General features: G+C 38.0%; 6 protein-coding genes and 3 long non-coding RNA genes across 11 annotated transcripts; 5 read left to right on the plus strand and 4 right to left on the minus strand.

The window, feature by feature from the left end:
• Positions 1-18705: 18705 nt before the first annotated feature.
• Positions 18706-19182, plus strand: LOC139146321 (tigger transposable element-derived protein 4-like). The gene has a single exon (XM_070717728.1). It carries the CDS (start codon positions 18706-18708, stop codon positions 19180-19182), a length of 477 nt encoding a protein of 158 aa, XP_070573829.1.
• Positions 19183-19186: 4 nt separating this feature from the next.
• Positions 19187-20300, plus strand: LOC139146323 (tigger transposable element-derived protein 6-like). The gene is made up of 2 exons (XM_070717729.1): positions 19187-19324; positions 19596-20300. The coding sequence occupies exons 1-2, from the start codon at positions 19187-19189 to the stop codon at positions 20298-20300; spliced, it is 843 nt and encodes a 280-aa protein (XP_070573830.1).
• Positions 20301-42370: 22070 nt separating this feature from the next.
• Positions 42371-45675, plus strand: LOC139145913 (uncharacterized). The gene is made up of 3 exons (XR_011555047.1): positions 42371-42479; positions 44736-44796; positions 45579-45675. It is a non-coding gene; the product is annotated as an uncharacterized lncRNA (long non-coding RNA).
• Positions 45676-46563: 888 nt separating this feature from the next.
• On the minus strand, positions 46564-47046 carry LOC139146324 (platelet glycoprotein Ib alpha chain-like). Its single transcript, XM_070717730.1, has one exon. The coding sequence runs from the start codon at positions 47044-47046 to the stop codon at positions 46564-46566; it is 483 nt and encodes a 160-aa protein (XP_070573831.1).
• A 7389-nt stretch (positions 47047-54435) lies between these two features.
• Positions 54436-63776, minus strand: LOC139145912 (uncharacterized). The gene is made up of 6 exons (XR_011555046.1): positions 63535-63776; positions 62840-62927; positions 60466-60978; positions 59635-59881; positions 56571-57919; positions 54436-56146 (listed from the first exon to the last, which is right to left on the minus strand). It is a non-coding gene; the product is annotated as an uncharacterized lncRNA (long non-coding RNA).
• Positions 63777-67366: 3590 nt separating this feature from the next.
• LOC139145914 (uncharacterized) lies at positions 67367-92675 on the minus strand. 2 transcript variants are annotated; one of them, XR_011555049.1, is made up of 5 exons: positions 92382-92675; positions 90215-90298; positions 80750-80809; positions 79608-79775; positions 67367-68331 (listed from the first exon to the last, which is right to left on the minus strand). It is a non-coding gene; the product is annotated as an uncharacterized lncRNA (long non-coding RNA). The 2 variants fall into 2 exon arrangements; XR_011555048.1 differs by lacking the exon at positions 67367-68331 and adding an exon at positions 69363-69628.
• A 317-nt stretch (positions 92676-92992) lies between these two features.
• Positions 92993-98418, plus strand: LOC139145916 (MORN repeat-containing protein 3-like). Its single transcript, XM_070717362.1, has 5 exons — positions 92993-93474; positions 94730-94884; positions 95518-95677; positions 97092-97276; positions 98027-98418. Exons 1-5 carry the CDS (start codon positions 93330-93332, stop codon positions 98093-98095), a joined length of 714 nt encoding a protein of 237 aa, XP_070573463.1. The 5' UTR covers positions 92993-93329; the 3' UTR covers positions 98096-98418.
• A 920-nt stretch (positions 98419-99338) lies between these two features.
• LOC139145915 (uncharacterized) lies at positions 99339-121132 on the minus strand. 2 transcript variants are annotated; one of them, XM_070717361.1, is made up of 5 exons: positions 120819-121132; positions 117490-118989; positions 104882-106753; positions 104362-104631; positions 99339-103885 (listed from the first exon to the last, which is right to left on the minus strand). In XM_070717361.1, exons 2-5 carry the CDS (start codon positions 118961-118963, stop codon positions 103590-103592), a joined length of 3912 nt encoding a protein of 1303 aa, XP_070573462.1. In that variant the 5' UTR covers positions 118964-118989; positions 120819-121132; the 3' UTR covers positions 99339-103589. The 2 variants fall into 2 exon arrangements, with proteins under 2 accessions (XP_070573462.1, XP_070573461.1); XM_070717360.1 differs by having other exon boundaries at positions 104882-106756; positions 120819-121131.
• Positions 121133-125551: 4419 nt separating this feature from the next.
• Positions 125552-137371, plus strand: LOC139145917 (kelch-like protein 31). The gene is made up of 4 exons (XM_070717363.1): positions 125552-126426; positions 130374-132251; positions 133217-133429; positions 134070-137371. The coding sequence occupies exons 1-4, from the start codon at positions 125655-125657 to the stop codon at positions 134432-134434; spliced, it is 3228 nt and encodes a 1075-aa protein (XP_070573464.1). The 5' UTR covers positions 125552-125654; the 3' UTR covers positions 134435-137371.
• Positions 137372-142917: the final 5546 nt, after the last annotated feature.

The following is a 142917-nucleotide window of genomic DNA, read 5'->3' on the forward strand; positions in this document are numbered from 1 at the left end:
TGCCATCTGAAGTCATGGTTGAACGAGCGTGTGGACGACAGTTTTTATTCAAGTTGATGTTGCTGAGCTGACAACATGCCCAAACCTCGGTTCTCATGTAGGCAGTGTGGCCTGTGTTTTCGTGACTGGAGAAAACTGAGAAAGCATGAGTCGATCTGTAAACGAGACCGGAGAGAGGGTGGACGCCATAAGAGATGCACTGAGTGTGACCAGGGGACTCAATGGGCGAGTCGGAGAGGCCTGGATGTGCATCATAGGCGTGCCCATGGCAACAGGCAGCCGAGGCACACAGTGGGTAATGCTGGGCGGAGTGGAGTGTTGAACGGTAGCAAGCAGTCTGACGTAGATAGCAGAGCTGTGAAATCAAAGACGGCAGTGGTGAGGGACAGCAAAGCTATGGAGGCTGAGAATACACTCCAGTGGACAGACCAGCGGTGTAAAAGTCACCCCAGGGAAATCCCAGGCTGAAGTTGAGAGACCTGGGTGTGGGGGTGAGTCTGATACAGTGTGCTCGACAACTTGTTGCGGAGAGAGGTCATCTGAGGACAAAGCAGTGTTTGGCAGTGCAGAGCAGAGACGAGAGTATAAGCTGATCTCCATGGAGACGAGTGGCCCCGATCCGAGGACATGTAATGGCGATACAGAAATGCCTGACGCGGCCTCAGTTGCCGGTAGTAGATTCACTTCCCCGAAAGAGAGTCTACTGCAGCTGACTCCGGACCTGGTAGAAAGAGTGACTGAAGTACAAGAAGTAATTGTACAACGCACTTTTCATCTGCGTCGACCAAACCATAACTCGAGGGATTCACCGGCTCCTTCTACCAAGTAAAGTATTAGATTTTCAACCCTGGCATAGAAGTAGGTAATCGTCGTTTGACTTAATTTAGAAACTTCTTGCTGTGAACAGTTGTACGTTGAACATTTTGACCTCGCGTGAACTTTCCAAGCTGAGAGGGATTCGTCGATATTTATCGTGATGGGCTTTGTGGTGTGAGCCTGGAAGAGTCACGATCGTGTATTCCGCGTTGAACATTATGTTTTCGGACAATTGTTTTGTTTTGTATTGTTTTGAACTTTATTTTGAACTTTAATTTATGGGACCGTATTTATGGACTTTTAAGTGTTTGAGTTTTGTTTTTGTATTACGGTTAACTTTGATACTTTATGTAGTGAAAGTATTTGATACTGAGTAGACTGACTTTTAAATTTTAGCGGACATGTGTTTCATTGATGTATTGCCCAACGAGTGAAAGTTCCAACGGGAGTTATGGAACTCAAAGGAGGGGGTAATGTGACGTTTCTGGATGTGTAAACGTCTTTGTAATGGTTTCTTAATTAGTTAAGTGTCTTTTAATTGTTGTGTTTACGTTTAATTATAGTAGCGAGTAGCGCACTGTCCTTGGTACATGCACTTAAGAGGTCAGTAGACATATCCGATGACATGACTGGACTGCATTCCAATGCGTCTCTTTGTCTTAGAGTGTGTAGTCATTTATCACTTCTTCTGACAGTTGTTTTTGCCAACGTGGCAGTATTAGTATTAAGATGATATTAAGTAGGGATGTTAATATACAGATTAGACAATCATAATGAGCAAAATGTTGTATGTCATTGGCTTAAGGCTTTGTTCGTGTGCAAAGGTAGCTTCTGATTGGCGGAGAAGTCATACTTAAGCCAGTGTTTTGTGTGATTTTGTTGAGTTAGCATCGGGCGCTACTCCACGCAAAGGGGAAGAATGCTGTTATGCCCAGCAGTAGTAGCAGAGATCTCTAAGCTCTGGACTTAGAGTTTGTAAGCAGATAGACGGAGTTGCTGATAGAACGGAGTTGCTGTATGAGTGCGAGACATCTCAGACGTCTCAGCGGCAAGGCTTGCAGATATCCTGAGCAGCTGCTGACTTAGCCTCGAGGGGCTTCAGCATTGATCCAGCGGCCAGTGTGCCGACAGCCAACCCCACTGAAACCCGGTTCCTGTTAAGCAGAGCAGAGGGGTAAGTCCAGTTAAGGACTTGGTTAATGGCTGTGTGCTGCTCGTTCCTGTTCCCAGAGTATCACCGTAAACTCTGGTGTTGCTGCTGTAGCCTTGCCAGACTGTCTTAACAGACAGTTCGTTCCAGTACTCCGTAGCTGTCAATAGTTCCAGTGGGCATACTTGGCATTCCAGACATTCATTCCCTGCTGAGTGGAGCACGTACGATCCTGAGTAAAGTAAGCAGAGAGTTTAGAGAGCAGAGAGTTTAGCAGTAAAGCTGTTGCTTTAGTTCCAGTAAGCTGTTGCTGTGTAGTTCCTGTTGAATGCTGTATTTAACCATTAAAGAATATAAGCCGAATGGCAGAGAGCTGTAATACACGACTCCCAGTGTTTTATTGGCCTGGGTTGGGCCGTTAACCCCAGCAGAACTTCGCCGGCAGGTACCATTAAGTCAGAATCCCTTACGGGGCCTCTAAGCAGTGTAGTATTACTCAGGCCAGCTACCACTTTCCTGTTAAGATATACTCACTGTGTAAAGCCCTGTACGAACCCGACTCACGACACAAAGGCCAGAAACAGAGAAAGTTGTCGCACCTATTTGATAGAAAATCGCGTTGTCACATGATCTCACAAGTCCCGTCTATGCCCGACCTTCCAGACTAGATCACTAAGTCAAAAACAGGGTGGAAACCCCCCCCCCCCCCTGAAACGATCCTCCAGGCCGAAGAAACTGACCAGTCCCTAAACCAGCTGTTTGTTTGATGACCAGTGGATACTTAAAGACTTGCAGTAGCTCGAGGTAACTAATACTAACATAAAACATTTGTACTACATTTAAAAGAAGTACATATAGTACACTGTACTGAAGCAAACCAAGGTAAAAACCTCCATGAGCAAACTGAACATTCGTTAAATTCCTACTGTACACTCTGCAGACTAGCTACTAATAGTGTCAGCCCTACCACCCGGTATGGCGAGAGTGTCCGGCCGCGGCTTTGACTACGCCGCCTCCCCACTCCGCCATACAAACGCTTGGGTAAAATAGTGGAGATTTCCAGTCCTACTCGGGACCGCTGCGACGTGTACAAATCAGTAAATTGGTACCTGCAACGTGGGTTAATTGGATGATCTGTTTGAGTTCGGAGGCGGGGTAGCCAAGCCAAGCGGACACACTCACTCGCCATACTGTACCACTTCCTCTCATCGACCTCATCGATCTCATCATCACCACTAACCTTCGCCTTCTTTTCGATCGCACTGATGTATGAAAAAAGCTGTATCTGTACTGAGAGGTATTCATATAGTTACTAGCCATAGCCAAAATACGTTTCATGAGGTGTTGTGCCGCCATTTTGGTCCTATAAAATATAAGAGGATGGATCCAGGATCTCTCACGCCGGATATTAAGTTCTTTCCAGGCTTTTTCTCGCAGTAGCATATAGTTATCCTTCAGATTACGGCAATGTCCCACTTACAGAGCCGTGCTGGTGACATTTTCAGTGATACGCTCATACCACAGGATTGAAATCACTCTGAAAAGATCACGCTCCAAATCCAACGTAAACTTCCCACCAATCCCCAGACCAGAGCAAACTCTATACGCATGCGCGACAATCAGCTGTCGGTTCACTTTATGTTTCATCGTTTTCGCTGTTGAAACCATGAGCTCCCTATGTCGTATCGTTACCAAAATGATGCATCTCGTAGTTTGATGTTCTCTTTGTAATAGCGGCGAAATATGTGACGGAATGCGTTATGTTTTTGTATGCTAAGCTCTTAAAGCTGAGAGAAAACAATAGCTGAAGAGTTATTATTGTGAACAGCCAAACACTTTAAAGTTTGAGAAGCTTTTCAACGGCAGGAATTTCCCCAAAATTTCCAGTCTGGAAAAATTCACCAAATTTATTATGTCTAAGTTTAATTAGTCTGTTTTATGACTTTTGGTCTTTTTTGTTCTTGAGTGTGGTTTTTTTTGTGAGTCTTTCCGTATTTTGTATCAATGTCCTAACCTAAGTGTTTTTGCCTTATTTTGCCTTTTAAAATTTGCATGATAGCAATGTATTTTTTGGAATTTTTTCTGCGCTTTCACAGCTGAAAAGGGGCCGTAGAGCTGATAAAGTTATTATTATTATTATTATTTTTATTATTATTATTATAACTAGACAGTTTTGGGGCGGCGGCGCTGCATGTCATCGTGAAGTTTTTCTTTTTTGACGTCAAAAGGTTAGTGTTTCACAAAAAACAACTTGCTTGAGATGGTTTTGATGTGATGGGCCTTGATCCCGCCTGTGAAACAATAAAATAACCTATGGGTAATGGCTTTGAAACGCATTTTAATTCCATTCTTCTACTTCCCGGTCACTAAGGGAAGACTTCCGATAACACTTTCACGCTTTTTACTTGGCCCCCAGGCCTCTATGTTCCCAAGTTTGTGCAGCGATAAGTATTAAAGATGGGGAGATGCATTAAAAGTACCAACCCTGACCCGTGAATGCTTTCCCAAAAAAAACATTTCTTGATCAAAACGGGGGTGGGGGCAGAGTTACCCTTCCATTAGCTGCAATAATTACAGCTTTGGTGGGCTGGGTCGTGCGGCTTGGGCCTCAGTAGTGCGGCTTGCGCGAAGCAGCACGACCGCGACCCAGCCCATCAAGGCTACAATTATCTTCGCTTGCCAAGGTCTTTTGTCCGGCCAGCTGGATGCTTCCTGGTAATAGTGGGAAGTAATGGACCCGTGCGAGCGGACGATGGGCTACAATTATTGCATCTAGTCTTCGGTATGCCAAGTATTTGGATTTCAATGAGACAGTTTGCAGATGATTTCATTATTCTCTTATAATTATGCAAAATATGTCGGGGGGGGGGAAATATATATATATATATATATATATATATATATATATATATATATATATATATATATATATATATATATATATATATATATATATATATATATATATATATATATATATATATATATATATCCGTCCAGTTTTCGAAAGTTGGAATGGGGGTCGGCCTGTTATTGATTTTTACGAAGGGGGTTAGCCTCTAATGTCCGCAAAAAATAATCCCCCACCGCCGCCGAAGAAACTGACCATGCAGTCCCTTACGATGGAATGTGGTTTGTGATAAACCAAATAGTCACCGTTTCTCAAGTCATTTTTAGTATGTTTGATGACGTGGAACTTGTGTTGGAAATGAAACAAAATACATGGATTCGTGTTTGATTCCCCGTAATTATTTCAAGTTTCCAGCTGTAGCTTATATTTTTCCTTTATCTCCTCCTGTGATATTTTTATGGACAATTATGTGGTACTGAATAAGATGACGTTTTCCGTACTGCACTTCCGTCTTTCTCTTCTATTTCGTCATTGCAACAACTCCACTCTTGCTGTCTGTGATGAACTTTAATACTCACTTGCACGGCACTATACATCTCTATTGAACGTGCTGTCAAAGCTTGGCTTTCAATCTGAATAAACTCAAGTTTTTGTTACTGGCATTTTCTGCTGAGATGAACTTTGCGGTACTGTAATGGAGCGTGTTTTAAATTCTTATTTTTATAGCTGTGCATTAATAGTTCATTGCATACGACTAAAATGCTCATTTACGATGAACCAGTACAGCAAAACTGGTGAGTTTAGTGACCAGAGACAATACTGCATGGAAAATACCCTTTTTTGACATTTATTTTCTTCTTCAGCACATTGCAATAAGTAAATAACATCCATAAATCCATTTGTAATATTTTCTTCTAGTTAAAAATACTGAATTACCAGAAAAATCGATTTAAAGTCATCCAATTCTATGACGTCATATTTGTTTGCTAAAAACTTATGCATTTTAGAAAGACCAGTATCTAAGCTTTCTAAAACTATAAGGTGTATGTCATTCAAGCCAGTTTACTTCATCAGGGAAGGAATGTTGTACATGTACACCTACCCCTAGCTTTTGCGCACCCCATACCGATACACGCAATTCAAAATTGTCTCCAGAGAAGTAGTGTATTGTTAAATATCCAATGTTAACACTTATTTTCTTGTTTAATATGTAGAAATAAATAATGTAAACACAAAAAGCTGTCAAAATTTTGCTTCATAAAAAGTAAATCACAATTGTTACATGGTATTTTGGGTAAAAAATTTCAAAATTAGCAAAAAAATTCATTTCAAAGTCGTCTTATTCAAAGTACACAAATTTATTTTGCTTAAGTTGGTCGTTTCTCATAAACAGCAGTATCTGAGCTTTCCAAAAATGTAAGTTTTGTGTTATTTCATGATAGTTTACTCAATGTAGGGGAGGATATATAACCCCTACCCCTACCCATTTTTCACCCTTTTTTCACAGTACATGCAAATCAAAAACCAGCCCAGATAGGTAGTGCATCCCAAAATATCCGATGTTAACATCTCTTTTCTTGTTCAGCAGGTCCTAAAGCACAAAAACACCCATGTAGTAGAGATGTGGGGAGGGGGTGCACAGTGGGCCCCTCCAGCCATGAAGTTTAATCGAAGGATTAGGGGATGTATATTTTAGGGTAAAAATCCTAAATTTTGGTATTTAATGATAAAAATTAATGTAATAAGTAAAAAACTTGACACTTTTTTTTTCTGAAATATAATTTCACTCAAAAGAAAAGTATATGTAGAAAAAGAGACTTTTATATTACATTAACTATCCTCATTCTAAATTGGCACGGGTTGAAAGATTGACTCTCATAAAAATGATCAAAAACATGATTAGCAAAATCAAAATGCCTCTTATTCTTAATGTAAGGACTTTATTGCCAAAGTGGTTGTTTTGTTAAATAGTATTTCGAGAACATAATGTGAAAATTTCAGAAATTTGACCCAGCCATAATCTGAGATGTAGAGTATGGCGACGTCTATACTCACGCGGTATTCTCTTGCTGTCACCTCCCACTACAGCATAAGTGTGAGTGTAGACATTGCCGTACTCTACATCTGATTTTAATCAGATTGACCCAGCCAGAGTGGAAATCTTGAAATTGGGAGAAAAGAGAAGCTAGAAAATCGGATGATTTATATACATTTGCATAAATAAACACTTCTTTGTCATGCAAATTACAACTGCTTGACAAGCAAAAAGGTGAACCCAATCAACATTTTAATCTTGGGTTAGCAAATTAATTAAAATTGAATGAATATTTGCAAAAAAGTGATTTTTGAGCAAAATACGCTCTGTTGGATGCAGCGCCCCCTTAAACTAACATTGTTTAGATGAAACAAACTAAGGAAAAAGTGAAAAAAGGTTATGAAAAACATAGGGCCAAAGTCCCTGAAGCTACTATAGACATGGATACAAAATTAAGTATTTCCTGACTGTATGAAATTGTCTCACCAAGGTCATCCTAGGGACCTGTAAACCAAATATTAAAGCTGTCTGACCAGTGGTTTTGAAAAAACAAGCGACTAAACAGTTGACAGAGCTCTGCTGTGTTATGTAGAGAATAACTTTTTGCGACACATGTATTGATGATGAAGGTGGATATCTTTAATAGCTCATTTCAGGATGGCCTGACCAAAAATGGCAAAATTAGCTGCAAAAATACAAAATTGAAGATTTCAGCATAATTTCAATATATTACATTAAGATAAATCCTAGGAATCTGTATACCAAATATCAAAGCTATTACATGAGTAACTTTTGAGAAACAAATATTTTGACCAAAAATGGCAAAAATTGACCCAAAAATACAAAAATTGAAGATTTCATCAAATTTCAATGCATCACACTAAGACAACCCCTTGGAACCTGTATACCAAATATCAAAGGCATCAGACAAGTAGTTTTTGAGACACATTTTTTGACCAAAAATAGAAAAAATTGCACCAAAAATACAAAATTGCAGATTTCATCATATATTCAATATATCATATTTAGTTTATCTGTAGGAACCTGTATACCAAATATCAAAGCTGTGAGATGAGCCGTTTTGATGAAATAAAGTTTTTTACCAAAAATGACCAAAAAATTCCTTAAAAATACAGATTTGCATATACATCGCAATTTGAACAAATCTAAGTTGGGTTATCCCTAGGGACCTATATACCAAATAACAAAGCTAATTTGCATATTTTCAACAATATCAAAAAATGAAAAAAAAGTTTCTCATAATCATATTTTTCATCTACACAACAAGTATCAAAACAGTAAGTACTGCGGTTCTCAAGATATTTGAGTGGACGGACGCCTCACAAACATACATACATACATACATACATACATACATACAGACTGACGACAGATGCCGGATGGATACCCATCCCAATAGCTTCTATAGACTACAGTCTATAGTAGCTAAAAGTTAGAATTCCAGTATTGTAGACATGAGGAAGACACTCATGTGCCAGCACCAGCCACAATGGTGCTTCCAAATCAGTAAAGACACTGTCATTGTCGATGTCAGAGGTAAACCGTCTCCTGCCCATATACCTATACCAGCTGACTTTGATTGACAGACATGCTTTTAAACTGATCACAAAAATTGCCTAGTGAACTCAGAGATTATGTTGCTAAGCAAATTGATGAAGCCATCGATGATACATTAAGTGAGGAGAGCCAGGGTACTACGTCAAAGGAACCCCCGGTCAAGTGATAATTCCGCAGTTTGACATTGTCTCAAAAAGAGAATCAAAAGATCACAGAACACTTATTGCAACTTGCAACTCTTTCCTCAGTGTCATATTGGTGCTATTTTAAAGTATTGCACTTTGCTAGTACCAAGGCATTCCTCATCCAATTAAGTGATTAACTCATATATATATATATATATATATATATATATATATATATATATATATATATATATATATATATACAAATCAATTGCTAGATCAATAGATATTACTTCACATACACAGGAATAATCTGTTACTGAAGTGTCATGCATCTTGCACTCTACCAATAGATCTTGCTCTCCTTGCAAGCCTTTTCACCCATTTATATGGTTGCGACAAACCATTATTCTACTTTCCTAGAGATGTTGAAAAATAATTGTTTTGATAGTGACATTTGATACCACTCAGAGCATTAATTTAACAGTGTTATAATGCTTATCAGCATTAATTATATATAGCTTTTCTGATATACAAGGATTACATCATTTATTCATGCTAGAGTACCCAGATCTTGCAATAAGTGACCATGATACATCAAAGTCATGGTCCTTGTTCTTGAGAGACTAAATAAACTTTGATAATTCAGTAGTATTCTAATACTAATTGTTCTGGAATGATTGCATGCAATTAATTGGCAAAGAAAGTCTTGAAGGCGTTATCAGTGAGGCTTATGTAAACCTTCTCCTTGTTGACTCCTGTTGAGATTTTGGCCTTGAAAATGACACTCCTGACTTGAGATTAACCTTTCAGTGGGCATGTAGACCTATCCCAGCAATTACAAACAGCTGGGTCAATCCTAATGCTAGTTTCTGGCAATTACTTTGAGACCCTTCTTATGTGATTTGATATATACAGGCAATATTGTCCTTGCTACTTTTATTGTGTTTCTGTTGAACATCTTGTGTAGTTTAGATTCCTTGGGGAAGTGATGATCAATAAATCAAAGCAATATGTATTTCATTTACCTTTAGACTTAAGAGGCTATTCAATAGTGATTTACACATTGCAGGCTCTATCAAGAACTGGAATTTGAGTTTTACAAGGAAACAAATGCGAAATGCCATTTTATCATACAGCTCGTCTTTAATGCATGTAGTTCCTATGGCAAGATACTGATAACTAAGTGAAATTTGTGAAAACAAAATGTTTTACCTGTTTTTAAATTACTTGAGCAAGATATTGATGCCCCATAAACCACCTGGAGCAGTTCCCTTCTCTATGATGATGATGAGAGAGAGAGAGAGAGAGAGAGAGAGAGAGAGAGAGGCAGGTGATGCTGCTGGGTCACACTAGAATCATAAGATTTAACCTATTCAGGCCAATGCTCTGTACACTGGTCCTAAATCATCATTAATAACAATGGTTTGGGCCAAACCATTTTAGTGAAAGGGTTTAACAAATTCATCTCAGTACAGAATGATCATAATTGTCACAGGTACAAATGTGGGCCCTGCATACATGGTTTTCATGCTTTATAGATGTATCATGCATTTTGCACAAAAATGACTTGAAATATTACATGTTGAAAGAAGTATAAGGTACATCTTTTTATCACACTTGGTTTGATAATCTTGCCAATACATAATTTTTATTTATTTATTTATTTAGCGTGTACACATACATGACATAGGCATAAAATGAAATACAAAACAAAAGAATAACGAGATAAAAAAAATTCTAAAGAAAGAGATTAAATACGTCTTCCAAAATTAAATTACATTTTATAAACTTTCATTAGCTCATGAAAGAACTTTGCGGTGAAATGCACAAAACAATCAAGACATATTTGAAGAAGGCTATCTTGACAAAATGTTTCAGTTGAGCCTGAATATCAAAAATAGAATTACAGTAACTTTCTCTTAAACCTTGTGCAGGTGTACTTTGACGAATCACAATAAAATGAAATTCATCTCCAACATCACTTTTATATAAAACTACAAAGTCTAAGGTATCTGGGAATATTCTTGTAATGACCAACTTCAACTAGGAAAATATGATTTGAAATTCTTGTTTTTGTTAATGCTATTCTATCAAGGGATTTGTAAAAGAGACAGACACTTCTCATATTTGAAAACAGTTTTAATCTTACAATAAATAGTTAGTTTCTCATAACTTTCTATGGCTTTCTTCCAGAAATCAACAAACTTTGCTTTCAAGGAATTTTTTCTGTTAATTATAATATGTGATCTTCAACCTGAATTTAAAGTGTCCATAAGTCATTAATATCTGGTATACATATACAATACAATACATAGTTGATTTTCTCAGCTCATCAGAATGTAAATATACAAATTAAACTTTGGAATTAAGTTTTCATTAAAAATGTGGACACTACATATGATCTCAATTTTCAGAGTTCATAGGAATATTGACTGAAAAAAAAAGTTTGCAAGGATGTTACTTCTTACAGATCCGTAAACTAACAAGTGATGGCCAGTTTGAAACTTCAAAGCATTTTGATATTCTTGTGAATATGTTAACAGAAACAGAAATTCCTACTTAACTGTTGGTTATTTAGATCACCAAGATGTTTTAAAATTACATGACCAAACTAAAAAGTATCGGTGACTTGAAGATAGGTCACTCTTACAAGGCATGGTTCACATTTAAACCCCCAAAGTTTCGGATATGATTGTAGGCATCTACATCTGTAAAAAGCCCTTGCTGGCAATGTAAGTACTGTAGCAAGCTAAAATAAACGGGTTCTTTATTAGTGTCTGCATCATGGCCGCACTGTGCCAAGGTTTGAGTACTACTATGCTACCAAGGTGAAGATACAGGACGCTTTCAATGGATTTGAACCCACAATGCACAGCACCCAGTTACCTAGCATAGCACAGTGGGTTGCCGTTTCCACCACCTTCACTCACTCGACAAATATATAATAAAAAATCTACATTTCTGTATCAACTTCACCAACAAAAAGTGGAAAAGAAGTAGACAAATACTTCAAAATGATTGTATCCAATACCGAGGTTTCATTTGTCTAATTTTAATATGTGGTAAGACAGTGTCCACTTTCTAAAAGACATTTAAGTCACTGAAAAACATCTTGACTGATCATGTTTTATTTTTCTTCTATACTTGTGAACACACAACCGCTAAGTTGAGGAAAGACAGGAGGGTTTATTGCAAAAGGAGAATGTAAACGCCAACAAAGTAAAGAATAAAGCACAAGATGAAACGGCAAATATAAAGCAGTAAAGTGCATAGAACTAGTGCCCTCGCAGATCTCAAACTAAATACTATCAAAACTTACAATACAAAACAGTCAAAGTAGAAGTAGCAAACTAACCTACAAGTAAAATATGAGCAAAATATATGGGAGAGGGCCCCTTCAGTCAAGCAACCGAGCAACGGTCATTGGTGACCTTGGGGTCAAGGTCTGAATGACCTTGATGATGATTCCATCCTGAGAGGCCGGCAATGTGGGAAAGGAGTGGAATTCCCGAGAAAATGGGGGTCAGGATGGAATCCAAAGCCCGGACACTTGAAAGAAAGGGAAAAAGAGAGGAGGAGACAGGGGATGGTGGTGGGATAGGCTGAGCTGGTATGGCATGAACCCAGCGGCTGAATGAATGAATGAATGAATGGGAGCGATGAGACAAAGGCTTGATTATGTAGTGTCGTGTGCAAACGTGGCTGATTGGCTGGGAAGGAGGATTGATAACAGTCATGGGTAGAAGAGCCGATTGGCTAAGGGGACGACAGTGAAGATGTAAGGAAGGCAGATAGCTAGGTGTAATCACAAAACACATCTATGATTAAACCAGATTCCACTTTGTGAACACACCACCGCTAAGTTGAGGAAAGACAGGAGGGTTTATTGCAAAAAGGAGAATGTAAACGCCAACAAAGTAAAGAATAAAGCACAAGATGAAACGGCAAATATAAAGCAGTAAAGTGCATAGAACTAGTGCCCTCGCAGATCTCAAACTAAATACTATCAAAACTTACAATACAAAACAGTCAAAGTAGAAGTAGCAAACTAACCTACAGTAAATATGAGCAAAATATATGGAGAGGGCCCTTCAGTCAAGCAACCGAGCAACGGTCATTGGTGACCTTGGGTCAAGGTCTGAATGACCTTGATGATGATTCCATCCTGAGAGGCGGCAATGTGGGAAAGGAGTGGAATTCCCGAGAAAATGGGGGTCAGGATGGATCCAAAGCCGGACACTTGAAAGAAAGGGAAAAAGAGAGGAGGAGACAGGGGATGGTGGTGGGATAGGCTGAGCTGGTATGGCATGAACCCAGCGGCTGAATGAATGAATGAATGAATGGGAGCGATGAGACAAAGGCTTGATTATGTAGTGTCGTGTGCAAACATGGCTGATTGGCTGGGAAGGAGGATTGATAACAGTCATGGGTAGAAGAGCCGATTGGCTAAGGGGACGACAGTGAAGATGTAAGGAAGGCAGATAGCTAGGTGTACATCAAAAACACATCACTTGTGATAAACACAGATTCCACTTTGTGAACACACCACCGCTAAGTTGAGGAAAGACAGGAGGGTTTATTGCAAAAGGAGAATGTAAACGCCAACAAAGTAAAGAATAAAGCACAAGATGAAACGGCAAATATAAAGCAGTAAAGGGCATAGAACTAGTGCCCTCGCAGATCTCAAACTAAATACTATCAAAACTTACAATACAAAACAGTCAAAGTAGAAGTAGCAAACTAACCTACAATAAAATTGAGCAAAATATATGGGAGAGGGCCCCTTCAGTCAAGCAACCGAGCAACGGTCATTGGTGACCTTGGGGTCAAGGTCTGAATGACCTTGATGATGAATCCATCCTGAGAGGCCGCAATGTGGGAAAGGAGTGGAATTCCCGAGAAATGGGGGTCAGGATGGAATCCAAAGCCCAAACGAAGGAGGTATGACTGAAGTGACCCCCAAAAGGAGGGAAGAAATTGAGAATGATGTTAGTAAAGGGGTTCTCGCACCCAGGGGAACACCGCGGTGGTGATACGGCCCTGGGTGAGGGGGTCCCGGGGGACAATAAACTGTGCGAGCCCGGGTGGAAACATGATGAAACGGAGACGAGGTTCTCGCGCCCAAGGGATCACCGTGGTGATGATACGGCTTGGGGGAGGGGGTCCTGGGGGACAGGGTAGACTGTACGAGCCCAGGTGGAAACGTGGATTGAACAAGACAAGGTTCTCGCACCCAAGGGATCACCTGATAGGCTGAGCTGGTATGGCATGAACTCAGCGGCTGAATGAATGAATGAATGAATGAATGAATGGGAGTGATGAGACAAAGGCTTGATTATGTAGTGTCGTGTGCAAACATGGCTGATTGGCTGGGAAGGAGGATTGATAACAGTCATGGGTAGAAGAGCCGATTGGCTAAGGGGACGACAGTGAAGATGTAAGGAAGGCAGATAGCTAGGTGTAATCACAAAACACATCTGTGATTAAACACAGATTCCACTTTACATAAGATGATACTTATATTTTTAAGCTCTGTGTAACTGATGGAGAATCATTAACTTATGCCTATTTATCAAAACATATGATCTATATTACTCAAAAGGGTTTTGAGTATAATATGCAGTTAATGTGGTTAACTTATGGATTTGTTTATAAATTAAACTCTGTACAACTTTTGGTATTTGGAAAATTCAGTCTATTATTTACCTCACTATCTAGCACTGTTTCTCACACAATACCATTATCTCATGGATATTTTCGGGGTACAGTATAATGGCATTGTCTTATCCCTTACGAAAATAGTCTGTAGATATTCTATTGAACTCTGATATTCTATAGAAATTCTGTATATTTTATGGAAATCTGATGGAAATATGCTTCCATTGAAATTCAATTGAAAATTTTCAATACAATTCTGTAGAAAAATTTAAATTTTATAGAATTTTAATGTGTATAGAAACTTTATAATTCTATTGAAGTTTGCTGACAATTTTCTGTAGAAAATCTGCAGAAATTAAACATATTTTTTATGGAATTTTTCAGTTCCATAGCTTTTGTGGAAATTTTTTTCTGTTTTTTTTCCTCACAGTTTACACTGTTTCAGACTTAAGTTCATGTTTTTGCATGTTGGCATGAGCTTTGATAAGAACTCAGTGACATATATATAGCTGGTTTCAATATGGAAAAGGTAGTGACATATACCTATGGAGAGTTCTAAGCACATTCTCGTGTACCCTTTAATTCTGAAAAGTTATTTTCATTTACACACACGTGCCAGGAAAATGTATACAGTTTCAATTGTACCATTTCTTTTGTACATTTCATGACTGTACACAGACCAACCTGACTCTCTTTGTTAGATCCTAGGTCAAGTGAGCTGACCTGTGCCTTTGCTTTGTTATGCAAATAGTTTCCTGCCTTTACAATGGGCTGATTACATAATAGTGTAGCCACGCATTATTCATTTGAACTTGAGGCAGTCCACAGTGCACATGGCTCTTATGAAAAGTACAACTCCAAATTCCATGGAAAATTAGGATCCAAGGTCCATTAGCAAGATTCTAACAGTGTTATGGAGAAGGGAGCTCACTAATACGTCACAACTGTAAGGATCCACATTGCAGCATCAACTGAAAATTACGTGAGTTAAGATACACAACACTTTAATTATGCACTTGGCTGAGTTGACAACTCAAAACTGCTAGACTGGAGAGGTAGGCCTTGCATTCATATGTGTAGGTTGCTTTATATTTTGTAGTCCCTGTATGTTTCATCAAGTTTCGAACGATTGTTAATCATATTTCTTTTAGAAATAAACTACATGTTTATAATTTACTTGCTGCCTGATTTTTTGTGAGTTTTACAGTAATTCATTGCTTTTGTATCTATGGCAATATCATAAGGTGGTACTCCTTACTTAATAAAAGTTTAACACATATTGTTGTCATACTTTCTAAGAGATTGAACTCGTATAAGACAAACAAACTTCTGTAAAAGAGTGCAGAAATTAAATATAGTTCTACAGAAATTCTACATAAAAATTCTGTAGAATGTGGTATAAATTCAATATAGTGCTACAGATATTCTGTAGAACGTGTATCGAATTTACATAGAAATTCTGTAAATTCTACAGAAATGATACAGAAATTCTGTTGAATTTCTACAGAAAAAGGGGGCCAAAACTCCATTAAACTCTGTTAATTTCCATAAAGGTTCAGTAGAATTTCTGTAGAAATTCTGTATTACTTTAATTGAATTTTGTCATCAATTTCAATAGAATTTCTACAGAAAATTTTCATAAGGGATCTGCTGCTCAGCTCACCATTTTCCACTGTTTAACTCTCACACTATACCATTATCCCATGGATATTTTCCAGGTACAATATAATGGCATTGTCTTGTCTGCTGCTAAGCTCATCATTTTCAACTGTTTAATTCTCACACAATACCATTATCCCATGGATATTTTCAGGGTACAGTAGCATAGTCTTCTCTGCTCCTCAGACCATAAAATTGCCTCTTTCTCCTTGCACCACCGTGCCCTCTGTATTTTTCATTCCAAGCATATTTGGGGATGGATAATGGTCTTGGTGGTTGTCATGGTAACCTTATGGCTAGCAACAATGGTCGGGGAAGGCTACATAAAACTGACATTTAAAAAACCCCAAAGTATTAATTTCTAAAAACATCAAAAGGCAAACTTTGACACACATATTGTATTGGTGCAGAAAGGCTACTGAAAAAAGACAGTTGCCGTTTCTCTGATTATTTTGGCAAAGCTACAAATTAGGTAGCAAAAAAACCTTTGTTACATTTGTTTTTTCAAAAGCAGCAAAATATCCTACCAGTTACATTGTTACTGAGGACTTAGAGTCTAGATTTTGCAAAATGTCCACTATAATAGAGACATTTAATACATATTCTGAGCATTTCTACATACTCCCAGAAGTCAACAAAAACACTGTAATTGTAAAGATATGGAAAACAGAAATTCCTTAATATTAACGAAAAGACAACAATTGCAATGCAGAAGTATGCATTTGCCTTGGTTTAAAAAAATTTCCAAATTACAGTGGAGTTTGCTCTGCAGAACTCGACAAGTCTACATGTTGCTTATCATTAGAAAAGTCAACATTTGCAACGAGTTATCTTTTGTATCAGATTACGGCAAACATTTCTCATGCACTGTCTGCAATCACTTTTAGGTCTTTACTTTAATTTGGGAACTTTATGAATATACATGTAAATTCTTTTTGCAAAGCGGCAACTCATCAAGGCTATACAGAACAGTTTGACTGAACAGATGGCACATTCAAGTCACAGCCAGGATAAATTATACACTAATCTTTCAGCTGTGATGATTCCACACCCTGTATCACATGTCAATATTAGTCGAGTGGTTCTCTCTGTGGCCTCTCCGCTAGGCGACTGATGCCGTATGTTGTGGGTTCGAACCCGATTGAAAACTAGCCGTATTAATAGTCAGCCGTCTCAAGATTTAGCTCAACAGCAACCATTTTTACTATGATCCATAAGTACATCAGATTAACCAATATTACTCACAGGCGTACGGAATGTTTCCTAGATCGTCGTCGGATGGGAAGTGACTGACACTGTACTGTGAGGCCGAAGGCCGAACCTCGGTACTGTATAAGAATACAAGGTATGTCACGGAAAAATCGACCGGTGGCCCGAAACAAACGAAATAAAGCATCTACCTCAAAAAAATCACATCGACCGGTCGGAAATACCTTCAAACTTTCAAATCTTTACTCTGGTTACAGAATTCTTTCAAATCTGCCAGTTATGGGCGATAATTGACTGTCCGGCGAATACTCGCACTTGCATTGCCACTCCGCCATTTTGAATTTGGGAGTGGACGAGTGACCCCGTGACCCCACAACCGCTAAATTCAACCGTTAACCGTTAGGTAAATTTCATACTGTCAGTGAATACAACTTCAGCTATCAGGCAACAAGGCAATCAACATAAACCATGGGAAAGTTTATGCTTGTGAATACCGCCATCTGACATTTGTAAACAAACTCTTCACGGGGTCACTAGTCCACTCCCAAAGGCTTTTGGGAGTAAAACAGCTATTCAAAATGGCGGAGTGGCAATGCAAGTGCGAGTATTCGCCGGATAGTTAATTATCGCCCGTAACTGGCAGATTTGAAAGAAATGATGTAACCAGAGTAAAGATTTGAAAGTTTGAAGGTATTTCCGACCGGTCGATGTGATTTTTTTGAGGTAGATGCTTTATTTCGTTTGTTTCGGGCCACCGGTCGATTTTTCCGTGACATACCTTGTATTCTTATACAGTACCGAGGTTCGGCCTTCGGCCTCACAGTACAGTGTCAGTCACTTCCCATCCGACGACGATCTAGGAAACATTCCGTACGCCTGTGATATTACCCCAGTATTGTACATATATTGTAATTTAATGCATTGGAGTCCTTTCTATGCCTCAAAGGTTCAGCCTCCTATTACAGTGAACCTGGCAAAACCGACCTCTGAATAAACCGACTTCCTGTCAACTCCGACCGACTAAATTATCCCCGAAAATCACTCATAGGCATCTGTTGTAAAATCCCCTTGACAAACCGACCACTGTTTACTTCGAACACCGACCGCGTCGGTCGGTCCGACCCCTAAAATTAAACTTGGATAGATCGACCAATCACTTCGAAGCATTTTATTTCTCGTCGCTTACTGATGTCACAGACTTTTCCCCGTCTCTTCTAATCAAGCACTGCCGCCACAAAGGATTTTTACCGCCTCCTTTAATCAAACACTGCCGCCACTAAGCGTTAATTTGGGTTTTCACGCCTTCTGGGGTATGATCATAGCAACGGTTTGTCAACACTTTGTCAGCCCTTCTCTGACAAGCCACCCCTTGGCGTAGTGTGAATCTGTGTAAACAAAGCACCGAACTCCAGGACATGTTGTGTTGACGAGGGCGGCGACTTATAGATCTTCCGTGCGACAATGCTTTTCGGTGAAGTTTGAGTTTGATTGACAGTAAAACAATAGAGTTTCAACGATAAAAATGAGCAAATTTCAAGTTCACAGTCATTCTGCATTCGACAGCGATCACTGCAACACCAACGAAAACCATCTCAGTACGTCTACACTACGTTAGTTTACCATGAGTCAGCCACCTTCTAAGCGTCGCAGAACGGAACTCAGTCTCGCTGATAAGGTTAAACTTATCAAAGATGCCGAGTCTACACGTCTTACACGTCAGCAACTTGGTCAAAAGTATGGCATCGGTAAAACTACGGCAACTGACATCATCAGAAAGAAGGCCGAATACTTGCGTCAGTACGAAGAAAATGCCAATGGTTCTCGACAACGATTTAAAACAACATCGAAGTTCGAAGAAATCAACGACTTAACATGGACATGGTTTCAACAGGCAAGAGCTAAAAACATTCCCATATCCGGTCCTATGCTGCAGGAAAAGGGTCTTTCGTTTGCAGCTAGTCTTGGAGTCGAAGATTTCAAAGCTTCAAATGGATGGCTTGATAGCTGGAAGAGTCGTCATGCAGTGAAAGCTTCAAGGTCAGCGGAGAAAGTCCGATGTCGATTTGAGCGTAGTGGAAGATTTCAAGAATCGCGTTGAAGAAATGTGTGCAGGCTACAGTCCAGAAAATATTTTCAACGCCGACGAAACTGGAGTGTTTTACAGAGCATTACCAGACAGAACTTTAGCAACAAAGGCAGACGAGTGTAAAGGCGGCAAAGTTTCAAAAGAGAGACTGACAGTGCTGTTCACCTGTAGCATGACTGGCGAGAAATTGAAACCGTTTGTTGTCGGAAAATCTGCAAAGCCCCGGTGTTTTAAGAACGTTGACATGAACACTATCCCTGTGTACTGGAACGCCAATAAGAAAGCCTGGATGACAAGTGACCTGTTCAATCTGTACATCCGAGAACTGAACACTCAAATGCGCCGACAACGTCGCAAAATCCTGCTCTTCCTTGACAACGCGACCTGTCACCCCCACATCAACCTTTTTTAACGTCACTCTGAAGTTCTTTCCGGCCAATACCACATCCGTACTTCAACCACTGGACCAGGGAGCAATTCGTGCCTTCAAAGCTCGCTACAGAAAACGACTTCTTCGTTCAGTGTTGGCAAAGATCGACGATGCATCGAATGCAAGTGAAGTCGCCAAGTCCGTTAATGTACTCGACGCGGTGTATTGGATCAGCGGTGCTTGGAGGGAGACCAAAGAAGAAACGATTAGAAAGTGTTTTCGCAAAGGTGGCTTCAGGGTCGATACTGATGAATCCGATGTCAGCGAAGAAACAGAAGATGAAAGCGAACTCAGAACACTCATCCAGGAAGTAAACCAAGGTTGCAGTGACTGTACAGTCGACCAGTACCTGAATTTCGACGACGCATTGCCTACCGAAGCAACCTACGATGGGGAATGGGAGGATCAGATCGTGCAGGATTTTCTCGCCAACAAAGACAGCGAAAGCAGGGAACCAGAAGAAAAGGAAGCAGAAGAGAATGACGACTCCGAAAACATCGACCCGAATGACGGCTCAGAGTTATCCTACGGGGAAGTCTTGACTATGCTGCAGAAGTTACAGAGTTTCGCACTGAACAGAGATGATCGTTACCTCACCGAAGTCCAGAACTTGAAATCGATCACCGAACGCCATATTGTGCAGAAGCGATGCTCTTTGAAGCAATCATCACTGGACAGTTTTTTTCTGAAGAAGCCATAGGAGACAGGAGACAGTGTTTCGATAGTTTAGATAGGAGACAGTGTTTAGATTTCGCCACACTTGAAAATCGACAGAATGAAATCACGGAACTTTCACTGCATATACGGTTACGTTTTCAAAATGGCCGCCAAGCTTCACCGCCGCGTACGTCGAGTCACACACGATGTCTGATCATCCATCTTTCAATAATTGCATGTATGAACAATAGACTGAGAGACCGTATTCATTTCCTTCTGTGAACAACATTTAATATACGGTGATACGATAATTTTTTGAAAGTTTTGATCGCTATTTCAGCCTTTTCTGACTGTGGTTGTGCACATCATGTACAGTACAAAGCATTTCCATTTTACTATGTGCGTGGCGAGGTCCGACTTTACCACCTTACTTTTTATTTATTCTGTCCAACAAAATGTCACACAAAAGAAATAAAGTTTCGTTTTTACAAAATAATTTTTTATTTGTACAGTAATAAAAACCGTATGTCTGAAATGTGTGTCGTATGATCATGATGTGTGTGTGTGTGTGTGCCTGTGTGTGCATGTTACACTGTATTAGACTGTAAGCCAATGGGTTGATTTTAGGGCAGCCACGCCCACACTGAATAAACCGACCCTCTGTTAAAACCGACCAAAATTTGCGGTCCGATGTGAAGTCGGTTTTGCCAGGTTTCACTGTACAACGTGTCCAGTATTATTAAAACACCAAGTTTCCAGAAGTAAGTGAGAACAAAGCTGGGAATATTTTGACAGTGACAAGTCTTTTGACGTGGCAGGACTAGATTTTAAAGGACAGTGGAAAAGACTAAGTAATGATGCTAAAACAAAACTATATCACAGCAGAATAGTCTTAATAGCAGAAAATCTGTTGTTGTGTTAAATCATTTTATCAATTCATGTTTATGTACAGTATAGTGTATGTGTATGCGCATATTACTCAGAGTGCATCGCTCACCGCTGGATCTAGTCGTCACTTATACACCCACTGATACATTATGTTATTGTAGCAGTAGTTCATTGTAGCTGTAGTAATAAAGTTTAAAGAAATAGAGCCGATGCCTCTGTCTCCATCACTTGAACTCAAAAGATCCTGCTTCGCAAACAATCCCACATATTGTTTTGGTACCGGAGTCTTTCTATGCCTCGAAGGTTCAGCCTGCTATTATGCAAAAATGAATTAATGGTCATGACCACTAATTCATTTTTGCGATGATTTCATGTATCTTGTCAAAAAAAGGGGTTGAATATATGTATGGTCACTCATTCATCTAGTTTTCAACATGTCAAACAAAATAAGTAGTATATCATATCAAACAAAATTCATGAAAAATTGGTGACTTTGTCACATCATAAGACATCATAAGATGTTAACCATTGGTCCTTTATTACTTTCTTAATTGTTGTCCAGTCCTGACATTCAAACTCGTAGGAAAATTCCAATAAAGCCTTTTCAGCAAGCTTCTTCTTCTGTGCGTTCTTAGCCTTTTCCCTCAGATAGTTAAAAAAGTTGTTTTTTATTCCTTCAGGCTCATAATTTTGTGGCCGCATGCCGTCCTTTGCCCAGCACGGATAAGATCTTCTATCACAGTACGTTTTGCTGAAATGATAAATTACATAAATTCTATGGTGACCGATTGCAGCCATTTTGCACCAGCGATAAATTGTAGTGTCAGTGTATAAAATATAAGCTTTTTTGAAAGAATTTCATAAAATTTCTCTCTGTTTTTTAATTTTCGGGAGTAAATAAAAAATCAACAAGACATTTTATGATAATCTTTTCAAAATATCTTACATTTGTACACTAACAATAACATTGATCACCAGGTTTTAAGTGTCTGCTTCTAAAGTGGCTACTATCGACTAACATATAATAAAGTTTAACGGTTTCTATTATACAGCGATTATAGAGTGAGTTCTTGTAACTTATTTCTAATAATCTGATAACTGATTGCTTGATTTTTTACAAGTATTCATTGTTGGAATATTGGAAAATTTTATGTAAGACCAGTGCCGTATGACTATACAGTAAATTTTATGGATATATTTCTTCTGCAGCTTTGAATCCCTGTCCTGAATTAAAAAATTGAAATAACGTCAAAATAATTTGCCAACAATAAATAGATATAAATCGGGTCTTCCCACGGTTAGGTGGTATATATAATTCATGTTTTGGTAGTGCAAATCATCTTACCCGTATAACCATAGACCCTAAAAACGGGTTTTAGGGTCTATGGTATAACCGTCCTTCTTCTTGGTCATACAATACTGGAAATAGGCATTTTGTACGGCTGTCAACTTTGAGGCCTGTGCCGGTCCTGCAGAATAGTACTTTTCTAGGGCCTTTCTCAGACTGTCCCTTTCCACATCATCTAGTGTTTTAGCGCACTTGGTAGATACTGGTGACGTGGTTAAGGGCTCAAATTGCTTGAAACCTCGAATGGTTTTCTTCTTTTTTCGTAGTTTCTACTTTCTCTATTTCTGAAGCTTTATGCTTTCTAGTGTCATCTACCCCACCGCTAGTACTGGCAGTTGCGCTTTTAAACATCTTGAAGTCACCCTTCAGACTACCAAGACTGTCATCCGATTTTTCGAACTCTTCCTGAAAATTAATCTCAATCAATCTACCTTCAGGTTCTGACATTTCTCGCCAATCTCATTCACCTTTCGTTCGGTGGATCGTAATTTCTGAAAGGTGAATTCCTTCAAAGCTTCAAACTTTCTGGTCAGCTCAATCTCTTCAAACTCTTCCTCCATTTCTTGAGTGGAACTTGTCTGAAATAGAAATAAATACGTATCCTTTTAGTATCTATTGTTGTTTATATAATAAACTAAAATTAAAACGTAATCCTCAAAGAAAAATTTTGGATATCAAATGCAATAACATCTGTGAATTATTTAAAGCTTACTAATCATTTTTATACTTTGATGAAGGAATATTTATCTTTTAAGGCCTCTTATTCAAATCTGAAAACAGAGGAGGTTGAAGTGGCAGTTGTAAGCAAATTACTAAATTAGTAAATATTTTAGGTGAATGCACAAGAAATTTCATGACTTACTTTCTACGTCTAGTCTATTAATGGGTCAGACAATATTTTTATAGACCACAAGTACTGTCTGGGCACTTTTTAAGTATAGTAAAATAATATGACTGATTTCTCAATTAATATGAAATAACAGTAAAATGCATAGTTATACTCACCAGTCCATATGCGCCATATCCAGGTTTTTGTAACAACCTCACAATGGTTTAAATAGATAAATTGCTGCATCAGCCACTGTTGGATGTTGGCCTTCCATGTTGCTGGTACTATCTTTACCAGGTGTGTAGCACAGGAATGTATTGTGACACTGATGGCCTTTGTGGCGGCATTACTTCTTTCTTGATTGCGGGGTTTTTTATTTTTCTATCCCCTTTAGGTTTTGGCTGTGCAATAGGATTATCTGCTGGTGGTGCTTGGATGGAGAGGCATTTTGAGGAACTCCAGGGTAGCAGTTTGAGCATGCGATGTCTTGGTGGGCTTGCTGTTGACATGTGTTTTGTCAATGGTTGTGACAGTAACCATTGGTTAGCTTGTGAATGTCCAGATTGTTGGATTGCTTGTTTGCCACCGGTTACTGCCTTGGCAGACTTATTTACATTTCGTGCATCTGGATTACTATTAGCAGTTGGTGGTTTCGGAAGTGGCCTTTGAACCTCTGTCTTCATGTCTTGCTTATCTTTGCTGCTTCTGGCCAAGTAGCTGTCCAGCGATCACTAGTTGCTGCTATTTTATAAATGATATCTTGTATGTTTGCTGTCCGGTTATCAATGGCATCAGCATAGGTGTGACTTTCTATCCAGATTGTGTCCTCAGAACGTAAAAATTCTGAGTCTCATTGGATGACAGCTTTACCAGAAGTTGATGGTTTTGCCTTTGCTGGCCAAACCACTTTTTAACATCAGCTGTCACTTCTTTGAACAGGATGTTGAGGACTTGTACTTTGTCCCACCACAATGTAAAAATTCTGAGTCTCTTTGGACAAAAGGTGTAGCTGAAGTTGATGATTTTTCTATTTCTGGCCTAATCACTAATTTACCATCAGCATTCAATTTGCTGTCTCTCTTGAACAGTATCTTGAAGACTTGCCCTTTCCGTCTTGCTTATCCTTGGCACTGGCAGAAGCCTGACTTCTGATCAAACAGCATCCTCAGAATGAAACAATTTTGAATCTTGCTGGATGAAATGTTTACAAGAATTTGGCACCATTTCTGGCCTAGCCGCCGGTTTATCCTTGCTGAATTTGGAAGATCTTCAAGACTCTGCTTTCTAACTATAGGTCTGTCATTGGAAATGGTACAACTTTTATTCCAAAGTGCCTTCCTCAGAATGTAAAAATTCTGAACCATGAATAACTGGTTTACCAGAAGTTGATGCCATGATTGTTGTTTCCCGCCTAGCAACCATTTTCCCAGAACTACTAGGTTTCCTTCTTTCACCTTGAGTCACTTCTTTCCTGAAAAGTTTAGTTATATCTGTAGGTATCATACTTTGTTTGATGGATGGTGCTGATCTCTGTTATTGGAAAAAATTGAAAATAAAATGATTTACCAATAATCCTCCACAAGGAAAGGTCCATGTACTCTGTATTGTGGTGCATTAAAGGCATACAGTCACCTGTTATCTAAATATGCCCATATTATGGTCAAAGGGGCGTTCCTTGGTATTCAAAATGCCGATGTGAGGGCAAGCCGCCACCCGCGCTTACAATTTGTGATTGGTTAGATTTTCTTTCCATGGTAACTGTGGCAAAATTGGAACAGGGGACAGTATACCTTAAATCAGCATTTCTGTTTTGAGTAACATGCATTGATGTGCTGTCCTACCTGCTTCCAAAATTATTAAAGGGACAAATCACTCTTTGTTTAGCTTTTTATATGAAATTTGTTTCATATGAAAAGTGGATTGTGTTGTTTTACTTCTTGAATATTGCTGAAATACTATTCAACTAGACACAACTTCAACTCTTCTTGCAGCCAGATATTGAGGGGGACATTTATGAAGTCTTTGTAATGTTTTCTTCTCTCATGTATTAGGGCACAGTCCCTTATATGAAAATGTAACACTTTCTAAAAGTGACTAATAAGCTCGTTGAGGCTTGGTGTAATGTCACTTAGTCACTATAATAAATATCTATCTGTGTAATCTCTGATCTGTACAAAAGAGTAGTTTTGTTAAGGAATATCACCATAAATGACTGAATATGTACTGTTACATAAAGTTTTGACCTCATGTACGCTTTTGTAATGAGATCTTAATTGGTGGTGCCTTCCATATATATACCGTGTGAAACCTGTCAAAACCGAACCCTGTCTAAACCAGAAACCTGTCTAAACTGAACCCTTTTCCCAGTCCTATTCCAAAAGAACTATATGTTAACAGACCTCTCTATAAACCAAACACCTCTCAAAACTGGACCATATATTTCTCAGTCCCTGTATGGTTCAGTTTAGACAGGTTTTTAGTGTGTGTGTATATATATATATATATATATAATATATATATATATATATATATATATATATATATATATATATATTTATATATATATGTGTGTGTGTGTGTGTGTGTGTGTGTGTGTGTGTGTGGTCAAAACTGATAAGTTACACAAGATTTAGGCATTACTCAGAGTGTTATGCTACATTTGTCCTTTGTATCTGGTGATCGCTACAGAGGAGACATGTGAATTGCTCTGCCACTGTTTTACACTGTGAAGATTTCCAAACTTTCTAGGTTATAATACATATATATATATATATATATATATATATATATATTATATATATATATATATATATATATATATAAAATTTTTGTAGTCATATTTTAAACATTCAGTCAATCTGTGATTTGGTGAAATTGTTGACATGTCAGGTGTAATATATTTTGAATGAGCTGTGAATGCATTTCACACTTTCTATGCATAACGAGATGTCCAGAACTGTTGTACATAAATGGATGTTTATGATTGATATCCAAGAGAGAACAACAGTCAATCAAAATTTTCTGTGGGTATTTACACTGTTGCCAGCCATTACTTCAATTACAAAAATATGAAAATTATCTTGTAATTTTTCTCTTTCTGAAATATGTCACAGTATCAAATGTATTGTGAAATATTACAGCTTTTTTATGCTGATTTCTCATAGAAAAACGGAAAATGGTCAGAAATTTGTCATGCTTGTCATAGGAATTGCAGATTTCATAATGATTAGAAATCTGTACTTTGGAAAACAAATATCTCTGATATACATCTGACACATTAAAGTAACATGCCAAAGGGCGTGGTGAAAAATACATGTCTGATATATTAAAGTTCTGCACCAAAAATTTCAACTGAATGATGGAATTCTGATGTTTTGTAACTCAAACATACACCCCCCCCCCCCAATTGCATTTCAAACATATGGTAACCCCCAATCACCAAAGTAAAAACCAGGCTGACTCCCCCTATGAAACAACTATTTATTCACTTATTTAGCCATATACACATATAACATTGGCATACAAAGAAATACAAAGAAAGAATTACAATGTTGAAAAAGTTCAAAAGAAAGAGATGAAACAACCCTTCTTAAAATTACATTTTTTCAAATGTCATCAACTAATTAAAGACCTTTGCAGTGAAATGCACAAAAGAATCATCAGCACAAGATATTGTGTATTTGTAGAATAACAAAGTCTAAGTGTCTGAAAGGGAAATGGTAGTCGGAACTGCGCCGTGCAAGTTTCTCGTTTTCAAAGTATTTCGTGCACAATATCTTGATACACCTCATCACCATACTATTCTTGGCTGCAACATTTGAATTATACGATGTGGATTATGACAGACGTGTTTTACTTTCAGCAATCACCATCGTACCTTGGATACGGTGTTTACATAGGTCATGTGGGTCCCATACAACCTTTTAGTGCGGTTCCGACAAATGTATCCCTTTACAGAATTACAGTATCACTTATGAACACACTGAAGACCCTGCCGTCCCTACAGGTGCTTGGAGTTGCCAGTGTAGTTGCCAGTGTAGTATATACATACTAGATAGCCCTGCGTACAGGTCTGTGTGTTCCCGGCGTTACACGGCCGTGTAACGCCGGGAACACACAGACTTGTACGCAGGGCTAACATACTAGAGAGAATGTATACTTCACGGCAACTCCACGCACCTACCTGTGGCCATCCCTAACAACTAATGAACCAGTTCAATGACCCTAAAGTAAAAGCCAAACTGTTTTTTCGAAAATGCCAAATTTGGAAATTTGAAAACAAAATATTTACTCCCCGAAAGATACAACGATTTGATTATTTGAAAAAGAGAAAGTTACTTTCACAGGAAGTCAACCAGCATAATGTCAATGTACTTTCAACTGGGCGCACACAAATCGCCGGCCGGGGCCACGGTTTCTTTCGGCATTATGAGACTGATTGCTGGTTCGTTATCGTGTGGCTCGGCTTAGAAAAATGAATTTCGAAAAAAACAACAAACTATTACACAAGGTTCTGGGAATGCGTTGATAATTTCCTAAGAATAGCTATACCCTAACATGACACCTGATCGAAACGGTCAACCATAGCATTACAAACGACAATACTTGTTCAGGATGACATACATATATTTTGTATACGCAATGTAAGATCATCAATGTAAGATCATCATGGAACATGATTTGAAATCGGTAATATGGAGGTCGTCAACAGCATGCATCATGATGACTAAATTGACATTCATACGAGTAATTTGGTATTTAATTAAAACAAGTCATCGTTGATGACACAGTCCCCACTTGTTAATGGGTACTTTGATTACATGTCCTCAGAGAGGATAGAGTCCTCTTCATTAGGTCTGTGATAAAAATACTTTTGAATAAATTCGCTTGATACATGTCTGAGTTGTAGTTCAGGACATGAAAAAATCGTAATAAAATGGCCACATGTCGCCATATTGGATCGTATCACAAAACAAATCGATGTGCATATGTATGACATAGATCAATGTCCTTGTACCAAGTTTGAATAAAATCCGTTGAGATATGCCTGAGTTATGGCTCTGTACATGAAAAAATCGTAACAAAATGGCCGTACGGCAGCCATATTGGATCGTATCACATGAAAAATTGACGTGCATATCTATGACATTGGTCAATGTCCTTGTACCAACTTTGAATAAAATCAGTTGAAACATGCCTGAGTAATGGCTCTGTACATGAAAAAATCGTCATAAAATGGCCGCCTGGCGGCCGTATTGAATTGTATCACAAAACAAATCAACGTGAATATGTATGACATTGGTCAATGTCCTTGTACTAAGTTTGAATAAAATCCGTTGAGATATGCCTGAGTTATGGCTCTGTACATGAAAAAAATCGTTACAAAATGGCCGCACGGCGGCCATATTAGATCGTATCACATGAAAAATTGACGTGCATATATATGACATTGGTCAATGTCCTTGTACCAACTCTGAATAAAATCAGTTAAAACATGCCTGAGTAATGGCTTTGTACATGAAAAAATCGTAATAAAATGGCCACCTGGCGGCCATATTGAATCGTATCACAAAATGAATCAACGTGAATTGAATGACATAGGTCAATGTCCTTGTACAAAGTTTGAATAAAATCGGTTGAGATATGCCTGAATTATGGCTCTGTACATGAAAAAATCGTAACAAAATGGCCGCCTGGCGGCCATATTGGATCGTATCACAAAACAAATTGATGTGCATATCTATGACATTGGTCAATGTCCTTGTACCAGCTTTGAATAAAATCGGTTCAAACATGTCTGAGTTATGGCTCTGTACATGAAAAAATCATAATAAAATGGCCGCCTGGCAGCCATATTGGATCGTATCAAAAACAAATTGACGTGCATCTGTATGACATATGAAGTAATCCTTGTACCAAGTTTGAATGAAATCGCTCCAGGCATCTCTGAGATATCTGCGTGAACGGACGGACGCACGCACGGACGGACGCACGCACGCACGCACACACGCACGGACATGACCAAACCTATAAGTCCCCCCGGACGGTGTCCGTGGGGACTAACAAAGCAGTAAAATGTTAGCTGAAGACGCCAATCTGAAGTATCATTGCACACATTCATCGTGCATGCAGCTTACACAAACATGATTAAACATTCTGAGACGTAAATTCGCGTCATTCTCTCGAAAAATGCATCACAGTACAATCTAGTGTCTATCCACTTACGATTGGCGTAACTTGTCGTAAATTCCATGACGATGAATAAAATAATGATTTTCAGAGTGATTGCTTCGTAAGTGTTGTTTGATGAGAACATTGCTGATTCGAATACAAAGTTATGCTGTCAAAATTTAGCAAATGCGCGATAAGAACTCTGGTCCGAGAGTGCATGATGTGGCGGCATGCGCGTAGACAGAATGTTCAGTGGTGATTTGCATCGTCACCTAGGAACCGGCGCGACGTGGGCAGCGCTCTACAACTTTCGACAAATCAGGACGAAGTAGACAACATAAAGGACGCGTCGATTCTCTTCAGAGCCACATCATGTCCAATATGGCTGCCACCGAGTGGATCGCGTACGAGATAGGAAGTGACTTGAGTACTGGCTGGCGACAGACAAAGAAACAAAGTCTTAGAGATGTAAAAGAGGGCACATATATACCCCCAGAAGGCCATGCAGCAGCAACTCTCACGATAATGTGTTTTTGTGTCTCGGGGGAGCCCAGAGCAAGAACCAGGCTTCCTGGCATACTTCAACAAAAGAGCCATTTGCGTTCGAACTAACAGTAACACAGAGCAGCAGTTTTAATGTAAGCAACGTGCTTGTCTCACCCGTGAGTACAGGATCATCACTCACTGAGGTAACTGATGCCAGCTTATTGAAGTTGGGTAATTCAGAGTTCTTGCTGTATGGTGGAAGGTATCTCGATTCGTAGAAAGTAACCCCTGATGTTTACTATCTACATATTTCAAAATCAACCATGAAGTGGAAAGGCAACACAATCCTCTACCGAAAACATTCGCAGAATGGTTTCATACCTGAAGCGACTTAATATCTGATGACATGGCTGTCCGTTGGTAGACCTATGGTCGGCAAAATGTTAGGAACTTACAGTTACACAACTGACAACAATTCTTCATTTTCAAACCGTCTTCAAAGGAGTGGTCTGTGATTTCTGATGTGACTCTCGAAGCACGATGCTTTCACTCATGTTCCAATTAAGATAAATGAGAGTCTTGCTTTCGTTGGAGGGTTACATTTAAGTGAGAATTGTCAAAATTACAGATATCCTCTTTGTGATATTTTCATTTTTAAGTTAGATGATATTATTTTTGTCACATGTTGTAAATGTTGATGTGCGACCAATTCATATTTCCAGTCATGCTGCTCTGTTCTTTAAACAAGATCAAACTCTTTTGATATATGGAGGGTTTGTCGATAAAGAAAAAGGGTTAAAGAAATTAGGGGAAGAATCACACAGACAAGAACCATCTAGCCTTTTGTTTCAAACTGATTTGAATTCATGTGATGTTTCTCAGACAGATGTTGGGATCCAAAATGCCATAGTTTAACACAACATGATTGAATTGGGGGAAATATTGTAATCACTTGAGGTCACCCAAAACATCAGTTATGATTAACAAGCGGCCTACTGGCCGATATAGCTCCGCTGTGATAGTTAAGTGGATGACAATGAGGGAAAAAATGACAAAAGTGTTTGAGATATTGAACTTGAACTGGGCAAAAATGATTTTGTTTAAATTATTGTAATAATAGCAAAACGTAGTAAATATGTAAATTTGGCAGTAATTATCAGCGTATTAGGTTTGTTGTTGACATAGAAGCGAAGAATGGTGAAAATGATTTGAATAAGCTAATATTGATGTCATAGGTGACTGAAAAAGTTTGGCACAATGGTAGTAAAAATGAAAGAAGGCAATATTTGTAAAGCAAAAAGTTGTGTTTATTGCTGTAAAAATGAAAGTGAACATTGTTTTTTTAAAGTAAAATGTGGAAACTTTTTATTTAAAGTATAGAATGGAAATGAAAACTTAAAAGAAGTTATATGCATTGTGTTGCATTGATCTGAATATTTAAACCAGTACAAAAGGAAATTATTTCGTGGAGTTGTTGTAAACTTTACAAAACAGTACTGTAAATTTGAGTCAAAAATTTGTATGAAAATAAGTGGAATCTAAGCTTGTATTTGGTAATAAAGAATGATGTGTAAAAAAGTACATGTAGTAAAAGTTTGTAAATTGGCAATGAAGAAAAATCAGGAGGAAAATGTAAATGTAATGTAATCTTCTAATATGAACTAAAAGGATATATATATATATATATTTAAAAAGTGCTGTTGCCTAGCAGCTAAAGGGAAATAAAATATGTATGAGAAAATACATGTAATTAAAGTCTGCTTACTATCTGTTGTGATTTTCATAAAATATCAATGATAATTTTTAAATAATTTTGACCAAAATCTAGAATCAGTATCATGTTACACATTTTTGGTTCAAAAAGGAAATAAAAGTTAGTTCAAAATGATAAAAAATATGAAAACTTTTGCATAGAAATTTAGGCGGAAAATGTGGTTGTCAGAGGGTTAATGTAATCTATACATATGTATTAGATTGGGACAAAAAATAAGAGAATTGTAAACTGAGCAGCTAATACAAATTAAGTGAAAAGAAGTACATATGTGATCTTCTAATTGGGAACATAGAAAGAAAAGTAAAAAAAGTACAAGTAATCTCAAGTTCTAATTGTGAATAATTGGGGAAAAAAGTAAAAAAATTAATGTCATCTAAGTAGCTAAATGGGCAAAAATAGAAATAAATAAAAGCAAATGTAATTTGAGTATCTAATTACTAATTAAGCAAAAATAAGTACATGTGATCTGAGGTTCAAAGTATATGTAATGTAAAACTAATTGGGAATACAGAAACAAAAAGTATAAAAATTCACATAAATCTAAGTTTCCTATTGAGAAAAAAGGAATAAAAGTAAAAAAAATAATGCAACCAGTATCTAATTGCATGAAAAAGTTGAAACATGGGCATCTAAATGGGAAGAAAACGAATTAGAAAAAATAGTGACAACATCACTGTTCGCTCCCATATAGTTATCAAAACAAGTTAACAATTGTATGAAACGTGGACATACATGTACAGACAGACTGACATACACAGACGCACAGAGTGATGACATTGACCCCAAGTGTGCCTTGGCCCATGGAGAGTGATAAAGACGTAACAAACAGCTGAATGTAATGATAAAATAGTTAAGTATACCGGTAGGCCTATACAGGCACTGAGAGTGAATATGTTACAGCAATTTGATTAGTTTCTTTTCCTTTTCCACTTCTGTGATAATCTTTAAGACAATCAATCTGCAAGGCAGTTTATGTATTGACAAATATGTTATCTTTTACAAGCACACAGTAAACTGTTCTTGATTTTTCATTTACAATATTTGACATGGACTGAAATACATAACATGCAACCAATGTTTACACTTTGCCCATACACCAGATACATGGAGAAATTTCAACATAGAATCATTACTCAGAAAACCCTATACAGGGAAAAGTAAACATTGTTTTCTTCCAGAATAGCTGGTGCATCCACATCTGGAACAACTTACAAACTTAACCAAGTACACAAGGATGATGACACAAGAGATAAAGTTAAACTGTGGTGAACTTGACTATTCCTTTCAAATCCTTACCTAACTTGACATCTTAAACTAAAATACACTGCATGGTTAATTACGCACAAAAATACATCAGGTGGACCATTTGATAAGGGATGGTGTCTGGAAGATCGATGAGGTACATTATCTTTTTTAGGTACATTCTTTTTTCCCCACTCTCCCACCTTTTCTTTTTGTCAAACCTTCTCTGGCTGAATTTTTTATTGGCATTTGTTTGGAATTGTGTCAAAATCTGCCAGGATTTTTTTACTGCATTTCAACACCAAATAAAGTTAACCATAACAAATGCTTACTAAATCACCACATTATATACTCTTAATTCCAGTAGGTATAAAATTACCAAAAAAAATCTTAAAAATAAAAGATGACAGATATCCCAGGAAAACTGACAGTTTCGCAAAGTTGCCCCAAAAATTCAAAATTCTGGATTTCAACTTAATTTCAATATATCTTATTAACAAAAACCCTAACAACCGGTTTACTAAATATCAAAGCAATCAGACTGGTAAATTTTGAGAAACAAATTTTTTGACCAAAAATGACAAAAATTGCCCCCCAAAATACAAAATTGCAGATTTCATCCTAATTTTAAACATATCTTATTAACATAAACCCTAGGAACCTGTAGACAAGATATCAAAGCTACCAGATCACAAGTTTTCGGAGAAAAATTTTTTGACCAAAAATAGCAAAAATGCCCCAAAATAAAAAAAATTGCCATTTCCAACATACCTTCAATACATTATATTGGGATTAATCTTAGATACCTGTATACCAAATATCAAAGCTATCAAATGAGTAGTTTTTGGATAATTTTTTTTTTATCAAAAATTGGGAAAATTGCCCCAAAATTACAAATATGACAATATCAATACAATTTGCACAAGCATGACTGAGGTCATTCTGAGGAACATGAATATGAAGTTTCATAGCAATCAGACGAGCGATTTCAGAGAACAAGATTTTTTGACTAAAAAATACGCTAAAAATACAAACATGCAAATTTCATCCCAATTTTTGCACACATACTTTAGAATACCTAAAGAAATCTGCATACCAAGTTTCAACCAAATCTGACCACTGCTTACTGAGTTTTAGCCATTTGCAGGATTTTTCCTTTTTCCCCCCTCATTTGCATATTTTTGGCACTGACATGTTCATTTGAACAAATTCACATCTCCACCCCTAGGTGCACCTGTACACCAAATACTAAGACAGTAGGTGCTACGGTTTAGGAGTTTTTGATGTGGACGGACATACATACATACATACATACATACATACATACAGACGACATTTTTCCACCTTATATGAATACCTCCCATTTGCATATATACATATGCATATTATATGGGAGCTAAAAAACTAATTAAATCTAACTAGTAATTGGAGAATTTGTTAGTCACAGCAATGTGTGTAAAAGTAAGGAGTCATTTAACAGTTTGGCCACTACAGTTGAGAGTACTAGTGATTTGCATATTGAATTGTGTGGCAGGGTAGTTTACTGTTGTTGAACTTTCGGTTGGAGGAGTATAATGGGTTTGGTAATTAAGTTGTTTTTATCGTAGGTGACTTGAATGTTACCAGCTGTCAAAAGAGTGCGTGTAGCTAATTTTATGTCAGCACAGAGATTGGCAGGATCAGGAAATGCTGTAAGATGGTTTTGGAAGATGACAAGTTGACAGATTTTTAAGTTAATTGTCTCTCGGAAATTGAACGTAATTTTGCCATCTTGTGAGCACATATCTTTGAGTGTGGTATTATCACAATAGTTGCAGTGGATGATATCATCTTCTGTGTCTATATCATGTATTTGCTTGTTGCATGATATGCAGTTGTGAAATTGAATGGTTTCTTTGATAGATATGATGCGACCGGTGGATGTTGTTGTCAAGCATCCATTTGTGCTGAGCTGGTCACTGGTAATTGTACAGGTTATGGGGGGACATTCGGAGATGTTGGTATCTGGGGTTGTGACGATGTATTTTATGTCATCACTGGTTGTTCTAATTTTAATGGGACTGCGAAGGTATGATTTTTGAAGTGTAACTTGGTTGCACAGGTCACCGTATAAAAGAACATGGCATGTTATATTGTCACTGCCTATGACAATGTCTCTTTTTGGTAAATTTCTGAAGGTGGATTGGTATTCAGTGTCGTCAATGAAGAGAACATGTCCCTGTATCTGGTAGGTGTTGTCACCGACCATAGAATGATCAATGTCAGCTAGAGAGATAGTTGTGTAATTGCAGGCATCAATGTAGGGGAATGGAACTCTGGAACCTGTGAACTGTGACTTGTCAGAAATGAGATATTTGGTGGTGCCTGTACTGTCGATTTCGGCTTTTATGTTCTTGATTTCGATGGCAGTTTTGTTAGTTTGATATTCTTTAGTACTGTAGGAGACAGAATAATGCTGCAAATTCAAAAAGAAACATCTTGCCACATGTTACATCTGTTGAAATTGCGATTAATATTGCGAATTTGGTCGTATTGCATTTTACTGACATAGATAACTTTTGATCCTCATTTTCTAATACATATTCAACGTTCCATGAAAGTCCCTATTGCAAATATTAAAATTGTCCTTGCTTGCCAACCAATCAATAGCATACTGTTCATTTCTGTCATCATTAAAGTATGCAATTAAAACCATATTAGCTGTAACTTTTGACTTGTTTTCAGTATATTTATGTACCATTGTTTCAACAACAGTTTCTGATTCAAATCCTTGAGGCATGATGACATACCAGATATCTTGCTTGTCAACAAGTTCTATTGTGTTTAATGGCCATTGTTATCGTTATAAATGAATTCTACTCCAAACCAAAAGCTACGACACCTCCACAATCATCTTTTAGTGTAGAACCAACTTGATCATAGGGGTCCAGTGGTGGGGAGACTGTGTTTCTATCTACAGAACAAGGTTGTCTGAGAACGTGGCACATTTTGACATTACACAACTGTGTCACAATAACACAGTAACTGTAATACCTTTGGAAGCTTTGTGCGGTACTGTAATCTTTTAAATTTATCTATAAACACAAAATGTATTCCTTTAATTGCCAAGCCCAAATGTAATCATTTCAAAAAAGATGCAGCTCCTGAACCTTTATGTCAATAATCCAACAATGGCAATAAATAGCATTTGTTCAGTATTGAGCATAAGGATTTCACAAAAAGTTACCTTTCTTTTGACAGCAGATTTCGTGTAATACTTCGTTCTTGGCATGATCTGCAAATATAATCAAAAGAGGAATTCTGTACAATCTCTTATTTAGACCATTCAATAATACAATTTAAAATACACCTGTACGCACTGACAAAAAAATACTGGCCCACAAGGAATTAACTGGGTATGACCTATTACAGACATTTCATTGTATATAATACATGCATGAAGTAAAGGGGATTGGTAAAAATAAAAAGACATAACTTTAACATCGTGGGTAATTTACTGTTTTTCACTTCAATAAAATTGTTTTAAACTCTGATAGCTAGAGGACAGTACACGCTACGGCAAATCTGTAGAATATTGGGATGCGAGTATTCATGATTGTGAGTAAAGTTAATTATGGAAACACTGAAAAGTCCTCTCAAAATTACTTGAAATTCCCGTTCCGTTTTCATATCATTTTCTCAAAATATACATTTGTCAAATGTATTTATCTGTTATCAATTGTTGTCAACACATGATAAAATTAAAAAAAAAGTTGAGCACTTTACAAAGTAAAATGAATCCGTTTCAAAAAAAGGCACAAAATTAGTTACTTATGCCTTTTGCCAGTGGACAAATTTTTTGGTGTGTCCATTCCTTCCGCAAGCACCACAGCAATACACAAGTTTTGCACATTTAGCAGCTTTGTGTAAGCAGTTGCTTGTATACAACCACTGGAACCACATAATATCCCGGGTTTCATATTGAGAGTTGTGCCTACTGTGATGACACCTCAACAGTCTAAACAACTTGTTCCCAGCCTCATCGCCCTCACTTGACAAATCCCCAATTGACTCGGGACCCCTGGGATCTTCTATCAATTCCTGAACATGTCCAATGATTTTATGGAAGTAATTACTGAAAGGAACATATGAGAAATTATCCCTCAAAATACACCCCATCTCTACAGCTGTTTTTTATAGAGTTTTACGTCATCCTTTTTTAAGATACCTTGAAGAGACTTCCGTGATGCTCTGTATATTCTTTGACAAAATTGAAACTTGTTCATGAAGAGAACAAGGTTATTCCTTCGGCCCTCATTACTTATGAGTTCTACAACAACATCCCTGTTTTTCTGTTCAAACAGCTCTCTGGCATAATTACCTGGCATCATGAGCTCAGGATTTATGCCAAGGGTGGACTTTAAATGGCCATCTAATTGTTTGGCTCCCAATGATAAATTTCAGCAATTTCTCTGATTATTATTTTTTTCACAAAATCACCAATATTTATATCTGCATGTGTTGCATCAATAGACTTTTCATGAGTTTCAAATCTAAACGAAGGTAAACTTTTCACTCCAAGGTTACATTGTTTCAGTGCATTGATTGAAAGCTTGTCTGGATTCTGCTTTATGTATTCAGCAGTTTGAACATGCGAGTCATATGACCAATTTACAGTGTAAGTTCCAATTTTATTTTTTGCATCAGATCTCACTGCTGTACAGAGGTCACACATGTATGCTGAACTAGCACCCTGCAGCCCAGATTCAGCCTGTGACAATTTCTCATCCAGCATTGTGTGCATGAAATGCAGTTTATGTTGTCAATATTTATCCCAAACTTTAATTAACATTACTTTTCCTCGTAGCCATCTCTCTCAGCATTTATTTCTGTAAACAGTACACTACATGTACTGCTCCAATTTTCATCAGCGAGGGCAGTGAGAACTGAGTGATTTTCTTTTACACTGGAGGGACAATCCTCAAGAAAAACATCTATGGATTTCCCCTCTACACAAAATGAAAACCACAAAGCTTTTGTCAGGGAGACTTGTATCAGCTGCATACTTTTTGACTTTAACATCCCACAGACCATCTTCCCCATCTTTTATTATTGTGTCTAGAATTAGATTTTCATCATTTGGATCAATACAGTGTACTTCCAGTCCCGTTACAATGTCATCATCAAGCTCCTGAAGAGCCTTTGCTATGGCCTGATCATAAGGATAACGAGATCCTAAGGATGTTCGGGACAGCAAAGTCAGAAACATTGAATGGAATAGCAGCACATGCATCCAAAGGTTCAGTGTCAGATACACTAGAAGAGCTTGCATGATGATATTTGTAAGTATCTCCATCATCTTGAACCCAAAATTCTACATTGCTTGGCATTAGTTCCCACTCAAGTTTGCTCAGTGATTCAATTGACTGAAGTACGAATGAAACACCCTTACTTTTCAATAGACAATACTGCTCAATATACTGTGTCTTTGTCTGAAGGGTATCAATTCTCAATGCCAAACTATCCTCAACGTTAAGTTCAGATCTCAAATTGTCTCTGAAAAGACCAATGAGCTTATTTTTTCTATCCTTTTCACCAGATTCATATAGACGGTTTGCTAAAAGGAAAATCAGGACATCTATTTTGATTTCATAATTAGTGGCACAAAAACTATCAACATCTCTTTCAATACTGAGTACCCTTCTTCGAGCATAATACAGAGGAATTTCAAGGAGTAATAACTTTTAGCGACCTTTCCCAACGTACATTAACGTACATTATCCCTTCTCCGTTTACAGCATGTGTTTTCATGTGTAAAAATATCTCAAATTTTAAACACTGAAGAACAAAACAAGCAGTTCAATTGTAGATTTGCATAAACTTCAGGTAAAAATCTGACAGTTGGGTGATCAATTTTAACAATGTCTATTTCATTATTTTCATAGTCAATAATTTCACGATATATTGGGCAGGTATGTAAGGGTAGCTCAAACCCCTAACTGGGACCGCCAACTGGGACTCCCAGTTGGCTTAAAATGCACTCTGGGACCGGTCCCAGTTCACTTCTGGGACCGGTCCCAGAAGCGAACTGGGACTGGTCCCAGTTGGCCTCTGGGACCGGTCCCAGTTGGCTTCCAGGACCAGTCCCAGTTGGCTTCAAAATTAACTCTAGGACCGCGGCCGCGGTCCTAGTTGGCCTCCAGGATCAGTTCCAGTACACTTCAGGGACACATCCAATTTGTGAACTGGCACCACTATGAAAAAAACCAGTTACTGGTACTTCATACTAACAATCTGTTAATGTTTTCATCTTTTTAGCCTGCCATAATCGTAGGTATATGCGACATTTAATAGATCCCAACTATTAAAGGCCAATTTGAAAGTAATTTAATTCTTTGTTTTGCATCTGTGTGCACATTCTAGGGTTTTTTCTACTGCCAATGGCTTGAATAGGATTTTACTGAGTAGCTTTCCTGTTTACAAAATTTCACATCTTGTAGTATAACTTGTGATGATCACGATGAAAGGAAGTTTCTGATGATTTTTGTATAGACACTTATGTTGTTACATGGAAATAATCAAGAAAATATAACGTGTGTTTTGATTTTCTTGTATGTGTTTTAGTACTGCCTTCCCGCTCATGTTTCGAAACATTGGAGTGGGCGCTAAACAAAGAATTTGATTACTTTGGCCTTACTGTGATGTACTCATTCTTAGCACTAGTAAGTCCTGTGCTATGGTGTGTGTTGAAATCTTACTGCACGGATCACGTTGATAGATAGACTGTGTACTGAATCAGATGAAAAAGGAGATGAAAATAACTGTGCAAGACTAGCAATTAACTCATCAAACAAACATTGAACGAAAACCCGCTGTGTTTTAATAGAATTGCAATTCACTTGCAGTATATGAGTGGTATCTTAATTTGGACCTAGTTATATTTCTGAACAGATAGACGTAAATAGGAGAGGGGCAACCATTAGCGGATGCATGTACTGGTACAGCAGAATCGATCATTTCATTGTTATGCAAGGAAAAAATAGACATCAATGAGGTTATAATAGTCCCATTACATTTTAAGACAAAGGGTTTTGAATATACAAGTCAACAACATGCACTGCTTCAAAACTTCATTGACAGCTAGTAGCTATATAGTATACGCTGTCTCAGTGTTTTCTATTTCAGTCTGTATGTCTGTCATAGCTCTATGGAGCTACGAGTCCCAGAATTGAAATGAGACCTGACTGTCCTAGATGAAACAGGGAGATGTTAGCTTTCCCACACAAAAAACATAGTACATAATTTTCACAACAGTACAGAGAATATGAATAAAACAAGTGCATACAATTGCTACAAAAGGCATATAGTGGGATGGGAAACTTCTTTCCCATTAATATTATGGTTTCGTCATTACAGCATGGAGGTACCTTAACCTCCATGGTACAGTTCATTTGATACAAGTGCGTTTCCCGGCAATCATAATGGTCCCAGTTACGTCGAGCTACGCTTCTGGGACCGGTCCCACTTCGCTTCTGGGACCAGTCCTAGAGGCCAACTGGGACCGGTCCCAGTTTGCTTCTGGGACCGGTCCCAGAAGCGAACTGGGACCGGTCCCAGAGTGCATTTAAGCCAACTGGGAGTCCCAGTTGGCGGTCCCAGTTGGGGTTTGAGCTACCCTTACATACCTCCATATTGGGCATGTATTTGCAGTGGCATTTTATTGACAGCCAATTGTACATGCATGTTGCACAAGAAATGTGGTTACAGTGTGTTATCACAGGCTGACGGGAAACACAACGACATATGGAACAGTTAAACAAACAAGCAGTGTCGGCATCTACAAACCGTTCTATTTCAAAACCTGTATCACTAAAACACATTCAACTGTACTAGAAATACCTAATCTGTCTTTTATCAATTTATTTACATCATCTAATTGGAAGTCTCCAGTTACATTTGTTGCATTTGCCTTTTGAGTTCCACTTTCCTTTGCATTGCATTGTCTTTCTCTGTGTCAGTCCTAAAATCACTATCAATTGTTTTTGTTTCTCTGTACTTTCTGCCTGAAAAACATCCCTTTCTCTTATGGGGTCTCCCTCTATCAGCCACCAATGCATACGAGTGGTCAACAGTACTACCGATACTTCCTTCTGCAATAAAAAATGAAAAATATGGTTATATGGATTGAATATTATGTATGAGCAGCTGTAACACAATGCCAAATATGTGTGATACATGTGTACGTCCATGCACTTGGCAGTAGGGACAGTTTTTGATTATTCAAAACAAATGTCCTAGCATGCACAAACCACTTATCCATTTCAAGAGACACATTATAAATCAAAGTTTACTTTTTGTTGGAAAAATATGACATCATTATTATCATAATTATTTTGTACTTTTTCACCTGATCTTGATGCCGAAAGTTTACAAATAAAATTGTCAAATTGTCAAAACATTAGCAACTAGTATTACATGCTTAAGTTCAAAGTAAGACGAACCTAATAATTAATAAATGTAATAGTAAATATGTAAAATTAAATAAAATTTAACAAAAGAACGCTAAAACTTCATTGCCAATAGTAAACAAAACTGCCAAAAAAATATTACTGTCCCTTTGTTTCCTAGGTAACGCTTTAATTACTGTGCCAGTGGTTATCAAATTACTTTGTACTACTTTTATTATGTTTAATATATTGCTCTACGCTATCTAGTAAACTACCTTTGGAAAAACACAGCTGGCAATTGTCAGTGTGTGGCTTGAAATCAACACACTTTAAACTTTTACGAAACTACCGTTGCTCTTGCTGATCACCAGATTCACATCTAAACCTAGTCAGTCTTCCTACAATTAGGACGCAATCATGACAGCCCTGCGCCCACACAGAACTTGACGGGGCTTAGAGTGTCGTTTGGGCCTGAAACGTTCTGGGCCCCGTCTATTAGTTATGCATAGTTTACTTTACTACTTTAATCGGAGGCGCACTTGACACCTTTTGATCGTCTCAGCAAACGATCGGCTGTTCGAGTTATACGGTAACCACCCGACTAAGACTTATCAAGTGCAGCGCCACTGCCAGTCGCGACGCGTCGACGGCCACTTTCACCTAATTACATATTCATGACATCATCAGCAGATTTCATCAGTCGCTAGATGCTAACGCTAATTGTCTCCTCACGTCACAGGATCAGGAAAGGTCGTATCACAGTTAGTTCATATCTCCTTCGCCGTTTACCTTTTTTTCTCTGCACAAATGTTAACCAAAAATACCGAAGTCCAATATGTACATTGATTTATTAGCAGGACTTTTTTTATATTTTGTTAATTGCAGTGTTGTGCGAGTCTCCATCACCAGTTGTACAACTTGTTGCCAGCAAGCGGACTCAGCTTGCTAACTGGTGCACCAACGCGCGACATAACCACAGTCCATCGGCCTGGTTCCGGTACTATCGTCGCGTATGTGTATTGAGACCCTGTCAGACCACAATTCTTTGATTAAAAAGGGTAAGTGCGCAGCAGTTAGCGAAGCAAACATTTTCTGTCAAGAAAACTGCTGAAACGCCTCTGATTTTATTGGAAAAAACGCATAACTTTCAACATTGAGACATTTCACGTGACACCACGAGTAAAAATAAACGGTTAGTTTATTTGTTTGCGTCCGTCTTTTCAAGTTGTCCATCACTGTGACACGATTGCTCATATTCCAGTTAAAAATCACTGCATAACCGCTATTTATTTCGACCACTTTTCTGCTGAGATTTTTTTTCTGGTGACTACCCCGCAAGATTTTGTTGAGATCTCCGTATAAGCGTGAACGAAAACACTCTGAACGGAATACCAACGCATCAACCAGCTGTTGCAAAAGTCAAAGTTCATCCGTTTTCACAGATAAGGACAATCAGAGGTGTCAAGTACATGGACATAAGGTGACTTCTACACCTGTCCATTTCTATAGTGTTATTTAACTAATCCAAATGCGTAAAGAAAAAGCTTGTTGTATTCTATCAGTGTTGGAAACTGGCCAAAATATTTGCCAGACATCAGGACTGGTAACTTTCAAAACTTGCCTGTCCTGCCAGAAAGTTGCCTGTCCTGAATTTTTGACAAATCCATTCATTCAAAAAACACAAACCATTATGTACTTCAAACTGTAAACAACTTTATTTTCAACATGAGTATTAACTGTGATCTTACAAGCAAACTGTTCTGAATTCCACCGTTTGAAATGAATTCTAATCCGGACTTGAATACAAAATTTCTACAATAACAATGCTGATAACACTCTGATTAATTAATTAGTCAATTCAAACACACTTTGCTCATATCGCTCAAACAGTTTAAAGGTTTCACGATAGAGGTTTTAACAACGGGGAAACAATTTTTTTTAAATTTGTCTCCATTTTATGCCACTTTATCGTATAAAACCAAGATGCAATCTGTCATCGAATTGGTACTACAATCAACCAAACGTAACTGAAAAGATTGCTGAGCAATACAGAAAACATCATCTGGCAAAGAAAATCAAAAACTGAGAGAGCTGCCATATAAGTAATAAAAAGTTGGCGGCATGAATTAAATAAACTAATACTCTCCTCAGACCAAACCGATTTCACAGGCCGTTTACAGCAAATATTGTTAACGAAACCATGAAACCTGGGAATGGCTAAACACAGAGAAACAAGATTTATTTCTCGAAGCAGCCCTTCACAACATGCTTTTCAAACGCCGGAAAGCAGGCACCAATATCGACCCAAAATCTATTACAAAGTCCACTAAAAATTGACACAAAACTAAAAGTTCGGATAATCGATTCAAATGCCTAAAACAAACTAATCGTTGACAGATTAGTACAACATTTACTGTTACATAACGAGCACTAGCAACGCTCAAACTATGCCCTAAAACAAAAATCCTTATAAGCGTCCAGAAACTCCGGTCGATGCTGGGTCATGTTAATTATAATATGACACCACACACCGGATCGCTCACTATAGAGTCAGTCAATAGTGGCTAACTCTCTCAATAACGAATCTGGCTTCTCCTTCTCGAGGACGAAGATGACTTCATCACACAACCAAGCGGATGGGATACAAAACAATATAGAGCGACTGATGAAGGAACCCCATTTTTGGTTCCGAAACACCGTTAAGACGAATCACTCAATCAACAAACCGGTTTACCGGGGACCCAGATCACATGTATTCCACACAAAATAAATGCAATGATCCTTTTATTCACCATATCGTAATACTAAACAATCTTGGAAGAGCCGATGTGTGGAGTTGCCCTCATTTTCCATAATATCCTTTATATCTTTCCTTTATATCTTTATATTTATAGCACTGACTGATATCGCGCAAATCTTGCTTAGTGTGAGATTTACTAGTATGAGCGACTTCCTGTTTACCCGTGTTTACATGTCTCGCTTGCATTGCGTTCCGGCGTCACACAGTTGCAGAGTTTCGGTAGCATATTAAAGCGCGTCAAAGTCGGACGTATTGGCATACTACATTTCGTTTATTTTACACAACATCTAGAAGCAGCTGATCGATGAGATTACTGGGTATGCCGTATGGGCTACTATTGAGAGCCCGACACACGGACGTGGAAGTACAATTTTCCTCCCGTCCGACTGCAAAGTTACCCGTCTCGGACGGGAGGACGGGCGGTAGTTTCCAACGCTGATTCTATGCCATAATTTTTTTCTTGTTTTTAACTTGGTGTGTGAAATTAATACCAGCATTATCATTTGATTTACAGAAGAAAAAAAGAAGTCTGGAACATAACCGCTTTAAACAGCAAAGGCGTTTCCATGGTGGTGGTAAGTCAACATTTGTAAACCTGATATTTAATTTTACAAAACATGTCATGTTATGGTATGAATTGAATTGTCCACAACAAAACAAAATTTTCAAAGATTTGTTTGACCAGCCATACAGCTAGAATAGTTGGAGGTCAAACAGGGAGACTTGATCGAAGCACCTGTTTGTTCAAATAAAGAGATCTTGATTTTTTTCAATAGGTGTTACAAAAGAAATTAACATGTAAATTATTTCAAGGGAACTGCCTCCTCAATTGATCATTTACTTTTTTCCTCAAAATATGGCATTTGTAGTACAATGGAGGTTAAACATGGTAGTACCTTCCAACTGTTATTTCTGCACCAATTTAATGATGATTTTGTAACTTTGACTGTAATTTCTAATCGTATTTCTCATTGATAAAACTAAATAATCCATTGCATATGTTAAATTATTGTTCATATGTTCAAATCTTTGAAAATTTTACAAAATTTCTATCTCCTCTCTCTAATGTATTATTTTCTCAGTCATTTGAAATAGACATGAATATCAGTGTGCTTAAAAGTAAGATCTCAGAATACATGTAAAAATTCCACAATTTCCTCTACACATGGGAGATAGGCCTGACTTTACTGCTGAACCGCCGTGTTTACAACTCATAATGCATCATAGGACATCTACAGTAATGTGAGCTGTGTCTCAGATATAAATTATCCCATATTCTTCTATGCATGTATTCTTTTATACTAGCCCCTCTTGAGTTGGCTTAGTCAGATTAGGAAATGGAAACCATTTTTACTAGGTCAAAATGGTAGCTTCCAAACAGAAGAAAAATCTACCGCACTTTCAAAATTCATGCAGAATCAAAGATGGAGTGTATTCCTGTGCAATCGACACATTTTTAGCTCACCTTGCAGGAAAAGGTGAACTCTTATCACGGGTTCATGCCCTCAACCAAGTTCGTCGAAGAAGTTCAGCAGTTTCGGAAGACCACGCCATCAGGGATGATGTGTGGAACTGGCTTCTTCATATAAAGTCATTTACCCCAAAAGGTACGCCATATGCAGTGTTTGCTGACATTTTTAGATGCTTAAGCAACACTGACTCAGAGAAAAAATGCTTTTCAGTACAATCTTCAATGTATTCTTACTTTTCAGTTTGCAACAGAAGATTTAATGAACATGCTAAAGAAGAGATAGTGATAGATTTATCTGTTGCAAGGTTAAGGTCTAGTGAGTATAATTTAGAATTGGCTGTGAACAGTCATATTTATCAGTTCCATGACCTGAATGATTGTCACAGGAGATGTATGCTTTGCCATAGTGTGTTGAAAACAAGGGATGACAACATTCAACTTCCAAAATGCTTGTTTGTTCATCTTCCCATTGTGAATGGTCAAGTTATGGATAATATAAGTGTTGCTAACAATATAGTAGTAATGGCAATAAGCAATTAGCTTGTTTCAAGTGTGAAAGGCACTGGGCAACATTTTGCTGCAGCAATTTTGTATGATGGCGTCTTCTACAGCATTGATGACTTGAGAGAAAAAACACCGAGTGCTGCAACTTTTTCTGCTCTTGTTGGGCAAGTACAGAATGTTTATCAGACATCAGCTGGTGATGGCTATTTTCTTTTTATTTACAAAGATTGTAATGCGACCATTTCGAGAGGCACATCAAAGACTGAAAAGTTTATTTCGTATTCCTCTCAAATAAGTGACAGATCAAGTTCACAGGTTATGGGTTATGATGGTAACAACATGAACAGTCAATATCCTCCCATTTCAACTATAAGTATGGCCATGGCAGTCCCCCTGTTTCAGTAGTTGGTAATGGCAGTGTTGCTAAACAGGGCAGTTCCCCAATTTCATCTGTAGGTATGGGCAGTCCCCCTGCTTCATCTATGGGTAATGACAGTGTTGCTAAACAGGGCAGTTCCCCAATTTCATCTGTAGGTATGGGCAGTCCCCCTGTTTCATCTATGGGTAATGACAGTGTTGCTAAACAGGGCAGTTCCCCAATTTCATCTGTAGGTATGGGCAGTCCCCCTGTTTCATCTATGGGTAATGACAGTGTTGCTAAACAGGGCAGTTCCCCAATTTCATCTGTAGGTATGGGCAGTCCCCCTGTTTCATTTATGGGTAATGACAGTGTTGCTAAACAGGGCAGTTCCCCAATTTCATCTGTAGGTATGGGCAGTCCCCCTGTTTCATCTATGGGTAATGACAGTCTCCCTATGTCAACTGTTGGGAAGAGCAGTGGTGATAACATGAGCTGTACCCCAGGTTCCCTTACAGATCAGGCTGGTATCTCTGATAACAACAATCCCTATGTTTACTCCTTCAATAAAAGAAATAGTGTAACCAATAATAAACAATCATGTTTCCTTGAAAAGAAAAGCAGAAAGTTCAGATGATTCTGTTTGCCATCCAGTTGCCTCAAATGAAACTCAGACTACCCTTATGAAGTTTGGGTCTACTAATATTCCCTTCCATTATCATGAGAAAAGAATTTTTGTGCCCTCAACCAGTGTATATGATTTACTGATAATGCATGAAGTACCAGCGACCAAAACAGGTGACTAAAGTATGGGGTTTAGTACAACAAAAATCAGATATGTCAAGCAGCAATAATATTTTTATTCACAAGGATAGAAGTCCCCAATGTGTCTCACTGAGTACAGTCATCTTAAATGTGCTTATGCTAAAGGTCAAGTGGAATTCAAAGCTATGGCTATCACTAACAGACTTGATAAATAATCACCTAATAGGTCAAAAGCATTGCTTACTCTTATCAACTGTTGATAGTAAGGTAATCAATGGTAAGATATTTTACACGGTCAGTCAGCTTCAACGTATGGGGTTTGTTAGCAAACGAAAGTGTATGGCATTAGAAACCACTTTGGAGGCACTGGGTTTAACACCAGAAAAGGAATTCTGCACATCAATAGGAACTGAGTGGACTCCAAGGAAAACGAGCCTTCATGTCTTTACATTCCCTGCTGTGCTCTCTTTGCTTGGCAAGAAAGCTGAATGAAACACAGGCAGCTTTTGTCAGAGATGTTGTAGATACATTGGATAATCATCTTCAAAAAAGTACCTGTACTAATACTGATGAGAGATATATTTCATTTGGTAAAGGTAGTAATAAGAAAAGTCATGCTAAAGTTTGTGGGAAAAAGCCCCTTCTGGCTACATTGATGCGTCACTTAAAAATGTCAAAATGCTCTACGTACCAAGCAAATACATGTGTTGAGCCAAATGATCTTGTAGCTGTGTTACAGAAGGTGTAAAAAAAAATGTGTCATTTCTTGATCATTACATTGAAAGTAATCTGAGAGCTGGCAAAGTTCCTGTTGAAAAAGTTGTCTATGCAACCAATCATTTGAATGGGTATAAGTTAGTAGATGAATTGCGTAAAAAGCTGCCATATAATAATTTGTTACCATCCAAAAAGGAATGTGAGAAGTTTAGAGCAAAACTCAGAAAAGAATGGTTTGCATTTATGCGACCCCAGTCTACACCAATTTGGCAAAAGAATTAATCCAGACAGGTTAGTCTTCTGTCTTCGCCATCTGTACTACTGGCTTCCAAGCAGAGAATTATGGAAATTATGGGCTGATGGGAGAATGTTTGCCGGTCAGAAAAGCTGTTCTATAAATCTGACAAATGTCAACCATGAAACAAAACTGCATGGTATCAATTTCCACAGCACAGGTGATATATGGCATTTGTGTATTTTTGATGGTGAAGACAGCAGGTTTAACCTAGAACAGAACATTGGAGGGGATGGGGTACACCAGGTTGGCTCAATACTTGGGTTGAGAAAGTCAAATCCGGTAGTGACATTAAATCTTCTATTTTGCAGACACCTGACAAGTTACAGACTGATTTAATTGGTTATGATTGTATTGAGAATTCCCCTGAATTTTACTTAACAGGGGATATGAAATGCCTTTATGCAGTTCATGGTAAATCAGGTGAATTTGCGGCTAATTCAAATGACAAGTTCCACTTATATTCCTATGTAAATAAAAATGACAAATCATGCCGTGGTAAAAGTTCTGGTTACAGGTCAGAATTGAACATTGAAATTGAAAGGAAATTGTCAAATACCCTTTTACCGAGCATTCCATTGACTAATACAATTTTTTGTATTCTTCATGCTCTAACAAGGATTGTTGAAAAATTGTCAAGCAATGTCCTTGAATCATGTTCGCAGGTGGCCAAGATCACTAAAAGTGAACATGATATATCCGAGTCTTGTTTCAAAAATTCAAGGAGAATGTTGGACTTCGTGATGTTAGGTCATTTAGTAGTCTTGAATTTACCAATGGTCATTTATCGGAACGACCAAGTTTAAATGGTACAGATGCATGGGTTTTGCTGTCACCTCCAGAGAAATTTTTGCGTAAAGTTCCATCAATTCTGGAAGGAGTCTATCCAGATAAACTTATGGCAGATATAACTGATAAAGATTTGTTATCCATTATGAATTGGAAAGCTGGTCAAGTCTCCAGAACCATGCTTGTTAGTGCTATATGGAGCACCCTGTATAATGCCCTGGCTCCATTGAAGGAATCAGACTTAGAGCCAAAACCAAAGTCAGAAAGATGTGAAGGCTCCAAAAATCCAAGTGATTACATGTGGGGGTTAACTGCAGATCAAAAAATGTCCATCAAGCATATCTCAATTTATTTCACAGGTTGTATGTTGAAGAGTACGGGGGACCTGCCCTGACCCCTTATATGGTCATGTGTGTTGATATCATTCCCCACTTATTGCGTAATATCCCTGATGGCGTATTTTCTAGGTTTTCATCTGAAGGGGGTGAACACACTCATGACATTGATAAGTCTTATACCTTCTCTCATACCCAGCTTGGTGGTGCTTCAAAAACAATCTCCCCATTTGAATCCCTTTTGTTGAATGATTACATACAAATCAGACAGCGTTTGGATGAATATAGAGTAAGTGACAATTTAAGTCAAAGAGTAGCAGGGAACAAATTCTGGCAGTTTCGGACATTTGAATATTTGAAATGTGAAATTGCTGCCACAAAGATTCAAGCATACTTTCTAAGATTACAAAGAGAAAAGAAATTACATTTGTACAAACAATTCACACTAAGACAAGAAAAAATTGGTATGATTAATGTGACTCTTGTTGGGTTGCAAACCAAACAATTAAGTAAAGCACTGGGTGTAGAAGACAGTTTTGATTGCATTGAAAAACATCTTTCAGTGAAGGGTATCAGACTACTTGATCATACACATCTCCCATATAGCCATACCTATCAGGGAAATGTCTATGTAATAACCAGGCAAGGTCATATTAATTCAAACGCCCTCTAAAAGTTTTGATTAAATCCTATCAGAGAGGGTGGCCAATTTTAAGTGAAAAGTTTTTATTGAAATTTTGCAAAGAAAAATCCTTGGACTTTGCAGACTGTCTGCTAGATACAACAGCCTTAGCGACAGGGCCTCTAGCAAAACGTTCAAAGTTGATAAATTACAGGAGGCTTGTCAAAAAATCAAAGCATATCAAAGCCAGTACTGAACTGATACGTAAGCAAAAACAGAGAAGAAAGAGGGGGATAAATCATGCTAAAAGATCACATCATAAAGCTCATCAGTTAAATGTTGTTCCCAGGAGAACAGCAGGAAGTTTTGTGTTGTACTGTAAAGAACTAATATCACAATTAAAGGAAGAAACCCCCTCAGCTGACATGAGAATTCTTGCTTCTCTTGCAAGTAAGAGGTGGTCACAAGAATCAACTTGTGTCAAAAAACGTTACGCTAAACTTGCTAAAAAGTTGTTCCATACAAAGGAAGAGATGTATAGAAAGACACAAGAGATGCTTCAATCACAGTCCTGTAAATCACTTTCATTTGAACGTTATTATTAATTTGCTATGCAGTCATTTTCATTTCTATAAGAATTCCAAAATATATAATGAATTGACCATGTGGGGATGAAATTCAGGGATGCAAGTCAGAAAGTTTATCTTAGAGTGTAAGGGGGAGAAAGATCTTTCTGAGAGTCATTTCTAATTATTATCTGTTGGCAAGAAATATTCAATGTAGATGAAAAATGAAATTTTATATTCAAGTAGCTTGTTGCATCAACAGTAATTGTGTGTATGAGTGATGCAAGCTTAATATTTATTGCTTAATTCTTGCCCACTTGCAGTTATGTATCTTAATGACAGGGAAAGCAGACTGATGTGTATTTTATTTTGATTTTATTTTGATATTTATTAATGTGTACAACACTGATTTTTTACTAGTCCTGACGGACACCGTCCGGGGGGACTTATAGGTTTGGTCATGTCCGTGCGTGTGTGCGTGCGTCCGTGCGTGCGTGCGTGCGTGTGTGCGTGCGTGCGTCCGTCCGTTCACGCAGATATCTCAGAGATGCCTGAAGCGATTTCATTCAAACTTGGTACAAGGATTACTTCATATGTCATACAGATGCACGTCGATTTGTTTTGTGATACGATCCAATATGGCTGCCAGGCGGCCATTTTATTACGATTTTTTCATGTACAGAGCCATAATTCAGGCATGTTTCAACTGATTTTATTCAAAGTTGGTACAAGGACATTGACCAGTGTCATAGATATGCACGTCTATTCTTTTTGTGATACGATCCAATATGGCCGCCAGGCGGCCATTTTGTTACGATTTTTTCATGTACAGAGCCATAACTCAGGCATATCTCAACCAATTTCATTCAAAATTGGTACAAGGACATTGACCTATGTCATACATATGCACATCAATTTGTTTTGTGATACGATCCAATATGGCTGCCAGGCGGCCATTTTATTACGATTTTTTCATGTACAGAGCCATAACTCAGGCATGTTTCTACAGATTGTATTCAAAGTTGGTACAAGGATATTGACCAATGTCATAGCTATGCACATCAATTTGTTTTGTGATACGATCCAATATGGCCGCCAGGCGGCCATTTTGTTACGATTGTTTCATGTACAGAGCCATAACTCAGGCATATCTCAACCAATTTCATTCAAAATTGGTACAAGGACATTGACTTATGTCATACATATGCACATCAATTTTTTTTGTGATACGATCCAATATGGCCGCCAGGCGGCAATTTTATTACGATTTTTTCATGTACAGAGCCATAACTCAGGCATGTTTCTACAGATTTTATTCAAAGTTGGTACAAGGACATTGACCAATGTCATAGCTATGCACATCAATTTGTTTTGTGATACGATCCAATATGGCCGCCAGGCGGCCATTTTGTTACGATTTTTTCATGTACAGAGCCATAACTCAGGCATATCTCAACCAATTTCATTCAAAATTGGTACAAGGACATTGACCTATGTCATACACATGCACATTGATTTGTTTTGTGATACGATCCAATATGGCCGCCAGCAGGCGGCCATTTTATTACGATTTTTTCATGTACAGAGTCATAACTCAGGCATGTTTCTACAGATTTTATTCAAAGTTGGTACAAGGACATTGACCAATGTCATAGCTATACACATCAATTTGTTTTGTGATACGATCCAATATGGCCGCCATGCGGCCATTTTGTTACGATTTTTTCATGTACAGAGCCATAACTCAGGCATATCTCAACCAATTTTATTCAAACTTGGTACAAGGACATTGACCTATGTCATACATATGCACATTGATTTGTTTTGTGATTCGATCCAATATGGCCACCATGTGGCCATTTTATTACGATTTTTTCATCTCCTGAACTACAACTCAGACATGTATCAAGCGAATTTATTCAAAAGTATTTTTATCACAGACCTAATGAAGAGGACTCTATCCTCTCTGAGGACCTGTAATCAAAGCACCCATTAACAAGTGGGGACTGTGTCATCAACGATGACTTGTTTTTTACTAGTCCTGACACATCCGTCCAATATGAAAACCAACATGCTGAAGTTAAGAGCTTATCAATTTTGATGGCTGTTAAATATCTGAAATTTACAAGTTGTTACTTTTAGCTAGATTGCAATTGTTTGTACTCATGAGAGGGAAAATGCCTTCTACTTCTTATTTATCATCCATGTCTTTCAGATATGTGTGAAATGTGAAATTGATTCTAATTTTGTTGTGGAAACCAGATAATAGAGCTTGATTTTGTAATTTGTTGATTAAGAATTATTTTTTACTGTAATTTTTAACACTTTTGAAAGCAATCTAAACTAATGAAATTTCTTGGCTTGAGAGTATGAATGTTGTCAATAAATTGTTGGAAAGATACCACTATGAGTTTGTATAATTTGTCCATCAACAGTAAAGAATGTGTGTGTGTGACAGGATAAAAAATAGTGATCTTTACATGTACCGGGAGTCTTCCCTTTTTTATTCCTGTTTTATCGCTAAGTGAAATATTACCACTGCAGCTTATGTCAGGATGAACAAAAAAAAATCACTGAACCTTCACAATACCATGGTTGCCCCCCCCCCCCCCCCCCCCCCTTCCCGTAATCCACTGTCCACAATGACAAGAATTTAAGGCCAATCTCAAACCCTATTTCAAAAAATAGGCCATGTTATGAGTTTCTGCAGTTTTCTTGCCGGGAAGATCTCGTAGTATGATGGGTAAATTGCATAACAATGCATAACTGGCATGTTGATGAATTTCTATTGTTTTTTTCAAGATCAATGAATGGTTTCTTTTCGGAGAGCACTGCAACCTCCACCGAAAAACAAATTTCTTTTCTGGTCAACAGATGAATTAAGTATTCGACATTGGACTAACTGGTGATAAGAAGTCATTTAAACCAAAGCAACCTGGTACATGTGTCACAGGTCATCAAGGGTAATGCAAATTATTTGCTGACTCTTGGACTTAAGGTAGAATGTACCTCGAAAATAAAAGTCTTAAACTTTTTCTCATACTTTGCTCAAGGAAACTTCAAGTAATTTTATCATCAAATTGAGAATAAAAATTGGGGGTCACCGTGCAAAATTTCGAATTAGAGGGCTAAATTGCCACAAATTTGATATTCAAGATGGCCGCCTATCTCTGTGTTATCTCTATGGAGAAATATTAAAGTAGCGATTATTTTGAAAACAAGACGGAGAACATCCTACTTTCTTTTTTGTTTTCAAAAAGACTCCCCACACACTTTATCATAGCAAAGGATGGACAAATTTTGAAGACCATCATTTTTCTGAAAATCCGTCCCCGAGGTACATTCTACCTTAAATCATGCTATCATTTTGCTTTGTGTTGTGGAAAGCAGAACAAGTGGCATCATCACAGATTTATGTACTTTAAAATATGGAGTTAATTTACTATCATCTACTTAGGCATGATATTGTTTTGCTCTTTACTACTGTCATGAAATGCAGTCTCAGCCACAAATGACATGAAAACGAGGGTTTTGTAAAGGTTTTCTGTCAAGTCCAGGGACATAGTGTTAGGGGAATAAAAGAAATAATACACTTTCAAAAATTGTTAGGGCCCTTTTGACACAGTATTCTAAACCCTGGCATGCACATGCACCATGTGTGAGGTAACTCATTTGCATGACCCCTGTGTGACCTTGTATTTGTGCTTGAACAAATGTGATTTGACTCAGAAAACAATGAACTAAATTATGTCATGTTCAGTCAAGAACGAATGCCACTCAACAACCTAACAACCAACCAAATCAATATCAGCTGTAAGTGAACATATAACTCAGGTTTGATTGCTTCATAGTCATTTATTATTGGTATGGGGAACAGTGGTGCTTTCAGAATAATAATCTTCACAAAATTGATTAAATTAGAAGAAACATTTATTCAGTAAACACAGTGTTAGTAAAAAAAGGTGCAAATACACTTAACATATCAAAAAGCAAGTACAAAATGTAGCAACTAAAACCATGATCATTTCTTGGACTGCTTTAAGGCACATGTGCTGCAACTTTCGACAGTATTTTCATGATTTTACATTTAATAAATTAAAATCTGTTCATAGAAATATTCTTGACCAGAGATGTTTACTTGAGAATAATTATGCACTGAGTTCGAATTCGGGAGAGACAAATAATAAATGGGTGCTGCACCCAAATATGGCCACCTCCTTTCAAGGAGCATAAAGAGCATAAATGGTGTGTGTACAAATTTGAATCACAAATAAAACATGGTGCAACCCACGGAAAGAACAGGAAAGGGATTCACTCCCGTTTGACAAAAGAATCTCACGTTTTCACATAATATGGCAGGATTTTGGAAATTGCTGGAAATTTAAAATGAACAAAGCTGTTAAATTCTTATTCTGCCACAAGGGAATTCGATGTAGCAAAACAATGAATATCTGAGAAATTTTGAGGGTATCTCGAGGTTGAACAAATTTTGCTGTGTTACAGGTGATGGGCCTTTAATATTGGTAAACTTATTTTGCAGCATGTAGATGAAAACACAACAAAACTTTCTATTCAGTGGTAGAACTGAACTTCAAGTCTCAACACACTGCAGCTTGTAGACATACAATGCATTCAAGTGCACACTGCCTATAGTCTGGTCTGAAGGCCACATCAGATCTGTATGTTACAACTGTAATCTCAATAGTGTTACACAGAAACTTGTCTTTAAATTGGACTGAGTGAACAAATTCAAAATGGCTACTCTCATCATTTTCATTGTGCACCCTAACATCCCATTTTTCACCAAGAATTGCATCAAGTACAGATACACCATGATTCTCAATTGTGTATAATTGTTGAAATGAATTTCTGGGGTTTAGCCCAAACAGGTCATAATCAGAACTGACTCTTGGAAAGTAAAATGAGTTCTTCTGTCTCTTACTTACTAAACACCCAGAGATAAACTTCCTGATCTCCAACCCTACACTAAACTTTCTACACGTTGCATTGTACCAAACGTTAGATAAGTTGTCCATGGCAAATCCAATTAGCTTTGCCTTTCCTGCTCCTAGAATCTTGTCGATCAACCCCCTTTTGACTTGCAATTTGACATTTTCTAGATGTTTCACGTCACAATTAATGTCAATGCCCGGGCATTGACATTAATTGTGACGTGAACAACTCCAATCACAACACCCTCTTTAATCTGACATGGAATGCATCCAGCCACAAACTTTCCATGTTTGAAAAGAAGTGAAGTTACAATTACTACAGTGTTCAACACCTGTACAACATCACCAAGGGATATAAATCTACAGGCCAAAACTGTACTGAAATAGTACTCCTGTGTACAGTCAGAAGCAGGCCCCTCCAGTACACTGGTGTAAGCAGCGTCAGCAGGCGTGGTCAGAGCATGGTCTTCCGTCATGGTTTCTCAACTTGCAGATGCCCGGGTATCTTTTGATGCTGACTTTTGTGATTTTCTTGTCCTTTTTCTTGTTCTCTAAAAAATAGAATCATATACGCAGAGTTCAAACATATGGCAAATGGGATCATATGTAGTATCTGATCACCAGTTGAGTCCTGGGACTGTACCATTAATTTTTAGGGGTGGTCGATAACAAAAGGGGTTGAATGGAAATGTCAGTGTTCAACGCAGAGGTGTTAACGATGCTTGTCAACATGGCTTGTCCACACAGCCTACTGTTTGTTTCCCTTCTAATGTCAGTTACACCTTTTACCATTGCCAGTAGTTTCTGCTAATGAGACATCAACGACGCTTGTCCATGCCACATGGTGTTTGTTTCCCTTGTACCAAAATATATTGCTATATGATTATCTGTCAAACAATAAAGGGCATGAGAATTTGCCCTGTGTAAAAATCAATTTCTCCTTGAAATAAAAATTGAAGAAAAACACCTGTTTACCTTAATACTTGGATCTTTAGTGGGAATGCTGTCAGAAATTTGGTTCATCTGGACGGTTTTCTTCATTCCATCATCAAAAATGACAAGTTCATCCCGAATAGGATCAACCTGATCAACGGTACAGGATTTGTAAGTGCCATCATCAAAGTTGACTATAGACTTGGTTCAAGTCGGTGAATTTAAAAAAAATAAAATCATTTATATTAGTTACTCTTGTGTCTCTCCTACTTCGTACAAACCTATTCGGAATTTGGCACATCACGCCAGGTTTTCCCAGCGATTGAATGCGTCACGTTTGAGTCTGCGCAGTAGTGAGTTAGTTTCTGCCGGATTCACCGACTTGGACTTCTTGCAAAGTACAGGCGGTGAGACGGACTGTGTACACAGTGACGTAGAGCAAATACAAAATGATTGACAGCCCCCGCCGTTATTCTGGCCAATGAGAAGAACGCATGCTAATAAACCTCTGCATGCATTAAAAAGTTTGTTGTCATCTCCGTGCAAAGCTAGACATTGAGTACGTTTTATATCTGGGCGAATAATGGCATCAAGTTCGTACATCAACCGCGTTTTACAACTGATCGGTCGACCATCGCTAATCATGCGAGATTACCAAAGAAAGCTTGTTGAGAGTTACATTCAGGGAAAAGATATGTTCGTCTGCGCACCAACCGGCAGCGGAAAATCACAGACATACGAAGTCGCCCCACATTTCTTTGATTTCCATCGCTTTGGGCACGTAAGAGAACAGGCTACAACTGTAAGGACGGTGTCTTTTTCCATCCCTGAATAACCGGCGACGATTTTCGCATTTTGCGACATGGGCCCCACAAACAACACAGATATTTTCACGCGTTTTCGGTGATACAACACGGTGATACAACAGAGGTTGTGCTGACTTTTGTGGGAGTGATCGCACTCGACATTTTGTCATCAACGCCATGCGCCATGTCTCGTTTGGGTCAATTGGTAACTCCTCCCAGTGTGTAAAATTTAGTGATGTCATCTTATGAATAATATATGGTAAAGAAAACGTCATCTCATGAATAATTTATAGCAACGCAAATCGTGCAAGAAAGCCAAGTCTGTGATTCCGGGTGAAACTCCGCTGTACGGTATACTATAGCGTTCACTCCACTCATCGCGTTCACCCTACTCATCGCGTCCACTCAGCGCGCGTTTCACATGAAAGCAGAATACAAATCATTGCGTTCACTCCACTCAAACATTCACAAATCACAGACTTGAACCAAGTCTAAGTTGACTACTATTGAATCCCCTTCTTGAACGTGGGGATTACACCTTTTACTGGATGTCCGTTTCACCCCTCTCCCATACTTAATAGGAATCTGTAATTAAAAAGACACAAACTATTAACAAACATTCTGTACTTCTAGTATATTAATTGTACCTTCAGTAGAAAAGTATGTCAACTGGTTGCACTATGCTAAGCGAAAAATAAATGTATTCAAAAAAAAGTTTGCAGGGGAAAACGAAGTGCTAATTTACCTGGAGTGCAGTCACTCCACAGTACAGTATGAAATGCATTGTTTTTAATGTGTCCAGGGGGATTTGGGATGAACCAACAGCTCAGGTTGGGCGCTAATTTCTTGGGAATTGAATCTTAAGCTACTCCCCCATACAAAGCTAGCATGAGTGGTATCCCCACTTTGAAGGAAAAATCGCTCTATTCCGTCTAATTTTATTAAGTTTTCTCCCGGCTTTTGATAATTTCGTCGGTGGAAACAACTGTGGCCATAAACACTTCTCTTTGTCATGACTCCAAACTTTTGAGAAACCCAAAATATATACATCAAACGATTTATGAAAATGTAACAAAGAAATCGCGTCAGTGGTATGATGATTGAGGGTGATCATGAATCTGTTGATGGCGTAATAACCGAGCGCTTTCAATTAACACCTATTGGAGAAAACAATAAAGTCACCTGTGCCACTTCCTGTAGCACGCATTCATTGGAACAATCTTTGTGGTATTTGCGTCATCACAAGCAGCAAGTCCCCCTGCAAGGTTATCACGATCCCTGTGATCACAGTTCCCCCCCCCCAAAAAAAAGGGGGACGGCGCATTGACGATCACGGACATCCGTGAACTAACCCATCATAGAAATGTTGGAAATTTCCCTAATCTTCAGCCACCGAACGACACTCCACACAGAATCTTCAGTGTACATGTGGCATGACCGAAATTTATATTTCTACAGTGCAATTTAGTAAAATTCGCGGTCACCTAAGCTCGCTCAGAGTTAAGCTCAGTTCACCACTGCTCTGACGTCACTATGTGATTGAAAATAGAGCATCCCGTAAATTTTATGCACATGCACTGAATCTGAATGTTTTAGGGGACGTAAACTGGAAGTCTTAGTACACCTAAACGGGATGATGGAAGTAGGTTCGATGGTATGCTCATTCATAGTTTTGCTTGGTTTAGAAAACCAAGTTTTAACCAATAACTTTGAATTCCACGGCCGGAAGTGGGTCCCGGAAGTCCACGTATCTCCGTTGGCGAAGGTTCCATAAGTTTTGCAATGACCGAAATGTCGCGTATTTAGGTGAAAGGACATTCGATCGATATTGATAAGTTCATAATGCATCAAAAAGTGTCAAAAGTACCTTGCTTGGGAATTTTTTTTGCTGAGCTCGCTTTGACGCTGTTAATCTTTTCTATTCAAATGAGATAAACATCACGCTAAATCCAGCCACCATCCGTTTACACCGGCGGTCCGACACAGTCATGAACAAGAGCTGTTCTTCTTACAAATAAGCATGCTTCCGTCGTCGTTGCTAATGTTTATGAAGGCCAATGAATCGGTAAAATCTCGTAATAAATAAATCTCTAGCAAAGCATCAAAGCTAACTGAGAATCACCATGCTGTCAGCATTCTGTCTGATTGAGCTTACGTAAAAAGTAAGTTTTGTCCTGCTTGACTAGAAACAAATATAGTCAATACACATATATTTACATTGTTTGCCTGAAATGGAGATGCCGATCCACGCAGAAAAATTCACTAAGAAAGATATGTTATAACAGAAAATAAAATCTTACCGTTGTTGGGAGTCTTATTTCTGTTTCATTAACAGCACGGTCCCATTTTGCCGACCAGCTATCAAACCCAACTAGATACGTGCATGTCCCTTCGTTTTGAATCACTTCCTTCACAATGCCTTTGGACCACCAGTTACCATCGTCAAGAGCTTCTACCTTACAGCCTAGCGCGAAACCTTCCATGGTGTCTCAAGCAATGCTATGCAGTTGTAATACTGATCACTTGTGTATAGCTGAGACTATACTACTGTTAAAAAGAAGTTTAACACCTCATCAGCACGAGGGGTCATAAAAAATTATCGGAAGAGCCCTTTAGACCAACCAGGTACAAGTTTCCCGAAAGGTGTCAAGTACATAGGACTAACCAAACATTTAAGGAAAAACAGCAGGAACAATGAAATTGGTTGATAAGCCATAATCCCAAATTGGTCAATTTTTGTGTGGGCGCGGGGCTGGAATGATAGTGTTGGGTGGACGTGTGGCTGGTCTAACCTTATATCTACATTAAACAGAGCATTGATTTCAGTAGCGTAGCCTTTTGCAACCCTCCTACACCTATTTCTTATTTCAATAGCGTGGCCGTTCATTGTCGGAAATGCCGAAAAACAAGAAAACAACATGCCATTCAAAATCATGGCCTTTGAAAACCAGCTGATGGATTATCGATGTTATGAATGTATCTTGTTTGATTAAACGTGACACGACCTTTCACGAAAAAATATTGGGATTTCAAGTAAAAATGCGGCCGATCTGTTATAAAGACTTTTAGGAAGGGCAGTTTTAGATCCTGAAAATAACGATATTTGTTGAAAAAGATTGGAGAAAACCTACCTATTTTCTGAAGTAGCGGTCCGATTTTGTTCCGGTTTTCGATGGGACAGTTACCCTAGTTGGTGAATGTGCATTGTGGACATGCTCAGAAGGGGGTTATGATGTGCGGCATCAAGTATGAAAACATCCTGATAAACCCTGCCACCCCTTACAACCGGTGAACCAGTCCAATGACCCGAGAGTGAACAAAACCAAACACTCGCCTTACTCTCTTTCGAAAATATTAAACTTGGCAAAGGAAAGGTTTGACATGGTATACTCTCCAGATTGCGAATCCCACACAGTATGACTTTTTCAGTCATTTTCTACATGTTTTCGATGATAATAACGTAGCGCCATGCTCCGTCGCCCCATCGTCCGCTCGCACGGCTCGTTAGCCAGACAGGAGTCTTCCAATAACTGATTTCGGGAAGCATCCAGCTGCCCGAACAGCAGGTCTTGGCAAGCGAAGATGCGTCTCCCTGTAAATGATTTTTATTCTTAGCCGCAGAGTGACGTCACACACAGCGCCCTCTATATTGCGAAGTGAAAACAAAGCAAAGTTTAGCTGACGATAGGTACGTTTACGCACAGGCACTTGACCCGTCGCTTCGTTATCGGTACTGAACAGTAGAGTTGGAACACTTTCTTGGCATCAATCTGTACCGGCTGAAGCGTCTGACCTAAATCACCAACATACACACGAAAAATATCTTTTAGACTTTGCCTTCTAAAATATATAGTGTTATTTGAAAACATTTCCGTTTTGCTGAGCTACAACTGTATAGGTGAAATGAAGGATCACTGTTTCCTTGTCAAGAGGATATGAAACACGCTTAGTCTTTGAAAACCACAGACCCTATGTAAACACACACACACACATATCCCACCACATCACATCACATATGGTGAGAAACCTGTTTAGTACGGTTTACCTTGGGCTTTGTGGCCAGTAAGAGCGAATGACAGTCTGAGGGGTATTAGCTACATTGGATTTTCTGCCAGGCAAATACACACTGAAAGTCACGGCCCACCTTTTGCAGTTTTCCATTCTCAAAGAACACGGTTACGTTATCATCTCCAAGTTCACGAACTACACCCTGTAATCCATTTACCATCGTGCTCAGATTGCGCAACAATATTTCAGGAAATAAAGAAACAGTTGCATATTTAAGTTTTATCTACTATACCTACTAAATTTCATTAATAGGGCCTATTAAAAATGGGGGTTTTTTTCCCCAGTAACTATAGACCTACCCTAGTTCAAACCCTAACTCTATATTCTCCTACACTGCATGAAATAAAATCCCCTGAGATTACGCAAGATTGGGTAGAAAAGTTTTTAATATTCCGGCCTGTTCGATGCTCACCTTTTCTCTCTACTGCGAATCAGTACCGATTGCGAAGCAACGGTTGAAGTGCGCACAGGAAGCACTGGTGATATTTCAAATGCAGTGATGTCATTTCAATACATGGACACTTTGGATTTGTTTCTCCAGTGCCAAAATTTGCACGGTGACCCCCGATTTTTAATCTTGATTTTGAAAGAGAATGGTTGAAAGATTCTTTAAGGTAGAACGCACCTCAGGGACAGACATTCAGACTCTCAAACGTTTACAATTCTGTTTTGATATACCACATATGGGGGTTCATTTTAAAGCTCTTGGTGTAAGAAAACTTTTCACCGGCTTAGTTTTTTGAAATTCGAAAATTTTTATTTTTCTCCATAGAGTTTACGCAGGGATGGCGGCCTTTTTGAATTTCTAATATTGGTAAATCTTGGGTAATTTGTTTCTCTAGTACCAAAATTTGCACAGTGACCCCCTATTTTTATTCTTGATTTTGAAAGAGAATGATTAAAAGATTCCTTCATGAAAGTGAGAGCAAAAGTTTAAGTCTTTTACTTTCGAGGTGCATACTGCCTTAAGGAAAGTTTGAGCAAAAGTTTAAGTCTTTCTCTCAAGGCGCATACTACCTTAACTACATTGCTGAGTGAAAAACCAGTTCTTTCATGGTAAAACCCAAGAAGCTGCAACTTGAGAATATTTTGCAATTTGAGAATATTTTCGATATTTTTGTCACACATCATGACCTATTTATATGCATAACCACAATGAATCAAGAAGAATCGTCTACTTATGTGCAATGTTTGTCTTTTCCTTGTGATAGAGAATGTTGTCGGAATGAATTTCTGTATGGATAGAATTTAATGTTGTTGACAAAGTGCAACAAATTGACTTAGCATGCATAAATGGCACTACATTCCTGGTAATTGAATTTAGTGGGGGTTCAGTAGGATATGGCTTCGTTTCAGTCATGATAATAGGGCAAAAAAATGCCAAATGTTACAGCTGCTATGGCTAAATTTTAGTATGCATGCATAAATGAAACCCACTTCTGAATGTTTTCATGAAGTGTTCCAAAGGGAATTTCCGGTACAGCAAATGTTAGCGTCAGGTCATAAATCTTAACTGGTCTTTTACCTGTGAGAGTGAAACGTAAAACCCAATGTCGATGATATGGTTAAATGGGTCATCATTCTAAATTAAATTGTCATATGATTACTAGTCAAACTGTTATTGGTTGTAAATCCCAGTCACACCAACAACAGTATTCCAGTCAAGGACAACGATGAAAAATTAGGGACCTTTCCATAACTATATTCACTTAAGTCTAAAACTAAAAACCATCGTAACAGCAAGCTGCAACTATTGAAAGCAAACAGTGTATAGGTTTAATAAAGAACAGCATGATCCTGAAATAACTGCATTCCCAGGTTTGCTCATAAAAGGACATATTGAGCTTGAGAAATTCCAAAATCATGCAACTATGGTTAATCCCAGATCTGTGGAATCTGGACTATCATAGTATGACAGCTACCCCATTCGTCTGTTTGGTTCTTCACAAACTGATCGAGACGAGTTCATGCATTCATGCACAGGCAGGCAACGCTTCGCGATCGGCAATAATAAACAAGAGTCAACAGAGAACCGCAAATCACTACCGATCGCGAAGCGACGTGTCGCGTGCCTGTGCATACATGTACCCTTTCCACACCGTCCCCACTCATAATGTTAAACGACAACTCACCTTTGATTTATTTTGAGTCAGCGTGGTAACACGAACAGAAGCGAACCATGATGGTGGTGCATTGGAAAGCTGGCATCCCAGTCACAAGGAGGGAGGACTAGGCACCTTCCACACTGTTGTTTAGTTCATAATCCTAGCAGAAATAGGGTAAAAGCTGTAAGTTCCTAGCAAGACATTTAAATTGGGAGGAAATATCCCATTTAAAAAATTGTGATCATTTCCGCGATCGTCTCCTTCGAAGCTTTTCTGCTGCATTGAATGAAGGGTCATGAAGGGTCATATAAACGACGCCCTCTGGAGGCGACAGGCCAGTATGTTCTGTCTTGTTAGGGATGGGCCATTTGATTTCGGGAGGGGGGGGGCTGGAGGAAAAGGGTATGGCAACAGATTTCTTTTCATTCATCCAGACAGCAATGTTTTTCACAAAGGTTACCACGAAACAATTTTCTTTTGGCCAGTCTGAGAGTCAAAGTAAACTTTCAACAATAAATTCATTTAAACAAAATATTTGAAAAATATAGTGTTCACAATAGCTGTAACTATTGTTGATTGTTTTTGGTATTAAAATAACTAGCTTTTCAACTACTATTTCTTGTTCTACTCTCCAGAGTTTATTGAAATGCTCAGTATTCAGCTTGAGAACACAAGAAGTATACAATTTGAGTCTGAATAATTGTCCCCAAGGCACACTCAACCTAAAAAAGCATTCTATATTATCAGTGGACCTCATGAGTAGTTTTAAATTTAAAATATTCTTCTGAATAACACATCTATATGTTCTACTCTCTAGAGATTATTGAAATGCAAGTGTTCAGCTTGTGAAACAATAAGTACATAATTTTGGTCCGAATATTTGTCCCTAAGGTTGATTCTACCTTGAAGCATTCTATATTGTCAACCTAAAAATATATCATTTTCGATTCAAAATATCCCCCTAATCAATGTCTAAATGTTTATTTGCAAACACAGAAGAACATTCCACAATGCCTTGTAAGATCAAGGGGGTAGAGAGAAAATAATTAACATCTTCAATGTGATTCCTTGCCATCGCCTAGCACAAGGAAAAGCTATGGTGATACAGATGACCTCAATTTTTTTGCCCTTTCACTATTTCAGCAATACAAAGAATATTTCTGATCCATTTTTTCGGTAATTGTTCCTTATACAATGGGTTAATACCTGGCATACTTACAGGTAGGCCTAATTTTGACATTATCAATGTAGGGAGACTGGCCACACAAAGTAAAACAAAATCATAATAATAATTTTCTTTTGTTTTGGGGAACAGTGAGTAGATAAAATGTAACTGTACATGTGAAAATTATTTTCACTTTTTGAAATCCATTTTATAGAAATATAGATTACCCTTGGATTTTATGCTTTTCACATTACCATTGTCAAAAAGATACAGTATAGAGCTGATTAATGATGAAACATCATTTCATTTCAGTTTGAATATAAAAATATGAAAATGCATATCCTAGATTTATCAAGAGCCTTGGGAAACTGCTGAATCAGCATTTTTCATAGCTTTCATTTACAGAATCAAGTTTGTCACTTTACCCTGAAATCTAGCATGGTACACTTTCTTCCAACACATTTTAAAGTTTCTGAATTGCTTCTTGTAACTATGTTTTTTGAAAATTTTGCTAATTGATGATCTTAGAATGTTTTCCTGAATTTCTACATGCAAGTATATGACATTAACTAACTTTGCACTGGTCATATATCGTACTCTGCTAAAGAGGTGTACAGATTGGTCAATTAGTAGGTTCTATTAAGCTACACCATAGTTCAGACATATATGTGTATATGCAAACATACACACTGATATGTATATATACACACACATGCATACATACATGTACATGCATACCGTTCATACATACATGCATGCATACAGATGACAGACAATGGACAGCTACTTCCCCTACAGCTTGTTGCTGTGGCAACTGGAAGCTAAAATACAATATGGTAAAAGACTATTGCAATAGAGATAGTCATACAGTATGGATTGCAAAACAGATAGTAAAGTGAATTGTACAAGATGACGTAGTGCGTCAAATGCTCGGTACAAACCATACTATATCTTCTTGAGGGTATTTCTTGATATTTTCATATACACAATGTTAACTCTCGAGAATAAAAACTGCACCCTGAAATACTGGTTGATGACACTAGAATTGTGGTGATTTTTCATTTATAATGGCTAAAATTAAGCAGAAAATGTGTTAAACTTAGATGATTCATCATCAGCATCATGACATCAGAAATTTCATATTTTGAAACTACTTTTTAAAACTTTCAACAAAATATTTCTGACGATACTATTGATGACGTTTTCAACCATCAAACTGTGATCACTGATACCATCGCAGTTGTCCCGTTACTGACAAAATTATATCAATGTGGAAAATGAAATTTAATAATTCTTTTGCCTGAATGTCTGTTAGCATAAGTCATAACTGATGTTGAGTTCATGATAAATTCCATGACAATAGTGAAGACAACAGACTATTTATATTATGTTTACTGAGTACTCAACCAACCAAGCACATAACAGACATAGACTTACATAAATGCCTTATTACTGAACCATTTATTCAACTGTACAGTAAACAGAATATACATCAAATGAAGTATAATTGAAAATGAAAACATTTGTGTAGTTCACAAATAATTCATTGCAATGGCCAAACACAAATGTTGACTGAGAAAGCACTAGAAATGGCTTTGAGAATGATATGATACACGACTTGCAGTTGGCAATATCATTAAATTGAATTGAGGAAAATTTCCAAAGTTTTCTGTAAGTAAAATAAACAAAATAATAATATATTACTAAACAGTGTGATATATATAAAAAATGCTTCATTTATGAGACAAAAACAATATTGATATTTTCAGAGTAGACATAAGCTTCTCTTATTATTACTGGTGTGTATGTATATATGAAACAATGGATATTTTTATACATGTACAGTCATTGTCATGGAAAAAACTTGCTTGTACTGAGATAGAGTTTGTCTTATACAATTTAGTTTTAAGAATCAGTCTCACTCCTTTATCAGGTGAAAGATTTGCTTCAGAGTAAGACTTAGAATGAAATTTGATATAACAAGAGTCAAAATAGTTACTTTAGGAACATTTCCTTCAGCGCCCTTCAGGTATGTCACAGCTTACCCTTAACCCTTTTCCTGCCAAGTCCTATTTCACCACCAGGTCAAGATGGTTAAAATTTATGAAACACAACATATTCCATATGATGTATTTTAACACATACTGTACATTTGAAGGCTGTTGAAAACATAATACTGTAAAGTTGATTTTTTTGGGACAAAAGATGCTATAACATACAAAGCCAAGCGGGTGAAAAACGTCATGTTTTGGCTCAATACCGCTTTTTACTTGGCTGATTGGGAAGTGATACAGTTATTACTGTCTGGCAGGAAAAGGGTTAATGAAACTCAATCAGCATTACAAATTAACTGTAACATAATATTACATGAGAAAATGAGCTATGACTTTGGGTTTTTGGGTAGTGAGTTATCAAACTCCTGAACCAATTCAAAACATTACAACTTACAACCACTGATATGAAATATGAAAACACATGGTTAGGCACAAATTGCCACATGTCCACAGCTAGAGCAATGGACTCAAAACAAATTTGGTGTTGATTGATAATTTTGAATTTATCTATTGAATTGTATTAATGCTCACAAATATTCAAATTCAATGATACTTTCTTTGTCTCTGATAAAACAGTGTGTCATTTCTACCAATCCATGACTTCTCTCTGTTCAGTTCTGGCACTTAAGGTAGCTACATGCATTCATTCATGATTGTTGTATTTATGAGATTTCACTTGTACTCGGAATTGAAGAAAAAAGCATAACAGCTTGAAAGAGAGTGAACTCTCTGCAAGCCACACACTGCACTGATTGACTGGAGTATTATCCACAAATATGAAAATGGTATCAAGCACAAGATTTACAACACAATGGTAATGCAGTAGGTCTTGTCCAGTGTACAAATTCCTCTACTATGGTGTTGGTAGATAACACTGGTGTACCGCTTCTCTACCTCCTCTAACATTTCTAACTCTGACACTATCAGTTTTAGTAATGGCGTAACACCACTCTTATCTCCTGCAATGATTGTGACTTTGGTACTTTCAGTGTCATGTGTACAAACTGTTGCCATCTTGTAATCCAGTAGTGGGACTGTGGCTGCAAATCCTATAACTCAAGAGGGGTCTATTCAGTCTATTTGTATCACAGTGTTGCCTGTCTTGTGGATGTGGCTGCAAATCCAAACACTCTGGTGGGGTCTATTTGCATCACAGTATTACCATCCTGCAGTTTACCGTAACAGTATTGCACTCCAGAGGGTTAGCTATTTCCATAACAGTACTGCCAACTTGTAGTCTTAGTCTTTGGATGTGGCTGCAAATCCTATCACTCCTGGGGGTCTAATGCGATCACAGTATTGCCAACTTGTCTAGTTATGGATGTGGCTGCAAAGCCAAACACTCCAGCGGGGTCTATTTGCATCAGTTGCCAACTTGTAGTCTAGTAATGGATATATGGTTGCAAATCCAATAACTCCAGAGGGGTCTCATTCCATCATGGTATTGCCAACTTGTAGTCCAGTTATGGATGTTGCTGCAAATCAAAACAATCTAGTGGGATCTATTTGCATCAAAGTATTGCCATCGTTTAGTCTGGTACTGCCAGCTACATTGGTTGATACAGAGAGTGCAAACAATTCAGTTGCTATCTCAGTAGGATACAGCTGTATAAATGAAATACAAGAGAAAGCACAAGTGTTATTACCGGTAATCCTTTTCTCTGCAGATTACCTCAATGACTGCTTCCATTTTCTAAACATTATCTCATCAAACCATACTGATATTGATGTAGATTCTGACAAATATAATACAAATAGAAGGTTCTACGACAGACTATATATACTGGTAATATATATATATATATATATATATATATATATATATATATATATATATATATATATATATATATATATATATATATATATATATATATATATATATATATATATATATATATATATATATATATATATATATATAAAAACCCCGTGTTCTGAACGAGTGTGGCTGCGTCATGGACGAGTGATTCACCGTGTAGCGGCCGTATCCCTCCAAGCTGTAGGCGACGGGGATATGGCCGCTACACAGGGAATCACGAGTCTGCTACGCAGCCACTTGCAGCCACTCACGCAGACATACGAGTGAGGTATACGGGGGATTATATATTTATCACATGCATAGACTCAGTTTTGCGTGAATGAACTGCCTCGTGTATTTTGTATTCATCTTTGCATGAATAAACCTTTCAGCAATGATAATTACTGGGAAAGAATGTGACGGACTATTTTACAAGAATTCATACACTTGTGTTATGCAGTCGTGGCTTGCATGGTCACAGTTGACTTGACTGCGCTCAGCTGTACATGTCAAGGTTAACTTTGAGCACACTGAAGCTGCTCTTCCGGATATACATGTAAGTGTCTCTGTTAGGGCTTTTTCTGTGCGAATCAAGTTGAAATAGGAAAGACTATCCGATTCTCCCACTTTTGCATTTCAGGGATTTGAAAATAAGTTCAAACAGCTGATTTTTTGTTTATGTTTTGGAGTTGCTGACTGCCAATCGTCTATGATCAAAGTAAGTGCATGAAACAACAGCAATAAGCAAGTTTCCGCACTCTCTACTTGCTGTGAAAAACGCAGCAGCTGGTGAAATCAGAATGAAGTAAACTCATTTTTGATACTGTTTCCCCCACTGCATGTTGTGACCTCATCAATGATTTAAGTGAGATTGTTCACTGTGAGCATTCATCCCAGAATTCTTATCATGGATTGTCAAGCTCCGTACCTGAACAGTGATTTATGGCATGTCTATGCAGAATAGTTGATGGTCCGAACACTCGGTGTGATTCACTCCTTGTTCTTGTCATGTGATTCTTCACATTTCAGAAATCCAGCCTGCTAAATTTCAGATCTCCATAGTAGCCAGTTCTTTGCTGGTTACCATCTCTTCATTGGTCACTAGAACAAACATCATGTAAATACTATAACACTTAGAAGTAAATCATCATTACGTTTGATACATTTTAATTTTATTTCTTGTTTCCAACACTCCTTAATTAGTGCATAAACTGTCATCAGATCAGCTATGTACAACACAGCTATTAATCACTTCATTTTGATTTCACTTGAAATTCATTCACAGAGATTACGCTTTGTCTAGAACTTGTGTTATCAGAGTGATGATGTCATATGATATGCAAAAGGAGTCTTCTCATCCAGAAAAATTATCTACTAGTCCCAATATGTAATAGTATTTTTATGTTTGAATGTATGCAAAAGGCAGTATATACTTAAAGGGACATAAGCTGTAACTTGTGGCAAGTTTTCAGTGCTCTGCTTCTGTATATCAACTACCGTGTCTGACCCTAATCAGTTTGTCATGCTGAATTTCGAGTATTCTTTTGGCAACACAGCTTGTATGTGTGTAGTGATCATTGTTTATTGTTTACAAGTGAATTCTAGTCCGGACTTGAATACAATTTTTAACAATAACAATGGAGATTATACTCATACAGGTTGTGTTGATATGCTAAATACTTGGCATTAAATTACAGTTTAGGGGTTCAATGCACAAAACAAAAGCTCTGAAAAAAAAAAAACAGCCAAAAGATAAAGCTTATGGAGCTTTAACAAATCTAAATCGGGCGCGACTCAGTCTGCCGACCCGTGGCTCACATGCTCCTGACTTTGTGCGAGTTTTCTCCGGATTTTCTCTATGAATCTTTTCTAAAAGCTTGCAAGGATGTATTTAAAGATGTTTGGAAAGTGTATTGCTGTTCTGGGTGTCCTGTGCGTCGTATCTGACTCGATACGGACAATTTTAGCTGCAGAGAGATACTCCTATGATGAAAAGCCTGCCATATTGATTTCCTACACACGTGAGTACCTGCTGAGCTTCCGAAACACCAATACTCCTGTTCCTGATATAAACACTGACATACAGGTAGACTGTTTTAATTCAAAACATACAGCAAGGAACTTCAAGAAAAAGAGGGGGTCAAGAGGAGGAATAAGGAACAGAATGAGGAGGAGAGGTTGTCGACTCCCTCTTCCAGCCATTACATTATCGAATGTGCGTTCTCTTCATAACAAAATGGATGAACTTTCAACGTTGTCAAAGTATGATTGCGACTACCGACGAAGCAGTTTATTCTGCTTCACAGAGTCTTGGTTATCGGAAAAAAATGCCGACATCAACTTAGATGGATATACAACCATTCGATTTGATCGTGATGCCAAGAAAACTCATAAAAAAGTCGGCGGTGGCTTATGCATGCTCGTCAAAAACAGCTGGGCAACAAATTTTACAATGAGTCAGTTCAAAGCACTTTTTAAATTCTAATGAATCGTTCAGGCCATTCTATCTTCCTCGTGAGTATGGCCAGGTGACCGTGATACTGGTGTACGTGCCCGGTCCCGATAATAAACTGGCAGCTGAACGTATAGCTGAAAGCTACAACAACGCAGTTGATAGGTCAGTCGATCAGCCGGTATTTCTTCTTGGAGATTTCAACACCTGTGATATCACTAAATATTTGCCTAATTTACATCAATATGTATCGTGTCCAACGCGTATGAATAAGACCTTAGACTTGTGCTATGGAAACGTGGCTAATGCATATACTGCAAGGTGCCGTCCGCCATTAGGAAGATCAGATCACAATGTTGTACATCTGTTACCCAAGTATCGGCAAAAGCTGAAGAGAGAAGGTCCACGAATTCATAACTTTCGCCTTTGGACTCACGATTCAATTGACCAATTGCAGGATTGTTTCGAAACCACAGACTGGGATGTTTTCTTTGATGGCTGTGGTCAGGATGTGGATTTACTAACAGACACAATCTCGTCTTACATCAATTATGCAAATAACAAACCATGGATAAACAAAGATTTAAAACACTGTTTAAATGAGAAAAAAATGTCATTCCTAAAAGGAGATAAAGTCAGTGTCAACAAATTTATGAAAGAATTTCGAAGTAAAACTAGAGCTAAACTTGAGTACAAAAGTAAAATTGAAAAGAAATTTACAGGTGGTAATGTCAGGGAAGCGTGGCAAGGATTAAATGTAATGATGGGAAGGAAGCAACAGCAGCAAGGTATGCAATGTAATGATCCAATTATGTTTGCCAATGAATTGAATAATTTTTATGCACGTTTTGATGTTTCAGATTTTAGACAGCATTGTGATGAAATTTGCCATAATCTAATCCTGTCCCCTGTTAAGGTCGAAATTGATGAAGTTGTCAAAGTTCTCGTAAAGGTTAATCCTCACAAAGCCCCTGGACCTGATGGTCTTAGTGGAAAGGTTTTAAAGGAATGTGCATATCAGTTAGGCCCGATGGTTACATGTACCTGTCTTTTTCAATTCTTTCTGGATATCCATACTGTTCCTCGTATTTGGAAGACATCAACTATTATACCAGTGCCTAAAAAAACGGGTGCTAAATTGTTAAACGACTTTAGGCCAGTAGCTCTGACCTCCGTTATATGTAAATGCATGGAAAGGATTATATGTAACAGGCTCACCACGTCTCTGTCCGATCGTATGGACCCGCTGCAATTTGCATATAAGGCTAAGAGAGGAGTAGAAGATGCAACCTTAACACTTCTCAACTTAATTACGAGTCATATGGATTCCACTGGAAATTTCGTTCGAATTTTGTTTATGGACTTTTCGTCAGCATTTAACACAATACAGCCTCATGTTCTGCTCAAACGCCTTGTTGATTTGCAAACCAACACTACATTTATTCTTTGGATCAGATCATTTCTGTGTGATCGGCCACAACGTGTAAGCATACAAGGTCATCTTTCGAGAGAATTGATTCTAAATACGGGGGCTCCCCAAGGCTGTGTACTATCACCCGTTCTTTTCTCTGTTTATACAAATGAATTAAGATGTAATAACTTCATTCTCACTCTCATAAAATTTGCTGATGACATGGCCTTAGTTGCACGACTCAAAGACGAATACTCTCTTAGTCGTTATCTTCTATTCATAGATTATTTGAAGTCTTGGTTTGACCAAAGCTTTCTTGAATTAAATGTCGGTAAAACTAAAGAACTTTGTATCATGGGAGCACAGAAGCAAGTTCCGGACTCATTACTTCGACCGATAAATATAGATGGAAAACAAATTGAAAGAGTGTCTCTTTTCAAATATCTTGGTACAATTTTAGATTCGAAATGTCGTTTTACAGACAACATTGAATTTATTTGTAAAAAAGCACAGCAGCGCTTATTCCTCCTCAGGAAACTGAGAGGCTTTAATGTCAGTAAGAATATTTTAGTAACTGTGTATCGTTCGCTTGTTGAGAGCATTTTAACGTTTAATATTGTATCCTGGTACGGGAACCTCTCAGTTAAGGACAAAATGAGATTAACACAAGTTGTCAATCTGGCAGGAAAGATTGTTGGTATAAAACAACGGCAACTTTCAGTAATATATTACCAATCTTTGAAGAGGAAAGCCATTCAGATCCATCAGGATCAAACACACCCACTCAGCACAGAATTTAAAATCCTCCCGTCAGGTCGACGACTTAAGGTACCTTTTGCGCGTAAAAACTTGTACAAAAAGTCTTTTATACCTTCAGCTGTGGCAGTTTTAAACTCAGAATTTTATACGTAATTTATTGTTTTTTTCCCCAGACTGTGTATATATGTGTGTGTGTTTTTATTGTAAGTCAGGAGCTTTGTGGTGCCGAGAGAAAATTTTCCATTTGTGGATGTGCGTGTTTCATTTATGGACAATAAAGTAATTTGAATTGAATTGAATTGAATTGAATAGATTTGTCTGAGAGATTTGTGATTGCTCTACTGGTATGGAATAAAGAGGATAAATGAAAGTGGACGAGTGATTTCTACCATAATGAAGAAACAGAGATATAAATGGCTACTCTCCTTAAACCCTTTAGAGTAACTAAGTTGCCTTCTAACATTTGGCCATCAAAGAGGTCTTGAAATAGCCACTTTACTGTTGATTAAGCCACGTTGATCATGCATACTGACATTATGTTTGTATGAAAGAAAAACAGTGGTGGTCGGTGTAATAAATGTAAGGTTTACCACTATCGGCACCCTGCTGCCAGGATTGAGAGAATGTTCTACTACAGCAGACATCAGAGAAATTGGCACACCCAATTGGCTGAGCAGTTTGCTATATGACCTGACGTTTATAAGAAGTCTGTTTTATTGTGTGAAGATTTGACTGATTAGGAATCCACCAAACTCAGCAGGCAGCTGCTTCACTGAGTAAACTGATCTGCCTATACTGGAAAGATTTGAAAGGGGAATAAAATATTGTAGAGTGTAATTTGATATGGTGTAGTCATTTTATGTCCTTTCCTTTAGTATTTGAATTGCAACTACAACAAATTGTGTTTTACACTCTTCAATATTTTATCTCCCCCTCCCCCCCCCCTTTTCAAAACTCTCCAATGAACTGGGTGCTAGTTGAAATGGTTTGTTCTAGTTCTGATATAGCATCTTACAGATTATCGATAGCATCCTTGGCAATGTGTTAAGACCAAACATCCCAATGTGTTAAGACCAAACATCCTCTTGTCGACAATGCTGATAGCAAGATTGAACCCAGTATGGATATTTCACTAAAAAACATCCCGGTTCTGGGAATGAATGTCTACATGCAAGCCCCGACTGAAGTTATAGAGAGGCTGAAAGTGTGGTCAACGCATGATATGGAAGGCTTTGTATTTCCTGAAGGATAGAGATAGTATTGATGAGCAGACACACAAGGAGAAATTTGGCTTCAAAACAAGAAAATGCCCACCACAGATTGAAATGATGAAACCTTTTGAGGACGACATGCTTGCAATGATAGAAAAGATCAAATTCAGGAAGACGGATGACACCTTCCAAAACAAGCTAAAAGCAGATATCAAAACTGTCAAACAATCAGATAAAATATTTGTGCCTGCCAAAAAAACGAGAATTTTCTACAAGGTCAGTAATACCTATTACGAGAAACTGCTATGGAAAAACATAACAAAGACTTACAAATTTGCCAACGAGAAAGCATATACTGACATGAATACTGAAGCAAAGAACAATAGCAGAACATCCTGGCATCAACAGCAGAATGAATATACTGGCCAAACAACAAGCATTTGTCACGTTGAAAGATCACAAAAACAACTTTCACAACAACCCAACCTGTAGACTAATCAACCCGAACAAGAGTGAAATGGGACGGGTGAGTATTAGGAGATGCTTGACAGAATAAATGCCGAGATAAGATCATCCATTGGTGTAAATCAATGGAGAAATTCAACATCAGTGATAAACTGGTTCAAGGCGCGCCATACCAGACAAAAGTTACAAATTCATAGTATTTGATATCCTCAATGTCTACCCGCATGTCCCTTTGTTTTGTGAAACAGTACACCATAATATCTGATGAGAATATCAATGTCATAATGAACGCCAGAAAATTGCTTCTATTTGATAAAGATCAGCCATGGATGAAACAAGACGATAAAGATATGTTTGACGTCCCAATGGGGAGTTATGGTGGAGTAGAAATATGTGAACTGGTAAAGGTCTCTAAATCCTAAACATCCTTGCACAAAAATAGTAATACATGACACGATGGCCTAGCTGTCTTCAAAACATCTCAGGTAACATTAATAAAAAAGGAATATTACATCCCTTTTCGCGATATAGGACTGAAAATAACTATCAAGACGAACTTAAAAATAGTTAACTTCTTGGATCTAACATTGACTACAATACAGAAATCTTCCAATTTTATAAGTGCAATGATTTAAGAAAAATGAGTGCAAGTTAATGAGTCTGCTTACCTATGTACTTGGGAGAGTATGTTGGTGATTAAATTTGAATTGCCTCTTTTACTTTTGTCTCAAGGGAGTATATTAATGAAGAAAATATAATGAAGTATGTGATAAAAAGATGTTGCAAAAGATTATGAAGAATTTAACTAGAAATGCTATTGAGAATTTCTCTTGACATTTGATCTACTCCAACAGATTACAGATATCATCACTGAAAATGTGGAAGATATCCTGGTGACAGCAACTAGAAAGCACAAGGTGTTGAAACTGGTATGAGATCGTTGACCTTGCCATCAATTTTATCAAGAGCTATGTACAAGTTATCCATAGTTCATTTAATGACACCAGTTGTCTTATGTGGTGATCACATGTATCACATCTTTAAAGAGTTAAACTGATAATTTGATGCAAGACCCGAATAACTCCTCTCCCATCATTGGTGAACACAAGCCGTAAAATCACCAAGATGTTTGACTCACCTTTTTCTGTGCCAAGATGTTTTTTACCAAAATACATTAACAATACCATGGAGTTCATATACAGTGTACTAAGATAATGCATATATATTCAATACAAATACAAATAAGAAATTATTCTTAGTTGACCATGATATCAACAACGTTCTTCTTTTTCTTTTATACTTTCCAGGTTAAACCAGAAAAATAAATTACCTTTTATTTCTCATGACACAAGAGTAATTGAGTTTTTATTATATATATATATATATATATATATATATATATATATATATATATATATATATATATATATATATATATATATATATATATATATATATATATATATATATATATATATGTTCGCTGTGGTTTTTCGGGGTTGTCCCAGTGTTTGTTGGTGGCGTGGTTATGATAAATTCGTTTGTAGGATATTACACACGTACCAATCTTCTGGTTCAAATAGTTTATTATAACAGCACAACGTTTCGTCCTAAAAGTAGGACTTCCTCAGGTGCTACAGATCAAAAAGTTTCAACACGGAGTAAGTCACAGTGATATTTAACGTACAAAAGTTACATGTCGGAGAAAATACTAAGTGACAGTATGGTGAAAATACAAATTAAAGACATTAACACCTGACGGCCTAAATATTCACAGCTAGCTACTCCCATTGTCTTTATTCAAATTCAACACTAGCGCCCTCCCAGCCACACTATAAATACACATTCAAACATTCTCCCAATTGCCATTCAACATCTGAGCCATTCAAATAGGTAAGAAACAACTCCTGTAAATACAAATTAAAGACATTAACACCTGACGGCCTAAATATTCACAGCTAGCTACTCCCATTGTCTTTATTCAAATTCCAACACTAGCGCCCTCCCAGCCACACTATAAATACACATTCAAACATTCTCCCAATTGCCATTCAACATCTGAGCCATTCAAATAGGTAAGAAACAACTCCTGTATTTTCACCATACTGTCACTTAGTATTTTCTCCGACATGTAACTTTGTACGTTAAATATCACTGTGACTTACTCCGTGTTGAAACTTTTTGATCTGTAGCACCTGAGGAAGTCCTACTTTTAGGACGAAACGTTGTGCTGTTATAATAAACTATTTGAACCAGAAGATGGTACGTGTGTAATATCCTACAAACGAATTTATATATATATATATATATATATATATATATATATATATATTATATATATATATATATATATATATATATATATATATATATATATATATATATATATATATATATATATATATATATATATATATATATAGAGAGAGAGAGAGAGAGAGAGAGAGAGAGAGGCAGAATTGGAAGCAAGACTTCTGAAAACGCTCCCTATATATATATATATATATATATATATATATATATATATTATATATATATATATATATATATATATATATATATATATATATATATATATATATATATATATGGAAAAAGCTCCCTATATATATATATATATATATATATATATATATATTATATATAATATATATATATATATATATATATATATATATATATATATATATATATATATATATATATATATATATATATATATATATATATATATATATATATATATATATATATATATATATATATATATTGGCAGAATTGGAAGTAAAACTTCTGGAAAACGCTCCCTAATCTTCCTTTCTATGAACAGTTCATACCGGTAGATGATGCTTTCAGTATATGCACCTCCATATCAAGAGCATAAAGTCATTTTTCAGCTAATACTTGCCAAAATCAATTGCCAAAACCAGACACACAACTGAGAACAATTCAGGCAAATTTCCCAATATTGCCAAAATTAGAAACACTGAGACTAGTAGCAGCTGAGAGCAATTCAGGCAGATTTCCCTATATTGCAAAAATCGAAACAGACAATAGCAAGGAATAGTTAGGGAAATACAAGTGCACTCACCGGTAAAGGTTATACAACAATTCCCAAAGAAAAAGAGTGAGGCTACAAGATCTGTACTGTACAGTCACCACCAACCATCAAGGAGCAGATCCTTTACTATGCATTAGTACCAGCAAACAGAAGTTTGCACTTGTTTTCTGATAATCCACCACTTCCATTGGCTGAAATGCTGACAAATGACCACTCAATTCCATCCATCACCCATTTTCTCATGAAATTCCGAAGAGCAGCGAAACAAATTTCTGGCAAATTTGTGTCCCCACAAAGACTTAGAAATGGACTTCAGTTGGGCTATTATTCAGACAGCCCTACTTGCATTCAATGCTCAAGATGTGAATAACTACTTGCAGAAGACCTGGGCAGTTATTAATGGTGTATGGGCAATTCCCACTTCTCTCACAGTCATACATATCTGTGCGGCTCATTTTATTCATGCCATTAGTCGCATTTTGGCAAAGAAATATCATGACAAAGCCCTGCCGAAATTCCTGCTTTACATTGCAGGACTGGTACAGAATTGTACCAAGCTTGTTCATCATATAACGATCATAACAACCTTGACAAGATGCACACCGCTTCAATGGAAGAAAGCTTGGTCAAGCTTAAAAAAAAGATAATGAAACTCAAAGATAAAGATGTTTATCCTGACATCACCAGCTGTGAAATTCCTTATGACAACTTTGAAACAAATGAGGGAAACACTATCAGGAGAAAGTCTCACTTCTTTCAGTAATGGCACAGAAGGAAGCTAACACCAAAAGCAAAGAGTGCATATTACAATCCACCTACAGTGCCTCTGAAAGAACCATCAATTAAGAAACCAAGATGTGAAAAGAATGTGGCAGCTGTTCAAGAAGAAAAGTATACAGAATGTAACATCTCCAGTAAATACAGACAGCTACTACAAAGGTACAATGGAAGTGCTATAAGAAAGAACCACCAGAAGCTACACATCACAGTATCGGTACAACAACAGCAACAACAGTGAGATTAAATCCAACAACAACAACAATGATGAGATTAAATGCAACAGCTGAGGGTATCAGCAATAACCCCTTTTCTCAATGTTTCCAATGGAATGAATAAACACTGGCTGCTGATGGAACCACAGTGAAAATGACAATACATGTCCAGCTGATAATATGTTGATGATTTACGGCATCATACTGAGCAGAAGGACAGATACTCAACAATGGTTCATTAACCAAAGCAACGACGCTAACAGGACTTCTTACAAAATAAATGGTCAAAAGGAAAAGCAACATGGTTATCTCAATTTCCAGTCAAACCACTGCAAGGAGTCCTACCGGTAAACTACTGGGGAGGAGAAGTTACCTATTTACAACCTCTACTGACAGCAAATCAAACAATAACCAGGACAAGGAAATACTCAATGGTAGACTGTTCAAAACAGAGTGACAGAGGAGATGGCTACCCTGCCAACTTTGAGGTTAGAAAGTTTAATTTACTATTTCATGCCTGAAATAACTTATTGCAGATAATTGTACATAATTATGAGATGGAGAGTAAAGGAAGCACTGAGCAACTTACATGTTTAAAGTGACAAATATAAACATTGAATGAGTATATTGATGAGTAGTTCTCGACCTACAGTAAATCTGAATTTCCATGCGAGCAGTCAACATCATCTTGAACTTGAAATTGAAACACTAACACACTCTTACACTTACTTTTTAGTGAATTAAAACTTTCACTGACTCTCACTTTTATTGTGTCCCATTCTACCGATGTCAGACACATTCACAATGGTAGCAAGGATTACCTCCAGGCAGCCATAAACTATTGGTTTGGTCTTGGTGAGAAGGTTGCAGTGTGTTACAAAGTCACTAAAAATTCATCTGAAACAAGGGAAAGCAGAAGAGTTGTTACAGAAGAACTTGTTGAAGAGGGATCAAAGTGGATTACGAAAGAAATGCATAAACATGTAATGAATTATACGAATTATATGAATTTGAAAAAAAACTTTGGCAGGTGATCATTTGCTTACTATATGTGGTAAAGTCCCATGTCTCCTGCTGTAAGGGTTGAACTTCATCGTTCCATATTGCACCATCAAGGTAGTACCCTAGCTGAAATTCAAAATAGGTGAAGACACTATTTTACAGAGTTTCAATAAATAATGTGTGGTTTACTGGTTCCACTGGTTTCACAATGATTGACATTGATGCATCAAGTACAAAATTACTTTGAATTGATTTTAACTCAACAGGGTAGATTATTATCAGCTTCATTATGGACAATCAAATTCAGTGGATTTTCAAGGGAAAAGGGACTAGCATCATGTAGATACTGAATGCAAAGCAGAATTACTTTGAGAACCTGAGAATTGTAACAGCTATTTAACTTTTAAACACTGGATTTGAATTTAAAATCAATATATTTGCATTTCTTATTTATACCATATACTGTAATTTAAAAAACTGTCTACAAGAAATTTAGATATGTACAGGAGGATAGTGACTTGTAAATCATGCTTACTGTATGTTTGTATTATCTCACAGGGTAATCTCTTACTGTCCTGGAACTCTGACAATTACACAAACAACATTCAAAGGTGGTATTGCCCCAGTACCTGCACCTAATAGCATTCTTTGTTGAAGCAGCTTATATTGTCAGGAAAACCTTTCTGCATAACCAGTGCTAATTTATTGTACTTTACTGCCTCGAGGTGACCTGTAAACCCATGTGGGCTGGTTGCACATATTGTACCTTACAGTCATGTACCAGTATTGTATTTTGTCACATTTGCAGCGGCGAGCTGCGAGTGTAAATGTCACTATAATAAATATCAATACCATATACCATACCATACCTGCAAGAGACGTCTCATATCTTGCCGAAACAAAGCAGTTTACATCAGTTGAAGAGATACCTGAGAATGTCACCATTGAAGATATAGTGTAAGTAGAATCCATACATATATATATCCTTTGGGATGGGGGGGGGGGGGGGGGGGGGAGAGGGAGAATCACATTTATTTTTATTTCATTTTCAATAAACCTGTAGCTCATCTTTAACTTACTGGTACAGTTGTTAAAGTGATTTGTTGAATAGACTGTACAGCAGTCTTAATTCTGTAGTACAGTCAAACTGTGTATAGTGGTCATTCAATGGACCAAGAAAAAGTGACCACTATATGGAGGTGGCCTTTCTATAGAGGTAGGGTGGCCAAGCCATTTTTTCTCTTGTTTATACACACAGTTTAAATGGATTTTTAGCAAGAATGGGGTAAAAGAAGAAAAATAAAAAAAAATTATGCAAATAGCTGTATCCAATCAAAAGTTACGACTTTTTAAAGCAATAAAAATGCCTTTTTCGCGGACAATTTTCGGCAAATTTTAAAATTATTTAATGAATGCCGATTCCTTCAAGTTTGGCAACCCATAATTTTTTATTTACTTCACATGGAATCATTAAACTATGTGTCTTGTGCACAGATTTACCCAATATTACAGAAAAATCAAGATTTGACTGATGCACAGTCTTGGATTTTGAAACTGTGAGTGTTGAAAATTGAAAATATTTTGTCTGACTTAGTCAAAATTACGGCGGCACCGTACCATCGAAAAATGGATGGATTTTTATGTTTTTATGAATTTTGAATTCACATAACTTAAAAACTAGAGCTCACAATACAATGAAATTTTGTCACAATGTTATTTAATAACACTTAATTCTAACAAATCAATTTAAACTGCCAATTGTCTTTTAATGCAGTTCATTTTCAGCCATGAAATTGTAAGAAATAGCTGTCCCTAACTTCAGCCTCAGGCAGGCTGTCAATGGTGTGTCAGTGTGACTGCCTTCCGCCGCCATCTTGAGTCACACTGTACTGAGGTCTATGAATGAACACGATTTTGTTTTTATGATTCGTACTTGTGCTCGTGGACAGATTTTCGTCATATTTCACAGAAATGTTGGAATGATGTTTAAAAAGAGCATGCTACAAGTTTTATGGCAAAAATATGTATCTAAATGGGAAAAATCTACACCGAATTTACCGTACTCACTTTACCTCGTGTTGCTGGCTAAAATTCCCAGAATACAACAAAAACTCACCACTACATGTAAATGGGATGGTCTGCCACTTCCTGGCTAAGTTTCACAGTTCTATGACAGCGTGCACAGGGCCCGAAAGCAGTTCCGTTGCGAAATAGGTATTGACTGGATTCAGAAGTGCGTGCCATGAGCGGCGACCGCTCGAGCGCTGTGGCCGGTCAGTACAAAGTGGCATTTTGGAGAGGAAAAACACTATTTTTCTATCGTTTTTTCTTCAGTTTTTTAATGAAACCTGCCTCATACATCGATTTTAATTGGAAATATCCACTTTTTCAGTTAAACTGAGCTACTTATTTTCAGAAAAAATGGCGTTTAAAATTTCACGAAAATCAAATTTCACTTTCAGTGTGCTGAGTTGCGTATAATGTCGCAACATTTTAGCTTAACTTTGCCCACCTAATAGAGGGTGGGTGTGGCATTACTTTCGGTGTAGGTGGTGCACTAAGTGGTGAATTTAGGGAAAGATAAAAGCAATTATAAAATTCCATAACATAAATCTGTTAAAAAACAGAGAACAGCTATTTAGTATCTGAAAGCTTGTAATGCAGATGTAAATCAGTAAAAGTAGACTTATTTCGTGCATTCCAATCTGAGCATTTTTTGATAGAGTCATTGAGAGTCAGATATATTGACCATTATATACAGGTTTTGTACCAAAATGGAGCAATTCCATGTGACCACTGACCACATAAGAGAGGTGGCTGTTCTGTAGAGGGCCTTTAACATGTAAAATGCCACGGGACTGCCACAAATTGACCACTATAAAGAGGTGACTGCTCTGTAAGGGTGACCACTATGACAGGTTTGACTGTATTAATAATTATAAGCACATTTACAAACTGTAGTCTTCACTGTTGCAGTGTGAAAATTATACAAGCTTGTGAGTGAAATGCCGAAATTCGGCGCCCTGTATGTTTATTTCAATTTAAATATTTTCAAGTAAATCTATCAATTATGCGATTATATTAATTAGCTCAGCATTTCAATCTCTAGCACTTTAAATTCTAAGGTGGTAGTAGTAGTGAAATAATTCCAATAACAAATTTCAGTCTCCAAAAATGGTATAAAAGTCATTTTTCAGTCTCAACATGTTGTGTTACTTCATATGATTTCCTGAAATATATATCCAACAACTTGCAAAACTTGGCAACAAAATTTTCACATCTTATTATTCCTGACAGTGGTGAATCTCAGGGCTGTGTTGTCACCTGTTGTGCATTCTTACATGTATTTACCAATGTTTGATTTTTTATCAGGAGCATATCAAGCTTCTTAAATTTGCTCATGATGTCACTGTTGTGTATATATTTAATTTAATGAATGGTTATGAATAACATCAATCTTCCAAACTTTTTATCCTGCACCTACGGTACTCAGTATTCACATGCACCATGGCTGATGGAAGCCACTTCATTTGTATTGACAGAGAAATGAGTAATGGCGTTTGGCCTATCTAAAACCAAACACAGGAATCCAACTACAGAATGGGGAACCATGTCAAGAGTATAGGTATCAACTATTGTATCTTGCACTGTAGTTTCAGATAGACTAGTGACAGAGGGATAGATTGACTGAAATATAACAGAGTTCTCATTTTTGATATCATGCCAGCAGTGACTATGACATTAACCCTTTTCCTGCCAAGTCGGTGAAAATCCGCTTGAAATTCGGTGTAGCTAGAATCTGAGCAGCCACGGCCGTTATCCTGCCAAGGCGGTGGAAATCAGGCTACTTTTTGGTACCCCCTTTCCTGCCTAGTCGACGGAACTACGTGTAGCAAACCTTGCTCGCACTAGGGGTCGTTCGAGGACAGGTTTTGGGCGAGGAACGGCGTTTGCTCTCGAAATGGGTTCACAGAGAGTCCAACGACAGGGAAAGGTGCGGAAGCTACCCAGCCAGTCCCCCACCCCGGTGGGGGACTGGTTTTTTTGGGGGGACGAGTAGCGTACTTGGCAGGTTAGCACGTTGACGTATTCTAGCGGAGTTTTGGTTAACTTGGCTCTGAGGCACTACATAGATTGCGGCCGAAATTGACCGTCTCGGCAACGCTAATCTGTAAGGCAACCGCCTAAGACCGCCTCAGCTGGCGGTGCAATTTTTTGCCAATGGTGCGAGACGAAAATCACGGACTTGGTCCTGATTGACGGGAAGTGCGGACGGATTTGACGGACTCGGCTTGATTAGTCCCTGACATGGAACTGATCCGAACGGACTTGAGCGACATTTGTGAAGGGTAACCACCGCTTTTAACCGACTTGTTACCTTCTCGAAAAGACTACCCACTCAGATGTCGGACGTTGTCGGCTGCACTTGGCTCTAGACGTTCAACCGTGCAACGAAACACACCGCCTCAGCCTTGCCATTCACGAACATGGCCTCAAAATTTGATACCATTGTTCACCGACTTGGCGGCTGCGGTTAGGTGCGTGAACCGTTGTTCACCGACTTGTTACGCCTATGTTGTCCCTGTGAAGTTCGGCTAACGGCCGAGTCTAACGGGAGTTGGCAGACCTGTGTTTGGTTTATACCGTAGTATGACCGACTCAGGTAGAGGTACCTGTCGGTATATTCCGAGTTTTACGCACTCGGGCGTCAATGACGGGTCGTCATCACCGCTGATGACGTAGACGTGCTGGCCACGTTATTTGAAGGAGCCATGTTTGCCCAACGGACGAGGCCGAGACAGCTGTTGACAATTTTGGCATCCTTCATCTTTGACCGCCTTAGTTGGGTAAAACGCTCGGCAGGCGACGGTTATGACCTAAACAAGCCGCTGAAGCACTGTTCGTTGCCGTACAAGAACGAGACGGCCAGTCCATTACTGCTTAATGGGCGATCTGTCGGGTTGGCTTGTCACCGACTTGGATGACAATACGCCCTGCGCAGGCGTACTTAGAAGGGACATGAGGTTAAAGAGACGGGTTTCCCACCCGTACTAAACATGGGCTTGGGCCAACGTCCTTGGGTGGCAGGTGCGCATGCCATGTACCCAGCTGGACGGAATGTCAAGTTGAGATGCTAATGACATTGACTATGTTATGCTAAGTGCTCAAGGGATTTGCATCGCAAATGAGTATTATTAGCATATCAAATGGTGCGGACAGGCAATTTACATGACGGGTAGGAATGTCAGCGCCGGTTGGTGGACTGATTGCCGTAGGTCCATTATAATAACAGGTGGATGCATATATTAACACCCCTGCGTCCAATCATGTCCAGGGCTTTGTTTCCCTGTGGCTTTAAAAGGGAGGGACCTGCTAGTCTGTCGACACTGTTCCAGACATGAGCTTGACGGACCGCAAAAGTTTTCTGAAGGCGAGCAGACGACTGAAGCTCAAAGATGCAGAGTCTCCGGGCGGTAGTGGTAGCGATTGTTGTGATGTCCCTAGTAAACGTTCTAAGAAGTCAGGCAAGAAACGCTCCCGTTAGGCGAAGCTATCTCCGGCTGAAAAACCCAGTGGTAAGCGTAAACGTAAGACCGATCGTTCTGCCGATGAGGATGATGACGGGTCACCGGTTGCCAGTGGTTCTCACCCCGCTGCTCCGGGAGAGACTACTTCAACTGCAGAGACTACATCTGCTCTTGTGGGAGATACTTCACCTGCACAGACTACGTCTGCTGCTGCTAGTGAGACAGTGAGTAACGAGACGGCTGATGCCATTGGTTCTCCCCCGGCTGCTCCGGGAGAGACACCACCTGTTGTGGCACCATGAGCCCTCATCCTGCGTCAGGAGAGGTTCCTGTGCCCAGTGCGAAAGAGCTTGAGTCCTCGTCATCAGCAGAGGCTGCCCAGCCCGCTCCTGCCATAGTTTCGTGTGCTGCGATGTCCCCGCCGAAAAAGATAGTGCGGAGGGTTCGTTATCAGGATAGCCCACCTGATTTTGAGCCAGATATGATCCTTGATGCCGCTACGGGCGAGTTCAGGCCCAGACGCCCAGACGACGGTGATATCACCGCTGAGTCCGACTCGGAGGTTGACGAGGATGCGGCAGAGGACGATGACTTTTATGACAGGCAGTATGTAGGTGAGGCAAGCTCTGACGACGATGATGACGTTGCTGCTGTGTTGGCGGAGGACGACACCCCTCCTGTCTGGCGTATGTCGGAGACTACCGATGCTAATATATTTGAGGAGACCGATTTTGACCATGAGAGAGGACCGACTTTCACCTTGCCCAGCCACTCCCGTGAGCTCGATTACTTTTTTAAGTTTATTCCAGCTACACTGATCAGATTGGCCAAGGACGAGACTAATAAATACGCCAAATTCCACCAGCGATATATCGCTAGGAAAGTAGATAAATACTGGCGTAACGCTGACTACCGAGAGGTGCAGGCGTTCATTGGCGTCTTAGTCTGTATGGGTATCGACCGTAAATCATCAGTGGAGGATTATTGGTCTAGCGATCCCTTTCTGAGAAACCAGGGTATTTCTACTGTGATTACCCGCAGTCGCTTTCAGCAGCTTATGCGATACTTTCATCTGGCAGACCCAGAGAACGATCCACGTCGTGATCCTGATGAGGCACGCCGCCGACGTCGGTGTCAGGAGGATCCCCTCTATAAAATCAATCCATGGATGGAGCCCATAGTTGACAGGTGCGTAAATAATTATAAGATGGGTAGAGAGATCTCCATCGACGAGGGCATGGTGCGATTTAAGGGCCGTTCTAAATTTAAGCAGAGATTACCGCATAAGCCTGATCGAGACGGTTTCAAGATATGGCAGCTGTGCAACTCCACCACTGCATACATCGCTAACTTTGCACCGTACCTAGGTGTGAATTTCGGGATCGGACTGATGGGAGACGGCAGGAGCGAGGTGTGGTGAAAAGAATTACGATGGAGCTGGTCCAGCCATTCTGTGGATATAATCACAGCCTATTTTGTGATAGCCTGTTTAGCACGGTCGTTACTGCTAGAGAGCTGATGGAGACCAGGATCTACATGGTCGGGAGTTTTAACCGCCGTAATCGTCGCACCATGCCCCCTCAATTAATTCCGCCGGGTAAGAGGAAGCGCCTTCCTCTGTCTGTTGGGGATATGAAAGCCACGACCAGAACGGACTCTCGTCTTAACATCACTGCTTATCAGGATAGTAACGCTCAGGTGCTGATCTTGAATACGGTCTATCCACCCTTGGAGTGCGTGCCAGTGGGGGAGGGAGACGAGCGGCGACAAGTGCCTCTGTCGCTGTATAATTATCGCCGGTACATGGGAGGCGTCGACCGAGCCAACCAGAAGCGCAAGTACTTTCACACTGGGCGCAAGAACCACAGATGGTGGACATATCTGGCATGTTACCTGATTGATGTTGCCCTGGTAAATGCATATATATGCTTCAAGCATGTACACCCTGATAGTAAGCTGACCCATAAGATGTTTCATCTGCGTGTCGGGAAACAACTCATTGGCGGTTATTGTGGGCGATCGCAGCCCAGTGTGAGAGAGGTCGAGGCCACCGTTTCTCTTGCCTCGTACATCAATCCACAAAATCAGCCGATGCACGTTGTCAGCCGTTTGGAGGGGCGGCAGAAATGCTGTAAAGTATGCAGCAGAGAGGGTAAGACCACTGCGAGCGGACGACTGTCTGAGACGTCCAAAGGATGTAGTCTGTGCGGGGTTCATCTTCACGAGGGCGAGTGTTTTGCGGCTTTTCATCATCGCATGATGCTACGAGGTAAGAGGAGCATTGGCGTGCAGACCTCTACTCACACAGCCCCGACGACACCCATCAGCAAGAGAACCCGACGTAAATAATGGACAGGGGACAGCTTCGCCTACAGTGGCTTGACTGTATTCTTAACACGGACCATGATCACATTTTGAGCACGGTTGTGCCGTTTGTTTGTGCTTTACGATCCCGCTGATTGTAAATTGAAACACGGATTATTTTGTACAATCCCCCGATTGTAATCTTTGTAACACGGACCATGCACTCGGACGTCGAGACAGACTCTGAGATTTATTATTCGGCATAATGTAAATTATTCCCGAATAAAATACTATCTATGGATCGCATATTTTCGTTTGTTTTGTTTAGACGGATTATTTTGTACAATTCCCCCTATTATAATTTTTGAAACACGGATCTGCCACCCCGATTGTCATTTTTGAAACACGGACCATGCACTCGGACGTCGAGACAGACTCCGAGATTTATTGTTCGGCATAATGTAAATTATTCCCGAATAAATACTATCTATGATCGCATATTTTCGTTTGTTTTGTTTTTACCCCCACTTTCGTTTTTGGCAGATCCGTAAGGACGCTATAGTAATGGATGAACGTGCGTTGTATCACGTGGGAGGGGCACAGCCCAACGGAGGCTGTGCTCGTGCGACGTAGACGTTGTACCAACCATCTGTCGTTGGGGTTAGTGCATAGAGCAGTTGCACTGTCCAGAGCTAAGGTGGTACAAAACTGCACCTTAGTAACAACTGCACAACTAACCTGTTAGGAAACGGTAACACTAACGAGCTAAGTGTGCACTGAACTGGCCAAACTACGTACACGCCTTCCTTCAATGGCGGAACTATGTCGTTGACACTACGTCAAAGCAGACTGCACTGTGCGACTCTTCCAAGTCGTTCAAAGTACGTGGCCAAGTGACACAACCCAGGGGAAACAGGACAGGTTTGAGGGTGCTGCCGCACCCATAGCACTAACCCCTGGGTCTTCTACTAACCACGAGAGAGGTGACGTTTCCCCGGTGTGGCCGTGCGTGCCGGCGAACGAGCTTTACTTCCGCAAAAGTAAGCTAGAAAAGGGCATAAAAGTGCACGTCCCCCGGGGCAAACAACGCCCGTGACCTCGTCATTTTCTGGACACAACCTCATCAGCGGTTGCCCCTCTATACGGGCATGCAAAAATTTTGAAGTCTAACACGTATATGGTTGGTAATCGTACCCCGAAAATGCGGTATTTTCCCGCCAAATGCCTGGCAGGAAAGCGTGCAGGAGAGCCTATCTTCTGTAGACACGGAAAAGGGGGCCGGTTTTGACCGACTTGGCAGATAACGGACAGGGGCGCTCGGCAGGAAAAGGGTTAAGGGTGATCCAAGCAACTAATTTTTTTTACCAATATTTTTGTTATTTTCTCTAAGAATAAGACTTATATATGAGGATGAGATCAAACAAAAAAATCAGTATGCCACCAGATTAATTCGGCAGCCAGAAGGATTTGAAATACACCCACTTTATCCCATTCAAATGACAGAAATTATGAATCTCCCGTAAGTGTGGCCAAACCCGATATATTTACTTTCAGTTCCTTTCTTGAAATACTGCACTTGTTTTATTTACATGTGAACTATATTGAATAATAAATGAAAGTTTTAGCTATTTTTTCCGCTCAAAATGTGCATAAAAATTTACATTATCACTTCTCAGGCCTTCCAAAGCAACAGTTAAAGCTGTTGCAAACTTAAAGTAATGACCACGCCTTATCCATACTTTGTAGAATTATTTTGATTTCCAATCCAACAATTTTGTTAATTTTCAGATAAATTATTGTTCAGGTATTGCACATTATTTGCATCAAATAAAAATATGGGCTCACCAGCCTATTTACAATGCTACATCGCTTAACATCACCCCTCTCCATATGTGAAATGGGAAAAATCACAATTTGATGAATAACATGTCTTTTTCAATGTATTTTGTTGGGATTTTTAAATACTTTGTAAGTATATCGACATTCAAACATTTAAAACTTACAGCTCAAAGATAACATAATGATCATTCAATGATCACTAACAATGTCCGCTTTCATGCTAAAAGCTCTGACAATAAGTTGTATGAAGATAGGTTTCCATCAAAATCACAATGTAATTTTTACAATAAGCAAGGTCCCGTACAGTGGATGCGTGCGTTGTAGAGTGCGTGTTCTTATGTTTGCAGCTATGATGACCTAGAAGTGACTCGATCACCCTTAAGCTATCAGAATGGATAATGATTAAATTGTAACTAACTTTCTTTCATGTCTTGATAACTCAAAGGAAAGAGTGAGGGCATATGTAAAACAAATCAAGAGCATATTGTTTCTGTCACCCAAAAAGCTAGTAAGCATCATGAAAAGTTCTCTTCTATGTGGCTTTGAATTGTCAAATGTTTGATTAGTATGATGCACATTTCATTAAATATACATTTTTGAGTAAAAATGGTCACTGCGTAACAGATAGAGATTGAAACAAGCCTCACTGCAAATGTGACTTACCTTGATGAGTTCTGTGCAACTACCGGTATATTGAATTTTGGTGGCCCATGGTCCTAACACGACCAGTTGTAGAAACTTTGAGCCCTAGGGGAAGGCATCAAGAAGAAATATGAACATTACTGATTTGTATTTGATAATTAGACTGAACTTTATGGTTTTCAAATTTTCAAACTAAACTACTTGTACTACCTTGTGCATGTTCATTTTGTCAGTAATGTTATTCTGGTGTGCACTAGTCAAGAATCTTTTACTAATACAGTCTGTTTTGACAAGAGTAATGTTGGATGTTCCATAGTCTTTTGAGGAGTGCTACAAGAAACTTGTAGTGGCAGTGAGTATGTAGTGCAATGTGAGAAAAATTGTTAATTATTTGAGTTTGTACAAGGTCTGATCTTCAATTTTAGGTTGTAACTTGACATCAAAACTGTACTACCAATAATATTTGTGAGATACATGTACATGTAATTACAGTTATCTAATTATGGAGCAGTACAGTGCAATGTGTTTGTTTTTTTATTTGGAAGCTACCGTACTTGCATGTATTGAAAGTTTGTATCCAGAACTCACCTTAAATTTATTCATTCATAGGGAATGTTGTGTAGCATCATGTGATATGTATGTACATTGTACAGGAATAAACATTTTGCATGAGCATTGGCTCTTTCTTCAAAACCATTCTCTTTTTACTTGTTTTTGGATGTATGAGTTTGAATGTGGAAAGAATGATGTTCAAACTTCTGGCCAACTCATAATTCTTTCTAAAATACATGTAACTATGGAACAAGTAACAACCCCATTGTGATACTTTGAAATTGTGGGCCAGTGTATGAAAACATGTGAAGTATGCCAGCAGTTGTGTAGTTGCCTTTTGATCCAAATGATTGCCAATTGCATCTACTTACTAGGTCATTGCAAGGGACACCTCATGACCAAAAACATGAAAATTCTCAAAAGAAAAGTATTTGTCTCATAAATTTGAATAATTGTATGTAAGATTATGTCCCTGAACACCTGTAGGCCCATTTTGAAGTTTTTCATAATTTTTCAAAAAGTTACAAAAATAACCTAAAAAGGAAACTGGCAACTGATGTAAAAATTGTGGTGATGAAATGACATCTTGTCATCTCCACCCCTCTACCCTAGTCACCTTGACCTCCCACTCATACCTTGTCCTTCAGAATAACTTGTACATGTATCATGATCTCGAAATCAAATCATTCAATGTTGTTTGATGCTCATAGCATATAGTGGAAGCTAGAAATGCCGAGATTTTCAGACGCATAAGTTCTCACAGAAACACCATTAAATATGCGGGATTTCACACCAAAATGCCGCAACATGTGTGGTTCGCTTATTTTGAACTCTTTTGAACTCTACAGGGCCTTCTCTACTGGTGAGCGAGGTCGCAAAAACCAAAACTCACCGACCGCCTCACCGTAGAACTACATGTTTGCAGCTAATCATATAGTGTGAAATAAATTTGGCATCTACTTGAATTTTTAGGTGTGCCCAGAAATAAATATTCAATAAACATTATTTATTGCTTGGTTATGCTTTTCACAAAACTGATGCAGAATGAATGAATGAAAGTCAAGGTGACATTTTAGTATGATTACGTGTAGCTGTGAATACCATGTTGTGGGCTAGTTTGAAATAAGATAACCAAGGTGAAAATCACCAAGCCGTAGATCTATTATTGACCCTATTTGAAACTGTTCCTCAGCTACAACATCATGTATTCACCTGGAGATTCAAGAATCTCACCCACCTAAATGTAACGGTACCCTTCTAACCACAAGTTGTCTGAGCTCCACCAATGACCGAAGAGACACAATGAACACAAGCTGCCAGAAAATCATAATTTTATTTATTTGATCATTTCTTCCCGACCTTCCTTATTTTCATTTTCGGACAAATGATAGAATAATATGGAAGGGATTGAGAGATATAATCCCCAACTCTTTCTGTATATTACAAAATACCTAATAACTGAAAAAAACATGGAGAGGCTTAATCATGTCATGGTCTCCAAACCGATTCTGTAAAATAGTTTACCCTAATTGCCTTTTTGGGAGTGTGCAACTTTGTAATCACCTTGCTGTGTGTATTTCAGGCGAGATAAACACTTGCGAGTGTAAATTAAAATTGGCGTCATCCTCATACTCACTTCAGCTTCACAGGGCAGGTATGGATTTTGAGTGTGAGATGCTGCGGTGTCATTTCTTCACTAGATTGACGACGGTCAGATCTGACTATTCCCGACAGTTGTGTATACACAAACACTTTGACCATAGTCTATGTTTATACTGCTCATGCTGAGTGAATATCGCCTTCACAGGTCTTCAAACTGGATGGGACAGCCGTGTTTTCGGTTAACATCAGTCACGATAGTGACAGAAATCATTGTTTCTTGATATGAACCAACATATTCAACGGTACAGCTTCGAAATGCGTACCAAAAAAGCTGGCCGTTTGTTTATAAAATCTTTCCTCGAAAATACCCACCTGGCAAATTGGTTTTAAAACTTTTCCTCCAAAAACAGCACAATTGTTTCGATTGCGGTGCTTAAAGAAGAAATATTTTTACCATTAAAATTAAATTCTTGAAATATTTTAAAATAATATATTATTACATATGTATATAAAGTTCTTTACAAGCGAATATTTTATATTGAAAATTACGAATGTTGGTCTTAAAATATGGAATTTTGTCCGTGACTTCATAATGCGAATACGAAACGGATTTAAATGAAAAAGTTAAAGGGTCTATTTGGATGCATTGTGGGAACTGTTGCCATGGTATGCGCAAACATCATGCGCAATGTGTGAAAACAATGACATGCGGAGAGGTGAATCAAATCGTTGCCGTTGAGTTGTGTTTACAACTAAAGTGCCTACGAAACTTAACATTTTCTGTAGTTTTTCAGTCTATGTGTCGTTGGCATTGCATTCAAGCTGTGCTCTCATTATTGGAGCGCCAGACAACTTGGATTTAGGTCACGAAGCTGCCGAATCCCTTCGGGACTGAACTTGAGTGAGCCGGCCCGTGCCGTGGTTGCTCACACGAACAGGGACTTAAATTTGAGTAATTTGTAAAGACTTTAACTGTATCAACATGCCACATTTAAAACCAGAAAAGAAGGTGCAGCCTCTTTGGAAAGAGTGGGACTACAAGGCACAGAAGAAAGGTTTACACAAGACAGTATTTTCTGTGAACGGTGATGAATACATCGGGGAGTGGTTAGACAACAAAAAACATGGTAAGCTTCCATGGAGGTAGTAGAGTCTCTCAATGTAGGGAGCAGCTTTCACACAGACAGCAATCTTCAACATTATTGCTGCGCACATGGTGCATCCTCTTTGAATCTTCATGACAGCAACGCTCTCCGGGTAAAGCCCAAAGTTTAATAACATATTCAGATTATTCTCGATTCGAAGAGAGGAGCACGAAATTATATCAAGACACAAGACAGATACATGATTATAGGTACCAGGTGCAAAAACTGGTTTATCATTTCATAAACCCTGGCCAATCTAATATACCTTGGCTGCCACTCGGTGTTCAGCACAGCTGAAATCCTTGACACTGCTCTTGTACACATGTATTATTGTATATGATCCGTTTCTAGCTCCATGGATACTGTGAGACCACAGGTGCACGAGTCGTATACTAATAGTGTAGCCCTGTGTACCGTGCTGTGTGTTCCTGGCATTATATGCCCCCCCCCCCCCAGCCCTTCTGTCATGGGCAAATGCCCCGGACGTGGTCCCGATCTGGACCGCCTACGAAAAACTACCTTTTCTAACAATTTTCGGCCAAAATCAACTCAATTCCGCTCTATGCCTACCCAAATAACTCAATCGCTCACAGACTGCCAAAAAATTGCTCTCGTGATGTCCCAAACCGTTGGTTTACTAGCGATATACAGTCAAGGGTCCAGTGGCCGGCCATTAGCAGGATATGACCAGCCACTGGACCCTTGACCGTGAATCGCTGGTAAACTAATGGTGTGGGACGTCACAAGAGCAAATTTTTTTGCAGTCTGTGAGCAATTGAGTTATTCTGGTAGGCACACTATGAGCAGAATGGAGTTGATTTTGGCCGAAAATGGTTAGAATAGGTAGTTTTTCGTGCATGGTCCAAATCGGGATGGACTCTGCCGGATTTTCCCATGAGAGTCAGTAGGGCTGTGGTGGGAGGCCATATAAGTCCAGGAACACAAAGCACGGTATGCAAGGCTACATCATAGTGCAACTGATGACATGGTTCACTGGTGAGACTCAACCATTAGAATGCCATCAGCAGTCTTGCTATTAGGCAGCACATGTCATAAGGCTGTTTTCACAAATATTTTTGAGGGGGGTCTAATTTCACACCCCATCCTGCAGGGTCAGAAAAATTGATTTAAACTTAGACCCAATGATCCATTCGCAGTGTTTTATAGCACGACTTGCATATTTTTCCAAGACAAGAATTTGTTGCAAATTTATTGTATTGTAATATATTTCCAACAGGCAAGGGTACAAACAAATGGAAGAAAAGTGGTGCAATCTATGATGGTGACTGGAAACATGGCAAACGTAATGGCTTTGGTACACTCAGTGTACCTGCAGAGGGTGGTAGTTTCAAGAAGCAATATTCAGGAGGTTGGAAGAATGACAAAAGACATGTAAGTTGTAGGATTAAAATGATAAAACATTTATTGTTTGTTGGTTCACTTTAAAAGGATTACCCATTTTGAAATGTAGTTTTAGGCAGTGCATTACTCAAATCTAAAGTTTCACTCGTAAACTTTTACGCAAACTTTCCTCAAGAAAACTTTAAACTTTATTTTCATAATCAAGACAAAAAACTAGCCATCATCATGCAGTTTGGTATCAGATAAAAGAATACCTAAAATTGCTTGGTATTTGAAATTCAAAATTTTATTCAAACCAGTATCACTGTGAAAATTTTAGTATCAGAGAAACAAAATACCTAAAATTTGCTGGTATCTGAAAATCAAAATGGCTTTTATTCCTCGTGTTAACTCTTTTGGGAAAAGTGATATAAGGAAGAAATAATTTGATTTTTACACAAAATATGAGATTGTAAAAACTTCATTAGCTCCACAGGCTTCAAAACAAATCCACACAAGCAACAGACTTGCAAAGTATTGTTTAGATTTGCAATTCCTGTCCCTGAGGTGCATTTTACCATATTATAGCTAAACACCTCAGTGACCTGTATACATGTAGGAACATTCAAAGGTACCTCACCCGTAACCACATTGTACTGATAACATTACTGATTTCATCTGCAGGGATACGGAACACATTTTTACAATGAATTAGAATACTATGAGGGTGAATTTTATGCTGATAAGAGAAGTGGCTGGGGTCGCATGTACTATGCAGATGATAGTATCTATGAAGGTGAATGGTATGATGACCAGAGAAATGGACAAGGAATGCTTAGACTTGGTATGTTTATGATACAGTCTTACAGAAAAAGATTATTTTGTGGCTATTTTTGTTATTTTGTTAAATTTTTCACAAAGGGTTAAGGATTGTTGTTATCAAGAATGGCATACTAGTATAACTAGCTCTTCGCGTCTAAATTTGTATTGTACTTTTAAATCCTTACTTGAACCAGAGAGGTATTTGAATTTTCTGAGCTATGAAAGAAAGAGAATTTTAGCCAACTTTCGTTGTTCTACTCATAAACTTAATATTGAAAAAGGTCGTCACCTTAATTTGCCAATTCAACAAAGAATTTGTGAATACTGTAGAGTTGAGGAAAATATAACTGCATTAGAAGATGAATTTCACTTTATGTTTATCTGCCCGCTCTATCAAGACATCAGAACTACTTACTTTCCTTTACCATGGAGGTTAAATATTTATGTGAACAGACTTTCAGAAATACTAGCTTCACAAAATAAGCAAATTCTATCCTGTCTATCACTCTATCTTTTAAAAGCATTTAAGAAACGAGAAGACTTTCTAGGTCTGACAGCTTCCTAGTTGCATGTACTTTTGTGTTTTGATTTTCCTTGCTGATTTAAACACATTGTAATTGTCTTTGCTATTTTTTGAATCGTTTCTGTCTAAACTTTGTGGTTGTGAACCGTCTCATTGTATGTCAATTTTTGTAATTTATTTGTGCGATGGGCTAAGGCCCAGCATTGCTTTGCAAATAAAACTAAAAAAAAAAAAAAAAAAAAAAAATTATTTTGTGGCCTTAAAATGAAATAACAGAAAATATCATATTCAGACTGATATTAGCATCATATTTAGTGTTGTTAGACTCGAGGAGAATTGACCAATCGACCAATATATTACCACTTAATCTCTTAGTATGAAAAGTGGTAAAATCTTAGTACCATTTAACTACCTACATTGCACAGTGAAATGAATTGAAAGGTTGGTCATGGTACACATATGTCTGCTTTGCCTGGGTGAAGTTTACAACCTGCATGACAATAGTGCAAATGATGCAGGCTGAAAAGAATTTGTGCCGCTATTATCTGACACTATCTCATGAGGACAAGCCTTTTGAGAGCTGTTGTGAAGCTGTCGCTGTCAAGTTACTGTATCACAAAATCAGCTCATCAGCAATGAGTTAATCCATTACAGAGTCTGGCACGAACAAAGTGAGAGCAAAATTTTCCATCCAGAAGCAGTGTGTGTTTCATTGTTCGTTCCTGGTGAGAACGACCAAATACTCAAATCTTCACATTTACTGCAAGGTCGTGTTGAAAATGAAGATTGTCACTTCTGATTACCAGTAGATAAGTTCCTGTTTCCTATGGAACGATAGAAAGTACATGTAAGTGCAATGAAATGAACAGACTCTTGTAAATTTCTGAAATGGTCATCTTCACTTACACTACAGCAAATGAAAACAGATATGAAGGCTCATGGCGAGATGACAAGAAGAACGGACCAGGCAAATTTTACCACCTAGACAAAGGACAAATGTTTGAAGGTGTATGGGTGGATGATATTCCAAAATGTGGCACAATGGAAGACTTTGGTAGACAAGGGGCACCTGACCCAACAGTGTATCCCATCCCATCGGTAAGGATACAGTTTTAATCTCCCCTGTGTAGTCAGTTAATCTGTATTGAATACACCATGTTGGTACTGTAATTACTCAGTGATATCATCAAGTGTTCAGCTACAATGGATGAGCAATTACTAGTACCTGAATCAAAGTTTGCTATGTTGAAAAGATACAAAGTTTTAACCTCGTGCTGATGAATCATGTTAAACTATGGGTGTTTGGTAATAGAATGATTTGAGAGGATTATGACAGGGGTGAAAGTGATTTTTTGACTTAAAATAGACATGTTCAGCAAAATGCACAAAGTGTAAAATTGTACACACAGTTTTTTCTTATTCGATATATTTCCCTTTTTATCATGTGATTAATTTATCTTGGTAAAAAGTATATGTGGTTCAAAATTGATCCAAAGAATCATTATCAGACATGATGGTCCCATCTTCACAAATTGCCAATAAGGTATTTCCCTAGCAATGCACCTGAACTGGCCCGGTAATTACAGTGCCACAAGTTTGGTATGTGGATGGAATAGAAATGTACCAAGTCAAATAATTACAGTACTTACACATACCGGTACATGTAGTACTGTTCCTTTCCAGGAAGTTTCAGCTCTGAATTCCAATGTGGGCATTCTCATAGATAACACTACTGTAAAGCCTTTTAAAATGTGGTAGATAAACACTTCACTGTATGCCAAACATATCTTTCCATTATCATCAGCATGTCTTTATAGCCTGTAACAATTTTTCCTTTTATTTTTGCAGTGTGAACTCCAAGATGCACATGGTGTTCTTCAAGCAGCAGAGGACATGTTCCTTCAAGAACAGGAATAATCAAATTTGATTCTGTGGACTTGAATGAAGACTCCTAGATTGTGAGGGAACAATCTAACCACAGTCTGTTGGGGCAAATTTAACATTCATGTACTGTGAATGACATCATAACATTTGTCTGGTTTGCTCCCAGAAAAACAAACATGCCCACTTTCCAACGAGTTGTGCTTTTGCCATGTTGAAAACTCTAGCATTGAAATACAACAGTGGACTGAGACTGATGATTAATATAGAAAAGAAATACCAATTTTTAAAACCATTATCACGTGTATATATATTGCTTTTATTGACATTTGTCATGTGAATTAAATAGTTTACTGAAACGTGTTGTTTATGTGTATGTTTCCCCCTTCAAATTATGATCATTCATGATAAACTGCAGGTACATTGTATTCACAGTACTGTACATTTCCCATAATTCATTATGATTTGTACCCGTGGACATTCCCCAAAGTCTACTAGGTCTCCCATGTGTAGACAAATTCATAGACTGGTTGTAAACATTCTGAAAACATACTTTCAAGCACACCATTCTTCTCAATTCTCATTTCAAATGATTTGAAAAAATAATGCATGATTGAGAAAGGAGATAGCATTTTTGTAAAATTTTCCACTGATTGTGTCTTCAGTCATACAGAATAATGTGATGGAAAGTAGGGAGACTAGTTGCACCTGTTTTATGAAACAAGGGGATATTGATTTTTTCCAATGGAAATGACAAAAGAAATTTGCATTCTAAGTTTTCTCAGACAATGACCCCTTCAGTTCGTCATAACTTGCTGCCTAAAATGTATGGCAAGTACCTATAGAATGTGACTTTTATGGTTGTTTAATGGTTATTTGGAAACTTTCACTGAAATACCTAAACATACTTTTTTTATTATTATTTAACAATTATTCTGATGCTGCACATTATTGCTTGCATACAGAATTGAAAAAGTTATAAAAGTAACCTTCAAGGATACAAATCAAAGAGAATTGTGGGTAATTTATTGTACTGTAGTGTTGTTACCATTGCAGCTTTCACCAAGCCATGTGTTTCACATGAAACAAACTTGAAAGTTGGATATTTCAGTAAAGGCTTCTTAAGCCCAATTATGGGTAGTTCTGTCAGAACACCTCGGGAAGCAATATTCTTTGATCCTTAGAACTAAAATTTGCACATGTGAAGAATTAACCAGGTTACCAACAGTATAGCCATCATGATGTCAGGTCACAAAAAAAACTTCCTCAAAACTAATAGTTGCATTGTAAGAAACCCTTTATTTTTACATGTACATGTATGAAAATTATTAATATCTTACTGTGAGTAAAATGTTCAATACACTCCATGCCTTTTTTCCCCATAGAATTCTATAATGCCCCTCTACTTCAAAAGGTCTGCAGTCTATAAATAATTTTTGGTGATGATACATCAAGCAATGCCCAGTCACTGAGGAATAAGTTGATAGCCTGTCAACAGACCATTGTGTGCATTGAGACAAGTCAAACTTAACATCAAACTATGACTTGTATACAGGTACTTACAAACACAGAAAGGGCAAATGCATAAGCTTGCCTCATCATGAACTTTTCCATTGTTTTATGTCAGCTTGCCCTGAAACACCTAAAACCATGACCACACAAGTGACTGTTGACAGTCTAACAATTTTACAGAAATTTTCACCTTCATTGACAACTTTCACCCTGACACTGCCTTTGCATTTATGAACTGATAGAAGCTGCCCTCTATGCCAAGAAATATAACTCTGTAAACAATGCACACCTTCCAGTATGTGAACTAGTGAACAAATGCAGTTTTGTTTGTGACAATCTCTGGTACATTGAAAAATATGTAATTAGATTCTAATAAAAAGAATTTCTCAGTTCAGTCTCAAATACTCAGTGGATAAGGCTTCCTCTTTGACTCATTCAAAAATATGTAAAATGTCTATGTCAAATGATGTTATATCTATCGACATGTACCCATCACAGTGGTACATTTGCTAAAAGACCACTTCTTGCTGACAAAGTGTTACCACATGAAACAAAAATGTGTTCAGTTACTGGGTTGGACCCACATTCTGGACATTGGAAATGAAATAGCTATGCATGCACTGCTATGTGTAATGGTTTAGACCATAAATGGCCAATATTTGTAGCATTTATATGAATCAAAACTGGTATGTTGTGCAAAAATAATAAAATAGTTGAACAAACATTTCACTTAATACATATTCAGCGAAAAGACCAAAAGTCAAACAAAATACCAAATTACCATACATTAATGACTCATCAAAGAAAACAGATCTCAGTACATGCTGTACTTTCAAACAAAACCATGTTCTGGAGTCAATCCCTTTTCAGTGAAACAGCATCTTTCACCTACAAGGTTGGACACATGAACCTATCATTTCTTGAAAGGTTTAAAAATCATGGCTGTAAATGGAGCTTTAAACATTACTATATTCATGTATTTCTTCTGAATATAAAACATGCAAAAGCACCATATTCATACTTCTGACAATTCATATCAAAACACAAAAATGCAAACATACAGAGTTCTCTTCAGGTATTTCACAGTCACTGTTGAGGTATGCATTATCAGTGTGGATAGGCTGTAATTTTCTGTAAAGGTATTTCTGAGATACCAGACTAGCGCTGTCTTTCTATCGCCCTGAGACTCCACAATCAAAAGAAAAATACCATAAAAAATTGAGCTGATTGAAGGTTCATTAATAAGTACCAGCAGTGATTTCAAGTTATACACATCTATCTAAAACACAGCATGGCATTTTGCATCTGTCATCTTGTAAGTCCACATGTAAAATGCATGTACAAGTGACTTATGGCCAATTAATCGCTCAGTGAAAGTACAATTTCACAGGATCCTTGAGCAAACACATGCAGCATAAGCAATTACTTCCATAGACACAGACTTACATCAGCTGGTTATGAAATATTTTAAAATCTGTACTAAGTTTTGTGAAAGTTTATGGATATTACTTTTCCATATTCTACAGTTATAATCATTTTGTATCAAGGTGAGAAGAAAGTTCGACTGTAAACAAATCTCGACACTAAGCAATGCATAATACTTTGTGATAAGCACTGGCAGTCAATGACTTAAGACTTGAAATCAACACATCCAAATAAATCACAAAGAAGTGAGCCTTTTGTAAAAACAGCACATTACATCTGTGAATAAGATTCTGTAACTTGCACTACAGCAAGCAAAACCACAAATAAACTCATGAAGACAGCCAACTGCTACATGTTTATTCTTTCTTAGCAGATGGCACCATTAAATGGAAGTGAACCATAACCAAGAATTTAATGGTCCGTGGTAAACAGTCAAATCTATTTACAAAAAAAAGATGTGTACATATAGTGACCTCTCTCTGTGGTTAATTTATAAAGTATTCTCTCTAATGAACAGGTACAACTCCTCCTAGCCAAGATACACAACATACATTGTGTCAGAGACATCTGTTACAAGCTTTCATGATAAGGTTAACTGTCAATAAATATTTAAAGAGGTCAGGCATTATTACTGCATTGAAAAGATACCACAAAACACTAAGGGTGACAAAAACTTACATATTGAAAAGAGCAAACTGAAAAGAAAATACATAAAGTTTCGTGTTTGCCATTGAATCTAATTTTTCAAATTGTTTACTGAACAACACTGCATGTACTAGGTGTTAATATATAAGGTGTTAATATAACATGAAAATCAATGGTATTTATATTTTTTACATTGTACAAAAATAGCTCTGATGGCACTATACAACAGGTAATCTAGTAGGGGTCACTTTTATTACAATCTCATATTTTGGTTCTGCCCTAGCTGCTCTTTTCCTTGCACTGGGGCACTCATTATCAATAAAAAGTGAGCGTCTGAATTAAAGTTTATTGTTTTATTCATTTACATTAGGTTATTCAAATTTGACAGAGCAACCATTAAAAGTAATGTTGTAGTAGACACTACAGTGACGGTTCTCCTTTGAAGTTTGCAAAATGTTAGCGTTTAATTGACTTGTTCTATCCTTGTAACACCAGCAAGACTGAAATACTTACGTAGAAAAGTAGAAAATGCTGATGCAGAAAGATTTACAGTTCATATTTTCTGAAATAACCATTTTTAGATAACACTCCCGATAAAAACAACTGTAAAGCACACAATATTCTTTCAGTGTAAAAGGCTAGTAATACATACATTATCAGCATGTCTTTCTTCACTCAAAAATATGGAAGCTATTTTTTTCTTTAAGAATGTCAAAACTGACAATGCCTTCAGTATATTTACTGGAAGATACCACAAGATGCTTGGCAATATTTGCATTGATTTCCATAAATATGCAGTAATCTGGGCGACTGTTTTTGAGTATGCAAATGTTTGTGTAGGAATCACAAGACATCATTCGTACCTACCGGTATTACCAACAACTCAGCGACTAAACTGTTCAAAAATATCAACCCTAAGTAATGTAATTTTTCAATGTCATTATTTGCAAAACCACATTTTTTTAACGTGTAAATTTTTTTCCTGCTATATTTTCCTGCCTGGTATATTCTAGGAAGTTACTGCTTTCTGAAATTTACACCCATGCTGATGCTATGTATTTGAATTCAAACACTGAACTGAGAGGACCCATTCAAGGCATTTTCATGAACCATGTTATAAAGCATTCTCCACGTTTACAAGCAGAGTAATTCCATAATCAACACATCTTGGAGAAATTCAGAGAAGTCTTAGGCAACTTGAAAGAGACGAGTGATATTTCAGGTGGATATCAGAGAAGATCGTGGGTGGTATCTGGCATGATCTATAATTATACAATGGTTGGAAATAGCAAAATGCAAAATTGATGCTCTTACTGAACTTTGCTTATTTTCAATATTCAAAAAGAAATGTATGTGTGATATATATCATCATTAATCTCTTATGTAACTCACTTTATTTACTTTTTTGATATTTAGATATTATATAGCGTTAATCTATAAATCTATCTCTTTAAAATAATTTTTATACTGGCAAACCTTTCATTGCAATGTAAAATAAAGAGGTAAGTAATCCGTGACAAAAATCACCACACATGAATGCTAATTAGCATTCATCGACTACTGTAGAAAGTATACTAATAGTCCTTACATTTTATGGAAGTTTCATCATATAGGTACACTTGACCTTCTTTCAGCATTGATTAATAGTGACTAGTGTTAGTTATTCACTGAATGAGAAAAAATGTGTTAACTTTTTTACCTGCTGTACAGTAAGCAAACAACCATAATGGGGGTATTGTGACAATACACTGGGATGTCTACTCTCTACCGGTAGTTTTCAATTCAGCCATTCTCTGTTGATCTAAAACCTGATTCTTGTGGGTGAGTGTATTTATATGAGGTAGTCAAAAAGCTAATTACAAATTTCAGTATGATGGCCAGAAAAAATGCAATCCTTTACAGGACTGTGAGACAACCTAATGGTTGCCAGTAGTACCATTATCAAGTCTTAGTTCATCTTCAGTTCATCAATGTCATTACACATTGAGATGACAGAACTAAAGGCTAGTTTTGTGGCTGTTTCTTTGACACCTTCTAAGTCAATGTGACTATCAGTCGGTAGGTCGGTGGAGTAGAGTACATCCAGCAACCTTCTCAGTTCTGTTGCACTCATTCCTTCAAGTTGTATCTCTCTAGGTCCACCATTCCATGGTCTGCCTTTCACTGTTGCTGTAATACCATTGAAAGGTGGGTAGTTCTTCGTTTCTGTGCAATCATTGGGGCTGATGTCCATGTCTTTGTCAGCTGTGTATCAAAAACAAACACCGCTAAAGTTTCAGTTATCATCTCTTTGCAAACAAACTTAAATTTCAAGTGCACAATCAAATGTGTTGGTTTCTTTGCCTATAAACTGATCTGTTATAAGTAATAGAGAACAAAAGTTAAACTGATGATAACAATAAGTTGGAAAAAACAAGGATTACTGGTATTTGTTAAACTTTACTTATGGTCATAAAAATATTTCTCCACAGCTGTTCATCTTTTGCATTTCTATGAGAAAGAAAGATTCAGTGATATGCAGGCACATTGGTACCCCACAACCTCTGACCTTAACAATAAGTACAGATACTGGGTGGGTAGGTAGGATTTGATGTGTTATGGGAAACACAACACTGGACACTTACAGTCTTTACTGTACCGGTACACAAAATAACAGAATGACTAGAATTTCTACCAGTTACAAAATGCAGTAGTAGTCTTGGAATTTAGACTGAACAAACCTTGTGGACAGAGTATATTTCGGAAGAAATCACTAGCTGCAGCTAGCAGGGCTCCCTGTACGGGGAACTGACATCCTCCAATAGTCAGTGTCATGTCACAGAGCAGGTCATATTCTCTCAGCTCACCCAGTCCACCCAGAACCATGGCACCATGCTGGCTTGTGCTAAAAGATGTCTCTGAGTCTGGAAGTATGGACTCAAGGTCTTCTTGGCAGATAGATGATCTTCTTGAAGATGCCACTGACGATGCAACATATTCGCCAATATCTCCTGAAGAAAATAACAACATATATCCATTAAAACAGAATTTTGAATATTTCCTCTCTGATGACTTCAGAGTGCATTTCCATACCCTAATCTTTACACACCTGCAATCCTTTAAAGTTTAAGTAAATCTAACTTTCATCATTGAAGACAATTTGGTCAAAACAAACATTTGATGGTAAGAAATGTCAGATTGTGCTGTTCTTTTCACATGATCATGCAAATGAAAACAGTGAACTGAAAATATAAAACTCACCCTTTGCAGTAATGCGGTTTGCTTTCAGGATGTGTTTTGGGACTCTCAATGTACAGACTTCCTGGAAGCCATCCCTTGGTAGTTTCAGAGATGTCTCCCACCTATCTAGCTCTACATTGTAACACTGTAGAGTTCTCCTGGTCTTCAGATTACCGATGGCAAACTGGCCATGCAGCGTCAGGATGTAGTTATTCCAGGCAGCACTCCTGTACCCTGTCATGGATAGGCGGTTGGTGATGAGCTCATCAGAAGGGATCTCCACAGACTGCAGCCACTGATCAGCAGTGGGGTCATAACACTCAATACTGAACTCGCTTGCAACCGTCATGGAAGACTTGACAATCCGCCCACCAACCATATAGATTCGATCGTTGACCACTGCCATGGTGTGCCACGCACGTTTGTTGGGAAGCTGAGCCTTCTGCTGCCAGATCTGTGCTGCTGGGTCATACATGAGTAAATTCCTGGAATACAGAGAGCCATCCGTGCATCCACCGGAGAGGTAGATCCTATCGTCATATACACAGCTGCCCATTCCATACATTGGTCTGGGGAGGGATGTTCCATACTCCCACATGTTGAGAATGGGGTTGTAGAACTCCACAGAAACAAGCCCATCTCTCAAGAGAGCATTTCTTCCTCCTATGGCATACAAGAATCCCTGGCAAGCAAGAAGGCAGAAGTTGGTTCTCTTAGCATGCATTGATGCTACAGAGGACCATCTTTCAAATCTAGGGTCATACCTGTAAACAGCATCAGTGGTGTACTCACATCCCATTGGATCGGTTTCATAACAGTCATGGTCTTCACCACCAGCAATATACAGGAAGTTGTCCATTGTAACAACACTATAGGCTATGTGTTCCATCGGCATTTCAGCCAGAACGTGCCAGTCATTTAACTCAGTGTCAAAGTAATACATCTGGCTGCACGTGAAGGCATTCTCTGCAGTGCCACCTGTGGCAAGGAGGACCTCTTCATCACAGGGCATTGAACCATCTGTCATCACATGGTATGGCAAGGCGTGGAACTTCATAGCTTCAAGAAGATGCTTCTGAGACGTCAAATCACTGGTCATAAAATCAACACTCTGTACGGCATCGATCACATCTTCTGGCAGCATGCGGCAGAAGTTGAAGTGAGGGACCAGTTTATTGACGCTCGATATTCTGTTGTCTGCGTCATACTGAATCCATTTGTGGAAGAGCTGGAAAACTTGTAGAGGAGGGTATAGGCTAAGCTTATCACTCTTCAGGAAGGCATTCATTTGGTGAACTGAAAGTTCCATAATCTGACCAACATCAACTCTTGATACAGTCATGAATGTATCCACAGTCCTCTCGTCATCAACAAACCTCTCAAGCAAACTGTAAATGGTTGCTGCATTAACCAGATCCAAGAAATTCTCCACTCCAAGCTCAGACTGCAGATAATTGACGCAGAAGTCTAAAGCCGTCTCCATCTGGAAGTGGCTGGCGGCTGTCAGGACACTTTCAAAATTACCATGGGAGAGGTTTAACTCTGATGTATACAGAAATGCCAGTAGCGTTGCCAAGCCATCAGCAGAGATGCCGTGGAGTTCAATTTCTGGTTGCTTTGACATGCTCTCCTTCATACCTCCTGTAAACATGGCTTTAAAGTAGTCACTGCAAGACGCCAACACTGCCTTGTGAGTGTAGAACTTCTTGTCCTCGGCCACCAGTATGATATCAGACAGATCACCAGAAACTCGCAGTTCATTCAGACCATTGAGTATCTGATAGAAATACTTGACAATGACTACAGAGCTGCCATTATTTGCTGCAAAGTAATCCACAGTTTCTGCAGTTTCATCGGCTTGCTTCCCTTTATACTTGAGTTCTTCTTTCACATCTTCTGAATAGATAAGAAAATAAAGAGATTTTACATTATTAGATAAAAATAGAACAAAAACAGTTGAGATATTTCACAATGTATTAAACTTTTCACAAATTACTAAACCTCCATTTAAAAGTTACCGAGTGTTTAAGCTTAAAGGTATACTGTCACCTGTTCCAATTTTGCCACAGTTACCATGGAAAGAGAAAATCTAACCAATCACAGATTTTAAGCGGATGTCCGCTTTTTAAAAACAGCACCCTCACATGGGCACTTTGAATACCAAGGAAAGCCCCTTTGACCATATATGGGCATATTTATATTACAGGTGACTGTATACCTTTAAGGACAATGTTTTTGTCTTTGAAGGTCAGTGCCTTAACTGAGGGCAAACAAAATTATGTACTTAGTGATGAGACATGAAAAAGTTCAATGTACTATTCCAAGTACTAACTTCTATGTAGCATCCTGTATGTAATGATGTGGGTGAAAATCATCAAAAAGTCATATATCAATATCACACTACAATGGCATCATCAGGTGACTATTAAAATTTAAAAGTAATATATCAAATTCTGCCAATCACATCCAAGGCTGGCAAATGTGAACGCTTGCTTGATAATTTCACATTCATTACTATGTAACGTTAGTGTTCCATTCAAGCCTTCTGATTCAAGACAGTCACCCAGGTGCAAAACACGCAATGCAAACAGGATCCATTCCCCACAATAAACAACATTTTGGTATATTGTATTCTAGTAAATTTGACAGATGATATGTTATGAATTATCCCTTTTCCTGCCAGACTGTAATAACTATATCACTTCCCCATCAGCCAAGTCAGTAAAAAGCGGTATTGAGCCAAAACATGACGTATTTTCACCCACTTGGCTTGGTATGTTATAGCATCTTTTGTCCCAAAAAAAATCAACTTTACAGTATTATGTTTTCGACAGCCTTCAAATGTACAGTATTATGTTAAAATACATCATATGGAATACGTTGTGTTTCATTAATTTTGACCATCTTGACCTGGTGGTGAAATATGGACTTGGCAGGAAAAGGGTTATAGATAAGCATTTGATGAGCGAGCTGATGTCTCAAGAGACACTGTATTTTTAATTAATATCTATCATGTTGAGATATTCATCTACTTTTGTGTCAGCTTTAATGAATGATAATAGTTTAATCCTCCACTGATCTAAAACATTCATCATACTTGATATGAGCATTTACATCTGGCAAATTCCCTACATTTACCAAAGAATAACTTAAGATGCCCTAGCACATATTTTTGGAACTGCCGTTTACAATCCGTGGACAGCATGGCTCTAAACTGCTATTTTTGTATCACTTCTCAGTGAAAACACAGCATAATATTTACTGGCTGGTGAATGACCTATGAGAAAATCACCCTGGCTCTTCCTGGAGCCTCTAGGTAATGTTTGGATTCAACCAATACTGTCACAAAGTATTGCCATGCAGTGTCTGCAGACCATCTGAATGATTCAAAACCTTGCAAACAAAAGGCCCCATGCCTATCAAACTACTGGAATGTACCAACATGGGAGTTAAAGTATGCATGGAAAAAATGTGTAAGTGGTCACCAGATATCATCAATCAATATTTACACAAATGATAGCCATAATATCATTATTATTAATAGTGATAATATTATACTTGATGTCACAATACCTTCAGTAAACATAAAGGCAGACTGTTATGTAAATAACAATGTAGTCACTAAGGTCACAACAGCTTTGTATAAACAATTGATGATCAAGGTCATTGCAGTTTTGCATACATTTGAATACAACTGTACTTTACATTTTGTAGAGACACATCAAAGATGATATTATGTAAGGCTAGATCACATACAATCACACCATTGAGATGCACTAGGCTATCTCACACGTAGTTATGTAATAGTAAGTTTTTATGTTCATTGCTGCTTTGTTAAATTTTCTTCGTTTGGTTACCTCTGAACATTGGTAAAAACTGGAAATGATGGCCAGCAGTCTCAGAAGATAACACATAAAATTTGATGGCTTGCATGACAACAGCATGGGAGCCTAGAATTTAGAATTGTCCTATCAAATACAATACTGAGTAAATGTGTTTTTAAAATTCCAACATTACCACTCTTCAGTCTAAACAGCCTGTCAAAATGCCTAGTCACATTCTGATGAATTTTATGATCTAAACCAGTGTGCCCCTTAACCTACGCACTCTGTGAACTGTCAAGTTTATTCAGGAATATTTTTAAATTAACTGAATAAACCCTAAACTGACGCATGTCACATCATTTTCTTGCACTGAAGAGAGCACAGTTGAGTCATTTCTGTGTCAGATTGGCTTCAACATGGTCCCTCCACAAACAAGGGCACAGTGATCTCGGACAAACCTTAAGAGTCTGTAACATGACATAACCTGTAGCAGTTACCATGACGACTTATTGATATGTTATCCTGAGTGAGCTGGTTTTCATTAAAGCACTGTAGTGTGACCATGATTAAAAAGGTTTGACTGCAATCAAGGGACAATACTCTCAGTAGTAAACTTGACCTTAAACTGCAGCATTGACTTTCTCACATGCAAAGCTCCACTTGGTAATCCTTGGGGGTAATTCCTTCACTTTGCTGAACCACTAAGATTATACTAAATGTATTGCTACTCATGATTGGGCCACATGATTTGAAGCTGTTAAGAAAATGCTGCAAACTAAACTGTAGGGCATGCCACATGGATTTGTTGGGGAGGCTGTACCATACTGACCAAGCCAAGCGAGGCTGAATACAGATGACAAATATTACAGTGAACTGAGAGCCAAGACAGCAGTATCTTGTACACACACACACCAACTCTGATGCAAGATGCAATTTTCTCACAAGGAAAATATATCAACACAATGATGAAAGACATCACAGGTCTATCTTTTCACTCTGAAAATCGATTACGACCCATCCAAGCTTTTCAATGCGTCTTCTAATGAAAACAATTTGCAAGCAATAATGGACGCTGAATAAATCACAAATTTGTGTAAATATTGACATCACTAATTTTTTTCTCTCTTTAAAAGGTTCTATTCAATCTGTGAAGCAAACCATCACACAATGTAACTCTGTTGAAGCATGAGTTTAACGTCAACTCTAAACATGCAATTCTATGCTCTTTCACAATACATAAAATCATTGCTAGAGTTGCGAATTATGCTGAGAACTGGTATCGGTAAACAAAACTGGTTGACTTCAAGTTTCTTGACCTTTTTATGCTGTCCAATTTCTCTCACTCAGTACATATCAATACGGGCACTGGAAACATGGGTTGGGCCAAACCATGGGGATGAAAGAGTAAAATTTAATGTATTAGAAGTATCTGTAATAACACTGACAAACACGAACAGCTGTAAGTAAAATAGACAATGCATGACTGTAAAAGTCACTGCCCTCAGTTCTTTCTGGTTCAAAACCTCCCATTCAGGACACTGCTTCCAACAAATGCAACATGCAAATTGCTTTGAGAGAGGTATGCTCAATACCTATTCAGGTTTGCAAAACATTCCAGCTCTGTAGGTTGTAACTATGAGTGGGTGGATCAGACATCAACCAACGCTTCTATTCTGGAAAGACAGAAATTTACTGCCTGTCATGTCAAAGTCACCAAATGAAGAGAAATAATAAGTATTGGTCACATAATACTCTTATGAAAATTATGTTAATATAAACTTACTTTGAGCACAAATTCCGAAAACCACTCACTGTGTTGACATGGGAAATATCTGAAGTACATGAAGTTAACATGACAGATTAGCCAAGTGGTGGCTACTGTCTTATTGCAACATCAGAAATACTATCATATAGTACCGTATACCCTGACATGTAGGTTTAAACTGTCCTCTAAAATTTGTCCTTACAATTACCAAAAGCTTTCCTAATTTGTAGGCAAAATGATCTGAACTACTACAGAGGATACAATTGCTTTCATAAACGCATTCTCACAAAGGTTGCCATCACAAAACAGGGTGAGTCAACTTCTCTCGTGTCCTCCCTATCATTTGTTGTACAAATATATTTAACATCAACCTGTGGTATGGTTGGTGGAAATATGCCAGTACATGTAATGTGGGACTCTGTTAAATCTTTACAAAATTAAAAGAACAAAGTCACTATCTTCTGAACTTTTTGCAATTTTGAGAATACATAAACTGCTCAGGTATCAGCCATCAGTTTGCCTAATAATGTACATGAATTACTTGAAAAATATTCAAAAATACCTCCTTGTGTTTTACGTAGGAAGTGTGTTTTGTTTGTGACCTCTAAACGACATGAACTAAGTTCCATTCCTGTAGGTTTACTGAGAGACAAATACATGCATAGACAAATAGAATGAATAGAGCCTGCAGTATGAAAGATATATTCTTGAATTCAACTGTATTATATAATACCGGTATGTGACTTGAACAGTTACACACAGTAGCAGTATACCAATGGCGGAAACCAACTTGTGAACTAGTAAATTAATGAGTCATTTCAAGCGCACCATTGCAAGCTGTTATTTTTCTCTTTACCACAGGGATGAACTATCACACAGATGACCTTCTGACTGTAAATTGTACTAACAAGGTCATGAGAGTTTACTCAACCACATTCCTGACCTTCACGTATAATATCACAAATATAAGCTTCATGTACAAATGGCCAGTAGGACATCTGCATAATATGGTAAACCATACAAGTAATCACTGTGGGTAGTTTATGTACATTTCTGAGTTCTATCAAAACTATTTAGAACCTATAGAGGAAGGTTGCATGTAAGGTTTACATTTAGGTCACTTGCCAATTTATGTTAACACAATCAACATTTCACAAAGTGTCATTTATTTTCTGATGAACAAAACAGGCTATTCTCAACACTCACACTGAATGTGTATTTGACACAAGAAGAAAACGTACTGGTGGTTATGGTTGTCAATCAAAAACTCATTTACTCTCTCAGAAATACCCAGGGGTACTTCTGTTGATGCATCGACTAGCCTTTTCGTGCAGAGTTCATCTCTCACTCTAAGGTCAAGTTGGTTCAAACCACAATACCTGAAAGTGACCTGTATAACTATGTTTACATGTATGTATGTCTCGGTCACCCAAAAAAATCCTGTTTACCAACATGCATGTTGTGAGGAGCCTCTAAATGATCACATCTGTTATATTTAATGACTTGACCTGATAGTGATACCAGTAGTGTACGCCAAAGTAGTGTACCCTACAGTGATCTGCAACCTACCACAAATTCTATAGTAATCTCCATGGTAGATGTACATGTATAATAACGACATGTATTGGTACAGTACTTCTGAACTGGCAGAAATAAAATGATTACCATAAAAAGTACGTAAATGTGGTCCTACTAGCATGTGCAGCACACTGCCAATTTTTTATATTCTTTTCAAACAAACAAGAAACAACTGGTACAATGGTCAAGGTCAATGACTTGAGGATGAGAAACAAATCATTTTGCTTTTGGCCAAAATGTCATTTGAGGGACACTTTTCTGGGACAGATATTCCAAATTCTCTTAATAGGTTCAATGTCAAAGGTCAACTGACACATTGCATTCACAGAGGGGCCAGTTGATTGTAACATTGCAATAGTAAAGGTAAAGAAATTAGAAATGGAAATTGTATCAAGGCAACATATATTGGTTCGCATGTATGAGTTCTGTATGTGGCTACCACTGCCAACCAAGTTGATGATTCACACTGGCAAATGAAGATGTCATAGGATTTTTTCAAGGCAACAAGGTCTTTTTAATATAATTGATAATGGCTACATATATCTATCTCATGAGATTTGATAAACTGTGAATGATATTGTAGAAATATAGGAAGGATACAGTGTCGCTCAGCTTGACATTTTCAGTTGTTCAAAATATTCCTTCATATTTGAAAATGGCAGATTCTGAAGAGTACCTATTGCCAATATTTATCACTGGAACATTTGCCATAAATGTAACGATGTATTCAATTTTCAACATCTTGTCACATTTACTGGAAAATTCTACACCAACTTTCAGATTAGTTTATTCCTGTTTGAGTCACAGAAAACATTCAAAGCAGTCAACCAGATGTCAGTCTCACTTCATTTTGTCTTACAGTGTTGACATATAGGACACGTAAATGATTTATAATCAAACTCACTGAACCATGCCACAACCCACCTGCCATCTCACACAATGGCTTTACCCATGAATTTTTATCATGTAAACACTCATGCATTTGCTACTTTATGCAGTCAGCAGTTTGTCCTCTCCTAGACAGAAAAAATTACTTCAAGAGCTATTATGTTTTCTATCTATGGTTATCTGATGTACAACTTCTACAAGAGATCTCCTTTGTCAGACTTATTTCTTTATAAGGTTTGATGACCCTGAACCCATTATACCGTACATACATTATATTTTGGTACCGGTATTTGACACCAATTCCATGTAAAAGTTTGTTTTGGCTATACCATATACCGTATCTCTTGACTTCATAGTCTAAAGCTCCGCTGCTGGTTTCTGCTATCACATAGAAAAACCAGTTGTTTTAGATACCAATGTCTACCGGTACATGCCATGATTATCTGAAAGTACCAATATAATCCTAAATGTAAATACACATATCCTATGGATTAGAAGAGTCACACGGAACAGGCACTGCCTACCAGAAAAAGTATTATTCTTGCTCCATTTCTGTTTTTCAAGTCAACTGCTGTTGATCGAAATTGCTCTTGATCATAATTACAGGCAGAGAAGTCAATAGGATTAACTGGGAAGCAATAATCATATCGCAAATAATCCAGGGTTTACAGAGTTGACACAATAACTGAATTAGAGACAAGATTCCAATTGTGATCAATTTATCTGAAAGACCCTTTCACACTTTCAAATCCACAATGGTTACATAAATGATCAGTACTCAATCATCTGTAAAACAATATATTATACCACATGTGTATTAATGTAAGTTATCTTTTTAAACTAAAATACCGCAGCCATGAAATACTTATTATGATTCCGATTACAAGTAAACAGTAATTTTGTCATCCAAGGAATGAGGACATATAATGTTAAAATTACATGCACTGGGTTTAATGCAAGCACGTCTTTATGACTTACTATATATAGAATCATCTTTCACTTTGCTAAATCATCCATGTATACTGAAAGGTTAAGCAATGAATTCAGAACTGAATAACCATGACAACAGTCAGTTGTTCAGCTGAGTCTAACACTTTGGATGTACATTAATTTTAGACATGCAATATTTGATATGGACCAATCATTTTGATGTTTCACTGGGTTACCTGATGTGTTAAATGGAATTCAGAATACGTGTGTGTATACATGTACAGTACCAGTTGTGTCAAGAGAGATCAACTAACCAACTGAGCATACGTACTGATCACTGCAGCTATTGTTTTGAAATGATTGATACATTTTTTAAGTCTTGTTTCATTTCTACCACTGGTGAAACGTGCACAGATACACCTGGTTGTTATATGTCCTTAATTCAAATACACATACATGATATACATCACTTGTTCAATATTTCATAAATTACAGGATTTAAAATTCACACACTAAGGCAATAATCCATAGAAAATGGCTATCTACTGACTACTGTAGCTCATCTTATACGGCAAATAGACATTTTAAAACAGATTTTTGTGATACACATATCTCTATCAAAGTAAAGGTCACTTGGCCTTGCAAAGGACAGGCTGGATTACACCGCTCAATGTTACTGATGTATTGCAGTATAACCAATCAGCAATTGCCATATTTTGGAAGACACTGACAAGCAGAAGATGAGACAGCCTCATACTTCACTAACGCTAGTTATGGTCGAAAGCAAGTCAAACCTTACATCATCATGATTCATGGAGCAATATGAGGTCACAAGTGGAAATGAATATATCACTGGGTATACATGTAGTTATCCTCATTTGAACTTTGGTCACTGAGGAAAGGTTTAGGACAATGAATGCTTGTGTGAGAAATAGTTCAGGAGACAAAAACTACCACATTAACAAGTCATCGTTGATGACACAGTCCCCGCTTGTCCATTTTGTTATAATCTTTGGTGTCTAGGTAGCTGTGGTCTAGGTCGCTGTGGAATGACATTGATGCAACGGGTGCATCAGGCCTGTGACTTGCATAATAAAGTAATCTGAGGAACGTTCAATAAATGACTCATCTCTGCCGGTAATGACCACTGAAGGAACTTTTGATTACATCACACATAACGATGCCCTCACTGCCTCTAGTGTCATGACGGCACATACTATACACATGGTTTGGTGGAATTTTCGAAATGCTATGGGATTGGGTATGTTGTTGTAATCAGCCATCAGCCATTTCGGATCATATAATGAAACAATTTAATGTGCACAAGAATGCAGCCATAGTATTTTATCTTCGTATCACGTTTGAACAAAATCAGTCCATCGAGGGACAGTGACCTATGTTTATGTTTCAAAGACATAAAAAAATCACACCAAAATTGAAATCAAATGGCTGTCTCTTGACCATATGGATCATAGCACAAAATTAGTAGACATGCATATGTATGCCATAGTATTTTATCTTTGTACCAAGTCTAAACAACATTGGTTAAGGAATATTTGCATATGATTATTAACCCCAAAGACATGAAAAAATCCAAAAAAGACCATAGGGCAGAGATATTGGAAAAAAATTTACAATCTGGCAGCCATATTGGAACATGTCACGAAGTAAATTGACATGTATGCATAGTGCTTGATCTTTGTGCCAAGTTTGGACAAAATGGGTGTAATGACCTTTGAATTATGCTTCAAAGACATGCAAAATTCCAACAAAATGGCAGTTCTGCAGCCATATTGGATCCTATCGCAAGGTTAATTGATACATGCATATGCATGCCATAGTACGTGCTTTGCCTTTGTGCCAAGTTTGAACAAAATCGGTTCAAGGATGTTTGAGTTACGGTTCAAAGACATGAAAAAATCGCAAAAAAAATGGCCACCTGTCAGCCATATTGGATCATTTCACAAAATAAATTGGTGTTCATATGAAGGGCATACTGTTTTGCTTTGTGCCAAATTTGAACAGAATCGGTTCAAGAATGTCTGAGTTATGGTCCATAGACATGAAAATCGCAACAAAATGGCCGCCTCACGCCCATATTGGATCGTATCGCAATATAATTTGACATGCATGTGTAGGCCATAGTGTTATGCCTTTGTGACAAGTTTGAACAGAATCAGTTCGAGGATGTTTGAGTTATGGTTCAAAGACACGAAAAATCGCAAACAAAATGGCCGCCTCGCGGCCATATTGGATCGTATCGCAAACTAATTTGACATGCACATGTAGGCCATAGTGTTATGCCTTTGTGCCAAGTTTGAACAGAATCTGTTCAAGGATGTTTTAGTTATGGTCCAAAGACATGAAAAATCGCAACAAAATGGCCACCTCGCGCCCATATTGGATTATATCGCAAAATTATTTGACATGGATATGAAAGCCATAGTGTTATGCCTTTGTGCCAAGTTTGAACATAATCTGCTCAAGGATGTCTGAGTTATGGTCCAAAGACATGAAAAATCGCAACAAAATGGCCGCCTCGCGGCCAAATTCGATCGTATCACAAAATAAATCGACGTGCATCTGTAGGTCATAGTGCTATGCCTTTGTGCCAAGTTTGAACGAAATTGGTTCAGCAGTGTCTGAGAAACTGTTGATGACGGACGGACGGACGGACGGACGGACGGACGCACAGACGGGACCCAATCTATAAGTCCCCGCCGGACTTCGTCCGCGGGGACTAATAACAAGCTGAAAGCTGGTTGCTTTGGACTTTACACTGGTTTGATTTCAAAGGGCATTGATTTGTCCATTAGCTGTTACAATTTGTGATTATACATCAGCATCTTTCAATTTTATTAATAATACCAAATTTACGAAAATTTCCATTGCAATAGTGTAAATTATGTATAAATATGGTACTTGAACAGAGTTTGGGAAGATGGATACATGGTGTGGGAACCCAGTACCATTTCTGTTGTCCTCTGATGTAAATTGTGTTGATATTATGAGGCCAGTAACATAACTAGGGAACCTTGGTATAAATTTACAACAGTACAACAAATATCACTGCTCAAGTGAATCTAATTGAATTTATCTGTTGAGATTCACAATGCAGTTTGCAATGCAGATTCCATTTGTATCTATAATTTTTGTATTATATGTGTAAAGTAAAACTGCATGTCTCTAAATTGTTCATGAATCCTTAGAGTAAGAAACAAGTGTCAGAAATAAACACCCATCCATTTCAAAGTACGTCATCTAATTGAAGTTTGACCATTTTCACAATGCCTTTCTGATGAACCAGTAGATTGGTGAACTATCTATTGCCCGATTGCAGGACGTTAAAATTGACATCGCAAGTTAACCACAATAATTAACTCAACAAAAAGAATGTAAGATTTGCCACCATATAAATGCTGAGAAATAGAGCACCTAGGATTTGTCTACACTTTCATCAAATTGGATATCTGTATAAGTAGGTATAATCCAAACACTCACACATATTGGAAGTCTATCTACTTTTTTATGTTTTTTTCTGAATATTGGCATGAAAAAATGCCTTCTGTGTCTTTCTATGTAAGAAATTATCCTAAAATTGTAGTAATTCTGTCCTGAGGTTTCTTAGTAAAGAGAAAACGTACCTTCTGTAGGAGAGAATTCCTGTCTGACTGGTTTGTTCTGTGGTAATCTGATGGAACAGCACTCAGCCCCAGCATAGCCCACTGGTAACTTGGCAACTGTGTACCAACCACCTTCACTTGTCATATAGCACTGAACCAAATTTACATCTTCAAATTCATCTGTTTCCATTAATTTCTTGCTGCCACCGACTAAGAAAATGTTATCATCCAGAGCAGTGGTGCCATGCCATACTAATGGTGTAGGAAGTGAAACAGAAAGGCTACTCCACACATCAACATCCGGACTATAACACTCCACTGAGCATTCAATTCCTGAACTGCTCTGTAAGTTCTTACCACCAATGGCAAATATTTTGTCCGACATGACGCACATTTTGTGTCCTGCACGTTTCACCGACATGGGCTGTTTCTCTTCCCACATTTCTAATTTGGGATCATAACAGTACATAGCCTCTGAGAACTCACGACAAAAATTTGAGCTGAGGGCAGTCATTAGTATTGCTGTATCATCTTCAACGTTGGTCAAGTCAAAAAAAGAACACCCACCACTGATGTAGAGCTTTTCACCATGAATGACACTTGCATGTAACATTGTTGGGGTCATCAGCTGTGCCATGTACTCCCACTTGTTGTTATTGGGGTTGTAGCTTTCTGCTGTAACACTGGCGACAATGAGTTGCGGTTTGGAATTAATCTCAGAAATTTCAATGGAAGCCACGTCACGTGTTGGGCTTGAGTGGTTGAGTCCACCAACAGCATACAGTTTGTTATTGAGAGCATTCAGAGTGAAAAAGGCTCGCTTTTCAAGCATTGGTGAGGCCATGATCCACTTACAGCTGTTTACATCATACCTGTGAATTCGACGTGAAATCTGCTGGTTGACAGGGTGATGTACATCATGGTTGCTTCCGCCAGTTACATATAAGAAACCATTGAGAGCAGTAACACTATGGGCATACACAAACTCTGGGAGGGATGTCAGCTCAGTCCACTGTTGTTGACTTGGTTCAAGATACATGGCATTCTTCACTCGTAGCTGCATCATCCCATTCTGCTGTTGCACACCCCCTGTAGCAACCAACACTTCCTGACTGCTTTCATGTAGCGGCCTGCACTGAGACACAAGTGGCTGGCGATGGGGTGCTGCATGATAGTTCAGTGTCTGCAGAATCTGAGCAAAGCAGTCTGCATCTGATACTAGCCAGCTATGTGGTTGTATGCATCTAACAAAGTCAATTGCACCGATCTGATTCAGCTCTATGTAATGGAGAAGCTTTCCAGCATACTGCATCCGCTCTTTGTCACATTCAACCCATTGTATAAGAATGTTGAGCAGGTCAAAATTGGCTGAAAACCGGTGTGTCTCACTACTCTGTAAGTAATGACTCAGTTCTTCTGGTGATGCATCTTCTACATGCAGAAGAGACAATGTTTGACACAGCAACGTCTCTTCCGAAGACGCTCCAACATCCATGCCCTTTACTTTTTATTTTCAACAATCTATTGGATAAGAAAAAATAATTTTAGGGACATTGTTTGTATGTGACTGCCTTGGTCAATCAATTACAATCAGCAAGTTAGTATTGTCATTGTGATGTAACATGGCATAGACTGTTGTCAATGAGACTCGTACAATACACAACTTTCTATAAAAAAGTAATTGATGGGAAACTTAACCTAGCGGCTGAAACTTGAAAGTTAACCCATGCCATGGCAAATCGGTCTTCATTCTCTAGGGGGGTCCGAAAGAGAAAAGCAACTCAAAGGTAAATAAGACTTGTTAAAGGTTATACATTATACAATCATCACAAACAATATTTTTAAGGTAGAATATGCCTCATGGATAGCTGTTTGGGTTCAAATTTTACTACACTTTTCTGATCTATCACTTCTGTTTGCTTATTTTGAAGCCCTTGGAGTACATACACTTCACCTATTTTTGTGAAAATCCAAATTTATTTTATTCCATTGAGTTCACACAGGGGTAGCGGCCATTTATATTAGTACATTTACGACTATTTGTTTGCCTGGTACCAAAACTTGTGAGCCCTGATTTTTATTATTGATTTAGAATAAGAATGTTTGAAAGTTTCTTTCACTAAAGTTAAATCAAAATTTTGAGCTTTTAACTTTTGTGGTACGCACTGCCCAAGATCAATAGGGAAAACTGCTCCTCCAAGGCTACATCATGGAGGTAGCACACAATGCTACCTCCATGGCTATACCAACATGAATTTCAAGTCTGTTTTGAAAGATAGCAGCAGTTGGTTTTGCCATGCTTATAAGAAATACAAAGCTAGGTAAGGCAGCTAACATATAAATTCTGGAGTGAACAAAATTCAAACATCCTCCACTATCAGTATCACATCTCTATAAACATAACAGTGTGGCGTTAAATGATTGAAATAAAAAAATTAAAAAAACTGAATACTGAATAAGGAATATATATTGCCCCAAAACACACTTGGGGAATATACTTACTGCAAAAATCACAAACCTAGATAAATACCATTCATGCACCCATTCTATTTGCCTGCTGGCTTCATGGATTGATAAACCATTATCACTGTTAATAATTATTATCACTATTTATTATCATTGTTGTCACTGTTGTTGTTGTTATGATTATTATTGTTATTATTACATATGTCGTTGTTGTCGTTGTTGTTCATAAATAGTATTCACTATCAAAAGTCCATAAACAATTCGCATTTGTTTTGTCATGCATGGCCCAGGGCCAGGGCTACTGCGGAAGGTATGGTGACCTACTTAACTTAAGGGTTAAGTTTCAAACTGGCTTCAGAAATCATTGTACCTTCACTATAAGATGATTGAGTACATCCGAATGGCAATGAATGCATCTGAATATGTGTCGTAATATCTACCTTGGTTGTCTCGTTTCTAAATAAGACACGCCCTTCTGGTGACTTTGAAGAACTTGTCAGGCCAACATATGGAGTTGGCATGGTTGTTCGCCTTGCCTGCACTCAGTGGAGTTGGTGAAAGTGTTTACATCATTTGCCATTAAGGGGAACCACGCTTAAGTATATACATATTAAGTATTCGTCGTGTTCCCAATATCGAGTGTTTGCTTAAAATTCTTGAATTACAAGGTGAAGGTAGCCGTCATGGCCGGGTCCATAACCCAACGACCATAACTTATCTGTTACGATGAAAACAACATACAACAGCCACGACATTTCGTGTTCACACGCGATTCCCCACCCTTCCGCTCATTTATGGGCACAATCAACTCTGGGAATGAAATTGAAGAATACAATAACAGCTGTGGGAAGAGCACAAAATACAACAACTTCTTAAAACCTCACCTGTCTAGATTTATCAACCTGCGACTGTACTTATTCAAGCGAAACAGACGACTTTGCTATCACTTGTGTCCTGGTCCGTACCGTACAGCTACATGCTATTGCAGATGAGCAGTTATCACCAATAAACTGTACCACGTAGGTTGTTAAGTATGAGCAAGGTCATCTGCAGGCAATGTTCTCATACTCATAATACAAACTCTATATATCTGACCCGTGCCACGATTTTGACCAAATATGCCTCAATAATTATCACGTTTTGAATTTTAGAGGAAAAACTGAGGTCGCATCCCATTGATTTTTCCAAAGTCAAGATACTTAGGCGACTACAGAGCCATAGACAATTTGCACATACACACTCTTTTTTGATTATGCTAACGGGCCTTATACAGTCTCGAAACCAGTTTGTGGCGGATTTGAAGTTGGCGGTAGTGCGTGATCACAAAGCCCGAAATTAAATCGGCACTTAAATAACGTCCAATAGTAAATAATCTAATTTTTAAAGAGTGTTTTGAAATGGACTGGTTTTGTTCTGTTTTAAAGTAGCATTGTCGACGGTGGCATTGTCGACGGTGGCGAGAAGAGAAACTTTGTCTCCGGTGTAGAGATCTATTCCTCTGCAGCACACCCCCGTATAGAATATGGACACTTCCCCGTCGACGCGTCATGCAAACCGGAAGTAAACAGAGCCATGTCAATAAAGTTCCGTGAACTACGACACTGCAAACAGTTTGTCATCGTCTCTGCACTGAGAACAAACACATTACGTACGCCTTCTTGCCGAAGAGCATGATGATCGAGGTTAGCGGATGTTTTAATTATGTGATCAGGGTGTAGAACGCCGTTCTCCGGAGAGTTTTTGGAAGTAGGGTAGGCACTTGCTGCGAATCCGTAGCCTCTGCCACTCGGGTAGGTTGGTCATTGGAGTGGTAGGCAGGTAGGCACTAGATGCAGTACAGTAGCTTGTGGTGCTAAAGGTTTTGCGTGGGTACTGGTATTTGGGTCGGACGGCAAAACCAAAATCTGGTTCTGGTTTTGCCGTCCGACCCAAATACCCAGGCAAAATCTCGAGCTACTGTACTACAGCTAGGTAGGCACATGCTTTTTAACTTGGAGGAGAAGCTCAATAACTAACTGAACATCTTGATCGGGACTTAGAGATGTGCTAGCATAGTTGTTTACACGGCGAAGGTCCCTCAGTGTAACCATAGAGGTACAAGCGAGACCCTTTTTGTACCTCCATGGTGTCTGTAACACAGAAACAGGGCCCTTCGCCGTGCAGGCTACACGTAAGCACAGGCACCACCGTAGTTGATAACGCTTCCCTTTTTACTACACCAAAAGCGCTCTCAACTACGGTGGTGCCTGTGCACGTAAGCGCAAGCCCAGACAAGTACACAGTAAGTGAGGCTACCCACAATTCTCCATGATCTGTACACACGGAGATCACTCACTGAACTGAAGCAAATTTCTTCTGTACACAACACAACTCTGTCCATATTTCAAAATTCTGGCAACATATATCTGATAATCATAATTTTCTGATTTCCCACTGTGAATAATGAGAAGATCAACCCCTTTTCCGCGGAGGAGATAGCAATTTTGTAATTTTGTCGACATAGATTTTTGACAGCCATACGCAATATTTTCAAGGAAACTAAGGGAATAAGTTGCATCTGTGTTGGCAAAAGAAAGGGTATTGATTTTTTTAATGTTCGTAACAAAGGAAATTTGCATGTCTGACAGATGGTGAGATGAGACCATCTTAGTTGCTGATAACTTTATCTTGACAAGTGTGTAATTTTTAGCACCTCCAAGCATCGACTTTTCATTCAATTTACTCTTGAATTTTAGACATAATCAATAATTTTGGAACATAGTTTTAACAAATAATCCCGAACTTAAATTGTAAGTTAAAAATTGTTAAGAAGCTGATGAAACTGAAAGAGCCTTTAGCAAAAAATGTCTGAGTGAATAAATCAAGAGGAATTGTGGGTAGCCTCACTTACTGTGAAGTACTAGAAATAGTCGACGATTCTATGGCACAAGCGACTGTGTGTGCGACCTTCATGTTTTCCTTCTACCTCCATGCTACCCCTGACCGGGGAAAGTATCAAGTGCGACCAACTTTTCAAGCAACACTACCACTAGCTGAATACTAGTATCTTTGCCATACCATGGCCAGAGGTAGCTCTACATGGCAGGGCTGTGTGTTACCGGCATTATACGGCCTCCGGTGGGAGACTGTATAATGCCGGTAACACACAGCCCTGCCATGCAGAGCAAGGCCGGAGGTATCTATACCTCCTTGCATTACTATGGAGCTACCAATATTGGTAGCTCCATGGCAATACAAAGTGGACGACGTTGATTTCGCTTTCACTCGGACAAAGTCTAGTACCATGCACTCTGTTGCCACTTTAATACGAAAATTCAATCATGGTGGAGAACAATCAACTAATCTATGATGTCATGGTGACACGACATGGTAACGAATTTTAACTAGGTTACTGCCTGCTGACACGTGCACATTCAATCACCACAACAAAGTTACAAAGGTAGTTGTAGGGTTTGCATAATCCTCAGAAAAAATGATTTGTTAAATCCACAGTGAGACTGGCACTATAGCACCTTCCAATCCTACCGGTAATGAACAGCAAATTCAGTAGATTTTCAATCAGATTCTAACTTACACAGCACCCAGTCACCTAACGAAGACATCACAATCAAAACCGCTCGGCCAAATCCCCACCCTTGGAAACAGAGTGGTTCAATAACAGAGCTAAGTTGTTACAATTATTCTGACTGTGACCCCCCACACACGTTAGAGTTCATGAAGCATTCACACTCATCTACTCGCTATCACACATCATACACAAACATTATCAGAGCACAGTCCCTCTATCTGAGGGACCGTGATCAGTGCAATAAACACATCACTTAATTTGGTGAAAGACAGACTTGGGGAAATTTTTGTCCAACAACCCAGGGTAGAAAATTCAGTAGAATTTCGGAATTTCGATCAGATTCGAACTCACAACATACAGCACCCAGTGATGCAAATGTTTACATGAGTTACATCAAAGTAACCATACAGCATAGCAGGGGATGACTGAGGATTAGTGGACACACCTTTGGTTGCCAACTGAAAGGTTTTTCTAAGGGTGCTCTGATGGGTAGTGATAGTATGAGTATACTGTATGGTACTAACAATTTAAACAAAATTTCTTTGTATCCACTAATCTTCAGTTTTGCCCAGATGAGAAATGCTACTCAGCAGTAATAACAGTAGTCTTTGAGGTCTAGTCTGCTTGTAAGATGCCTGATCTGCTGGTCTTTTTGCACAGTGCTTATGGGCACCAGCCTGTAATATACCATATACGACTCCATGTAAGAATTCTCTCTGTCCCAGGTGGCCATTACATTGTAGATGGGTGACTTATTGGTAAGATCCCTTTTGATTTATTGTCATGGGCTTAATTAATAGCAAATATTGAAAAGCAAGAGACAGGTTTCCTCTTATTTCTTCTTAATTAATAACAGTACTTAATATAATTCCACATACAATGTACATCCTTCTGTTCCCAGTATTCAGCCTTGAAATGTAGCCTTACACTTGTATACACGGATTACACTGCTGAATTTTATTGGCCTAGTCTTTAGAATGGCATGGCACCCATGCAGGTATTGTCATAAACACAATAATACTTCAGATGAAAAGAAATTATGCCATGAGGTGATTTTGGTCCCGCTAAATTTCAACTACCGATATAAATGCAAATCAATGCAGAAACTCTGTGTGCACAGCCATAGGTTGAGTTCGTTATCCCCCAATGGTTCTTCTAGTCTAACACAATAAAAGTTCATGCAATTTATTCTACTTGTGTTGGCAAAACACTGTAAATAAAATGGATATTCTTTTAGGCTCATCACATATATCACCAATTGAAGCTGACATATTTCTTATTTCATAAGGGCCATTTTTACAATAGTGTTACAGATGCTCTTGTTCAGGTGTATATATAGTTAAAGCAATGGACAACAACACAGTATCACAAAAACTCTCCAAATATCCTAACACCCTATGGTAAGAATCCTTGTTTACAGTTGATGTAAAAGTTGACATACTGTAACTTTTGTTTTCAGAAAAATGGATGAAGACAAGGCTCAAGAAAAATTGGCTGAAATCTTGGCAAACAATGATCAGCACTCTAATGACAAACATGGCAGCTGTGGGGAAGCACATGACGGAATGTCTCCAGACATTGCAAACCTAAAAAGAATATTTCAAAGCTTTGGTTTAACAGAAGAAAAGGAATTATATGCAGTTGTAGAGTGGTTGAAAACATCAGAGGAAACAGATACTCAGAATGAACAGTTAGCAATTCACAATTGCTTGAATCAACTTGACTTCACCCAAACTCAAGTGGATGATATTATAGTCCTTGCTCAGTGTAGAAAACTTGTCAATCATTTTCCCCAGTTGTTGGATGCTCTGAATTATCACATGTTGCCATGGCGACATGCTGTAGCAACCACAAACAAAGTTAAAAGCAGTGGAGAAGAAGATGATATTATCTTAATCTATGGTGGATTTAGTACGTTGTATGAAGGAGGGACTAGAACACACAATGTGATCCGTAGTTTTAATGTGCAGACATCTACAATTTCTACCCAGAGTGCAATTAAATCTCGCTGCGGCCACAGTTGCATTGTACTAAACGGTTCTCCTTTATTGCCGGAGGTTGTACATTTGATATAGATTCCAAGAATCAACCTGTTTCAAATGAAGTGTTCAGGTATGACATCCTTAGAAAACAATGGCAAGTGATATCTCCCATGTTGGAAGACAGAGCTTTCTTTTCTCTGGTTACTGTAAATAACTGTTTGTATGCAATTGGTGGACTAACATCAACTTATAAAGATGAAAATAATCATATTTCCCGTCTTACAAGCTCGGTAGAGATTTATGATCCATTGAACAACTCATGGTCATTAGGCATCAGTTTACCATTTGATCTGTGTTGTCATGCTACAACCACCCTTGATAACAGGATCTATGTCATGGGTGGTGTCCAGAATTCATTTACCTTGTCCACACAACGACTCTCAGATATTTCAAGGGGGATGTACCTACAGGGATGCACCACAAATCTATGCCTTGAAGTAACATCAGGAGTAAGCTGGGAGGGTAGATCACCTCTCCCAGTTGGTCGTGCCGGGCATGGGATTTGCCAGCTGCCTGGAAATCAAATAGTTCTTGTTGGAGGATTAGGTCTAACTGAAAGAAATATGGAGCGTTATGATCCTTATCATGACACCTGGGATATGTTGGCTGATTCTGCTTTCCCAACCAAAATTGAATGGCTGTCAGTGACGTCTGTTAGCAACACCATTTATATCATCGGTGGTGGGGACACTCCACCAGCACCAGGTTGTTTGACCCCAAAGTTTGGTCACTTATTTACATATCAATGTGGTGTCAAGTCAGAACCATGGAATATGCAACTCACGTCTTGGGAACAGCGTTTCCTACCAGGAAGCCAACTTTGTGCCAGTAAACTTCCAAAAGACTTACCAGATGTGAAGGCTAGCCAAAAACAACTCAATGGTAAGTATTACAAAAATACCAGCAAACTATATATATATAGTTTTATTCTTTCCAGAAGGTGCTTGGAATTTTTTAATCTTTAGATACTGGTACATCTGCATACATTGAAGAAAGTAAATTTGCTGAAAATTTCATTTATTTCTTAAAAGTGAAAAAAAATTATTGTAAAATTGATTAGCTTTTCATACATACCTTGATTTATAATATTTACAAATTCTATGTACAAGTAAGTGTAGAGTAGGGAGGGTAACTTTTCATAATAATGTGCTATACAATTTTATGGTCTAAAATTGGGTCTAGCATTTCTGGCTGCACTCATTCACTTTGTGTTTTTCACAGAAATATTTCACTGTGATAAGAACAAGGGGAACATTAAGTGTGCATGTTTGTTAATTTGTTGAAATTGAATGTATCCTCGTGGTTCTTCTCATCCAACAGTTTGCCCTGAGATGATAATGGGTAGTGTCTGTGTATGCATGCATATTACATGCAAATATATGGAAATAAGGACACTGGTCTAAAATCAGGTCTACTGTAGGTATACTGTCTTTGGCTGTCAATTCATACTACCGGGTTCATTGTGTGTTTAGCACCTCCCTACCTGGGATTGGGAATATGTACCTAGTAGTTTATTCTGCTGCTCTCCAGCTAAATGCCATGCAGGAGTTGTTTATAGTAAAGGGAGGCAGTTGTTGGAACTGCATGTGTGCGACTTTCTTGTTTACAAACAATGTACCGATATTTCATACATGATATCTACCGGTAGATGCATCAAGTCAACATAACAGCAAATTTGAATTTTACAATATTTACTGTTGACAAATATGTTTTAACTTTTATCTATCGCCAACGTATGATAGATACAGTGTTTATATCAGTCGTGGGGGTCCCAGGCAACCTTTGAGCAGAGTTCCAATGACTGTCTCCCTTTAAGTTGTCCAGTTGTCCAAAGGTCCAACACTATGCATCCATTTTGCTTGGCTTGACTTTTAAACTGAAATTCTGCTAGTTTTGCAAACATTGCAGATTTGTTTGTCCAGAGTAAACCACATATCAAATTAGTCAGTAGGATCAGTTGATTTAGGTAGATAGGATAGCCAGGATGGATTATTAACGATGCGACTCAGGTTCAAAGGTCAATTTTAGCAATTTTTTTTTTATTTCAAATTTCGAACCACTGACACATGGTCTTTCTTTTGGGGAAAGGTGTTGGGTCACATCGTACGGGAAATTCCTGAAATATTACTAAAATGACAAACTATCAGCTACACCGCGTGCCATTATTTCCCTTTTGTCTTAACGGTCGCGGATTACCGACCACGATATCTTTGATAAACACGCAGAGATTATGTATAGGCTTTGCGGTGTAGTGCGCATGCGCTAGCTCCAACGTTAGGCCCAGCGTTTTGAACTCCGCATGTATCGGTACGGCAAACACGTCGAGCAGACCAAAGCCGGCGCTCGCGCTCCGTACCGTCGAAAAAGCAAGCTAGGTCCACTAAAGCGGACCTGAAAAAGACGGCAACGTGCGCAAAGGTCGATTTAAATGTAAAACAGTCCGACTTTGGCTCATACTCCCTGCAATAACGATCAAGAATGCAGTGAAGAGTCAGATTTGGCCGAGGACGCAGACGATAACGGAGACGTGCTCAGTTCAACAACTATGAAAGTATTTGACACGCTGCTTTTCGAACATATTAGGCTATGCTGATTACATACCCGAGTCCAAAAATTAGCCTGAGCGAGATGAAACTTCTGTTAGTTGCGATAATTTTATCACTCTTGCTGTACATGCTTGGTGTTAGTATCGTGTTCTTTTAAATTTTTAAACTCGAGTTTTCTATCGTGCAGTCTTTTCGTGTCTGCTGAGAAACCTTGAACAACACCGTACCCTACATCACGCGACATTTATGTCAAGGAGTTTCCCAAGCCAGTGCAGGAGTTCATACACACATAATGTAGATTCACAAGAGCAAGTTCACCGATCTGCTAATTTTCGAAACGAAATGCAAATATTTTTTTATTTCATGCCTTTTCTTTCTTTAAATATAACCCAAAAATTAAATTACGTCAAACGTGAATTGCGAGGGTTCACAAATGATTCTTGTGTGCGTGTTGTCTAAACTTATCAACTACCCGCAGACTCCACAGCTGCTAGCTGGACCTCAACACTGAACGTAAAACAAACCCGGCTCAACTTCTAGAAGTGCTGAAACTAGCAATTTTTGATATATGAGGGCATTCATCGAAAGTTTGACTAAAAGTAAAAATCTCCGAAATAATTATGTGTGCGCTGGTATTGCGCAAGTCGAGTGACTCCACTGTAGACTAGTCGATACTCTGTCTCTCGGAACACGCTGTCGATGACAGCCTGCACTGTTCTACGCTACGGCGTGATTATTATTAGTTTGATAAAATCGGTACAAGAACACATATAAATAAAGTTTGAAAAAATAACACGAGTCAATCTCTCCCGTCGTAACGAAGGGCGACAAGTTTGCAGTGCGGTGCAAAAGCTAAGAAAATACGACAGATATTTTATGTTGTCAAGAGTTACGTGTGTTCGTCTCATCTTGAGGTAGGAAAACTAGCAAGTGACGTCCCGTTCGCACAGTGTCGGCGCTAACATGAACTTGACAATCACTTTTCACAAAGAACATGCATAAATTGCCGATCGCGAGACAGGAAGTAGATAACTGGAGTCAAGAACAAGTGAATGCCCGACGCGATCGCGCGACGACAGCACATAAGTCTCGATCGGATAGACTTTTTTACGCAAGTTTCGACGTCTTCGTCTTGACTGTGAACTCTGGTAACCAGATTGTAACCGTTGAGACAACAGTATACAGTTAATATGCTAGTTAAACGTTCCGAAAATGGATTAAATCGCTAAGTACCCCTTTGTGTTTGTTGTGTAAATACCACCCACTGCTGGCACTAAGCATTTGCCGGTTCAGTGTATAATTTCTTTCTATTTTCACATGATCTGCAATCCTAAACATATTCAAAATTCCCAAAACTGACTCTAAATATTTCAACTTAGTCCTGGTGTAAGAAAATTCGCAGAAAATGGTGCGCGAGTCGGACTTCTTGGTCACATAATGTGTGACGCATAGGTCGTTTACACAAATCGTCGATTTTCTCAGTTCCGTTTTTGGCAGTGCGTACATTATTCAAATAAGTATAAGTCAGTGGTGCCTGGACAGATTAGCCTGATTTTTCACCTGTGGACAGTGAATGAATATATCTGAAAGACCATGTCTCAGATTTCCGATAAAGGGCCTGGAAGTGAAGATATCCTGACAAACGTGAACAAAGGCCGATAATTTATGCAAAAAACGTCAAGTTGACACTTTGAAGGTGCATTGTGCGAAAACAAAAGCGAATTTCAAAAATCCGGGACACGTTTTTTGCCCAGTATACCCAGCCGTCGATTGCCGTAAACAGATCACCAAGGCCGATTGGAGATTTGTACTTACACTTTTTTGAGTAAAAAAACTAAAAAAACACGTGTTTTTGAGTAAAACAGCCGTATGCGCACTGTTTTTAAAAAAATAACAAATTTTCTGAACTCTTCGGTGACCGAGCAGATAAAAAAAGTACCACATGTCGGGTGTGTGACCACATCTTCTTTGTGAAAATGAGGATTGAAAATAAGTGACAATGAACCCGAGTCGCTACCTTAATCCAGATTATACACCTAGGAAAAAATGACTGACAACACTAACATTTACTGGCCTTTATGTGTCGACACACACTTTGCATAATAACCAGGTTTATCATAGCATATCATTATGAAACTAGATTTCGTAGATTTAAAAAATAACTTACAGCCTTTGATTAAAAGCTGCAGGAGACACATGAGAATACATGAAAATACAAACTCCTTTCATAGACAGTGAGTCTTATACATAGTTTATCTTTTGAATGTATCTTCATTCTTTCAGGTTTTCTTGGTCCACTTAGATGCATTAAGAATCAAGAGCCTCCGCAATGCCGTTTAGAATTTCGTGAATATGAGACTGAGTCGGATGCCAACAAAACAGAAGACCAACAATCCATAACAGTTGAAGCTATACAGAAGGAATTGGCCGTTGACACTCTGGAAAAAATTGGCAAATATTGTGAGTCCTGTTTCAGTGATGTCGTCCTTATTGCCGATGGTATCTCCTTTTCAAGCAGCAAAGCTCTGCTGTCTGCGTGCAGTGACTACTTCAAGGCCATGTTCACTGGGGGACTGAGAGAAAGTACCTTTCACCAACAGAAAGTTGAACTTGTTGACATTACAGCCGATGCCCTCACATGTATTTTGCACTATGTGTACACTGGGACCCTCATATTAACCCATGAGAATGTCATCAGTGTCCTTGATGCTGCAAGTCACTTTCAGATGGTTTGTGTTCAGAAATTATGCATCAGGTACCTACAGGAATTTACTAGTGTTGAAACCTTTACGGAGAGTTTCAACATTGCAATGGTGTACAGCCTACAAGGAGAACTATTACAGAGTTCCAAAATTATGGACATATTTATGTCCCTGGCCAAAGATCAGAGCAGCAGCTTGGTAGATATTTCATATGAAGGGTTGACATGTATACTGACACAGCCAAGTATGGCCCTCTACAGTCCTGAAGATGTGTTCAAGATCATCGTTGAATGGATCAGGCAAGATGAGAATCATGCAAAAAAAGCAGAAGAACTGATGTCCTACGTCAAGTTAACTCACATGGAGACTTCACGTCTGGTTGATGTGGTTCAACAAGTTCCCTACATGACTGAGAGGTCATCACTCAGATCCTTGATTGTGGATGCTTTGAAAAGTCACCACACAGCAATTGATCATCAGGAGACTAATGAAGGAAGTGAGGATGTTGTCATAGCGATAGAGGGACTGAACCTCAATCATCAAAGTCACATGTATTATCTAGACGGTGAAAATAATCAGTGGCGGAAGCTAAGCAGACTTCCAGCCAATCAACTAGCTTTCAGTGTTGCAGTCTTCAATAATGTTCTATACTTGGCTGGTGGTGAGGTCCATCAATCCTTGGACGTTGATCGCAGTGGCACTTCCTTTGCTGTTGATACAGTGTACCGCTATGACCCACGAAACAACCAGTGGATGGTGATGGCACCAATGCGAACCAAAAGAACAGATTTCTGTCTCCTGGCATGTAAAGGTTACCTGTATGCTGTGTGTGGGCGGAACACGAGCAGCAAGTATGGTATGAGAGATGTTGAGAGGTATGACCCTAAGCTGAATGTCTGGGCTGCAAGTGAGCGACTTCCAGAGCCAATGTACGCAATGGGTGGTGCTGAATTTGATGGAAAGATATACATCAACGGCGGTCATGCAGGTTCCCTGTACTCCAGTTCAAACAAAGTCTACTGCTACAATCCAGACACAAAACAGTGGTTGCAGAAATCTTCATCAGTCATCCACAGATCGTGGCATAACATTGTTACCATGGCCAATTATCTGTATGCTCTTGGTGGATTACAGTCCGGCCGAAACAGAAACTTATGGAGGCTGGAACGATATGACCCCAAGGCAGACTCATGGATTGTTCTTGATCACATCAATCAGCAAATACAAAGTCCAATCGGATCAAATGGAACCATAGCTGGATACAAATGCACCATTTTAAATGGGCAGCTATATGTCATATACGGACATTTTCTAAATGGTGATTACATTGTAGGTAGAGTAGTCTTTCGTTACGACATGCAGCAAAACAAGTGGCAGAAGTGTCCTGACTTGGTTAATGAAGACTGTCAAGCTCTGTGTACATTGAAGGTATCCAAACACCTGATTCATGCTGATAGAGGTGAGTGGTTACAGCCCTGTGTCGGCCTGGCAGTAGTGAGTAGTGTGGAAATACAGTAAAAACCTACTCATGTGCAGTGCTTACAGTTAAAGCCCCATGTAGTCATAATGTGTGATGTATTGTCCATTTTTTTTAATCAGTTTGTGAACATAGAGTCTTTATCTCTTTCCCATGTCAAAATGTTTATTCTTATCAACACAGCCATAGTCACCAATGTTGTTGTCACCGTAAGTTAAGTCCCAACTATAATTCATCAAATTGAACTCAATACCTCCTGCACAAACTCTGATGCTGTTTATTTCAATATGCTTTTAGGGAGATGAACAAGGAAATGCATTTGTTTTTGTGAACAAAACTAAAGATATTATCAAAAGTAAGTTTGAATGTCCCATTCATTCAGTAAGATTCAACTTGTAATAAAGGGAAAAGTTAGAAATCTGAAAGTTTTACTGTGTTACATAGGATGCAAAATGTATGTTCATCTGAGTTCTACATGCAGTAAATAATTCAATCTTAATGTCGTTACAGCTGTAGGATAGGTAAAATGTGAGTTGTGTAAGTGGTTCTTATCATGTTTATCAGTGGGTCTCTACTGGTATGCTTAAAGGCCAGGGACTTGATCCTCGGGATAAAGTTTGTTTTAGTCTATAAGAGGATTATGGAGTGTCACAGCCTATTGTTTTCAATTGAAATTGTAATCTAATAAGTAGGTTTACCTATGAGACAATCTGACACTAGCGCAGGCCTTTAACATTATGCAGAATTTCCTGTGAATGATTTTGAGTTATTTCAGAGTTTTCCCTAGGATTTTCTGGTAGAGTGGTGGCTAATTTGCGTAACAATAATTGTAATTGTTATGGTAATAAGTTTCTATTGTTTACCAATAATCAAAGAGTGTGACTACAGGGAGAACACTGTATTTTATAAATACTGCATAGCTAATTTGTGATATTTCTTTACCACAGAATGTGAGACTGAAATGCCAATTGCTGGTGATGGTGATGGCCAACCATTCACTGATAGAAAACACTGCCTTCAGACTCTGCATGGACTCTATGCGTTACAACAAGAAGAGCTGCTCTGTGATACAACGCTGAGAATTGGCAAAAGGGTTTTTCATTGTCTTGGCGTCATGTTGACAGCAGCAAGTTCTGTATTTGAACAGCTTATAATGCAAGGTAAGTGTGATGTTATAAATCATTGCTGTGAAAATCATAAATTGCCCAATGTCATCATAACATTGAGAGCTATCCAAAACATACAAATATCAAATCGTACATATAGTGACAGCTACAACACTTTTAAACCGTTAAATTTTGATATCCATGTTCAATTTGTCACTGCTTAAACCAGTATGAAATGAAATTATCATCATTTCAGTTTGTGTAATCGTGTGTCAGTGGGATCAATCTGACTTCTTCTGCTGCTCCAATATGAAAAGTGGAAAGCATTGTTCTGTGAATAATTGTAAATTGTTTCAGCAACATCTCCCTAATTTGGCTTCAGAGAAATGGCATTGGACCTGTACGTTTCAAATTGCATTGGTTTTATGAAATGGTGTGTCCAGCATCTTTTGAATCTGCAGCAACTTTTCTTGCAAAAGGCATATAGCTTAATATCTCTATATGTGAAGAAAAAAATAATTGCAAAAAAAAATTGATGTAAAATTGACAAGACCATAACTACCTAGGAATACATGGAAGAAGCAGGAGAAACTACAATGCTTGCCCCAGTTTCTTCCCCTGTTTATGGCCCCTAAGCTAGAATTTTCATAATAAATAGCCTCATGATTTTTGTTCCTTTTTTCAATATTAACAGGAAAGCAGGCATTAACTCTTGGAGATGAACAGTCACAGGACACAAGTGTGATCATACAGAAGTCAGCTCGTGCGGATCACAGGATGTTTGAAGTTTACGGTGTTACAGAAAGTGATTTTGCAGAACTACTGCAGTTGGCTTGTACCATGCAGATCACAGTCCAAACTGAGGAAAAATTTGGTACAATCAAGAAACTTGCTGAGGATTTCCGCTTGAAATTTACGGAGAAACTGTTTGATGCATATCTGGAAGAGATGAGGTCAGGAGCCGATAAGACAGAGCCCTGTGCTGTACAGTTGCCAGGATCAATATCATCTGTGAAGTATTCAATGGATGAGATTGCTGATATATGGGATGCCCACTGACTGTACACATGGTTATCCACAGTGCTACATGTATGGGAGGCATACGTAACTGCAGGTCAAGGCACCTGACCCCAGTGTCACAGTTCACCAGATTTCAATGTCAGAATTCACTGTTACTTCAGTCAAATGTGTGTAGTTCATTGCTTCTGCAGTCACTTCATTCTCATTTCAGAAAAACAGTTGCAGTAACTACGAAATTTTAAATGTGGATATACACACAGAACTGAGTACAAATTAATATAAGAAGAGACGGAAATTAACCTTTTACTTGATAGGATGCTAATGAACTGTCAATGATAAACTTTGCAACTCTTTTTTTACGGCATAGAGGTGTGTACATTCTGCAGGGCTATTTAATGGACCATTGTCCTTCCTTCCTAATACTGATTGAGATTTTGCACAATTCTGTTCTCTGCAGGACGATAAGTCTCCTGTGACAGTAGACTGAAATGATAATTGTATATACAGTGTTGTGGATGGCACAAAAGTAACTAATTCCATTGAAACTATAATGATAGACTATTGTCAAACATTATTGTTGGCAATGCACTATTTTATTGAATATCAAAATCTAATTAGAGCTTGTGATGAATGGCTCCCGTATTAGCAAATTGTTTATAGAGGGCTTGTTTGAAATGTAAATTATTTGTACATTAATCAGCCGACCCTCAAGGTAATGATATACAGAATACAAAAACATAAAAATAATCATCATAGGACAGTCAGATATTTGAAAGTGAAAAACACACAGTGAGAAAATGAAACTGTGCTCAATTTGTTACAAATCATTTTTTTAACATTAAACCTAGATGTTGGTGGTGTTATCAAATTTGCCAAGTCTGAAAAATTTTGAAAGGGCTGGTAATAAGTTAAGGAATGTTACAACTTATATCCCTATCAACTCTGTTGATTTTTTCACTTCAAAACATTTTGATTAGAATTTTACATTTCTAAATCAGTTGTAATACTGCATGGCTGGCAAAGATATACAATGATTGACCATGCCAAGTTTAATTTTCGACAATTTAACATTTCCTTAATTTTATCTCATTCACTACGTTAATAACTATCCATAATATTACAGGGTTTCTGTCTGGATATATAAACTACATTGGGCATTTTTAGGATAAAGTGATCGAACTTTTTCACTGCTCAATGAAAAAATACAGAATTCAGACATATGACACGCTCTGTTAAAGGGACAAAGTCGGCCATTTTTCATGAATTTTGTGTGATGCAAGATACTACTTATATTGTTTGACATGTTGAAAGATACTGAATGAATGGGTGACCATGCATATATTCCACCCCGGTTTTAGACACGATATATGAAACCATGGTGAAAGTGAATTAATAGTCATGACCATCAATTTGTTTTCGCCATGGTTTCATTTAATTTGTCTAAAACCGGGTTGGAATATATTCATGGTCACCCATTCATTCAGTATCTTTCAACATGTCAAACAATATAAGTAGTATCTCGCATAAAACAAAATTCATGAAAAATGGCCGACTTTGTCCTTTTAAGCAGCAAATGAAATAAATTTACACGATGATCAATGACAAATTGTTGTGTCAATAAATTTCAAATATATCAAATTTTGAAATATGGAGAGTCATGACTTTGGCACGGTGTGTATCAGAACACTGCTTGCAAGAGATATTTTAATGGTTACTCTATAGACTCTAGTACAATATCAGTTGTAATATAAGTATTTTTATTCTACGAAATATTCATAAGGAATTTTTACTTTATTTGAACTTTTGATATGAGTATGTAATGGAATGAATATCCTATCATGTGGCATTTTACAGATTCGTCTTTCAGTCTGGTTGAAAATATTACCAGTTGTTTCCTATTTTAAAAATTACAGTAATTTCCACTGTATAACAATATATACAAAAATCTTTTAACACTTTCACCACTATGTTTTGACCCAAATCCATTATTATCAAAGTTATTAACCTTTACACAGGGAACCAGGTTGAACAGATTAAATGGAACATTATTAAGCATCTGTTAATATGATCATGGGCTGGTAGATTTTACTTGATATCTTAATGATCAAATTCAATGAACTTTTTCAAAGATGCCTCATTGCTGTACTAAATGTTTGAGCACTATTTGAAACCATTATTCTGTAATTGTAATGAGGTTATTATCTGTGTTTGTGTGTAAATTCGACTTAAAGTTCTTGGTTTTTTCAAGCAACTTGATATTAAGAAGACTTTGACTTTATATTTCTTCAAGGACTGTGTCAAGGACTGTAAAAAAGTTTTACACTCATCACATTTCAATGGCTCACAGCACATGTTAAAACTTAACTGATGCTAGTCTGGTGCTCTAGGCTATTTCCCCTATGACAAGAATTTAGTTTAAATTCAGAATTTTTATTCTCATAAATTGTGTACCACCATGTCCTTCAAACCAAGGAGTAAGAGGCTGATCAAGAATTAAACAAAATGCATAACATGATCAACATTATACAGCTCAAAAACTTTTTTACAATATGCCAGCTGGATCTGCCAATCTCATCTCTGTGAGATGAGATGCCACAAGAATGATAATTTTTAAGAGGGATCACACCTTAACTCTGTCGCATCTTGAAATGATGGTGTGAAAAAATATGATGTAGTGTTTCTGTCTTGTGAATCTTCCTGTCTTTTGTAAGAGAATTGCGACAATCGCTCGCTGTTGCTGTATATTTACGTCTGTAAACATGGCTATTTCACAGTGTCATCAAAGGAAAAACTACCAATGGTGATGTGTATGGTGCACAGCAACAAATAAATGCATAAGTTTTCAGATGCAAACAATTTACTTGACATTAAAGGGTGTGTGATTATGGAACTTTTTCATGTTTCAACTGAAATATTGAGAATCAATTTTTAGGCTATACTGCTTATTAAAGATAATAAAGTTCTCATTTAAAGTGAGTGACATTTTTCTCTCATGAGCCTGTTTTGCTGTTTGACAAAGCTGACATGCATTGATCATCAACACCGATTACAGCATTTCAAAGAGTGCATCAATGAGCATTCTATGAGAGTTCAGTGACTGGCATGTAAGTGTCTCAGAAGATCTTCAAGGTCCCAAATGTTGACATCATCCATTTATACCAAGGAGTAGATAACAAAAGGCAAATATCAACACACAATGTTACTACAATGTACCGTACTATTGATCCAAGCAATGGAAATTTATAGAATTTTACAAAAATACTGATCTTGTATCTTCATATTTGAAAAGCTCAAATCAGGCTTCTTGCATTTTGCTTTATTGCAAGCATTGCAAATCACAGAAAATATGATGCCAACACAATCAGACAAGTTTGAGTTCTGGTAAAATGCTATATGAGGTTGTTTTCCACCTCAAAAGTGAGAGACTTAAACTTTTGCTCAAACTTTTCTTGATTAAACCTTTAACGTCACTCTTACCAAATAAAAAAATATAGTCAGGGGTCACCATGCATAGGTTGGGGCTAGAAAAATAAATTACCCAACTATCAATATTTAAAAATCAAAATGGCCACCATCCTTGTGTTTTTACTGCCTGTGGAAAAATACAATTTTTGATTTTCAAAGAACTAAAATGATGAATTTTTGTGTCTCCTAGAGCTTGGAGTAGTAGAGGGGGAACTTGAAAGTTTTGCTTTGTATATAAGTGAAGCTGAGGACCTGAAAATATTTTGGTTCACTTTTATTTTTACATGTCCAATGCAAAGGTTTATGGTAGGTAATTCAATGAAAAATGAATAACATATGTCATCCAATAGTTCTAATGTTAGTAATGATTAAACAAAATCTAGAATTTTTTTTTGTATTTCATGACTTTTATCTCGAAAAAATATAAAATGTATGAATGCCATTGATTTTTCGTAAAAAAGATGGGCATAGTAACAGGGCAGCAACTGCAACTTTATAATTTTTTTCAATATTTCTATGCAATATATCAAATACAGATTTTTGCTGTCTCCCAACAGCATGCTGAAACACACAATATTGAGTCTGTCAACAAAGCCTGTATATATAAAGATTCGTTATGATCGAATTAGAGTCCAGACTGAAAGTCTTATCAATAATGCAAATGCACAGAACACATACAAAAGGTGGGCATAGTAACAGAGCAATGGCTGTGTTGGCAAGCGGAATATTGGACAGTTCAACATGCTGTATGGAGTAGAACAAGAAAGCAGATGTACAATCTGAACAAAAATATAGTCAAAATTATCAAAGTTAATACAGCTACTGCCCTTCTACTACCACGGACAGTGTCACTGTCACTGCATACCAGCAGTGACAGAGATAGCTTTGACTCTGATGTAGTTGAAGAAGAGTTTGGGTCATATAATGACGCTCATGACAGTGAAACATACTTATGCATAAGAATAAGCCATAGAGTAAAACATGAGAGACCAGGCGACTTGACAATTATCAATAAACAATGACCGAAAGGGACAGATTTGAAAATTTGAGCTAGTAATGAGGGAACTTGATAGTTTTGCTCTGTTTATGGGGGGGGGGGGGGGGGCTGAAAATATTTCACTTGCCAATTATTTCTTACATTTTCAGATTCCATAGTTGGTAGGTAATACTATGAGAAATGAATAACATTTTTTATGCCATCCAATGGTTCCAATGTTATTAATAATAAAAAAATCTGGGCTGAATACTGAATACTTCAACATAATAAGATCTGAAACAAGAGATTGGAGTAAATACAAAAAGCAAAATTCTGAAAAGTACCAACCTTTTTTTTGTTTGTAATATTGTGTATGCTCAGAAAAAATTGTAGCTTCTGTTATAATTATACTGTTGCATTAGGGATTTTTGATTTCTGGTATATCAAAATAAAAAAAGACAAGATGTAAAATATACCAGTATGTTAAACCATTTAAGTTCATTCAGTGAATGACATTTTCATATTTTCATTGTACAATAACACAAAAGGAAAACTTTTAACAATAAAGTCTCTAATTTAAATGAAAATTTGTGTGGAATTATTTATTTATTTATTACCAAATTTGCCATTATTACACCAAAACTCTCAGAGATTAAAAAGTTTATTTGCACGCTTTCAGTATTGTCAATTTTGTAAAACATTTTAGGTAGCATCTAAGTCATATGTGACTTGTACTTTCAAAAATTTATTTTTTTCTGTGGTCTTTCACAATTTGGCAAATGTGGCCAGGAATTCACAATTTTCATACTCTCTTATGATTGTCGTTTTGTGTGCTCTTCAGCTTCGTTGACCTGGTAATAGAGTTGAGAGTTGGATTAACTCAAATCAGCTTAGCTTGATAAATCTAAAATGTTCACTGATGCCTTTAAAAATAAATTAATTTAAGAAGTTGCCTCAGGTATATGGCTCTACAAAGTGCTTTCTACATCCACAATAAATATGCGGCTTTGTGATTATTTTTTGTTGGCAGGGGAGACTTGAAAAATTTGATCATACAGTTTGGAGGCACTTCAAATTTTAGGGTATTGAGGGGTATCTGAAAAAATATAAGACTTTAATCGCGATTCCTCCAGCCCCCCCCCCCCCCTCATTATCTGTGAACTCAGCCTAGGGACACACGGTGTTCTACAGACTCAGAACACCCAACAGATCAGGTAATAGTAATACCAACTAAACCTTGTGCAAATACCGATACTGAAAATTCACTTATTTCTATTCGTGGTTGGTTTTTATGTGTACCACAGTCCATTTAAATTTCGGGTTTAACATATTAGCATGTGTTTCTCAGTGAATACAACAGTTTATGTGGTTAGTTGGCTACTAATCAATTAATCAATTAATTAAAATATACCCTGTCAAAATCAACAGCAACGTTATTCTCAAAGGCGCAGTTAAGTCATTGTACATTAAATGCCTTCACTGATAAAAACAACTCTTAGGTTTAAATTTAATGTAGATATAAAAAAGAAACGAATCCACTTAAAAAGTTGACTTTGACATTTGAGCAATGTTGTCTGGTTTTATTTGTGAACAATTCTGATCGTATCAATCTCATCAAATTGAAATCAATGAAAAACCAGGAGCAGTGTTCATTAAAAGTGAAAAATTGAGTTTAAATGCTGTCTTTGAATATGCATAGTCCGGTATCAATGTTCATCCCAATAGGAATTCATTTGCGATAAGTCACATTCCACATTTGACTGACTGCATAATAAAGCAAGAACAACAAACCAAAAGTCAGCTGACGTCTTGTGTCCTTTGATTTATTAAATACCATCTGTGAAAAGACAAATAGGAACCTGAAGGGACTACACATAGTTATATTCCCGGTTCCATGGTGCAGTGCGCGCTAGGGTATACAAACCGTACGTTACTCATAACTTTTTAGCTGTTTGCCATACGCAGGGTGTGTTACTGGTAGAACACTATGGCAGGTTATGGGGGCCTACCCCTGATCTATATTTTTTGTCGATGATGGATGCAAAATACACCAAGGAATTTTGTACTACAAAATGTGTGTCATTCTTGTATAACAATAACAACGCAAAATTATCATGTTTTTGTTGTTATGAGTGGCTTATGCGGTTTGGATAAGCGAGAAAAGAATGAGACCTAGGGATGTGTACTGTGAAACTCATTTCTAATGACGTCAGTCCGATCATTATCACTCAAAAGGTACACTTTGTGTTTGAACTTTTTGGTGAGATTTTGTAACCCGATAGAAAGAGCAAATTGGTATGTTGTTACAACCTAAGTTATTATCGGAATTAAAAGATACGTGCTAGGGTATCTAATAGTCTCCGAGGACTACAGTAAATAAAACACCTGTCGCAAATGAAGACAAAATTTATTCGATTCGAATTTCTTTCGGCGTTGCGCGTTGTGCAATGTTCGGAAACTTTCAGTTGCGCGGCTCCCAAGTTTAACGTTCCCGCGCGCAATATTCAGATCGGTTTCGGCTCGAGAATTTTTAACCAGCCTGAGGGTATTTTGAACAAAGATTTCATGCACTGAAAGACGTAATCCGTACTGCGAGGATTCCCCCTTCAGTTTCCGAAAGAAATCAGAAGTATAATTGGCCCCAAACAGGGTGTTATACGTCAGTCCATTGATGCACAGAGTAAAGTTACTAGAAGCTCCAGCGTGCGATGCGATACTTTCATTGAATGTGAACTCAGGTTACGGTAATATATGGCTTTTTGTTTTACTTATAGAGATGTGTAAGTTTTTGGGTGTTCAAAATTTGCAAGAGATACCCCTTTTCAGATATCGAAAATGTTATGAAGTTGAGTAGTGATTCATATCTCTCTCTCTCTCTCTCTCTCTCTCTCTCTCTCTCAGATGTCTCACATGATGATAAAGATAGGTTGCCTTCTGATTGTTACTACGGTGATGTTGGCATTCACTACAGCAACACCCCAAACCACACCGGAGACTCCCCCGTCGGTACCTTCAAGCCGTGGACTAGTCAGTGAACCAACCTCTGAACTCAAAACCACAGCAGAGCCTACGGATTCTAACGTGGACGTTGTATTAAACAGGGAAACCAAGCATAAAGCAACGACCTTAGAAATAGTCATTCCACCATTGGTAATAATTGTGATCATCGTTGGCGGTAAATCCTTTTACATGTTCTGATTCCTTTTTAATAGGTGTTTCTCTCAATATATTGCTATGATACGAGACGAACTGTCTGAAACATTTTATTTCTTTGTTAGATTAGGCTACGGATTATCATCTTCGGAGTACTTCGGAACATAACATACACCGCTCTTGTATCGCTGTATATACCTGCATATATCCTTTTTTGTGATCACTACAACAGCATAACAAATGACCTTTTACGGTTTTACCTATCTAGGTTGTTTCCCGTTGCTCATATTTTTCATCATCCTTTGTCAGATTTATACTCCTGTGTGACAATGGCAATGTTGTATCGGTTGAATTTCGCAAAGACATCTACACAATAATGAACAACAAACATAGCATGTTCTTATCAGTTATCTTGTCATGTACAACGAACCGGAGCTTTTGGTATGTTTTCGTTATTTTGTGATGCGTGCACATGTGTATAAGAGGAAATGCGAGTCCAACAGATTTTGCCCAGCGTACGATTTTCGACCGAGAAAGCCTCCCCGGCCTCCGAGTACTTGTCAACTAATCGCTATACTTTATTAATCCTAAGAAGGCAATCAGAGGTCATCATATAGGCTAGGCAGATTCGAGAATGTCATGCGCGGCGTTACTTGCATATAAAGTTTGCTGATTTTTAGGCAAGGTGAAATCTATTCGTTTCCTTCACGAGAATTACCAATGGTGTTTTATGTAGAGTATACCAGTACGCATTCATGTTTATGGTGCTAACTTTAAAATAAAAGTGCTCTCAGACTGCAGTGACGTTTATGTATATCCATCGGACTGTTTTAGGAGATAATTCCTTGGAAATCGATCTCCAGCCTTCGGTAAACTTACATTACGTTTAATCCATTTTGCAGGACTCGGACTATTGATGGCGTCCTCG

The sequence above is a fragment of the Ptychodera flava genome, chromosome 12, assembly GCF_041260155.1.
Source record: "Ptychodera flava strain L36383 chromosome 12, AS_Pfla_20210202, whole genome shotgun sequence".
Taxonomy (NCBI): domain Eukaryota; kingdom Metazoa; phylum Hemichordata; class Enteropneusta; family Ptychoderidae; genus Ptychodera; species Ptychodera flava.

What these genes read in the sequence shown, in the direction of transcription:
- LOC139146321 (XM_070717728.1), top strand. Translation starts at nt 18,706, where the DNA reads ATGAGTCAGCCACCTTCTAAGCGTCGCAGAACGGAACTCAGTCTCGCT.
- LOC139146323 (XM_070717729.1), top strand. Translation starts at nt 19,187, where the DNA reads ATGTGTGCAGGCTACAGTCCAGAAAATATTTTCAACGCCGACGAAACT. An exon ending in TTTCAAAAGAGAGACTGACA is followed by an intron (nt 19,325 to 19,595) that starts GTGCTGTTCACC and finishes GTCACTCTGAAG; the next exon opens with TTCTTTCCGGCCAATACCAC.
- LOC139146324 (XM_070717730.1), bottom strand. Translation starts at nt 47,046, where the DNA reads ATGTTATCACCACTGCTCTTCCCAACAGTTGACATAGGGAGACTGTCA.
- LOC139145916 (XM_070717362.1), top strand. Translation starts at nt 93,330, where the DNA reads ATGCCACATTTAAAACCAGAAAAGAAGGTGCAGCCTCTTTGGAAAGAG. An exon ending in ACAAGGAATGCTTAGACTTG is followed by an intron (nt 95,678 to 97,091) that starts GTATGTTTATGA and finishes CTTACACTACAG; the next exon opens with CAAATGAAAACAGATATGAA. An exon ending in CAGTGTATCCCATCCCATCG is followed by an intron (nt 97,277 to 98,026) that starts GTAAGGATACAG and finishes TTATTTTTGCAG; the next exon opens with TGTGAACTCCAAGATGCACA.
- LOC139145915 (XM_070717360.1), bottom strand. Translation starts at nt 118,963, where the DNA reads ATGGATGTTGGAGCGTCTTCGGAAGAGACGTTGCTGTGTCAAACATTG. An exon ending in AAACCGCATTACTGCAAAGG is followed by an intron (nt 104,632 to 104,881) that starts GTGAGTTTTATA and finishes TATTTTCTTCAG; the next exon opens with GAGATATTGGCGAATATGTT. An exon ending in AAATATACTCTGTCCACAAG is followed by an intron (nt 103,886 to 104,361) that starts GTTTGTTCAGTC and finishes TTTGATACACAG; the next exon opens with CTGACAAAGACATGGACATC.
- LOC139145917 (XM_070717363.1), top strand. Translation starts at nt 125,655, where the DNA reads ATGTTGGAAGACAGAGCTTTCTTTTCTCTGGTTACTGTAAATAACTGT. An exon ending in CCTGATTCATGCTGATAGAG is followed by an intron (nt 132,252 to 133,216) that starts GTGAGTGGTTAC and finishes TCTTTACCACAG; the next exon opens with AATGTGAGACTGAAATGCCA. An exon ending in TGAACAGCTTATAATGCAAG is followed by an intron (nt 133,430 to 134,069) that starts GTAAGTGTGATG and finishes CAATATTAACAG; the next exon opens with GAAAGCAGGCATTAACTCTT.